The following is a 142,136-nucleotide window of genomic DNA, read 5'->3' as shown; positions in this document are numbered from 1 at the left end:
TCTCTGTTTTTGAATTTCACAGAGCCAGGTAGCCATGGAAAAAGTTTTTCAAGACATTTGCTTCCACTAATTGCATTTGCTTTGTTTTCATTTATCCCGAATTTCTCCCTCTCGATTGCCTCCATTATATCTTCCCGTGTCACTATTCTGCCACCTGGACACATCACATCATCAATTAATATGAATACTTCCATTATTTCTCAGTAAAATAAATACAAGGGCATTTCATACCTCTTCTGACAGCAAGTAAAGCAGCCTCATTGGCAATGTTTGCCAGGTCAGCACCGACAAAGCCCTCAGTTAAACTGGCGACTAAATCACACACCATCTCTGTCTCCTCCTCCAAGGGAACTCCTCTTAGATGAACAGCCATGATTCTTTTCCTCCCTTCGAGATCGGGTTCTCCTACAAACACCTTTCTAGAGAACCTGCCAGGTCGCAGCAATGCCGGATCCAATGCGGCTGCTCGGTTTGTAGCCGCCAGTACAATCACTTGCTTGTCAGAGTCGAACCCATCCATCTCCGTCAGTAGCTAAATTTCAGTAATGCACAATGCATGGCAACAAAACATTTATGCTTGTTTTCATATGTGATATGTTTCTCTTAAAATATAAAAGAAATAACATTTATGCATGTACCTGATTTAGAGTCTGATCTCTCTCATGGCTAAAACCATCCCTCTCAGTACCAACAGCATCCAGCTCATCAATAAACACAACAGCTGGCGCCTCTCGTCTCGCCTCTTTAAACAAATCCCTAACCCTAGCTGCACCTCTGCCAACATACATCTCTACAAACTCACTAGCAGATACAGAGAAAAATGGCACACCAGCTTCACCGGCTACGGCACGGGCTAACAATGTCTTCCCCGTACCAGGTGGGCCCACAAGTAAGACACCTGTCGGTAGTTTAGCACCAAGTTTTTTGTAATCCAAAGTGCCTTGCAGACAATTCACCACCTAGCAGAAATGATGCAGCAATTTAGACGAAATTACAGAATCAGTTCAGTGCCATTTTGTTGTATCTCATGGCCAAATTTAAACATGTGCGAACTTTTTATTGTCCAACTTTTTCTTTCTTTCCTTTTTGGTAAACATATGGAACAGCTTTTTAATTAGGTATATTGATATTTTTACGTCTTAAGGATTCTTCTGTATATTCTAAAGTAAGAGTGTTTGCACCTCACTGTACAAAATATTTACTGAAACTAAATTCAATTTTCCTTCGTGCATAGCAAAAGGCTCAGGCTATGTTCCTAATTAAATGGTCCAACAAATTTCATTTAATTTTACAAAAGAAAGCAGGTTTAAAAAAAAAAATTAACAAATAAATAAATAACCAAACAAAGACAAGAGCAATAGCAGTAATTCTAGAAATCACCTCAATTAGTTCTTCTTTTGCTGAATCAACACCTTGCACATCATCAAAAGAAACCATTTGTCTGGTACCAGTACAGTTTTTTTTTCGATTATTACCGTGAAGCCTCCTCTCTAAAAGCCAAATTACAGGAATAATCCCGATCCATACTCCAGCAATTGTGCCTATACAGGAAACCAGCAATCTAGAAACAGGCGGAGGGACCGAACGGTATGTTACCCCTTTCTCACGTAACAATCCAAGAAGAAATTTCTCGTCTCGGTCCATCTTTCTTGTACGGTACCTGCAAGATACTTGCTTATCAAACCAATTTGATCTCATTTTGGACCTAATTAGCCTCATTTGAGCTTCAGTCTGTGCAATTAGGATAGGTACAGTACAGATACACTGAAAGGAACTGTTGTACCAGTAAAACGCATTATAAAATAAACTCAGTCAGGTGCACATACCTTTTAGTAGTTAAAGAACCATGTTTCTCCTGGGCTTGATCATTAGAAATTCTATCGAAATATATACACCTAGAGCCTTCTTCGAAATCAACAGAGGATACATGGCTGAGGTTAATGCCATTTACAAGTTGTGAATAAGGCACCTCTTTTAAAGTTTGACAACTGGTACGAACCCGAGACAGCATGAGAAATATACCCAACACAAGTAATGCTATGTCTTTGGGAGAATTCATCTTTTCTCTGATCCACTGAGCAGCTAAGGTAAATTTGTGTTTTAAGAAGTCTCTCAGTTGATGAAGAAATAGAATTATTTGACTCATCCAAGGTGGCTTCTGCTCTGTGTCATTTCCGAATGCATTTGGGTTTTGGGTTACTCTGGGTACACAACGGGAGATGCAAAGCGTGTTTGATTTGTGCAACCAATACCAGTGCATGTGTAAGTGCTGGGGTTTAGTTAATCTTAGAGAGATGAAACCAAGATTGGGCTGTGGTAGAAGAGAAACAGAAAGAGAAAGAGAAAGAGAGAGAGGAGGAATGGAGAAGAGCGCCATTAGGTTTTCTTAGTTCCCTTTCTTTCTTTCTAGTTTCATTGAATGATAGAAGAATGAAGATAGAACACCACCGTTCATTCATAAAAAACTTAACTGGCACCGTTCATTAATAAATGAAGGCCCATATATAAACCAATGCCAGGCCTAGAAGCAGGCCCATATATACATCACACATATAATTCACAGCACTAGCCCTTTAAATAAAGGCCCATATATACCAATGCCAGGCCTAGACCCAGGCCCATATATACATCACATGTATAATTCACATCAAGTTGAATCAATGGAGATTGTTAATTAATTTGATCCCAAATTAGTCCCTAAACATCAAGATGAATCAATGAAGACTGTTAATTAATTTGATCCCAAATTAGTCCCTAAAAGGGTGATTAATTAATTAAGAAGACTAATTCACTTTTGGGTGTCTAGTTCAAAAAGAGAGCGACAAGTAGGTTGCAGTTTGTTAGACCTTTGGCAAATGAATATTTGGCGTGTTAAAATTGCTAAAAGCTTAATTAACTAAAACACAAGTTAACACAAAACAGGTTACTCCTAATATAATATTATACGCAGTTCCCTGCCTGCCTACATATATATAATATAATATACTTAAAAAGCATACAGAGTACAACATAAGATGAGAGAGGCCTCCTAGTTCACCAAAAAAAACACCAGAAGAAAGTGAAAGTGACACAATTGCCACATATAATCCCAAGTTTTAATAAAGGATCGAGTTGAGTCGAATCGAGTCAATACCCGAACCACCACCATTGCTATGTGCTAAGCACCATGGTCATGGACATGTCGTGCCATGATTTGCTTACCACCTAGCAAAGGTTATTCGCGCGGTTCGTTCTTGACTCGACCCGTTGCATACGTCAACTCTACCCCTGCTGCCTCTCTTCTTCCTTTTTCTTTTTTTTTTTTCTTTTTTTCTTTTTGGATTCAATTCAATTAAATTCATCATACATCACAGTTCAATGCTGCCTTTATCTTCTGTATGGTACAGGAGATGAGGTTGTTCACCGTCTCAACTGATTCAACCGTAAGCTTTGCCGTCGGTTGGCTATTCACCAAGATTTGAAATGCAACTGTTAAGAGAGATCCAGATGCACCTACTTTGCTCTCTCCATCTCCTCCAGTACTACTCCCCCCACATGCACCGGCTCCGGACCCATCTGGCAGGATTGCAAAACCCGAAGGAAGAAGTGCCACATAGGTAGAATCCCCACCACTCATGACCAAGTGCATTGCTGGTATATCAACCGGTGCATAGACCACCATTGACCCAGACGGGTCAGTGCAAGTCTCCTGCAGTATTAGCATGCTGCTCTGATTTGAACTCACAGCCTGCATTTGCATGGTAAGTAAGAGATTATTATATTGATTACAATTAATTAATAATAAATAATATCTGTTGATTATATTATTTTATTGTGTAACATGCATGCAAAGGGTAGCTAGTAGCTAGTAGAATAGAATAAATTATTAATCTATCCATAATCCATGTATGTATGAGAGAGAAAGTGATGGATGAGGATTGATGAGAAAGGGACCCAGCTAGAGTGACTCTAAAGGAGGGAAGTCTAGGTTTTTGAACTCTAAAGGGGCTGGACCTAGAAAAGTAGAAAGTAGGAAGTAGAGAGAGAGAGAGAGAGAGAGACAGAACTTTTTGATATCTGTCCCTTTCTGCAAAGGGTCATAGATGTCAACTCCTATACATGAATTGATATATAAATACAAATAATAGTGTAGGCTTTTACAGATGTACCCCTCTCAAGTCCAGGACCACACTTTGCCTGGTCCCCCACTTGAGCTTACTTTTTGGATCTAATCTTTTCTCTGGCCCAATGCAATGCAGTACGTTTGCACTATTCCTATTTTGTCTCCTTTTGTCCTATTTCTTATCAATTTCTCATCCATCTCTCTATGTACATTGTACACTATGTCACTATGTGACTATGTGCCGTGGGACAGTCACAGCTACACGGGTTGGACACCCACAAAATAAATTATGAGCACTTTATTCAAGGACTACAACTCTTCTCTTTTATATATTGCACCATTATGGCCCCTGAACTAATATTAAGGCGCAATCAATACTCTCTTCCTTTACAGTCGATACATATACACCTCCAAAAATAGTCTAGTCTCATCATGTCATGTGGTAATGTTACCTTAACTGTAGTGTGCATAAGTAAACACAAAAGCAATTTCCGAAATTCACAACTAATCAATCAACACATGCATGTAAAGATAAGTATTTTTGTTTTTTAAATGAAGAGAAAAATGTAACTCACACTAGCACGAAGAAGGGAAACGGAGTTGCCGTGATGCTGCCCCTTAGCAATATGTGCCATCTCCTGCATTGGCCCACCATTTGAAAGAATATCCCACTCGCTACGCAGACGCTCATCACGCAAGAAATCAAACAGGCGTTGCGGTGCCACTGGAACCCAAACTGACGTGGCCGCACTGAGCACAACGCCAGGTGGCTCCCCAGGCTCATCCACGCTCTGACGTGTCATCACCTTCACATCCTCACCCACGTTGCCGGCCCCCACTAACTTGCTCCATTTGTGTGCCGATGATGCACACACTCCCGCACAAAAGTTGTCTGTCATTCTCTGTGCCAGTTTCAGCATGCTTCTCCTTCCACTTGCAGTGATTGCTACAAAATCATTACTTAAATTATTTCATTTACATTTTTATTTCGGTCAGTTTTTCTTTTCTTTTCTTCAGAACTCAACTGCACTAACATTACATTTTATGCTATATGTATACAAGTGCAATGCAAGAAATTGTCTGCCTTTAACTTTTAGGTAATTCAATTATTTTTAAAATATAACCATACTCAATTTTGTTTTTTTTTCATTTCAATATTAATTCATCCTACAGATGATACAATAAATATGAAAAGAAAAGCATATTACTTGTGTTGTCAGTAGAAGGGGCAGAAGATGACATGAGAATAGCGAGGCATTCGCATTGGCGTTGGAGTGTGGCGAGCCAGCGGTGCGCACCAAGGGCAAGACCAGAGCGGAGTATGGGGCGGTAAAGCTGGTGCACAGCCGCTTCCTCATACTCTGCATGCTCAACCCACGTGACCTGTTACACCAATACAAATGCAAAAAAAAAAAAAAAACAAGTCGTCTGTTAGCTCATTAATGCACTCACATGCCTCTGCTCCTTTCCAGTGTTTTTAGTGTTCTCCCCCCCCCTGTAACCTGTAGGGCTGTACCAAACACAATACAGGCTAGATAGACTATACCATACATTAAGTTGTACAGAGTTCCTGCTGGTCCACTGTAGTAGATACCTTGTGCCCCAGCACATCATAACCAGTTACAACCGAGTGCGTATCCTCTGAGATATCTCAGCTTTTGTGTGACTGACGTGTCCGGTGCCTATTCAGGAGTGTAGGGGGTCAGTATTATGTGTGCTTTGAGATTCGTGCAGAACGTATTTAAACGGTTGGGATTTTCCATAAAGTCATGCAAAGTTTGAGATATCTCAGAGGATATGAATTCGTTACAACCAGCCAAAATTATTTACCACATGGTGGGTTAGACTATTGATTATGCAAGGGACAAGTACTTACTATAGTGTAAATATTGTAAATTATCTTTGCATAACAGGCAAAAGATTAGACCAGGTTAATGTGTATTTGGGACAACTTCAATCAGTTTTTCAAAAAAAAATGCTAAACAAATGCAAGTGGGGAGGGTGAGGTATGCAGATCTCAACGAATTTTTAGACAAATTAATTAAGTGGTATAGACAAGTAGCTAGCTCCCTAGGGGAGAGTAGAAGAAGCATCTAATACCCATTTTCCAATTAAACAAAGCAATTAAAAAACACTTTGGAATATGTATGGATCTACACAAATCATAGAAAAATGCATAACATATCTCTTCTCTCTATGAATAGATGAGACCATGTGATTCTGACAGGATCGTGGCCTCGTGACCCGTAATTAACTTGTTAGAAAACAGTGGTTTAGCCTTTGACTTATGTACGTGCACCATTACGTTGCATGGTAATCATTATAATAAACTAATTAACAACATAAATAATTAGCCAATAAAATAGAGTTTCACAGTCTTAGTTAGTGGGAAGAGAGTGGTGTAAGTGAATGAATACCTTGCAATAGCCATTTGGCAAGTCTTGCACCAAACAGCCAGAAGGAAGCCTACGGCATTTCATATTGTCGGCTAATGCCGATGAATTCTCTCTGATTCCATCAATAGAAGCATCTACAATAACCCAGCATCCCTCTGCTAATTGCTTGCAGAACCGCAGAAAGTTTACATCCCGAATTGGAACTAATGGAGATAGCACTTGTAATTCAGCACGCATCTGACATAAATTAATTGCAAAACAAAAGTATGAACAAATATGATCAAATGTAGCTATATATGTGTCTCAAAACAATTAAATAACTTACAAGTTGCAATGCACCATTTCTGCTCCCTCCCATGCCGCTAGAAAGAACTTCAGTAGTTGTAGCACTTGCAATCACGCAAGAGAACATTTCAGACCATCGAGCCTACACTTCAAATTAATCATATGCATGTTAATTACTTGTAAGTAAAAGTTAATCTAAGCATTGATCGATCACAAGTTGAACACTGAAACTTATATACAAGTAGCTAGAAATTAAGAATATAATATAATGTGATAAGAGAGAACAATTAACGCACCGAGTCCATGAGCGTCTCAACAAGCGCCATGCTATTAATGATCACAACACCTGTCTCCCTTGTAGCCTCAGACATGAACCCAACCGGTTTAACTCCAATACACCTGTTGAAACCACGTAGATACTCCTCATAGTTAAGTGTTTCCTTGCCGCCTTCCAAGCAAGGGATCCACAATGGCTCCTCCATTTGTGCCATCTTGACCAACTCGTCAGTGGTCGCAAGTGCTAGTTCCAAAAGCATAGATCTCTCCAATGACTTATCAACACCACCTCTAGCTGGGGTAATAACAGTACCAAGAGGACTCGACGCATTGTTCGGGTAATCATTCAAAGCTGGTAGAGACGTTGCAAAGCCATTTGTACCGACAGCTAGATCCAAAGAAGAGTTTGGCATGGGGAGGGCAAGAGGTGCACCGGACATTGAAGAAATAGGTTTGCCAAGTAGTTTACCAGCTAAGGCACAGACACGAGTAAGCTCTTCTTTTAACCTTGCATTCTCCATTCTTAGATGTTGCTCTTCTAGAGAGATCTCGCCGAGCATAGCGGGCCCACCGCAGTGATTGCATAAAGGATTTCTCATTGCCTCTCTGATCGACATGTTCTCAGCACGCAACTTGTCATTGTCTTGCCTCAGTAGAGTATTTTCATGCCTCTCCATCTGTGTCTGTTTGTTGAAATTAATTAATAATAATTCATTCATTGAATCAGTAATCAGTGAATGTACGAAGATTAAATGTAATGGTTGATTTACCTTCATCTGAGTACGGCGATTCTGGAACCAGAACTTGACCTGGCGGTTCTCTAAGCAAAGACGTTTGCTGAGCTCAGCACGCTGCTTCTCGTCAGGATGAGGGCACTCCTTGAACAATCTGAATTCAGTGAGAGAATGGAATGGAATGGAATTAATAAATAAGAAGGAAAAGGATGATTGATTGATTGATTGATTGAAGAGGTAAAGTAAAGTAGAGTTACGCTTCAAGTTCTTGGATCTGATGGGGAGTGTGGCGGTGGTATCTCTTCTTCCTTTTGCGAGGGTTTCCAGAAGGGGGTTCAAGGTCATCAGCAGACAAGCCGTCCAAGTGATCACTTCCGGATCTACTGTCGATCTCATCTAATTCTTTAGTTGCTACTACTCCGGGAACAGCAGTACCATTTCCATCTCTCTGCGCCTCCATGTTTGTTTGCTAAACCAAAAAACAAAGAGGATAAAGAAATGAATAAAAAGGGCACGGAAGGAAGGAAGGGAAGAGATTGAATAGATTGAATAGATTTAGAGTTAGTTACCAAGGCGAGAGAAAGGGCAGGAGAGGTGAAGAGAGGTTTGCCACCGCCACCGCCACCGTAAGGGAGCATGGCACCGTCGAATAGGCTTCCAAAAGTACTCATCCTGAACCCCTCCAAAGCGGAGCAGGAGCAGCGGAGAGAGAGAGAAAAGGCTCCCCCCTCTTAAAAATGAATGGAGGATAGAATTTCACTCAGTACCTCTACTCTACCGCCATGCATTATATATCCAAGGTGGAATCCTTGTTCACCATCTATCTGTCTATCTCTAGCTATGTGTTCTCTCCCTCCTCTATCTATGTATCTATGAAGTATTCTTGGAGCCTTTTCTCTCTCTCTCTCTCTTGTTGTCTTGTCTTCTGATCTTCTCTTCTCTTCTCTTCTTCTCTCTCGTCTCGTCTCGTCTCGTCTCGTGTTGTGTACTTGTGTATAGTTGGGTGTAACCCTGCCTTTTTTCCTAGGTAAATGTAAAGGTAAAGGTTAATGTATAGGTAAAGGTGAAGGGACGATAAGTAAGAAAAAGCGACACCCTTGACACTTGGGATAGATAATTAAAAAATAATATAATAATAATAATATAATAAATGTAGTGGCGGTGTAGCAGGGTTTTGACTTTTGCCCCCTCCCTAAACTTTTTATTTCCATCCCCATTCTCCTCCTCCAAGTCTAGTCTCGAACCGGTAAAAACTTTTGGATTCTTCACATTTTCAGTTTTGACCGGCGCAATTTCATCTGCCTCGAGATTCGCGTTTTTTTTTTTCCTCCATTCAAAAAGGCTGTGGTGTGGGGTCCTCTACCCCTAACCCCTACCCCCTACCCCCTACCCCTTGATTGGAATTTTAGAAATTTAGAAATTGATGAACTATTTTAAGTAATTATAAATTGTGTTTGCACAAAAGGCAAGGAATTATTTATTTATTTATTTATTTATTTATTTATTTCGACCAGTGTGGTGGATATGGATATGTAAGCCCTAACCTAGCCTAGGCTATGCTTTGCTTTCTCAAAACATCCATCACAATTCGCATTCACATCACTGCTCCATGCTTACTCTTCACTACTCTAATTAATTCATTCATATTATAATAATAATAATTCTAATTCATATCAAAATTAATATTAAGATTATATCATTAGTTTTATAACTTTATTTATTATTTATTCACATTTCATTTACATAACATTAGGCCGATACCAAAAAAAGCTAGAAATACTGCTGCTTACGTCTTCAAATAGACACCCAACTACACTTTCTAACTTTGAAGCTATATCAATTAAACATTTATTAAGAATTAAATTTTTTTTTTTCATGCTAAGATAGAGTATCAATTTTTTCCTACATACAATATATTATTCTGAGCTATATAAAAAAAACATATATATATATATATGCACAAAACAATTGAAAATAAATAGAATCAATTGACTTCATTAGCTTTATTTAAAGAAAAGCTGCCTCTGCCTCCAAATATTTTCAAAAACAATATAAATTGTAGAGTGATGCTTCTATGGACATAAGGACCTATTTGTAAAATGAACACCTTTTTTATTTTCAAAGTTCAAACAGACGATCCGAACCGTTCATCTTGTTCTCCATATTAATATGTGCTTGGAGACCAAATTTTACATTTTTCTGAATTTTTTTACTATTTATTAAGATGGGTACAAAAAATATCAAATTCAGACCATTGAATTTTGTACCCATCTTAATAAATAGTAAAAAAATTCAGAAAAATGTAAAATTTGGTCTCCAAGCACATATTAATATGGAGAACAAGATGAATGGTTCGGATCGACTGTTTGAACTTTGAAAATAAAAATATGTTCATTTTACAAATAGGTCCTTATGTCCATAGAAGCCTTTGCCTAAATTGTATATTAACGTTTTGTGCACACGTAATATAAAGTATATGTTTTTCATATTATATTTGAGTGACGTAATTTTTCAATTTGATGCGTATCTTCCAGTGTTCTAAATAATAGTATGTGTTTCATTTTATTGTTTCCAACTGCACTGTCTTCTGACAAGATGAGCCATTTTATTTTATTTTTTTAAAAACTTCTTCGCAGTTTGTTTTGTGGGCAGAGATTTATTAACAACGAATTAATTCGTCAATGGAAACAATCATAAAAATAGTTTACAATTTTAAAATATAGCAAGAAAATATGATTTATACTATATACACATTTTTTTACATGAAAAACGATGAGCTCAGCTAATTAATAACTACAAAGATTCTCTCATTTTAATTTCAAATATGTGACTTTTTCCACGCAAGACATTACATTTGTCACTAGATCAAAGACTAATTTTTTTTTTCTATTTTTTAAAACAACATTTTTGAAAAAAAAAAAACATTGTTATATCTGTCAAAATTAGACATTGTCAATGAATCATCATCCTTATCTCATTTAGTCGTTATTATTGTCAACAACTCAACGTTGACAATAAAAGACAAGTGTCAAAAAAAGTTCAAATTGAATTATATTTTAACATTCTTAATTAATATTATCTCTTTTTTCATAGGGAGGTTTAAATTTTATTTTCACTTCTATTTTTACTTTTACTTTAAAATTTTTAATAACAAAAATTCTAAAATTTATATTCAAAAGTAAGATGTAATTTATATTATTCTCCTCTATGCACGTAAAAGAAATATCACTTTTAGAATTTATTTTATTTGAATCAACAACATTCATAAATTATCCACATTAGTGTTCTAAACCTTGAATCCTTGATATTGATACAAATTAAAACAAAGTCAAAATGTCATAATATTTTACATTTAAAAAAAATGATATATATTATAGCTAATAATTTTATTTTAATATGTAAATTTTAAATTTTAAATTACTAAAATTTTCAAGATAAAGACATAAAAAGATGAAAAAGATTTAAACCCTCCTCCAAAAATATAAGGTTTCAAAACTTTAACTTCACTCATGCTTTAATAAAAAAAATCGTTTTTAACTATTTTTCGTTTCTACAGTATGTTTTGTTTAAGTTTTTCTCTTGAAATATTTTAAACTATATTTGTTAAAGTAACAACTCTTGTTTTGAAGTCACATTCAATTAAAATTTAGAGTGAGACTATGGTATTTTATAAACTGCGGTCTAATTTGTGCTATGAAATTTATGTTTTTATTTTCAAAATTCAAACAGTCAATTCTAATCATTCAATATAATCTCCATACAAAATTTGTACTTGGAGACCAAATTTTTATCTTTTAAAATAAGGTAAAAAAATCACTATATTCGAAATTATTATGGCAAAGTAAATAATTTTTAAAATGTTTACAAATTATATATATCATAAACAAAAAATAATTACCAATATAACCATCTTTTTAATCAAAAGATACCAACAAAAAAGGCATTCCTCAATCTCTCATATATCATATTTCAAGCAAAGTAATGTTTGCTATTAGTATTAGTGGTCAACTCAAGGTGTGGAGATCTCAAGAAGGTTTTAGACAAATGAATTAATTAATTAATTTATAATTAAATGGAGAGAAGAGAAGAGAGACAAAGAGGTACCCAGAGGCCAGAGGAGAGGTGCTTCTTCCAAAGAGTAGAAGAAGCATCTAATTCTAAATTCTAATACCCATTTTCCAATTCAAAATTATAAAAATACATACTTTGGAATATGTGTGGATCTATCTTTGTAAATTAATTAATTAATTAATTATGTAAAAAAATGGCATGTGATCCTGTGTCCTGTCAGGATCATATTCAAGGCCTCGTGAGTCGTGACGCGTTTACAAAGCACTGGTATTAGTATTAGTATTAGACTATTAGTATTAGCCATTTAGCCCTTGACTTGTGAACGCTATCTTATTATTTGCTTACCTATCATTCATAATTGATTTTTTTTTTTTTTTTAAAAAAGCAATTAAGTTAGTTTGATAAATTTTATTAAGTTAGTTTGATAAATTTTATTTATTTATTTATTCATTTATGGTTTCTTAAAAAAAAGAAAAGAAAAAAAAAGAAAAAAAAGAGAGAGAGAGAGAGAGAGAGAGCCAGAGAGGTGGTTTTACTTTTACTTTTGTGTCATTAATTCCTTATCTAGTAAAACCATTTCATCATTACAACTTTACAAAGAGGAAGCGATAGAAAGGAGAACAGAACAAAAAGGAGACAGAGACAGAGACAGAGACAGAAAGACACAGGAATGAAATTAAGGAAAATGAAGGTGTATGATTATTATTGCTTATGCTACAGTAACACAAATTAAATTAATCAAGAGTCAAACCTCTTCTAACTCCATTTCCAAGTTCAAATTTCAAATTTCAAATGGGGAAGGGGAACTAGACATAAGACATAGACATGGTTGACCACATCTTGTCTTTTACTACATCATAATTTCATTCAACAGCAATTCTTTTTTATAAAATCAACTTATCAATTAATATTGGTATATATAATTGTTTTCAAATTATAAAATAAATAAATAATCTTGTCAAAATTTAAATTTGTTTTATTTTAATAAATAATGATATAAATTAAATGTTGTTTTGTCACAGTGATGCACATCACTGTGAATTGTGAAATATCTGTTCATGACAAAAACATATTGTGTGGCAGTGGTACATCATATTCATGCATTTACGATTAATGTGATCAGAGAGGATATTTGTATTTATTGCATGTTCAGGAAAATGTTTTTAAATTTGAGCTTACACGAACCTTAAAGCAACTTAATTTGTGGTTAATAAATGACATCATTCATTTTTTTAACATTTTGCCATGCTTTTAAATGAACAAAAAAGAAAAAGAAAAAATATATATAGAAAAAAAAGAGCAATTATATGGAAGAAAGCTACAACCGACATGTAGGACTTTGGAATGGAAACGCTCATATAATCCAAAATTAGGCTTTTGAAAATTGGGCTTTTGAAATATTGAATTTGTTTAAATTCAACAAAATTGAGAAACAGTTGAGTTGGTTTCAGATTATAGGATAGCATAGCATAGCATAGCATATACATATACATGTCAATTGAAGAACAAAATCATTAAAAGTAAAAGTAGCTTCCTTTGACTCAATTATTGTTTTCGTTGAGGAAGAGATAAGAGAAGAAGAGGTCAATCAATATCTACTATCTAGAAAAGTGACAGAAAATTTTGAGAAGAAAACAATTCATGTGTCTACACTCTACACTGGGGGAAACCAACTATTCTTACTTGATAACAACATACTTGATGGGCCTTGATTTGGGCCTGCATGTGAATCACGTGATGGGCCTTCAATTTGCCAACAACTCAACTAAGAGAGTAATAGTCAAGTTAGAGCATAATATATAACATCAGCATTGCATCACAAATTTATTATCAGCAGCAGGGAGGGATGAGTGCATCTCAAAATCCTACCATTACAATTCCAACTCCAAAATAGAGCTCAACTCAAACACAATCCAATACTTCAACACTACCGATCCACAAAATTTCCACCGAGCAACCACCAATCGCAGTAGTATAAGAAGCAATCTGATTCTCATCATCCAATTAATTTCCTTCAACAAACAAAAGTACCAACCATCAGTTTCTAAAACACACAATGAATGGTTAAATTCAGAAATAAAGAACCTATATGGTAGAAAATAGTAAAAAACGGTACAGAAACAGTGATTTTTGTACCTATTTTACAAAATAGTAAAAACTTTCATACCAAACATATTTTAGTATGAATATCATGTTGAGCGGTTCGGATTGACAGTTTGGACTTTGAAAACGAAAGTATAAAATATGAGGTATGATGAGGTATGAAAGACATAAGGATTGGAACCCTCCTCAATAAATAAATAAATAAATAATTACCTCTTCTAACTGCACCATTTTCGCACATTTTGAAACATCTTCAGCCATGGACTGGGCCCGCTTTTCTCAACTTGCCAATCACTTGGGTACCATGGATACTGCCACATCATGAAACAACGCTCCGGATGTGGCATCATTGCCAGGTGTCGCCCATCTGGTGAGCAGAGAGCTGCTATTCCCTCTGGGGACCCATTCGGATTGAACGGGTACAAACCCGTTACCTTCCCCTCATCGTCACAATACCTTACCGGAGCCAGATTCAAATCCATTACCTGATCCAATACTGACGTGTCAGGGAAGTATGCCCTTCCCTCTCCGTGAGCAGCCCAAACACCCAAACTGGACCCCTCCATTCCTTGAAACATTATAGCTGGTGAATCCCCAATTGTAACACTACTAAATCTGCACTCAAACCGACCAGATTCATTGTGAATAAACCTTGGTTGAGAGACATCAGTTGTGGATCCATAACCCGGTACCCAACCCAATAAGGCCATGAGTTGGCATCCATTGCACACACCGAGACTGAATGTATCGGGTCGGTTATAGAACTGTTGGAACTGATCCAACAAGGGTTTGTTGAACCGAATGGAGGCTGACCAACCCTTTGCTGAGTCAAGTACGTCAGCATAACTGAATCCACCAACAAAAGCAATCCCACGGAAGTCAACTAGTGAGATTTTTCCATCTAATAAGTCTGACATTGTCAGGTCCCACGGCTCGAAACCCGCTGCGTGAAAGGCCGCTGCCATTTCTCGGTCCCCATTGCTCCCTTCTTCACGAATTATAGCTACCTTTGGTTTATGTTTCAGATCTAAAATTTTGGGGTCAGTGAACTTTGGCGTGAATGATAGAGACCAATTTGGAGTTTTTCGGGATTTAAGGCCATCTTTTTCAAGTTTTACACACGAGGCGAGTCTTTGCAACCCCTCCAGTTGAAAACTGGTCTCTTCCCACAAGTCTCTTAAAAAGGGTGTTTCTTCTTTCAATTGGGGTTTTCCATTAATGGAGAGGTCTATAGTTGGAGAAGATGTGACCTTACCTATAATTTCACTGGACACGCTGAACTCTTTCAATTTCTCCACAACTGTATTCAGATTTTTTGAACTGACTTCTATGATCAGACCCAATTCTTCAGCAAATAGGGTTTGAAAGACACCGTATCCATTTGATTTCAAATCCAATTTAACCCCGCAATTACCTGCAAATGCCATTTCAAGTACACTAACAAGAATCCCTCCATCACTGATATCGTGACCAGCAGATTGTTAGTTTGTAATAATCTAGAAGTCAATAATACGATAAGTTAATCATAAAGCTTTGTTCATGAATTGAATGTTTATTTATATATCATTTTGTTGCCTTGAGTATTATTGAAATTATGGATCATTTCGAGTTCATGACTGAAATTGTGAAACTCCATAATATAGATAATATATACTCTTAAAAGTCACTGACCAAGGTAATTAGCAGGAACACTAATTACCGCGATAAGGTTAGCATGTGGATTAAAAGATGGTTAAGTTTTACAAACCACTTGACACGAGATGTCATTTTAATCGCATGGATACATGTTCTAGGAACATGGTATTTGACAGACCCCGAATGAAACATTAAATAGAATTGTGTTCGTGTCATTTATGTTTTCATTCAGTGTCAAAGTTCTACAGTATGAGGTATTTATCGTTCCCACTAAGAAATATATATGAGTGAATGTTATCTAACGCTGTCCGTAAAAAGCAGCCATAACGGTAGCATTTCCATATATATAACTTAGCTGAGGAAGTGATAGTCTGCCAAGAATACTACTTGTCCCTCGTATCTCTATACGAGCTATAGCATCACTGGGCCCCTTGATAGAGTTAGATTATCTGCATGCGGTATAATTACAAGAGTAATTATATTTGATAATCTACTCAAGATCAAGAAAAAATACAGTTACCAAGGATGACACACATCTACCTTGAAACTGATCTGATAGCTATGAGACAGAAGAACTGACACAAGTAAATTGTTTACTGGATCGTGATATTGTACAGTACAGCATCATCTGTGTAATTGGATGGTCATGATGTGTTGCCAGATGCCACCCATGACTAACAGAAGTTAAAACAGTTTTAACTCTGTTTACCAACATAACACAGATCCTATTGGGTCACACCATATAGGAGCTACTCGGAGAATCTTACTGATTAATTATAAATTGATTATAATTAATATTAAGATGGTTATAATTAATTATACGTGATATAATTAAATTATAAATGTCATTTAGAATGACAAGCAGAAACAACGGTTAATTTATAAACGTACACGTTACGTTGTATAAAAGTTACCGAACAATAACCGAAAAGAAATATAATTGTACATGACAATTATATATATATGATTTGGAATTTTAATTGTTAATTATGGATTTGAATTATGGGTTTAAAAGCCCAAAATAATCAAAGCCTTAATTAAAATTAAAGGCCCAAAGTCAAAGCCCAAAATCAAAGCCTTTTACTATTCATGCCTTAATGGGCCAAGGGCAAAATGGTCATTTCACACCTATGCCACCTTGCATAACACCTTAGGGGTGTAGAAACATGGAGAAGAGTGTGGAAGGGTGTGGAAGGGGTATTTTGGTCTTTTCACATATTAAAGGATGAGGTGTCAAGGGTTTTTGGTAAATAGATTTGTTTTGAGGGGTATTTTGGTCTTTTGCGAACCTCCTCAAAACACTATAAATAGAGGGGTGAGGGTAGAGAGAAAATTTGCTAATTCACATGTTAATCTGATTACTTTGTTAATCGGTTTTTCCTCTCTTCCCTGATTTCGGTTATTACGAGATTCGGAAAAATATATTTTTAGATTCTGCGGTATTTCATGTTTTGCTTTATTAGTAAAATGGAATAACTTGCATTCTTAAATATATTTAAATTGTCCCTTTTTCGGTGAATAGTGTTTCTACAGAATTCCGCGGTTTACGGTATTTCTGGCAGAAGAAATAAATCGCTCTCCGGTTAGTCTTGGTGGATAACCAATAGAGGTATCACACGTGTGATACTGCGAGTCGATTCCATCCCTGGTGAGGCTCTACTCGCTCGGTATGCATTCCAACTGAGATTTGGAATCAAGGTATAAATTGTTATATTAATCTATTTAATTTGTAAATAGATTTAATGCTTTAGGAAATCAATTATGGAGTAGATCTGTAAATAGGATTAAACGAATCTTCTTGATTCATTTAATCCGTAGCTTAAGTTAGATGCAAAAAATTTTGTTTTACTCTTTCCGCAGCTTAAGCTAATTAAATGGGTTTGAACCGTTCCTCGAAACCCAACACAGATATCAACCTTTCCCCAATCAACCCCTGAACATCATCAAATGTTCTTCTAAGATAGGCCACGTCATCCAAATCAGGGCACTCGTGACCTATTTGATCAAATGCCTGAGCAAGAGCGGACCCACCTAACCGCCTCTTCCCCTTTGCCAGATCAACATGCAACAAAACCCCGTCATCACCCAATTTCAAGTCTGGTGTAACAGTCAGGGTCACATCAGGACAGGTGACATATGCACTGATTACCAAATTACCAGGTGCCTTTACCACCTCACCACCAGAATGCGCGGCCATGGAAAGACTATCCTTACCTCCATCTATGGCAATACCTAATTCTATCATGCACTCAGACAATGCCATGGCAGCATCATACATGGCTGCACCTTCGCCTTCTAGTTTTGCAGCATACATCCAATTCCCACTCGATTTAACGTCTGTCAGAGAAGTCACCTTAGCCCAAACCAGATTTGTTAAGGCCTCTCCTACTGCCAACCGGGCCATAGCTTTTGGATCAAGTAACCCCTTGATGGGTTGTTCTCCTATTGCACATGCGCCACCTGTCAGATCAGTGTATGTCTGTGCAATCACTGCCACATCAGCTAGCGGCAGTTGAAGAGGACCCACAGTCTGTTGTTGTGCCACAAGCCCAGTTACACACCGGTCAACCTTTGTGGTCAAGAACCTTTTAGAACAAACCGACGGTAAACACAAAACCCTTTTTAAAGCATCCATCAAGGTGATACCTGGAGCAATGTCAAGTGGGTCCCGTGCATACTGTATCCTCTTGAATTCAAATGTGCCTTTTTTCTATCTGTACAGATAACCTTTGAAATAACTTCCACTTGCATGAAGTTCATCAAATTATAAAAATAAAAATGTAGTAGTCAACACTGGTAAAATTCAGTAGCCATATAATTTTGGAGATTGGTATGTACTGGCATGATTCCAGTGCAGGCTCTGAAGGACCAGTACTATAGCAGGAGATTATTTTTTTTTAGTTTAGAAGAATACAACTATTAATTGGTAAATATAACGAAAGTAGTGCTCATCTGTAATGTGTATGACAATATATTTTTTTCTTTTTACTTCTTTTTTTTCGAAATCTTCTGGCAGCCGTCTTCAATATTCCCAAGTGTGAGATGTGGCTTAGAGATGGCGATTTTAAATGCACTAGCTGCTCAACGAAAAAGTAACCTATCCGATCTTTTATTGGGAATTAACAATAGACTAGAACTAAAAGAAGGTAATTCCAAGAATGAAAAGAGCATTGAGATTTGTGCACTTGTGGATTGTGATGGTTCTCCATCTGAGGTGGCAAATGTTGTTTCGGAGCTAGTAGAGGAAGGTTTCTCCACTGTAAAACTCAAGGTGCTAATTTATTTTCATTATTAGTATTGTAAGTGTGACCTTTGGTTTTCTTTAAATACACTTCATGGTCCCTTTATTTCTTTTTATTAGGGTTTTTTAAAATGGAAATTTAACTTTTCAGTAAACACCCGAATAATTCTTTAAAGAAAATAAAAAATCCTTACATGATTTGCTAGGATAAACAATAAGATTTCAAATTTGTTAATAGTAATTATATCTAACTAAAATTTTATAGTAATTAATAGTAGTAGAAATATGAATGTAGGTAGCACGTAGGAGAACGCCTATTGAAGATGCCATGATTATTCAGAAAATACGTGAGACAGTTGGATATAGCATAAATATATGTGTGGATGCAAATAGGAGGTGGAGCTATGCAGAAGCCATGCAATTTTCTTTTGCTGTAAAAGAGTATAATTTACAATATGTCGAGGTGTGACCTACTGTCAATCTCACCTTCCAAATTTTTCTTTTAGAATTTTTATCTCACATTTCCTTTTAATTAATGATTAATAGTTGGTGTCTAATTCCATCAAATTCAATGCCATAAATGTCTGTGAAGTTTATTACAAAATATATTAGTTAAATATACCAGTACATAGACCTGAAACTGGTAGATATCAGTTTCATAAAAGGACATTAATTGAAGTATTGAACATAAATAAACATATAAACATGACATGAGTTAACCTAATGTTCTTTGTATGATTTCAGGAACCTATAAAAGCAGAAGAGAATATCATAAAATTTTGTGAAGAAAGTGGCTTGCCTGTTGCACTAGATGAAACCCTAGATGCTATTAAAGGGGATTTTGTAAATCATCTCCAAAAATATGCACATCCCGGAATAGCAGCTATAGTAAGCATTTTTTTGTTTCAACTTTTCATTTCCTTGTTCTAATTCTAAAAAGTAACTTCATTGTTACTGGAAGTAAAAACCCTTCCTTGGGGACTTTAGTTAAAATTTCAAATTGTATATGGTGTCAAGAATTACTCATTAAATACATGTAATTTGAATGCATGTATATAGGTTATCAAGCCAAGCCGAGTCGGTGATTTTGAAAACACAGCACTGATTGCAAAGTTGGCTTTCCTACACAACAAAATGGCAATTGTTAGTAGTGCATACGAAAGTAGCTTAAGTTTATCTATGTATGTTCAATTTTCATATTTTCTTCATATACAATATGAAAATGTATGCAAAACAAGAAATAAATGCTTTCATGATGGATTTGCTCATGGGCTGGGTACATATAAATGGATCAAGGAAGATATAATAGATCAAGGGTTGATAAATAATGTACTAAAAGTTGGTGGAAAAATGAGGGCTTCAGTGAAAGATGCTCAAAATATAATTGAGAGGTTTTCTTGGGGTTCCAAGAGATTATTATCTAGATTTTGCAAAAATGAAGAGGCCGGGTGCTATTCTGTAAAAATTGATGAAGGTGGTTTGTCTTCCTGTTTTAGAGTTAAAGAAGCTGGCTTGCATACAAATGTAAGAAATTTTCTTATACCTTCTTTTTATGAAGTCACTTAATTACTGTTATACTGTCATGAGATATTCACTTAATTACTGTTATTGTTATATTCCGAAATTTTAAAACGTGATTAATGCTAAACTTATCTTTACACTAAATAAAATTTTCTAAGTTAATTACCGATCAGATTGTTGATTTATTTTAACAAATCTAAAATTACGAAATATAAACGTAAAAGTTAGAGAATAAAAACAATAGGTTTTAATGAGATAAATAAATAAAATATTAATTAGAAAGATAAATTATACGAATCTTTCGTACGATTAATTTTATATAAAAGTTATAAATTTGATCTATTTAAAATTTATAGATTTGATATTAACTATATGTTTAGAACTTATGAACATATATATATATATATATAAGATTTAAAATCAGATCAATCAGATCAATTTGGTTAAACTGAATTAAAAATTATCTATCTAAAACTTTGATGAAGATCATAAACAAATTTTTCTTTTGAATTAAGCACAACAAACTTGTATATAATTTTGAATACAAATCCGTGAGGCTGATCGGTTAAAAGTTTATGTAATTGATACCACTAATTAATCAATCATACTATCTCCTAGGAATCTAAAACCGTTCATATTTATCTAGCACGAATCCCAAAGCCATCCTTCGTTCCTTTGCTCAATTCAATTTGAAACGAATTCATGCTTAACCAAATTTGATAAATCTTGTCGGGTCCGCCCAAGTGCCTTAAACCATTCAATTCTTTTAACCATTGGATCCTTAAGCTTGCACCAATCCTGAAGCACCTTATAGTAATTAAAATATGAACTTAACCCAATTAGATGAAGAATTCGGGTCCGCCAGGTTTTCACCCTCTTCGTCCCTTTCCTCTCCTGTTTGCGCAAGACAGAGGCAAAGCCTCGTCTCCTCTCTTCTATCACTGCAGCGACGAGCCCACATCCTTTTCGATGCCTGACAGCCCGACCCCACCCCCGTGCTCCTTCTCTCTTTTCATCCCCTTTTAGGAGATGGCATCCGGGTTTGATTTCCCCGCTCTCTTTCTCTCTCGTTGTCCCGTCGAAGTTAATGCGAAACGGCGAAAGTAGCCGCTGTCAGCCGGCCGTACTGCCTATTGCGTGTGGTTTTTCCTTTTCGGGTATATAAGCCCCCCTTTCTCTCTCTCTTGAGCTTCGCTCTTGATTTTCGCTCATGTGCTGAGAAATCCCTCTCTTTCCCCTCTTTTCTGTTGTTTTGGTTGGCTTGTTCTGTTCTCTGGTTGTTCTGGTGCTTGGCTGGTGCGATTCTGGTGCGGTTCTGGTGCTTGTTGTTGTTGTACTGGTGTTGATTCCTCTTGCTCTCTCCATTCCGTGCTAGCTCTTATCGGGTAAGCTTTAGCACCTTACTTTTTATGTGATGGTGCTGTGAAAGATTGAATTTTTGCGGCTTGCTCGGGTTGTTGATTTTCTCGGCAAGCCAATGCACGTGGCTGTGTTGCCATGCTCTCTGACCTGTGCCTTGGCTGTGTTCCTGTTCTGTTTTGGTTCTGTTTGCCTTGATCTGCTGCCTTGCTTTGTTTTGTTTGGCTGGGTACTTTGCCCTCTGATTTGTTGCCTGTCTGTTGCGTGTGACTCTGTTGTTTCTGTTCTGTTCTGGTTCTGTTTTCCTTGACCTGTTGCCTTGCTTGTTTTGTTTGGCTGGGTACTTTGCCCTCTGATTTGTTGCCTGTCTGTTGCGTGTGACTGTGCTGTTCTGTTCTGTGCTGATGCTGTGAATATGGATTGCGTGTTGTTTGACTTGTGTATGTGGTTGGTACCAGTGTACCAGCCCAGTGTATATTCTGGTACGGTTATGATCTGTTTTACCAGCCTTTGAAATGACAGGGACCAAACTGTGAATTTTTTTTAAAATTTAGGGGTAGTTATGCAATTACCCCAAAAATGTGTAAATAATTTAAGTGAAGGGGCCAAAGTGTAAATTGGTGAAATTTATATATAATGCCGGCCATATGTATGTATTTATGTGAATGGACCGTGAATTGAGAATTGATAAGTCAAATGGGCCGAAAGGTATAAAAGAATTGACGGATTAAATGATGGCTTTTAAAATTTAGGTTTTGATAATGTAACCGAATAAAACCGGATGCTTATGTAAACTTAAATTTAATTCGGGAAATGATTATACCGTCCAGGGTCTGATGCCTCGATGATGACTCATAACATAATTTGAGCAGATACTATAATAACCCGATTGGACACCTGTATGATCTCGAAACAAACCTAATTAAAACACCCAACACATTAAACTAAAATAAAAGTTTTATAAAAAGTTTTAAAGTTAAAATAATTATTTTAAACATTTTTTTTTTCGAACTTGTACAAAAATTCGTTGCTAATTAATAAATGACAGTTAATTAGCAACGGAAAATATTCGTTATGGACTTAGATTCGAAACGACTAACTAAACGTAGAAATTTAATTAGTGATAAAAATAACGAATTGCGCGACTTAGAAATAAAATTAGTTAGAAAACACGTAAAATAATTAAAGGTCCTATTTTTAAAATTTTATAAACGAATAACACTTCTAGAATATAAATAGCTTAACTATATTAAAACGGATTATAAAATTCGCAATAATCATATAATTAATAGATTATATTTAAATGATTGCCTTAGGGATTTTAATTGTAAATTAACGTTCAAAACCGAATTTCGAACCCTTTTTAAAATTAATTAGTCTGATCTAAATAAATCAAGTAGATAGGAAATTAAAATATATTAGTTAAGTGAAAACACGTATAATTTACCGCAACTCTCGAACAATTATTTTATTACGAATAATTCGACATTTGAATTTATACAAGCAATATATCTTCAAATTAAATCATTAGAATATAAATTTAATTAGGATTAAATTAGATTAAATTAGACCAAGGTGAATGATCAATAGTTGACGAACTTATAAATTAAGATTAATGCTAAGCTCAATGACATGAAATTAATTAATTAATATATGCCTAATCGGATCAGTCCGATTGACTGAACCGGTAATTTTATAAAATCGAAATAATCGAGAAATCGACTTGTACATTAATTGGGACGAAGGTTAGAATACAATTAGCGTAGATTTTAATTAATTTAAGTTACGTGATCACAGATCAGCCGACTCCGTACGAGTCCGACTCGTGGACCGATCCGACTGACCCGCAGTTCGGAGCATACGTGGAGCACGCTGATTATTAGCGACTGAGACTCCAGTCCCTCAGGTGTGGGATATCTGAATTATTCTTTTCGTGGGCGTACTCTTACCAGTCGATCCATCTGACCTGACATCCGCACTTTATTTTTAAGTAGTTGCATTAAAACTGTAGAGCATGTTTATCCTTTCTGCAATATAGGTAGAATTGCATAAGCCCCGAAAAACCTGAATTTACTGTATTGTAGGAGTAGAGAAGTTAAATAATACTATATTTATATTATTAGAATATTAGGATACTGGTTTGTCTTCTTCTCGTGGAGACAATATATTATTATTATATTACGTGCATACTCATGCATTGGTGAGAGCTGAGCAGAGCCGAGTGACTTCGTTCCGTCTTGGTGTCACTTGGCATGGGACGGCCCGACAGCCACTGAGCTGAGGGTCACTTGATCCTTGGATGGCTTTAGGATTATACTATATATATACACTTTGATATATATACCCTTTTTCGATCATTTTACTATTTGACGTGAGCAGTTCCGATCTCGAGTTCTGTGGCACGATACGATTCGGGATTTATCCCTTCACTACATTAGGAGCTACTTTGACTAGAACGGATTCCAAGGTCGAGCTACGGGAGCCTACGGGAGCTACGGGAGTCAACGGGGGTCAACGGGAGCCTACGGTTGTGCCGGGCTCACACCGGACCCAATGACCGGACTCATAGCCGGACTCAGCCGGTCCCAGTCGGTCTCGAGCCTTGTGGAATCATGCGTGGTGTACCTATTGGACTGGCCGGACGATAGAGTTATCTCCTGCTCATGAGGGAAGATATTAACTTTTTACGACCTGCATTGTATGATTTCTCCTATTGGACATGTTTGGGTGATGAATCGTTAGGCGAGATGACACACTGGATTTGATATAACCATCGGCTAGTGTGCTATTATCTTGTGGAGCAATGCTCGATGTCACTAGGCATCGTGTATCATTGCACTCTGATCAGTCCTTGGATTATATTGTTTGGATCTTTTTGATCCTATTGGCACGGCACGGGGTGATTACTTTATCCGTATTATTTTTATTATTATTATTATTATTGTATTTGGGCACACAGTGCAAGGAGTACTGGATTCCGACTTGATTTATATCCGATATTACACCTTGATTTTATTTTGGGTTTATTTCGCATGTTGGCATAATAGAATAATCGCATCATGGCATTATTCAAAAGTATTGTAAATTCTATTAGCTATTAATATAGGTTCGCACATGTGCATATTTTCAATTGTATTCATTTTATAAATAAAAATGCTTTGACCGTAGAGAATCCCTGAGAGGATAATTCTGGGTCACATACTGGGCGATTCGTTGCTCACCCACAAGTTGTTTCGTGGGTTTTAGGTACAGGTTCTGGCGGTCCGCAGCAGGAGATGTCAGGAGCTGTCCCTGAGGGCCATACCACTTGACCTAGTTAGGGTTAGGCTTTTGATTAGGTTTACGAGTCCCGTATTTCCCGTGTTATATATACGGGCTCGATAGATCATGTATCCCCTTCTATAGATGGTGTTATTTGGATCCGAGATGGATCGAATTATATGTTATGTATGTGTATGTTTATTTATTTGCTATGTGACTGATGCTTGACATTTATATTATTTTGCTTCCGCTGCTGCTTGATTTATTATTTATGAATAGCCTTGCGTGCTTAATGATTAATTAAGCACGAGGCGAGGTTGATCACACCTTAATCCAGAATTTCTGGTTTGGGGTGTGACAGTTATACCCTCATTAATTTAAGATTAGTTGGTCAGTAATATATCCAACTTGCAAAATGTTGTTCAACTGTCCCTCAATTTAAGACCCAATCTCTTAATAAATTGATTAAAACTATCCAAGTAATTAAGTACTGGTCATATGCAGAAAAACACAGTCATATTTCTTCATGGATTTCTCGGTACAAGTGAAGATTGGGCCCCTATAATGAAATCTCTCTCCAATGATGCACGCACGATTTCTGTGGACATACCTGGGCACGGCAAATCACAGGTCCATGCAAAACAAGAATGCACCATCTCAGTCAAAACAATCTCAGAGTTGTTACTAAAATTGATTAATGAAATCTCTACTGAAGAACAAAGGGTTGTTCTTGTTGGTTACTCAATGGGTGCAAGAATTGCATTGCACATGGCTCTAAACAGTGACAAGGTATCTCATTTTTTTTTTTTTGGAAAAAAAGGAAGAGTTGACTTGCAACCTTTAAAATCCTTAAAATATCATATGCAGATCAAAGGAGCTGTTATAATATCAGGAAGCCCAGGGTTGAAACAAGAATCAAATAGAAAGATACATCAAGCAATCGACAAATCAAGGGCTAAGTTGCTTATATCACATGGTTTGCACAATTTTGTAGAAACTTGGTATTCAACCAAGTTATGGTCAAGGTACCACTCAAGCTGGAGATTTTTAAAAATTAACTTAATATGGATCTCGGTGATTCTGAGTTGATGAAGAGATAATTTATTAATTCCATATAATTTCAACCTAAGAGAGCACCCACATTTTGATAGACTTCTCCAGAGTCGTACCCAGCATGACCATGTCGAATCTCTGGCGAAGGTTTTACACGATTCAAGTGTAGCAAATCAAAGGCACCCTATCAGATTTGATTCTTTATATACCATTTCTATTGCAAGCTTATGACTTGCTTGTATTACAGTACCAGTATTTAAGTGAATGTGAACTGGTACATATTCAGGTCTCTTTGGGATGATTTGAAAGATTGCAAGAAGCCCCTTGTTTTCATAGCTGGTGAAAAGGATTCAAAATTCGTAAATATATCATACCAGATGCATAATGAAATGGAGCGTTTGTGTGAGGTGTTTATTGTTCCAGACTGTGGCAATGCTGTACATTTTGAGAACCCTCTCCCATTAATACATGCAATTAGAAGCTTTTTAGCAAAATTGAATTGAATTGAGTTGAAAATGGGTTCATGCACTTTGCAAAGAAAACAAGTTCATGTACTTTGAACCCATTAAATTAATTAAATAAATATAAAGGAGTGTAATTTGTTTATAGGAGTTGAATCTCAAACCGGTTGATTTGAATGTTTTTTTTTTTTACTATGACAGACCGTATAAAGTATTGCTTTTGTTGTAATTTTGTTTTATATTTTGTATTAATTTATATATTATAGTTAGGAGATACATTGAATTATTCGAGGTCGATTGTTGTGTATCTTCGTGCTCACACATGAGCCTTGATCTTATCTTATAAGTGGTATATTCCTCAAAAGTTTCAATATTACATATTTATCTCTACAAAATCAATAATTACATATTTATCCTTAAAAATTGTAAAAACTTATATATTTGTTCAATCTAACTCTATAACATTTGAAAGAACTCCAAAAATAATTAAATAATATTTTTCTTAAACTTTAAAATTAATTAATAATATATTGACGATTATGCTCCTTCATTTCCGTTTTTTTAGTACATCTGAATTTTCTTCTCTCTAAGACGTCAAACCTCCCGTCTCTTTCTCCAAACGAAGATGGAAAAATTAAAGCAGTGAGGGGTGACAAAAATTTACGAGAGAGGAGGCGACGAGGGAAAACAGAGAGAAATCTATGATTTGGCACATTTGAAGAGAGAGGCGGGAAATTTGGCGCTTTAAAGAGAAGAGAACTCAGGCAGACTAAAAAAACAAATACGAATGGTATAATGGTCAACACATTCTTAATTAATATTGTAAAATAAATTTGAAAGTTTAAAAAATATTATTTAATTATTTTTTGAGATATTTGATATGTTATAGAGTTAGATTGGCAAATATGTGAATTTGTACAATTTCAAGGATAAATGTTTAATTATTAATTTTGGAGGGTTAAATACGTAATATTGAAATTTTTGAGGGAAATACATGAAATTCCCCTATATGATATTATAATTCCTAGAAACTTGCAGATTTATACGGACTGGGAGTGGACACACTTCTCAAAAGGCATCCACTATTCCATCCAAAAAATAATCTTTAATGACGTGGGCCTGTGGTTGACTGCCAAGTGGCAATTTTTTTTTTCTATTTTACCCTCTACTCCGGGTTTCTAAAAGCACGCTGATATCTCACTTTTAAAACTTGAGAGAAAAAATTTCACATCTTTTACAAAAAAATTTTAGATGTGTAGAAAATCGTATGATCTAAAAATTCTAAATTATTCAAAGCAGTGACTTTTTATATATTGGCAAAGATAATACTCTGTGTGTGTGGGAGGTGTGCGAGGAAGGTTGTAGGTTCAAAATTGAGATTAAAGAATTCTTTATGGATATTAAATAGTTAGAGGCTTGATCTCCAACTTGTCATATTGTTCAGGGTTGGACCTACAACTGTCATCATCTTCTTCTGGATTTTGAGTTTTAGTAGAGATCTATCGGTCCTAACCAATTTTGCCCCCCTCTAGATGCTCGATTTGTAATTCGTGTTTTAGGGTTAAAATTCAAATAAATTTGTTCAAATTTGATTGGTAATTAGAAGTACAAATTAGAGCATCATAAATTACAAGTCAAAATATTGAAAAATATAAGTTAAAGCATTGTTTTTTATCGAGTAACCAATTAGTTAATAGATTTAAACTCGACTAGCTATTTAAATCCGATTTGATATTATTTTGCCCCCCTGACGAAAATTCTGGATCCACCCTTAATATTGTTGCCATACCTCACTCATATCTCTACGTCCATGGGCGGATCCATAATTTATGTCAGGGTAGGGCACTAATCGGGTTCAAACCTTATCGGGTACACAATTGCAACTCAATCCCTAAACGATGTTTATTATAAAATATGTTATAATCATAAAATCGATTGACACAACGTTGAAATATTTTTCCTATGTTAATTAAAAATTTGTTTGGTACAATTCAGAGTGGGACTGTTCTTAGCCAATTAGCAAATCAAAGTCAAAACTTAGATAAAAATTTAACCGAAATATAAGTAATGAATAATAAAAGACATAAAAAGTTCGGCTTACCCATCTCCTTAGAATTGTAATAATAGGTCCCACTGTCAGACATTTATTGTTCTCTTATTATCTTTCATTCTATTTACGAAATAGAGTATCGCAGATCCAAAAAAATAAAATACACAAAATTGACCAAAACTCAAAAGGAATCGGTTCAAGAATTGAACTAACTCGGATCAGGGGTATGCACTATATCGAACTAGAGTAGGTACATTGAACAATTAATATTAGATCGAAATAAAAATTTCAAATTTAGAAGTAAACACTTGCCTACCCCAATTTATATGTGGATCCGCGAGTGTCTATATCCTTATCTCTATTTTTAAAAATACAGATACTCGTTCAAACAACTAAATATAATCTGAGTATTAAAATGTGTTTGGAGATCAAAATTTATATTATTTGAATTTTTTTTACTAATCCACATTATGCTGCGTAGTACTATGGCCTCACTCCTTAAAAAAATAATCATATTCTGAAAGTACTACGCGTTCAATGAGAACTGTCGACTGTCGAGTGATGAGCTCACCTAATTAATTAATTAATTAATTAAAAATATTGTCCAGTAAAATAAAAATAATATAACCTCAATCCCAACGAGACCGGATGAAGGGGGCTCGGATCCCCTAAAGTAACTCAAAATATGAGTTTGCATCCAAACAGTACGATGAACCTTTAACATTTGTGTGAGCAGATCAGACGGTTCGGATCGATACTAAAAAAATAGGGTTACTTTAGAGAATCCGAATTCCAGTGAAAGGGGGACAGAGACACAGAGACACAGAGACAAAACAAAAATTACCATTTTGTTTCTGATTTTTGCACCTTTGACCTTTGACTGAGTATTAATGTAATAATTTGTAACAGAATATTAATAACAACAAGAAGCTCTGTTCCTTTTTATTTTTAATTATTTCATTCTTTTTGTACCAAACCAATTAACCAACTCATAAAGACCAAACCCCTTCTCCTTGTACTTGTAGCCACCTTAATTTCTCTTTCTCATTCCTTAAAAGGGCAAAAGGAGAGGTATCTAAAACCTTTAAACCTTTAAACCTTTAAACCTTTAAACTCTAAACTAAACTGAATCCCTTTCCTTTTTATTATTTATTTCACAAAAGTTGATGTCATGGAAATTTACTCTACTACCTTACTATTTTCCCTCTCTCTACTTGTTTTTCTGGATTCGTCTCTTGCTCTGCTCAATCCTGGTAATTAATTCCATTTCCCTACTAATTTATTGAACTTATTTATTGATTACTCTTTAGTTCTTCTGTTCTGTTAATTTTCTTTCTTTTATATGCAGCAGTCAATCTTCCAGCCAACAGTAATGAAGATACTGACAACAAATTGGTAACTTACATTTCCAATGTAGACTTTTTCTGGATTCAAACATTGCTTAAAAATGCATTTCCAAGTTCAATAGAAGATAGAAAAATATGATTGTATGATTTTATTTTACAGAAACCTCAGTACGAGATCACATATGGCGGCGGCGGCATCACAGGAAGAAGATGGTTGAGAGAAATGAGCAATGTAAAATATGAAGGCATGGAAAAGTTGTCAAGAAATCATGATGCAAACCCGAATTTTTCCCGACCAACTGTTCTTCCGATTCACGCAAAACTACCACAAGATTCAGCCACAGAAATATTCACTCTAATCAACAAGGACTACACACCGAGCGGGCAACGCCGACGGCCAATTCACAATTAATTAGAGATAATAACACAAACCCTAGTTTTGAATTTTTGATCCCTAATTTAATTACTGTTAGTCGTTAGACCTCACTTGCTCTCTCATCCTATAATATTTTGTAAATAATGTTGAAAGTTTCTTTAGTTCTACTTCTAGCCAGTGGATCTAACAAGTGTTAGTTCATTTTTATTTTTCATGCAAGTAAATGTGGTTTAGAATTTAGATGGATAGCTAGTGGAATTAGTTATGCTTCATCTTATTACAAGTGGGCTGGATTTATTTAGTCCTTTTAATTTGATTTTGGGCCCAATAAATTAGGCCCATTTAAACTACAGGAATCTCACTGATTTGAATGTACATGAACAATTTGTATTAAACAAACAAAATCCAGTCAGTCCATTATACATGAAATGAAACAGCTCCATATCATTTTTCTCTACAACCCTTGCACAATCAAATAAAAATGCAAAACAACTATTTACCTTTAGCTAACATAACCTCTCTCTCTCTAACCTGCCCTTGCACCAAATAACATAGCAGGATATTGGAACAAAAAAAAAAAGAATAATTCTAGACATATTTCAACATAGCATTTTGAACATACGTATTGAATATATATGATCTCTCATAAGCAGCTGAATTTATTTCAAAAACTGCAACAAAATAAATTTGATCTCCATCCACGGTGCTTCCTGTATCTCCTTCGGTCGGCCTTTGCCATTTTTATCGGACTGCTGTTCCACTCATTCTGCATTCTGCGCATTATTTAGCATGCAAATTCAGCATAATAACATCAAAACAACAATTGAAAAAGATACTGAAATCAGTATATATTTTCCTTGTTTTCTTACTGGTATCATGGTTGATATTTTGCAGGAATATATACCGAAATGCCCTTATATTATATTATATTATATGTACAAAGAAATAAAATTCTTACATGGGGAAGGCAAAAGACCGAGCACTTGTTGTACTACTATCAGAACGAATGGATAGGCTACCAGAATAAGCTATACGTGCCGAGTTATTACCCGGTAACTCCATTTGCGGTATGTTCAATTCCCCGCAATGCTGGGAAAATGACATGCGAGAGGTGATCTTTGGTCCATCAAAATTATGGCCATTCTCTGCTTCTGCGTGGCATGATGGCACGGATCTCGATGTGTCCGACATCTCTTCTGTACCATTCATTTCAGTGCCTGACAGCACAGGCAGTGAAGCGGGATGTTCTTCAGTAATTTCATCAGAAGAGACATCAACTTTGCTGCTCTCAACGGGTTCACTGGCATCAGACCCGGTCGTCACTGTTGCTTCAGGGGAATGCTTCTCTATACTCTGTATTTGTAATGATGAATTTTAAACAAAACAATTAGTAAACAAAAAACAGACTAATTAAATGAAAGTGATTGATTTGTTGTTATATTATTACTTGTCTTTTATTTTAAAAAAAATTATACCTGAACAGCTGATTTCTTTTCATCAATTTTTTTGAGGTGAAGGTCAGCTGATTTTTTATCTTCAGAAAAGAAAAGTTCTTTCAAGCTTATAGTTTTTTCATCTAAAATCTCTCCAATTACAACCTCCTTTTCATCTGGTACCGAACTATGATCCTGCACGGTCTTCAAAGCAATCTCCTCGCCTTCTTCTGTTATACTTGAGGTAATCATCTCATTTTCTTCAATTTTAATTGGAGAAACTTTTGCACCTTCATCTATGCAAACATCCTTAATTATGTTCTCGCTTATAACCACTTTGTCGGGGCATGTGATTTCGGTAATGGTTTTGTCATCATAAATGGCTTTATCTTCTTCAAGGTCATTTTGGTCAATTGTCGATGGAACTTGAATTTCATCTTCAAAGGATAATTTGGGGTCTCTCTTTAGATTTTCATCGGCTTTGCTCAGGGCAACATTTATGTCTTCAAAGAAGTTATGGTTATATGACTTCTCACTATCTGTTTCATAAAAGTAACATGTTATGTAAATAGTAAAATTTCATAACCAGTTAATTATCATAAAAGTAACAACTAACTAAATACAAGTTTTCTTCTTCAAAATTTCATACAGTTTGGCAAGGAGGGGTTAATTAGCCGGGTTTATTTTTTAAAAATAAAATTGTACCGGTACCCTACTTGAGGTACTAATTGGTTAATCAATTCTTAATGGATCAACATAAAATTGGATTTGATGCTGATCAATTTTTGCAATTTTACTAATAAATTTAACACATAAATTAAGTTGTTACACAGACAAAAATTTAAAACAAATGAATTTAATTTTGAGTGTTTGCACACCTATTTTCATGTTATCAGCTATACACTCAACCGATTTCCATGGATTATGCCAGATATTCTGCAAGTTTCCTGAAAAAGGAAAAGGAAAGAAAGAAATTAATTGTCAAATTTACATACCAAAGATATACTCATCAAATTAATTAATTAGTAAGCAATAAGCATTAACTCATCAAATTAATTAGTAAATACAAGAAACATTCAGAGGCTAGCTTCAACAAAATTGATATGAATGTTGACATCTATTGAAGAAGCAAAGAGAAGGCTTATAGCAATCAAAAGCAAGAATAAATCTTCCAAATATATTAATAAAAACTTGCACCAAAAGTAACAAGAGGAGAAAAGAGTAGCTAAAATTTAACAAATTACCCCAATATTCCCAAATGAAATGAATGAATAGAATTATATTATTTTCTGGATAATTAGAAGAATTGCTCCTATTCCAGCATTAATTAATACCAGGTAAAAAGTACTACAAGGCAAGAATACAGATGCAACTAATTAAAAGAAACCATCAGAAATAATTAAAAGTCTGGTTGAATAGAGGCAGAATTAAATGCACCTAACAACTACTTGATAATAAAATATAAAGAAAATGAAACAAAATACACCCACTATACATGCATGGGACAAAGAAAGTGACCCAAAACAGAAGAAAATAAACTTTTGATTAAATCTCCAGCTACCAAAATTAAATGCTACTTCTCTTTTTCCAAAATCTCACCCTTTAGATAGCAAAACAAAGATACGGAGAAATTAAGAAAGAACTGCTTAATTAGATCCACCTTCAAATCTTGAATGTTTCTACTAACAAATGAAACAAATTTTGACTTGTTTTAAAATTTGGGCAAAAATATGATGAGGTGACTTTGTAAATATTTTATTTAATATATTAAATGTCAGAGGGCGTCTTGCCCCTGACCTTCAAAAAAAAAAAAAATGGGCAAAAAGGGACAAAATAAATTTAATTAGTTAAAGTAGGATGTATCTATTTAATATATATATATATATGTCAAAGCACAAATTAATTAAATTTGTACTACTAATTGACAAGGATAGAAAAAGAGAGAGTTGGGTGTTTCTAATTATGTATGTAGTTGCAAGTAAATGACAATCACAATCAAAAATAAATGAGAGAATGAATTTCCTTGTTTTTGTTTAATGGAAGTTGATGAAGGTAATTAATATCTGACATTTACTTGATACCCACCAACTTAATAACAAGATATATGTCATAATCACAACCAAAACCTAACCTAACTTTTCTTCTTTATTTTTCTAAAAAAAATAAATAGAGAGAGAGAGAGAGAGAGAGCACAAATAACAATTTTGTCAAAGCATGGAAAAAGAAAAGAAGGAAAACTAACTATATATAAACCATCGTCATCATAATCATAATCAATCCCCTGCAAGAAATTAATATATTTCTGATAAGAAGAGAAAATAGCACTAAATAATTATGTTTCAAAACATACTTTTTTCTTATTATTTTTTGAGAAACAGAATACAAACAGGATGCTTTCAGCAAAAAAGAAAAAAGAAAAAAAGAATAAAAATCATATGAGAGAAACAAACAGAGAACTTGGCATAAAAATTCAGAAGAGAAAGTACAGTACCTTTTATCCTTGTATGAATCTTCGCTTGAATCTCTCTTTATTTATCTGTGTTTTGAGTTTGGGTCTCTCTCTCTCTCTCTCCCCAGAAACTGCCAAAAGTTGGAAGGAGGAGAAAGAATTGGAAAGAAAAGCAGGTAAAGTGAAAATTTAAATGAAACCCAAAATTTGTATATTTTTAAAAGGGGGAATTGAGAAGATCGAGACCTTGGATCTCTTTAAAGAGGAGAGAAGAGAAGAGAAGAGAAGAGGCGACAACGCGCTAGAAAAGCCACTATATCTTGCCACACTCTTTTTTATATTATGAGAGAAGAGATATGCAAGTGATTTGTGATTATTTTATTATGAAGGGGCTTCGTTGGCATAACATTAAGTCAAATGAGAGAGAAGCAAACACAGTGCATTCAATTATATATATTAGCGCCAATTAAATGGATGCACTTTCAACTTTCACAATTTCTAACCATGCCCCTAATTATTTCAAATTCTCTATTTGTTTTATGAGGAGCTTTCTAATGCCTCATGTCTTTCATACCTCATATTATATATTTTCGTTTTCAAAGTTTAAATTGTCGATCCAAATTGCTCAATATGATATTTATACTAAAATATGCTTGGAGATAAAATTTTATAATTTTTGAAAATTTTTTTTATTATTTTTTAAGATGGGTAGAAAATCATTGTTTTTGGAACGTTCCAAAAACAATTATTTTGTACATATCTTATAAAATAGTAAAAAATAAAGATTCAAAAATTATAAAATTTCATCCCCAGTATAAATATCATATTGAGCACTTTGGTTTAACAGTTTAGACTTTGAAAACAAATATATAAAATATGAGGTATGATGAGGTATTGAATCCTTCCTCTTGTTTTATATAATATGTTGTATTATTCGCCCGGTTTTACTTTTTATTTTATTCTTTAAATGTCATTTTGTTTTTCTTCTCATTTAAAATGGATATTTGTTAGATACATTAATTAAAGGTGCAATGTAATTTTTAAAACAATACAACTCATGATATGTATCTCAATTTTTATATTAAGTAGGTAGATGTTTTGATCTACCAATGACTTTACTTTGAAAATAAAATTTTGAATTGAATATTAACTATCTGATAAAATATTCTAAGTTTGTACATCTTTTTTTATATTATTAATATGTAGAAATTTAAATTTATTTAGGCGCCTACTCGTTACATGTAAATTGTATCATAATTCTGATTGATCCTGATTTCTTTTTATTTCTTAAATATTATTTAAGAAACTTTTGAATTGATTGATAATTGATTGGTCATATCTTCATTGCTTTCTATTTTTTTTTTAACTTTTAAGGGATATTATTTGTCATTCAATATGTCATTTTGTATGAGATTTTTTTTTTTTATCAAAATATGTCAAAAAGATCAAAACATATATATCATTTAGAATGTTAAAGTATGTCATTTAAGAAATTTGATTTTCGTTTAGATGTCAAGGAAAATTATTTATCATTTAGGCTAATTTTTGTCATCAAAATATATATGTTATGATTTTTTTTCTCTTATAATATATTCCCGTTGCAACGCACGGATACAATAGTAATTTATATGTATGTATAAATTATCACACTAATGATTGTACTTTTTTAGCACCATAAATTCATACACATCTTTACCATTTTAAAAAAAAAAGTTATCCCTGTAAAAAATTTGCTGAAATACGTAAAATTCTCTCTCATTATAAATTTTGTTTGTTCTTCAATAAATGCTTCTTTTTTCAGAAGCGAAATCAAGTAGCAATTCTTAGTACAATAAATGCATGCTACTTGGTGATGACATGCAATTAATAATAATGTTTTAATTAATGTGACGCATGTCAGAAACAATAACTATATATATATATATATATATATACACACAGAGGAGGGTTCCAATGCCTCATTTTTTTTGTATACCTCATCATACCTCATATTTTATATCTTTATTTTCTTCATATTCAAAGTCTAAATTGTCGATCCGAACCGTTCAACATGATATCCATACTAAAATATAGTTAGGGATGAAATTTTATAATTTTTGAAATTTTTTTACTATTTTTTAAGATGGGTAGAAAATCACTGTTTTTTTAACGGTTAAAAAACAGTGATTTTGTACCTATCTTAAAAAATAGCAAAAAAATTCCAAAAAATATAAAATTTCATCTCCATACATATTTTAGTATAAATATTTTGTTGAACGGTTTGGATCGACAATTTGGACTTTGAAAACAAAAATATAAAATATGAGTTATAATGAGGTATAAAAAAATGAGGTATTGGAACCCTCCTCATATATATATATATATATATATATATATGTGTGTGTGTGTGTGTACTTTTAATGAAAAATTCATGAGCACTGATCACATTTTATACATATTTGAGTTGTCTTCTCTCTAATTGTAATTGTACGGATTTAATTAAGAATCAAAGGATATATATAATTGCTAAAAATGTCAAGTAATTAATATGGAACTAGTCTTATTGGCTCGCGTATATAATAAATAAATAATAAAGGCTAAATGAAAAGGGTCCCGTTGAAAATATATATATCTATCCTTTCCAACTTCCAAGGGATATAAATAATAATTAATAGAAAAATATCCACATATTTTATATTTTATTTTTTATTTTTTTACCATATCATGAAACCGAAACCGAAACCGTTCATTCAACATTAAATAAGCTGAATAATTATATTAGTAAACTGCATAATAATACGCGTATGTTAATTGATTCGGTCGGATCAATTCAAGTTTTCTTTTATTGTTTAATCTTTTTTTTTTTTTTGTCCTCTCTACTATGAATTATTCCTGTTCAGGCTTGGTCAGATTATATTCAAATAAATTTTATAAATTGAATGATAATATTATTAAAATGAAAATTAAAGATGGTAGCGATGATTAATTATAATAAGGAATATTATATCATATATCTGTTTTCTAACTGAAAAATTTGTAGCAAATTAAGTTTTGTAGGCGATTATTAATTCAAACGACAAATTTGAACCGCATGCTATATTTTATTGGAGTAAAGCTAGGGTGTGATGTGCTCACTAAGAGAGTTTGGTGAGCACAACTCCAAAAATTCATCGGATCGACTCCATATGCTGAATCCAAACCGTTGAAATCAATGTACTTCATGAGTGATGCATATACATGCAAAATTTTGAAAGTTTCGAGTTTATTTACTACACAATCAAGTGGTCAAAGAAATGAACATTTTATAAGTTAATTTATAAGTTATTTTATATATTCAATTTTTATTATTTCTTTGACCACTTGATCTTGTAGCAAATAAACTCGAAGCTTTCAAAATTTTGCATGTATATGCATCACTCATGAAGTACATGGATTTCAACAGTTTGGATTCGACATTTGACGTTGATTCGATATACTTTTGGAGTTGTGGTGCGTTTGGATGAATCAAGGAATAGCTCGGAATAGCAGCTATTTCTGATTTCGAAATAGCCGCTAACCCAATATTTCATAGGAATAGCGGAATAGCAGCTAACCCGAGCTATTCCTTTGTTGAGAATAGCGTTTTTTTTTCATCCAAATGTGTTATGTTAAGAATAACTCGTCAGAAATAACAACTATTTTTGAATTAGCGCTATTAATTTCTATATCATCCAAACGTAGTGAATACATCACAACTAGCTTTACTCATTTTATTGATATATATTATACACATCGGAAGTTTGAGATAAGGAAGCAAATTAAACGGCGAGAAATGGACAGACAACTTTTACCTGTAAAAGAGCATTAAATGCACTTATATATATATATATATATATATATATATATATATAGAGTTAGGCTGGGTGCTATGGATAGCATAGTGGCCTCTATGCTACGGCTCAATATTCGAGTTTTCAAAATCCAAACGGTCGATCCGAACCGTTCATCTTATTCTCCATATTAATATCTGCTTGGAGACCAAATTTTACATTTTTCTGAATTTTTTTACTATTTATTAAGTATTTTACAAAATTGTTGATCCAACGGTGACTGCACAAAACAGTAAAACCGTTGGATTAGCGATTTTCAAAGTGGCTTAATAAATAGTAAAAAAATTCAGAAAATTATAAAATTTGGTCTCCAAGCAGATATTAATATGGAGAATAAGATGAATGGTTCGGATCGACCGTTTGGATTTTGAAAACTCGAATATTGAGCCGTAGCATAGAGGCCACTATGCTATCCATAGCACCCCAGCCTAACTCTATATATATATATATATATATATATATATAATATTATAGGTGGCAATGAATTTAACGCCGAGAAAGATGATTTCTCACCTGCCACCTCATTTTTTTTTCTTTTCTTTTATTAAATCAACATGTTTTAATTTGTGAGCATTGTATGTTTTTTCCTCACCTGTCACCAGAAAAATGGCCACCTAATAATTAAGTTTTAAAAAAAGAATTAAAGGATATATATGAAGCAGCAAGTGCACGTGATATACATATTAAAGAATAAAAAAAAAATTCTCCTTTTTGATGAAGATACAAAATTGTTTATGGAATTCAGAATTTTGTAGATGAATAAATTTCTCCATGCCAAAACATATATAGTAAGAATTTAAATTTAAATTTGAATGTATTAAATCATTATGAGGGGCTCTAACTAATTAAGGTTAACTATAAAAAGGAACGAGATCACCTGCCTTAGGGATAAAAAATTCATGCCCCTAGAGTCACTGCCGGATGAGACCAGAGTCATTTTTAAAATTTAAATATTTGATCTGGGGCCATCTCAAACCCACCGGCAGTTAGGGGTGTCAATGACTCAATGGTACCTTTTTAGTTGTTTATCCGACCCGTATTGTATTCGATAAGGCGAGTATGGGTAAGATTTTTATTTCGTTAGCTTATTGGATATGAGTATGGATAAGAATTTTTTTTCGTTAATCAAATGGGTAAGGGTATGAACAGTTCGAATTGTATATATATTCAAAAAAACAGTGATTTTCTACCCATCTTAAAAAAATAGTAAAAAAATTTAAAAAATTATAAAATTTCATCCTTAACCATATTTTAGTATGAATATTATGTTGAACAGTTCGAATCGACAATTTAGACTTTGAATATGAAGAAAATGAAGATATAAAATATGAGGTATTGAACCCTCCTCTTACTATATATATATATATATATATATGTTATAATTATTTGAACGGCGCGGATGATGGCGTTTGACTTGATCTGATGTAGGTAGCCTCTAGGTGGCCACCGCTGTTACTCTTTAATTATTATGTGCAGTCATTTGTGTAGTGTACTACTTAAGATCTCCTCTATATTAATTTAGTTATGAATTATATATGATAATTAATGCATGGGATTAAATAATTATATATTTAACGGGTTGGGACAACTATTGTTAATTAATTTAATTAGATGATCGATCAATCGATCGGGTGGTCTAAATTAAAATGTGAGGCTGATGACGCACGATTAAAGTTGACTTTGATTATGAATTTTAATAATTTAATTAGATGATCGATCAATCGATCGGGTGGTCTAAATTAAAATGTGAGGCTGATGACGCACGATTAAAGTTGACTTTGATTATGAATTTTATGATTAATTGTGGCATGCACGACTCACTCGTCTCGTCTCGTCTCCTCTCGTGATATATCTATCATATGATTCATATCATATCATTTATGGGTGGCACTGGCACATGAAACATCAATCGATTATATGAGATGAGATCAAATCAGATATCATTTGAGAAGCAAGTGATGTGCCAGTGGGGTGAAGTTCACAACTTACTTTCGGTGGCAATGGCATGCATATCTCTGTCTCATCATATAATTTACTAGAGTCTACTGTCTACAGTCTACAGTTGAGTTGACTGACAAACAAAATAACATAACATAACATAATATATATATATATATATATATATATATATATATATATATATATATATAGAGAGAGAGAGAGAGGAAGAATCAAGTTACAACAATTTTTGAGTTACAATAAGTTACAATAACTATTTTTTTACATTTTCAAAGTTCAAATTGTCGATCCAAACTGTTAGATGTTATCTCTATAATAAAATATGCTTGGAGACCAAATTTTACATTTTTTGGAATTTTTTTACTATTTATTAAGATGGGTACAAAAACTAGTCAAATTCAGACCATTGAATTTTGTACCCATCTTAATAAATAGTAAAAAAATTCCAAAAAATGTAAAATTTGATTTGAAAGCACATTTTCTTGTGGAAATCACATCTAACGATTTGGATCGATGATTTGGACTTCGAAAATGTAAAAAAATGGTTGTTGTAACTTGATCCCTCCTCATATATATATAGGGTCTGTCTAAATTGCTGCTGGCAGCAGTTCTGCCTAGGTGCTGTCGGGGCTATTTTTAGCCGTGTGATGTCCAAACAACAAATCCAAACCGTTAGATGTTTAATCTATATTATAATCTACTTGGAGACCAAATTTTACATTTTTTGGAATTTTTTTACTATTTATTAAGCTGGTTTGAAAACCGCTGATTTCAGTAATTTTCTGCAGCATTGAAATCAGCGGTTTTCAAACCAGCTTAATAAATAGTAAAAAAATTCAAAAAAATGTAAAATTTGGTCTCCAAGTAGATTATAATATAGATTAAACATCTAACGGTTTGGATTTATTGTTTGGACATCACACGGCTAAAAATAGCCCCGGCAGCACCTGGGCAGAACTGCTGCCAGCAGCAATTTAGCCACAGCCTATATATATATATATATATATAGTAGAACTAGGGTGTTCTTAAGCTCACCAAAATGTTTGGTGAGCTTAACTCCAAATTCATCAAATCGGTTTCAAATGACGAATCCGAACCTTGGAACTCGCCTATCTTATCTGTGATGCGTCTACATGTGAAATTTTTAAACATTCGAATTAATTTAGTATAAAGTCAATTTGTCAAAATTAGAAGGTTAACAAATTAATTTTAGTGCATTCATTTTTTGAATGTTTTTTGACCGCTTGACTTTATACTAATTTAATTTGAATGTTTAAAATTTACACATGTAGGTTCATCACTCGTAAGGTAGGCAGGTTCCAACGGTTCAGATTCGTCATTTGAAACCAATTTGATGGGTGTTGGAGTTAAGCTCACCAAACACTTTGGTGAGCTTAAGAACACCCTAGTTCTACTCATATATGTATATATATGTATAGGACTTGGCTACGGTGCTATGGGTTGCATAGAGGCCTCCCGTGCTACGGCTCAATATTTGAATTTTTAAAATCCTAATGGTCGATCCAAACCGTTCATCTTGTTCTCCATATTAATATGTGTTTGGAGACCAAATTTTACATTTTTTGGAATTTTTTTACTATTTTTTTTACTATTTTTTTAGATTTATTGAAAATCATTGTTTTTCAGACAAATCTGGACCATAAAAAACAACGATATTCAATAAATCTAAAAAAATAGTTAAAAATTTTCAAAAAAAAATGTAAAATTTGGTCTCCAAACACATTAATATGGAGAACAAGATGAACGGTTCGGATCAACCGTTAGGATTTTAAAAATTCAAATATTGAGCCGTAGCACGGGAGGCCTCTATGCAACCCATAGCACCGTAGCCAAGTCCTATATATAGGATTTGGCTAATATGCTATGGGTTGCATACATGACTCCCGTGCTACGGCTCAATATTCGAGTTTTTAAAATCCTAACGGTCGATCCGAACCGTTCATCTTGTTTTCCATATTAATATGTATTTGGAGACCAAATTTTACATTTTTTTGGAAAATTTTTACTATTTTTTTAGATTTATTTGAAAATCGTTGTTTTTCAAACAAATCTGGACCATAAAAAACAGCGATATTCAATAGTTTTTTTTATCACACAAATAGTAACGCAACCGAACAGAATTTAAATAGTTTTTTTCTCACACAAATAGTAACGCAGCCGAACAGAACCTCAGTAAAAATATGATAGAATGATACACATGCCCTTTGCCTTTGCCTTTGCCTGACACATCATCATCACAATCATCAATCACATCACATCAGGAGAGTACTATAGTGTAGAGGTGACGCCATACAATAGAAAACAAGGCATAGAAATAGATAGATGTGCAGCAGAAATAGTATCTTTTTCTGGAAACAAAAATAGTAAGAAAGCAATATTAATAAAAAAAAAATTGGAGGGACAGTCATAAAAATTGATGGGATGGGATTTCTCTAACTTGTCCGATTTTGTGAGAATTCATTCATGCTCAAATTAAATAATTTAGGAGAATGGATGAATAAATAACCAAGTTTAATTCAGATGAAACTAATATAGGGATTAATTGTTCTAAACAACTTCTATATTTTACTTTTATCAAGACCAATTTTATGTTGAATAAATGCCCAAGTTTAATATAATATTATAGTATCTCAATACATAACAAAACATGATAAAACCAATTTCCTATTAAAGATGAATTAATTAATAAAAATAAATTCACAAATTAATATTACATGAAATTAATATAATACCGTCATGACCTTTTATAAAATGCACAAAAAAGTAAGTTATGAAATTTATTATTTTAAAAATAAAATAAAATAATGAAGTTGTAGTTAACATAAAAATAAAAATAAAAGGACCAATTGTACTGAATGTCTGTAAATTAATATAAGGATCTTATATATATATATTTGATTAACCTGCATAACCTAGCTATATGATTATTTATAATTATGCAATTCTGAATTTATAACTTATTAGACGATAATTAAAGTTTTTTTCAAGGTTAGAGATGGAAATATACCTTTGAATTATCAACCATTAATTAATAGACAGATAAAGAGGGCTAGCTTAGCTAAGTGATATAAACCTTTACCTAGATATCTATATAAATTAAGACCTAATTAATTATACCCTATTCATTTCAGGTACACTGTCACATAATTAACTTCAAATTTAATTAATTAGTTGAGTAATTAATGCGTCTCATTAATATTCCCCAATAACATTTAATTTAATTTATTTTATTTTTGTGTGATTTTGGGCTACTGCAGAAGTGCAGATTACACCTACACCTATATATATAGTATTTGACAAGTGAAGTAAAATTGAAGCATGCATAATAAATGCTATGTCATTTTTAAACATTATATTGTTGCTTTATAATAAATTAATAATGGAGAAGTGATATTAAATAAATAAGAACATCAAATTGTCCTCATGTACTATATATGTTAACAAGTACATGTATATATAGTGAATAGAGAGAATCAAAAGTAAAGAAATTTGATGATTAAACTTAATTTATACTCCATTTAAAAATGTGCTTCAACTTTTATTTCACCTTAAATAAATCGTTTTAGTACACACCAGTTTGATGCATTAAACGTTTAAAGCATTTAAATTACCACTGTATATATATATATATATCTCTACTATTTTGATGTCAATAGAAGCTACTTATTTTATTTTATTCATATCAAGAACTTAATTAGCTTTAAAAATATCCTTCACATACAATGATTTTTTGATGAAAAAGTACATAAATATGCTTATATTTGAAAAAAAAATGTTTTATTTTTAATTTCGGGGAATTTCATGTATACTCTTCAATTTTTTTGAAATTACGTTTTTTCTCCTCTAAAATTCATAATATCATTATTACCTTTCTGAATTTTAAAACTCACACATTTACCCAAATTATGCATTTTTTAATTAAATCTCATTTTACCCTTTATAAAATATAAAAATATGTAATATGTGTAAGAAAAATGTTCATTCTTCTAATTGGTTGGTTTCAGAGGCAATTAAATCATTTTCTTGCGACGTGCACATAAACATATGCCTAAAGGCTAAAGGCCACTGTCTATGCGTCATAAGTAAATAAATAAGTTATTTTCCGTCAAAAACTGACAAATTAGAAGACTGGATATTTTTTTGACACAAACTACATATTTTAATTTTTTTTAATAAATGATAAAATAAGAGCTTTAAAAATTTAAAATGAGTTCGAATAGTAAATACAATGTACATTGGGTAAATTTGTGAATTTAATTTTTTGAAGAATTTCATGATATTTCCTCTTTAAATTTTGTTCCACTGTCCATATATTTCATGAGTCCGGATCTCCTTTTTGTAATAAATAAACCCTCTATCTTGTACCATTTCGTTTAATTCAATATAATTGAGATATGAATTGCAGAATGAATTATAATGTTTTTCCAATTAAAACCTTGGATATATTATAAGATACCTCATAGAATATATAGATATGTCAATTTGAGAATTGGAAATAATAAAAAGTGGAATGCGTAATGGATGGGAGGGATATGACATTCACATGGCATACATGTGACCATTCTTCTAAACATATATTATTAATTATTTGGCATTTAATTTAATAATCTTAATTAATTAATTAATCTTATAAATTAATAGTACGTAGTCGTGGACTATTAGTAAAAGTGAATTAATTAATAATTAATTTGACCGAACTGAAGCGAACCCAAATATTAATTAATTCTGCAATGAAATATATATATATATATATTTTCAGGCGTACGTACAGCTTGGTTCTACTTCTATATATATATATATATATATATATATATAAATATCTACATGCATGAATCATGATCACGATTATTTTTATTATTACTTAATTTTGGAAAGTATATGGCGTAGAAGGAAAATAGCAGTGTATGTTTTATTATCATGAAGGTGAAAGGTGAAAGGTGAAGGTGAAGGTGAAGGTGAAGGGTGAAGGGTGAAGGGTGAAGGGTGAAAGGTGAAAGGTGAAAGTGAAGCCTGCCTGCCTTTTCAAATTCAACCGTTAATTTTTTGGATTGCATGAATCTCAAAAACAATTGGTTTTGTTGCACGAATCTCGAAACAAATGAACAGTTGGATTTGAAGAAGCACTGCACTCTTCCTGAGATTTTATTGGAGACAGGCAGACTGGGACAAGTGGAGACTCATAAATTGCCTTTTTCTTTACCACTTCCCATCTCAGATCGATCCTCTATGGCCACAACAAAATATGTAGTCATGTGGCGGCCCGCTCAAATTGGATACAGTACCAGCATTACAAATATATATAGCAAACTGAATATATATATGAGGAGGGATCAAGTTACAACAATTTTTGAGTTACAACAAGCATTTTCTACATTTTCAAACTCTAAATAGTCAATCCAAACCGTTAGATCTGATCTCTACTATAAAATGTGCTTGGAGACCAAATTTTACATTTTTTGGAATTTTTTTTACTATTTATTAAGATGGGTACAAAATTCAATGGTTTGAATTTGACTAGCTTTTGTACCCATCTTAATAAATAGTAAAAAAAATTCCAAAAAATGTAAAATTTGGTCTCCAAGCACATTTTATTGTAGAGATCACATCTAACGGTTTGGATCGACGATTTGAAGTTTGAAAATGTAGAAAATGCTTGTTGTAACTCAAAAATTGTTGTAACTTGATTCCTCCTCTCTCTCTCTCTCTCTCTCTCTATATATATATATATATATATATATATATATATATTTCTTTTAATATGGTAAGATATTGCGTCAGGGGCAATATGCAAGATTTTCATGAGAGTAGAGTAAGAAAATTATTGAATTGGATTTAAGTACATAATGGGGTTCAAATCTATTAGAATACAAAAACCTAAATTCAATCTGAAATTTAAAACCCTATTTTGCAATTTCATGAGACTAAAAAAAAAAAAAAGGGATTCAATTACCATAATTTTGAGTTACCACAACTATTTTCTACATTTTCAAAGCCCAATTTGTCGATCCAAACCGTTCAACATGATATCTACAATAAAATGTGCTTCCGGATCAAATTTTACATTTTTTTGAATATTTTTACTATTTATTAAGATGGGTACAAAATTCAATGCAATGGTCTGAATTTGAATAATTAGTAGTGCCAGTCGACTCCACTCCACTCCACTCCACTGGTGTTAGTTACTTTAAGAGATGGAGATGGAGATGGAGATGGCGATGGATCGATGGAGGCATGGAGCATGAAAAAAGTTGGCAGATGGAGAGATGATGATATAATTAATATGAGCCACAAAAATACAATATCATCTTCATTCTTCAATTTTATTGGCTTTAATTTCATTCATGTTCCCAAATGCACCGCCTTTAGTTACTATATTTATTTATATACATTATACATTATACATTATACATTTACTAGTTCTTAATTAAAGGAAGAAAAATATGATAATATATATATATATATATAGTCAACTGCTTTCGTTTCTTGAAGGAAGAAAAGAATTGTAACAAATTAGCAGTATTTATATATGGGTTTTGTTTTGGTGATTCAATTTCAATATATGGGCTTAGATTTGATTGGTAGCACTGGCCCATTAAAATAAAAATTAGTATGGCGGTGTAACATCAATACATATTATGTATGTATGTATCAGATGAAATCAGATCAGACACGGGGTTGATTTCATAACTTTCGCTGCCATGAAATATAATTATTAGACTCGACTCTCGACTGACAAACAAAATAACATGATATGATATGATATGATATTATAACTGCGTCTGTCGGTTCATTTTTTTATTCATATCTTTTGAGTGAGAATCGAGAACACAAACCAACAGAAATGTCCTTACACTTACATACATATTTAATTTCTTAAAAATCTCAACTTGTACAAACTATATATATACAACAAAACTTGGTATTTTAATTTTAGGCACACCATATTCAAAACTAATTATAATCTCCTATCTAAGCTAATACAAATTGTCACTCAAATTTAGGCATCATCTATGATTTCCTCCCTTTTAGATCTCTCCTCTTCACTGCCAAATACCAGACCCTGTATTTTTTTTAAGAAGGTAAGTAATAAAAAGTTTAATGTACAAGTTGTCATAAATTAAAGTATGAAATATAGAGAAAATCATTAGGCAAAAGGGGAGGGAAACATATATAGTAATACCCTCAAATATTGAGCATTGCTGGCACCAGTACTCTGAACCATCTTTGAGAAGGCGCTCCCTTCACTCGATAAGAGACTCTCTGGTGTCTCCAACTCCACTACCTACAATGGGTACTTAATTAGAAGCAATCAATGGCTATATATATATATACACACCCAATTTCACCTTAATTGATTTGTGTGTATGAGAGAAGCTAAACCATAATTAAATTGATTGTACCTTGCCAGCACTGAGGAGCAGGAGACGGTCACAATCTATAACAGTGTTCAAACGGTGTGCAATAATTAACATAGTGCAACACTTGAACTCTTCTCTGATTGTTTTCTGAATCAGAGCATCCGTTCTGACATCAACAGCTGCGGTTGCTTCGTCAAGCACTAGTATCTTTGCTCGACGTAACAACGCTCTTGCCAGACTCAGCAACTGCCTCTGCCCCACACTGAAATTCTCTCCCGCCTCTGAAACCTATATAAATGTTAATTGCACCAAGTTATAATATTGTACTTGATATACACAATAATATATATATATATATATATTTTCCTTTAATGTAATTAATTAAAATTGTTTTATTAAATTAAAAATGAATTAAGGACTACCTGAGCATCAAGGCCTAGAGGATTCCTGGTTATAGCATCCTTGAGATGTGCTCTCTCAAGAGACTCCCAAATATGTGCATCATTATACTCTCCAAATGGGTCCAAATTAAACCGCACCGATCCTGAAAACAGAACCGGAGATTGCGGTATGATACCCAACACCTTCCTCACATCCCACAACCCAAATTTGGAGATATCACAACCATCTATCAAAATTCTCCCCTTCTCCACCTCCACAATTCTGAAAAGTGCATTGAGCATGCTAGACTTTCCGGCACCGGTGCGCCCCACAATCCCTACCTTCTCACTCCCTTCAATTCTAAAACTAATACAGTGCAAAACTGGAGGTAACTCTGGCCAGTACCTCAACCACACCTCCTTAAACTCTATTACCCCAGTTGATGGCCAACCTGATGGAGGCCTTTTGCCTTCTATGACAGGTGGGGCCTCAGGTGTCACATCAATGTAATTCCCAGCTCTCTCCACTGCATTGAAGCTGTTCTCAGCCATACTAGCCAACTGCAAAACTGCAGTGAGCAAGTTGGTAATATTCATGGCATATGTAAGTAGAAGGCCCATGGTAGAGGCAAATGCTTTTTGGTTCTCTGCATTTTGGGTTTGTATGATTGCAAAAATTGCGGTGAACCAGATGATGATGCCACCTAAGGTTTGAAGACGGATAGCCAGCCATGCGGTCATATGCCTTGTATGCACAAATTGTCGACAGACCATTTAGGACCTCCCCAAATTGAGCATACACTGGCGATCGAGTTATGGATTCCAGCCGTTTTACCTCCCGTGCTGTGCTCTGACAAACAAACAATTAATTAATATTAGGTAGGGTACTATTTCAAAAAATATTTTTGAAAAGAGTAATATAAAACAAAATCAAGTAACGAAAATTAAAGCATGTGAAGTTTTTTTAATGAAAGAATTGGAAGAGATACCTGGTAGTAGAGATAAGCAGCGTAAAACAAAATGAAGAGGGGCATAATGGCCCAGAGAGACATGGTGCTGACAATTCCAATAAGAACAAAAGTTGAGAGAAGCTGAGAAACTTGCGCCAACAACGTGTTCACAGATAGTGCCACACTTCGGTCAATGTCACCTAGGTCTTTCGCAAACCTGTTTATTATCCTTCCTAGTGGGTTTGTGTGGAAAAATACCATCGGTGCCCTTAATATCGAACTTAGCATCGTATCATGTAACCTCTTAGCAGCTCGCACACTCGAGATTATGATCCAATATGAGTTTGAAAGAGTCACCATTATCTGTTACAAGAAAAATATATCATTAGAATCAAGTGTTGGTCAGTGCTTAACTTTTCCTAAATTCTCCAATAAATTGATGCTTTCAAAAGAGTTTAAGGAAACTGAGAAAAATAATGAAACAAGGATCATTTTCTTTGTGACAGTAACAAACAATAGATACTAAAACAAGAAAGAAACAGCAAGCTGTGCAAAAACAAAATAATCTATTCTAATAATATATATAGTGAATAAAACAAATTAATTGTACCTGACATAATGAAAGGATTGCATAGATAAGATTGTAGAAGCCAGGACCGTGATCCTTTGGTCCACTTTGATCGGTCCAAATACTCAACCAAGTGCTACTTGAGATGCGGAATGTTTCAGTTAAAGCGTAACAGAAAAATAGTATTAGCACCACCCACAACCCTCCCAAGGCATTCTTGTACCTAAATAAGCATGCATCGAAAAAATGTCATCAACAACCGTTCACTAACGCAGCATCCAGTACAAAAGTAATCAAGATTTTCTATCTGTGATTATAATTTAGGTTGCTTGCATTCCTTGTAATTAATTTGCACTTAAAATTCTTAATTTTGTCAGTAATAAAAGAGGTAATAATAAAATTGAGAATAAGGTTCTCAATTCTTTGTTGCAAAATGCAAACAAAATTATATATCCTTACCTTGAAAGAACCTTCACACTGACAACACCAGTTTCTCTCTCCTCCTGATTAATCAGCACTGATTTTCCTTTTTTACCCTTACCAGCCTTATCTTCAACAGTACCATTCCCTGTAGCAGCTACATCAATATCTCCATTTAGTTTTGTTCCATCTTTACCAGTACCATTTTTCTCTCCCTTTTTATCATCATCTTGTTGTTCTTCCATTTTACCCGCACTTTCCATTAACCTTTTAAATAACTCACCGGTATCACTCAGCTCCTCAAATGTACCTTCTTCTTTCACCACGCCATCATGTACCAAAATTATTCTATCTACATATGGGAGAAAGTGAAGCTGGTTTGTCACTAGCACTCTGGTTTTGTTTCTAAGATGATCCTTGATGCACTTGTCAAAAACCTAAGGTATATACAAAATTGTATAGGGTTACACATTAGATTGCATATTCAATCTTACCATTTATAACTAACTATCATATCATATATTAGAAATTATTACCTGGCGACCAACATGAGCATCTAGAGCACTCAATGGGTCATCAAAAACGTACACATCTGAATCTGAATACACGGCTCTTGCCATAGAAACTCTCTGCTTCTGGCCCCCACTTATATTAACCCCTCTTTCCCCTATCTCTGTCAGATCACCTCCCTGCCCACCAACACAATACACAATTAATACACAATAATTAAGCTTAAGCAATAAATAATCAAATTCACAACACATTATATATATATAGGAAGAATAACTTTGCCGGGTCACTTACAGGGAGTAGCTCCAGATCATGTTGCAGTGAGGTTACCTCAATAGCTTTCTCGTACCTTATGGGGTCAAATGAGGATCCGAACAAAATGTTGTTACGTACCTATGGGCAAACAAATATATACTAATCAGGATTGATGCTAATTAATTTTGACAATATGAAACATAAAAGAAATTAGAAAAGACTAATAATATTAAAACAGTTCTTACAGTGGCATTAAAGATCCAAGAAATCTGAGGAACATATGCAACAGTGCCACGAACAACGACTGACGTGTTGGACCCAGGCACAGCTGGTAACTCGCCTAGCATTGCTGAAACAAGAGATGTCTTTCCTTCGCCAGTACTTCCCACCACCGCCACTAGGCTACCAACTGCTATCTCCACATTCACATTTGACAGACTTGCTCTTTCCGCCTGTTAATTAATTTATAATATGCATCGTTAGTTCGTTACACTTAATTTATTTGTTCATATATATATATATATTTGTTGCCCAACTTATAACTAAGTCTGCTAGTTTCAAAACAATTGGTCAGATTTTGAATATGGAAAAACATTGCATATAATTTGGAAAAAAGAAACAAATTAACATATAGTGTTAATTATCATAGCATACGACGTTAGATTCCCATGAGAAGAAGCCATCTTTTATTGAGATAGCAGGAAGCAGTGGATCAAGAGGTGGACTGGGCAAAATCACTCTCTCTTCAGCCAAAAACAGCTCCTCTAGACGTTTCAATGACACATTCGCATTTACAACCTTCAAAATAACAATAGTAGGGTTAAAATGCCCCACTATTTTTGTGCTCCAATCATGCCTCACATTCTTATTTCCTTTTTCAAATTTCAAATAGTCAATTTAAGCTGCTCAACATAATCACCATATTAAAACGTGTTGGAGACCAAATTTTATATTTTTTTTTTTAAAAATGACTTTACTTTTAGATATGTACAAAATCACTGTTTTTGGTTTATAATCTTCTGAAAAATAGTGATTTTGTACCTATCTAAGTGATAGTAAAAAAAAAATTCAAAAATATAAAATTTGGTGTCCAAACACATTTTAATATGGAGATCATGTTGAGCGGTTCTGATCGACTGTTTGGACGTTGAAAATAGAGTAAGTTAGCATGTGAGACATGATTGGGGCACGAAAACAATTGGGCATTTTATAGTTAGAAAAAGAAGTGCTACAATTAGGAACATATTCATTTTAACTTTCTGTATATTTGTAAAGTCAAGCTATCAAAACCATTGAAAAATTCTGAAATATCACCTGTAATCCCCAAATAATTACCAAACAAATTCCTTTATCCCCCCACCACCCCCACCCCACCCCCTCCACTACTTAGAAAGATATCCAAATGACCTCTCACAGTTTATTACTGCAGAAAAGTAAGGAAGAAAAGCTGGGTGATTTGGATACTTTTGAAAGATAAGATCAATGGAGTATATGTGATGTTCCAATTTTTAAGTAGATTTATTGTGATTGTTCTTTTTTTTTTCAAGGGATATACCTGACATTTCGATCTTTTAAAGGGTACGTAAGAGCTTGCATCATTCTGAAATATAGTACATATATACCTGAGTGACTAAATTGGGAATCATGAAAAGAGGGAACCTGAGCACAGCAAAGAGAGATAGAGAAGTAAAAGCCTTAGCAGGTGTAAGATATCCCCCAAGCAGAGTATACGCACCGAATGATACAACCGTTACTAAAATCGGTATGCTGTTCAATAGAAAGCTATTCAACTGAAACAAAACAAAAAAAAAAAATATATATATATATACAACAATAGTCAGTATGTGTAATTATATGGCTACATGCATCATAGAGGTGTTAAACTCACCAAACTACTTACCTTTTATATTATTACATGATTTTCCTTTTTTATTTGTGTGTTTGTGTGTGTGGTTTGGGGGGTGGGGGGGTGTTTGGCATAGTGACTTACAGAAGTGAGGAGCTGAGCCTTACGAAAGCAAGATAGCTCATCATTACGAATTCCTTGCACCTTAGACTGAAAGCTCTGTTCCCATGCATAGCACCTGAGGCAACACATCATTTTTCTTTTGGAAAAAAGGACATGTAACAAAAAGGAGAAGAATGTGAATGTATTAATTATTGAAATATATATACATACTTGACAGTGTCCATGGCAGCCAATACTTCATTCATGAGGCCAATACGCTTGTCGGTGTGTTGTAACCCTTCCACTGTTAGATTTTGCATTCGGCTTATCACTAGTGCCTGTTCCAGTAAGCACACAAAAGGTCAGAATCTTATGATATTTGAAAAGTGAATAGAAGTGCAAGTTAGATGTTACAAACAGGAAATATATATACCTGAATAGGGAAGAGAAGGACAAGCATCAATACACCCATGAGAGAAGCAACACCTAATTGTTGGTAGAGGAGCACTATTGCTATGACAATACGAAAAGGAGCCGACCACACGCTATGTAGTTGCTGGCATATTTGCTGAAAAATGAAACAAACAATACAACTTGTAGATAATTTTTAAACTTGGTAGTGACTACCAAGGATATAATAATAGCTTTGATTACAACCACATGTCCTAATTTATTACACAGCTTATGTTAAACAGAACTTGTTCGGATACATAAAAAGGAGAAAATGTCCATATTAATAATTGCAACCAAAATCTTTGATCTGCCAGCACAATCATGCAAATCTATATGCATAAAAAAACTACCTGAAGTGCTTCAGCATCAGTTGTCATCAAGTTAGTAATCTTCCCAGATGCAAATTTACGGCGACTTTCATGGGTTAATCTCAGAGATTTGCGAAAAACAGCAGCCACCTGTCAAAGACACATCACATAATATCACACCAATAGATTGATGAGGGTTAATTTTGGCTTCAGGTATAATAGTTAAGAGGAAATTTGGTTGCCCAGTTCATTGTTTGACTTGACCTTAATTTTATGGTTTGATGTTTATTGTGAAGAATTAACCCAAAAATGTTGGAGTGAATTACACAAGGTATAAATAGAGGGTGTTAATAGTGAAGGCTCTCTTGATACATATATACACTTGATAATTTAGTCAATTAAAGGTCCATACCAAAGAGGCCCTGATCCTGAAGCCAACTCGCGTCACATTCTGAAAGTATTGTGCTTGACACACAACTCCAAATGCCTGTTATGACGAGTACATCAAGAGGAATTAAAATTTTAAACTAAAAAATAAAATGATCTCAGTCTTTCATTATACTATATAAAACTTTAAAAAGTTAACATGTTTATACCACTCCCGCAAAGATTGAGAAGGCGTAGATGTAACTGTTCCGAGCTGGATCACCTCTTTGCATAGACTATAGTGGAAGCATGAAAAACATTTCTTAATGTAATAAAAAAAACATATGTATAAATGATAGGTAAAACATAATTAGGGTAATTTTAAAAAATTACATACAGCTAAGAGGAGGTTTAATATCATAGGTCCAACAAACTGAGAAGCATCATTGCCAATCTACAAAGAGAGAGACAGATCCTTAAATAATTTGCAACTTTTTAACTACAAGTATATTATGTATTTTAAATAGAAATTTTGAACTGTACCTGGAAAAGCCCTGCAAACCAGAATCTGTAAATCAAAGAAACCATAGTTGACATTAAAAAAGTTAATTACTTCTCACATCAAGAACACAAAATTATTAATCAAACAAAAACAAAGAGAACATTGAAATTACCTTCCACCAAAGCTACGATTAAGTGCCCTTAAAAAAATAGGTTTTGGTTTCTGTGCTTCTTCAATCCAGCACTGCTGAAATCTGAAATTAAGAACATGAGAGATATAATTCAATGAGAGAAGCATTGTAGGAAACAAATAATAATGAAATAATGTAACTATAATCTACCTTGTATACAATTAATGTCTCTGTTTGATCCCATGTGTCCAGCTTCCACACATCCTTCTCTGTAATGGGTCGCTTGTACCCTTGTGACGCAGTGCGTACCGTTGAAACAACCGATTCAGATTCGGATGATGGTCAAACCAGATTGAAGGCAGTCAACGAGCTGTATATTCATCTTGAAAACTGAACCCAAAACTAAGGGTTTGAATTGTGGTCTTCTAAACAAATACATTGCTTTGACCACATTGGTTTTGATAAGAGTTAAATTTTCCTTGGGACTAGTATTGAAAGTATTTATTTGTTTTCATTTTCAATGTTAGTTAAATTTTTCTTTCCTTTAAATATGTATGAATGTTTCTGTCGGAGCAGTGAAGATTATTAGAAAGGTTGAGTCTGTGTGTTTTTTTTTATTCTCTTCTCTATTACTACTTAACCGGTACGTGAGCTTAACGGGCAATATCATATCGGGACCGCTTTGCGTCAAGTGGTATCAGAGCGAGGTTCGACAATCACCTTCGCACTTGCGTGAAGTTGTATCTTCGACAACCGCTAAATTCACCTCCATTGACAAACCCCACACAATTTCCCCCTATTACAAGCATCACCAACCTCATGGCCGACCCTAATCTTCTCGCTGTTCTCGATCGTATGCAACAAAACCATGCCAAAACCATGCAACTCATCAATAATCTTGTGGAACGCCTTGCTCCCATCAACATCCAAAACAAATACCAAAATCCACAAAACCGAGAACCATTGGGGGATGGTGGAATACGTGTTGAAATTCCAGATTTTTCGGGAAGCCTCAAACCCGAGGAATTTCTCAATTGGACCAACATCGTGGAAAAATTCTTTGAGATAAAAGAAGTCCCTCCCGACAAACGAGTTCCATTGGTGACTACTCATTTCAAAGAACAAGCAGCGACCTGGTGGCAAGATTTTAAGTTTCGCCGCTACCTCGATAGTCTTCCCCCTCTCAACAATTGGTTAGATTTGAAGCATGAGATGACTCGCAAGTTCTTGCCGCTCAACTACCGACAAAGTGAGAATCGTGACCGTCAACCGAGGCACGACTCTACAAGCTACAACAACATTTCGCCTCACCACCACCGTTACAACATCTCTAATAATGTTGTTTCTCCTTCTCCTCACCTCAAACGGAGAGACAACACTTTCAAATACCTGAACCGTTTGCCTTGTGGTTTTAAAGAAGAAAATATCAATAGAGAGGATGAAGAGATCAACACCTTCCACGAAAACAAATCTTTGGTGGCATGCGATAAAAAGGATCGACATAAACACCACACCCCACCGAGCACAAGTTCCCAGCAGGTCATAAACCGAAAGGCAACCACTCCAGTGGAAGAGCACCTAGAACAGCCGGATAAGCTTGTTGATAGGCTTGTTGCGGTTGAAGAAATTCAAGAGCTTGATAATGAAGATAATGCCAGTACCTTAACCGATGATCCCAAGACAAAAATGGATTTCTTTGAGAACACTTCTAACTTTGATGAAAACTTTGCTGCTGATTTGCCGGTGCTTTCAAGTAATGTTGGAAATGCTTCGTCTATAGAGGTCTTGAGGTACAACTATAATGATCCATTCTTGCAACCAATTTTCAAACCAGAAAATGCAAGATTTTTTGTCAACAACACTCTTGCGTATACCTTGAATTTTGAGAAAGCCTTACTCAACAATGAAACCAAATCAAAACCATTCAAGATTGAAGCCGACTCTAGTTCGTTGATTTCAAGAGTGGTGAAGCGGAAACATGGCAATTTAACTTTGATCTATGTTTGTGCCCCAAATCGAACAAAACACGTGTGCAGAAAACCCAATTCGGAGATCAACATAGATTTAATAGTACTTCATCTAAATTTGTATTGTTTCAAAGAGTTCTACAAAGAAAAAAAGGATTCGAGAAAATGTAAGTTTGGGCTCTACTTTGAAATCATAAGCTTGAGGACAAGCTTCAACCAACCCGGGGAGTCTGACGCAGTGCGTACCGTTGAAACAACCGATTCAGATTCGGATGATGGTCAAACCAGATTGAAGGCAGTCAACGAGCTGTATATTCATCTTGAAAACTGAACCCAAAACTTTGATTGAATGAGCTTTTATTAAGAGTTAAAATTTCGTTGAATGCATGGGTGAAATTCTGCATAGGCGGTCTTCTAGGATTCTTGAAGCAATTAAAACAATTTAATAATTTTGACTACATGGGCCGCACTTCCAAGGAGAACTTTGAAACATTAATCAATTTTGACTAGACTACACGGAAGACTGCATGGGCTTTATTAAGAAATTAAAACATTAATCAAACTTTTGTTGATTTGCTAAAATTAGTATTTATTTATTTTTATTTTCGATGTTTGCTTTTAATTTTGTTTTCCTTTAAATATGTATGACAGTTTTTGTTGAAGGGGGCGTTGATTATTGAATAGAAAGTTGTGTTTTGTTTGATTGTGTTCTTTGTGACTCTTTACTCTTCTCTTTTACCATAAAACCGAGTACTTGAGCTTATCGGGCAAGATAGTATCGGGACCATTTTGTGTCAATTGGTAAAACTCTTCTCTACTACCATTAAACCGACTACGTGAGCTTAACGGGCAACATCGTATCGGGACCGCTTTGCGTCACCTTGTTGCATTAGAGGCGTTATCCATGAAAAAAATATCCCTGTGCAAAATAAAATTATATATATATATATATATATGTGACACTGACACAGAAATCCATTATACACTACTTGGTATATATTGTAATCTGGCCACTATGACACTGCAAGTCTTGAATTTTGTATGCAAAACCTCAGGAATATGATTTTGAGAAAGAAAAATATTCGACAATTAACAAAACGATTCATCAGCAAAAATTAAATAAATATAATTTTAAATATGACTTACTTGAGAAAATGGTAGCTTGCCTCTCTGGACAAATGTTTTGATCTTCACTTGCAAGAGGCTTATGAGCTGTGTCGTCAGAAAGTGCCTCATTCCTAAGAGGCATGTAACCAGTGTATGTTTCCAAACAAGGCAAATGTCCCAGTAATAAAATCCCAAAAAGGAACTGCAGAATTAATGGAAACACAATTAACTCAGTAATAATAACTTAAAAGGGATTAACTGCAACTTTTACTTATCTGAAACACTATTGATATATATCATATATATGAAAAATATTTATTAAGCAATAGAATAAGTGCTACCTTGCATGCTAACTCAGTAATGTAGAGATAAAGGCTCGTTCTGTAAAATGAATGGATCAAAAACAAAAATGTAATTTTACTTAGCTGTGAAAATTGTAAAAAATAAGAACAACAAATTAACTTGTGCATGTATTACAGGTTTCCTTTTTCAAGTACTGGCTAGATCAAGTTCATATGCTTTTGTTACTAACTGGGTTCTATTTATAAATGTCAACAAATTAACATATATTATTGTGGGATTTATTTTAACTTGATAGATAATCAGAAAGTACTAATAATTAAATAGTGACTCAGAAGATGAAAATTAAATAGTACAAAAGACAAGCATTAATTTGCTGAGAAAGTGTTTGTACTAACGGTGAAAGGTAGTCTCTGACGGCGAACACTAGATTGAATACAGTAATTTCTCCAATCAAAGCATAGATCATCACAAAGCGAATGTATAATCTGAATTCCCGTATGTATATCTTTGTTTCTGCTATAAGCATGACAACCATGCAACTCCAGGCAGCAGCTTCGATGAGTAGCGTCACAACCTATATATGCAATGTCATGAATTAATGGTAACTATACAGATCGAATTTAATTGTAATTCACCAGTAAACTAAACTAAGTAACTAACCTCAAAGGGTGCAAGACTTGACTGTCCATCGAGATTCACAGTTGAATAATCCATTATAACCCGAAAAAGCGGTTCAGCCACACAAAAGGCCGCGAAGATCATGAGAAGATAGCTGTAAAACTTTGATTTCATCCTATATCTTTGCAGCTTGAGATCCTTTGTGATACGCCAAGTGCGGTAGAAGCAAACAGCAAAGAGCACTAAATAGGAAATGCCAAAGATGACTGTGTGCATGCCACATGGCGTGTACATGCCGAATGTTGGAAAAAATATGAACTAACCAACTAATTTAAATCTGAATTTTAATCAATAAAATAAATAAAAATATATTTAAAATTTAATCAAGAATAAAGAAATTAAAACTTTGTTACCCGGAGTTGCAAAATGCGGACCTAAGGCAACTTCCCGTCCTAAGCGCAGGAATAACAGGGGTGATGTGGTGAGAGCTTTTCAATACACTAGTCTTAAACCCTAAACCCGGTTTTCCAAGTACTTGGAGATTTGTGTTAGACTAGAGCATTCAGGGGTCTTTCTCCAGTGTTTGACCATATAAAACACTGATGCCTTGCGTTGTTAGCTCTCAGTTGCCTTAACCACATGAAATGGCTTGTAGGGGGCTATGCCGAATTTCCTCGCCTTTTCAAGTCACCCCAAAATATTTGCGCAAGCATTAAAATCAATTTCTATTTTAGTTGATCTGCATATGCTAACCATTCATTCATATTTGACCGTTTATTTTCTTTTAATACAAAACGGTAATAGAATGAATATCATTTTAATTCTCATAAATGTATAAAATTATTGGTATCAATGTCTATAAATAATACATGATACTTGAAGAGCTAACCATCCAACAATTCATATTCTCTTGCTCTTCCTATTAGCTCTATAATTCATAAATTTAATTTCTATTCTCCCACAAACAAATATTTTATTTATAGAAAACATATTATTCTGCTATCATTATTGAAAGAAGCTACATCAACGTCTACCACGGTTGCGCCCGAAGGTAGATGAATACCGGCGTAACTTGGGGCAAGCTTAACCGATTATTCCTGCGCTTAGGACGGGAAGTTGCCTTAGGTCCGCATTTTGCAGCTCCGGGTAATAAAGTTTTAATTATATTCTTGATTATATTTTTAATATAATTGTTATTTATTTTATTGATCAAAATTCAGATTTAAAATTAGTTGGTTAGTTCATATTTTTCCAACAATCTAAGGCAAAAACCCGTAATCTGAATTTGATCAAATTAAATTCTGATTTTAATTATTTTATAAATTGTAGAATTAATTAGTTTACCAAAATGAAAGATAAAAAATCAAAATCAAAATATTGATCATAACAAAAACTATTTTCCTAATTCGGATGGTATTTTGTATGAACTGTCACTGTAATTTGTGATATAAATTTAGCCGTTATGATTACTATGAAATTGTATTTAATTAATATTATTTGATTTAAATTACAATCGGAGAAGTTAGAAATATAAATTTGAGTTTGAATATATGCTGTGATTTATGAAATTAAATTAAGTTCCTTATATATCAATTAATGTTTTCTGTATTGAATACATTAAGAAATTATATTTGTTAATTAACTTCTAATTATGAGAATGATTTCCGCTATAAAAAATAAAATACAAGTTTGTCTTAATTTGTTTATATTATTTAGATCCCAATCATAATCAAAAATCAAAATCTTATTTCTTACTTAGACATTATAGATTTCTTACTAAAATATAAATTTAATTTTAGTAAATGGAAATTTTAATAATAAACTAAAATGATTTTAAGTTGATGTAGTTGTTGATCAATGAAATATTATATAATTGAAATCGAAATAGAAAGTTACGAAAAAGTGAATTAAATATTAAATTGATTAATTTGATATTTAATTACAAAAGTGTTTCTTGTTATCCAATTGTTAGCATATATTTGATATGATAATTATACAAAGTCCGTTAGTAAATATTTGTTAAGTATATAATTGAATGTTATCAATAAAATTCGGAAATCTGATTATTACTCTTAACTCAAGTAATTAAGTTTACAAATTATTTTTCTGAAAAAGAAGAATAAATTATTTAGTAGTGGACATCTTTGTCATAAAAATAAATAGAAAAAAAAAACATTAATTTTTTGACTTATGCTTCATCATTGTTGTTGAATTTTATAACGGATTAATATTATTAATTATTATAAATAAGAAAACTTAAAAGTCCTAATTAATGCTCATATAATTGCCACCTCTGTAATTTAATTGCATGAACCACCTTGATGATCTCTTTAATGAGTAGAGAAAACCAAAATAAACTATGAACGTCTGTTTCTTAAATTAACACATGAAATAAGTGTTAGTTTCATATAATTAAAAAAAATATATATATATATATAGAGGAATCAACAAGTGATATACAACCCATCTAATCAATATTAATATTGATAATTTCCCTCATCTAATGTCGTCCATATAATTAGATGAAATATTATATTTAATATTGAGAAAGTTGTGACTTGCAAGAGTATAGTATAATTTGAATTTATATGGATGTTTTCTAATTAAATTGTTAATCATGGTAATTATATCTTTAATGTTTATAATTATGTATTTAATGATTGGGAATATTGAACAGAGAATATTAAGCAGTTATATTCTTGAAAGACATTAATTCTCACTTGTCCAATCAGAAAATGCTATGTCATTTTTTGTGTGTGTCTAATCAATATTAAATTGATTGTAGATATCGTTAATTTTATTTTGTGGGACATTAAAATCTGATTTCCAAATGGATATTCTACATTATTAAATTAAACTTGACATTCTATCCAGTCAATTTATAATTTTAAAACAGAATCTACATTTGCAATTGGAGGCCTTATTTTAATACTTTCTTATGGTCATAGTAACCAAAATATATAATTATGTTGAGATATTTTGTTCTCGAATAACTATACAAAACAATCTAGATAATATTTTATTTTTTATTTTTAAAAAAAAAAAATTTCATGATCAAAATTATATTTTACTTATTACCAACTTCTAAGGAAAATTATCATAATGTAAAACAAATATGATTAGTAATAGTTTACAAACAGAGATAAAACTATTACAATTTAATAATGTTCCATAGTAATATATATTATCTAATATTATACTATTAGTTTCATTGATGCCAAAAGTAAGAATTGTGATATCAAAGGGTTTATTTTGCCAAATAAATGAATATGTCAGTCTTATTTTCAGATTAAATAAAAATGATCCATGACATCTATGTAAAATAAATATGATAAATATTGTAGGATTCCAATTTTATAAATATAATAATAAATCAAAATATTTAATATATTGTTGTCAGGTGAGATTTTAATTATATATTATTATAGTCTGAAAGACTACTCAAATAAAATTGATAATATTCAATACTTCTGAAAATAAAGAAGAAAGAGAAATGTTTGGGTATAATTTAAAAATAATATTAATTAAAATAATTGTGATTAATTTTATTCATTGAGGTTCATTTTAATCAATTAATCATGATGACTAGTTAGATGACTAGTTAGCATACATGATTCATAATGTTATGTTAGAAAATAATTAAATAAGATGTCAATCTTACTATTTGATATATAACAGAATAATATGAGAGTTCAAATGTTTATTAAAATATATATAAACCTACCCTAAGTTATATATGGCATGAAATTACAAATGCATAAATTAAATCTTAATTGCACAATACTGATTTCAATAATATATGTCCTTGATTTTAATTTTATGAGGAATTGTGATAAAGCTTAATAAGAAAACGAAATGTGGGGGTGCGAAATAAAATGTACTCATTTAATTATTGATCATGATAACTAATATATATATTGATTGTGATTATAGCTAATATGTATTAAATGAGACTACTTGATAATTTTCTCGTATGTTGCAAACAAATGTGAGAATTTAAATTATCATATATCATGACATGAGGTGATAAAAATTTATTGAGATATACATGCTTAATCTATCTTGATGTCTTAAATTACTTTGATTGTATTAGAATGCATGATTTTGACATTCTATTAAAAATACTATTATTGTTAGCTCATATATTTTATTCTAAGTGCGTGTGATTAATTTTATGTCACATGTTGCTACAAAATTAATGATATGCTTTTGAAAGCATTATTTCTAATTATAATAATTTGGTGAATATTATTTTGCAAGTGATTTATAAATAAAAAATAAATTACTTGCATGCTTGAGCAATAAATGATAATTCATTGACATGAAAATGTTAATGATGGACTAAAGTTAAAGTCCATGTGTATATAGGACGAAAGTCCTAGAGTCATTGAGGGGATGGGATTTAGCCTAATGGGCCAATCTGGTGTGGGAACCCAACCTCTGTGATGGGCGATCCCCTGAAGGGGGTTCAATGGGTAAGAACAAGCAGATAGGTTGGCCAAGGAGCACAAGAATATTTTAGATATGGAACTTCCGTTCCAAACCCATCCCTATGGTGATCAGTGCTCCTGTGTAGTGTAATAAGCTGAGTATCCCAAGTCGGTAATTCGCGAGATGTGACTCTACACACATCCCAGAGGGAACTCTTCTATATGAGAATGACCGTATATACAAGGCCGCGGCTACTGAGTTTAGGCAACCCGTAGAATATTCTCATGAAAAAATCAAGTTAATGTGCATGGCCTCAAACGCACAACCCGCGATGTAGTTTTCTGTACTGTGTGTGTAATAATGTAAGTTCCGATTAAAGGAATCGTTGTTCAAGACCTGGTTCACTCCGATCTCCTCGGACTGAAATTATTGACACTAAGCGAAATCAAAACATTTTGCCCAATGCACAGTATAAACAATGGTAGCAGAAATATTTATATATATGTTTTAGTTTATCTAGTTTTATTTTTTGTCAAATTTTAAGTTTTGTGGGGGATTGTTGGAAATTTATTTTAAAACTCAAAATTTAAATAATATTTATTTTAATATTAACGGTTTTTTAACTTTATGAATTATAGAGCTATCTGTGAATTAATTTCATTGATACAATTTGTACATAAAAGCTCACTATTTGGCAACAGAAGATCGAATCAAATAAAATAAGTAAACAGGAGCTGTCCATGGTCTCAATGATACAATTGTTTAAATCTTGCCAGTTACTCATTTTAATCAATTGAATTAATTGAGAATAGCATGCGCAAGCATTAAAATCAATTTCTATTTTAGTTGATCTGCATATGCTAACCATTCATTCATATTTGACCGTTTATTTTCTTTTAATACAAAACGGTAATAGAATGAATATCATTTTAATTCTCATAAATGTATAAAATTATTGGTATCAATGTCTATAAATAATACATGATACTTGAAGAGCTAACCATCCAACAATTCATATTCTCTTGCTCTTCCTATTAGCTCTATAATTCATAAATTTAATTTCTATTCTCCCACAAACAAATATTTTATTTATAGAAAACATATTATTCTGCTATCATTATTGAAAGAAGCTACATCAACGTCTACCACGGTTGCGCCCGAAGGTAGATGAATACCGGCGTAACTTGGGGCAAGCTTAACCGATTATTCCTGCGCTTAGGACGGGAAGTTGCCTTAGGTCCGCATTTTGCAGCTCCGGGTAATAAAGTTTTAATTATATTCTTGATTATATTTTTAATATAATTGTTATTTATTTTATTGATCAAAATTCAGATTTAAAATTAGTTGGTTAGTTCATATTTTTCCAACACCGAATGCATTATTCTCTACAGCTTGAGACCATACACCACCTTGTACCGGCCGACAGTACCAGTCTAAAGGATCGAAACCCATCTTAATTAAGTTATCAACTAATTGCTTTGATTTGGATCGATCCCTGGACTTAACAGTATATATATATATATATGAGCTCCTCCAGTCTCTAGATATATAGCTAGTTCGCAATGGGAAAGGATCCTTAATTATTTTACCACCTGTTCAATAGATAGATAGATACATAGATATAGATAGTGTTGTCTTACATATGACTTGACTATTAAAATCTTACTAGCGCGCAATAGTCTTACATATCACTGTAATAATAAAGAAAATTTCACTTCATTTGACTTGTTCCAACTCCAACAACTAATAAAAAGATCTGATCTGATCATGCATGACGCTAGAGCTAGCCTCATCCCCAGTTCTAGATCATCTGAGGCGGATATATATATATATATATATATATATATATAGGGTCCGGCTAATTTGCTGCCGGCAGCATTTTAGCCGGAGGTGCTGCCGCCATTTTTTTATTTCTATGATGTCCAAACAACAAATTCAAACCGTTAGATGTTTAATCTATATTATAATCTACTTGGAGACCAAATTTTAAATTTTTTGGAATTTTTTTACTATTTATTAAGCTGGTTTGAAAACCGCTGATTTCAGTAAATTTCTGTAGCATTGAAATCAGCGGTTTTCAAACCAGCTTAATAAATAGTAAAAAAATTCAAAAAAAAATGTAAAATTTGATCTCCAAGTAGATTATAGTATAGATTAAACATCTAACGGTTTGGATTTGTTGTTTGGACATCACAAAATAAAAAAAAAGGCGGCAACACCGCCGGCAGCAAATTAGCCACAGCCTATATATATATATATATAGAGAGAGAGAGAGAGAGAGAGAGAGTAAGGCTTGGGTGCTATGGATAGCAAAGAGAGCTACGGTGCTACGGCTCAATATTCGAGTTTTTAAAATCCTAACGGTCGATCCGAACCGTTCATCTTGTTCTCCATATTAATATGTGGTTGGAGACCAAATTTTACATTTTTTGAAAATTTTTTACTATTTTTTTAGATATGTAGAAAATCAAATATCTGAATGGTGCATAATTTTTTAGATCAAGTGATTTTCTACATATCTAAAAAAATAGTAAAAAATTTCCAAAAAATGTAAAATTTGGTCTCCAACCACATATTAATATGGAGAACAAGATGAACAGTTCGGATCGACCGTTAGAATTTTGAAAACTCGGATATTAAGTCGTAGCACCGTAACCCTCTATGCTATCCATAGCACCCAAGCCTTACTCTATATATAGATATATATATAGATACTAGTGTCATGCCTGTGCGTTGCAACGGGAGCATATTATAAGAGAATAAAAAACAATTCTCATATAAGACATATTTTCAATGTATAACAGTTTAACCATTCTCATACAAAATCCAACAAAAAAAACATAATCATAAATGGAGTGGCAGGACAACAGTTTAATAATAAGTTTTTAAAGTTCTTTTCTTAACTTTGAAGCATTAAATTTAATATTAAGACAAGTATATAATATACACATTCATGTTTCCACTATATAACAAATCTTCATCATATTCTGCTGTCAAATTCTCCTCCACCTTAGCATTGATATGCTTTGCTGTAAGACCATTGAAACGCACACATCTCTCCACACCCATATCTGCCGCACAGAATTTATAAAACAAACAATATACCAAATGAAGAATTATTTTTCAAAAAAATGAATAAACTTTTCTGACCCATGCAAAAACATTAAGCAAGCTAGAATTGTTATAAAACTGGACAACTGACGGTAAAACTGATTTTCAGACTATAATTACTAAAAAGCCAAGTTGTAATGAACATTATCCACCCCTTTACGATGAATCCTCGTACCAAACCTAACCAATTCAGTATAACTCACCAAAATTTTTGTTCTTGTACAAGCATAAATCGTGGTACTGGTACAGGTCAAAAGGAAACCTTTCTTAACAGTTCAAGTAAAGTAACCACAACTTTTGTTACATCTTTGTCATTTTATCGCTTAATTGTCTAATTGAGGTTGCTTCAGACTACATAAGAGAATACAGTTATTATAGATATACCTCATACTTCTTGAGAGACTGTACTGACTCGCTGGCAAACCAATAAACCCTTAAAGAATGCTTGAATCGAGTATGTATTGCTCTTGAATACACCAGATATGTCAGACCTATAAAGAGAAGATGAAAGAAAATTATTCCGAGGAATCTTGAAACTTTAGAAAATATGGAATTTAGAGTGATCGATTTTTTTTTTGGAAAATATATGCTTCAGGTACAAATACCACTTTAGATAGCTTCTGGTGCCGGTAGTTTATGGTCAAACACGTACATTTCGACGCATGATTATTTTCCATAGCACCACAACTGTCACAAGTATCTCGAACTGAAAACAAACACAGATTTACATGCAAAACCCAAACAACAAAGACTGAGGCTATCGTACTATGCATAGTGCAGATTGGTCTGTACTATGAATCAATATTTTTGTTTAAAGTTCAAATAGTCGATCTAAACCTTTTATCATGATCTCCAGCAAAAAGTAATAATATATATACGAAAATACATGAGAGAACTGTGCAGATGGAAGATGAAAAACCAACAAAATCTAAAAATATGTATACAAAAATAACAACATTCATGAAAAACATGACGCAAAATAAAAAATAAAAGAAGTAGGATATATTATATTGCACAATGACAGTAATGACCACAAATTAAGTAGAGAATGACACGAGACATTTTGCAATTTTGAGGAACTATATATCTTCCTTTCTTTTTTGAGCTCAATTACATAACAATATTATTTTCCCACAATATACTTTTAAAGTTCAAGACAACTTCGGATTGAATGAGGAAAGCAAGTTATAAAGGTAAGGGTGCATAACAGCTATTGAATTAAGCAGAAAGCAAGATTTAATCTTCTTTTTTTTAAAAAGATCACTCAGGAAAATCCTGGATAGCAGTTATCAAATTGTGAAGGATTACAAAATTTTCCATTTCATATGTGAATCACGAAAACCAATTGACAATGATCAACGACTTAAAAATTCACTCGAAAACCATTATACAGAAATTAAATTGATTTTAAATCAAAATAAGGTGTCCACTTTCTGAACAAAATCCTAATTTAAAAAAAAATGAAGGTTGTTGCTTACTGAAATGTTAAATATAAAAATAATGCATCTAGAAAGGGAAGATGGAAGTACCCTTCCAAATACATTGAGATTAGTGCAGATTTCAAAGTGGCTTAATAAATAGTAAAAAAATCTCAAAAAATATAAAATTTGGTCTCCAAGAACATATTAATATGGAGAACAAGATGAACGGTTCAAATCAGTTGTTCGGACTTTGAAATCTCAAAAACTGACTCGTTATAACTTAGGCTGAAATTATAACGTTATGACATTAGCCGGACTCTATATATATATATATATTATTTTAATTCTATATCTGCCAACATAAAAGCATAAATTAATTAGTTTAGAAGTTCTTGCTTGATAACTAAAGTTGATTCTTAGTTGATTGTTAAAAAATTTGACCTCTCATTCTTAATTAAATTTATTGAACAAAGCTTAATATTAATGACATTTGTAATTTCCTAGTTATTTGTTATTTTCTATATATTTGTTTTTGTCAAAAAAAAAAGATATCTAGAGTCAATGTTAATTGAAGTGACACTCAATTATGAATTGATGTAATTTCATGTTCTTTATTTATTTTATCTGAATATATTGAAGAAAGATCGGATAATATTTTTTTTTCTTGAGATCGAATTTCTTTAGTTTGAATGAAAATATAGCTTTCAAGAAAACTAATTCAAAACATTATGAGCAAATATTTTCTTGCTATTTAATTTTTTTTTCTTTATTATAATTTGGATTTTTAAATTTTGTGTGCTCATATTAGTTTATGCATTAAAAGAGCTAATGATAAAGATTAGTAATTTATAGAGTTAATGGAGGTACCATTTGTTTTATTCTGTTATTTAATGGAGAAGAACAAAATATTTGTATATTCTTTCCAAAATAACTAAAGATCCATTTCACAATCATAAATATTATTCCAATCCAACAAAGCAGAAAATTTCGAATGGAAATAATTGAATTGCAGGAATTAAGTATAGTTGTATGGAGAAATAAGAAAACGGATCTCTAGGGATACATTCAATTTTAATTGTGACAACCATGTAATATGTTTTTAACTAAATTTAGATTTCTATAGATAAAACAAATGTATTTAATAAAAAAAAAACAAATTATATAATTGGAGAGCTGATATTTAATCTGAAAATTCATCTTTCAATCTCAGCCATTGACAGATGAGGACAACTACGTGCATAATATATCTCTATCCCATAAGCATTGTTATCATTCTTCTTTTTCATTTTGATCGTCACAGCTTGTCATTGATGAGCTAGCCATGCATACTCTTTGTTTCAATGCTAGAATGCGTAACTTGAGGCAAGTTCACGAAATCAACGGGATATCGTTGTCTATGATTAAATGAAAGACACAGACATTGATGATACCTCATACCTCCAGTGCGAATCAATATCAACTTCTCGTTAACACAAGTTGATTCGCGTTGACCATCACATTCGAATCCATCTTCCTTATCGTCGCCTTCGGATTCACAACAACTTAATCTTTCCTTCATCTTATTTGAAATTATCATCATGGATTGAATAATCTCATTTGTTACCAATATTAATTATATCTAGCAAAAGGATTACCTCCAACAGTCTCATCACTTTGTCGTTCCCTCTCACCAATTCTGTTCGACATTATGTCTCTATCAGTATCAGCGTCTCTCGGTCGTTCGCTCATACCATTTTTATTTGGACTTACCACCAAGATATCAAGCCGCCTGAAGACATCTTCAAGGCGCTGTTCTACTTGTCAGAATTTGCTAGTGATGCTCTGTTCCAAGATTCTAATCGCCGCCACCTCACGTGCCAAAATCTCCGCCAGAAAGTTTTCCATGTCCCGAGCAATGTTAGTGACACGGCGATGCCCTATACCATCATTTACTGCCATCAAATCAGAAACAAATCCTTGCTATGATATCAAATGAAATCCTTTGCTCTGCCATCACATCCTCGCTCTAATAACAAGATTTTTGGTATGTAACTAATTTGCTATTCAATTTGATTTGATTTGAAAATACAGGTTCCATTTAACATTGGTCATTTCTGAGATCACACTTGCTAATTGCTATAATTTTATTGCTGCTTTACCAGTTGCTGATATTTATTGACCCAGCCAACAACCAAATGTAAAGATTCGTTCTGAATCGGGGAGAAATAGATGAAATTGTAATGATATCCTTATAAAAGAAAAGTCTAAGTTTCAACACACCATTAGTATTAATTTACAGATTAATTGCAGCTTGAAAAAATAAAAAAAAGAAAGCCATTTTAAAATCCCTAGTACTTCCTATAAGCACTGTGCCCATAATCATAACCAACACCAAGCTGGGTATCTTCTGTGCTGGTGGTGGTGGAGACCACAGAGGACCCCGATCGAATGGAGACAAATGCGCCTCGGCCAAGGTGGTGGCTCCTCTGGTGCAGATCCTCAGCTGAGATGACAGTTATTTCCAGAGTGGAAGAACTGGTGGTGCATGCCGTTGCAGTGCATGTAGGCATGTAGCCATTTGGTTTGGGAATTGGGAGAACAACTATATTATATATTATATATGTTTGGTTTTTCTGATATCTGGTCATGGATGAATCAATCAATCATATGATAGGTAATATATATATAGTAAGTAGGAGAAATGACGAAGCAACCACCATTGGATGAGTAAATTCAGGCCCACAATTAGCAATTAGGCGTAGGTAGGGTCAATGGTTTTCTCATAAAATAAAACTATATTCAAAAAGGACAGCGACTGGTCTCCATTACTGGAATGGATTTGAAGGCCCACAAAAATACCAAGTAATAATTAATGAATGAACCTTTTTCATATATGGTTATGGAATTGGAAGGCCAATAGTCGCTGAAATTTCAAGAGGATTTCAGCCGATATGAATTCTGTCGATACTAGTGGAGAAACAAAATTTATTAATTTAGTTATATTAGGACAAAAGTTTTACATAATATAGTACAAATTGTCAATTCAAGTTGATCAGTTTATATGGCTTCAGTTTTCTAACTTGCCTCATTGAAACAATAGGCAATTTGTAACTCCATATCAAGACAATACATGAGGTATATATTTTACCTATTTCAATCTCAGCCTTTAAATTTGGATCCTAAGCTAGTTCCAAACTTATTAAATTACCACTTATCTTCTATCTTACTTATGGCTAATTATTACATGCCATATAAATAGTTTCAAAAGATAATATTTACAACATTCAAAAGATGGGAGATCGTTTTTGTGGTTGTGCTGCCCCCTTTTTCTTAATTTCCTTCGCAGCTCTCCATACTGTCACAGAGAATAATGTGGGATTGTGTTAGTTATATGTGACAGCTCACACTACTGCCACAGATTTTGGTTTTGTAAATATTTATCATTTATAAATAGAATGTATCTATAGTTAAACTAATATGATAAATATGTGCAAGTAACAAATCAAAGAACTAAACTAAACTTACTGGTAAACTACATCGCTTGCAACCGAAGCTTCCGTAGACACACAAGGAGAATACTTGTACAAACTCCACCTTGTTCCATTCTGTCTCTTCTCTGTCTAAGATAAATGTTTTCATTTAATTTATAAAATTACAGATACGCCCTAGCTAACACAATTTATTTTTATAGATAAAAAGAAAAAAGAAATGTTACCATCACTGTTTTGGCCTACGCCTGTTCCTAACTTTCAAATCCACAACAACAACTGAAATATTGTCAGAACTCTGTTTCCTGTAAGCAAGATTGAGAAGGTAATCTGCAATTGCTTGTGCAGGAATTTGAGTTCCATCAGCAATTAAGCCAGTGTTACGTCTAAATTTTCTGAGAATTCGGTATGCAACATCACAAGCTTCTTCATTGGATACTACATCCCATAAACCATCACTGGCTAATATCAAACAATCATCATCTTCAGATCTTGCGTGGAATGTGACTTCTGGATTTGCTATAACCCATGGCCTCAAATATCGATCACCTACTGCCCTTGACATTGCAAGAATACCTTGCACACGTGCCCCGCCCCAGTTTACAACTCTTCCACCGATGCTTTCAATTCTCGCCAACTCATCCTCTCTATCTGGCTTATGATCAATTGTCAATGGCAATGCTAAGCCCCTCTGGCAAAGAACAGCTCTGGAATCACCACAATTGGCACATATAATCTGACATCCTGAAACAACAGCCATAACGGCAGTGGAGCCTACGACATCTGGTGCCACACAATTAGAAATAAGTTCGTCATCTACTCTCTGAATTCCTTTTTCAAATGCAATCTCCCAACGCTTCTGCCATGATAATGATAATGATAATGATAATGATTCTTCATTATTATTATTATTAGTCTCCCTTTCCTCTTTCACTGCTTCATGCATCCTGCTCACACAGTATTGCGCAACCTATATACAAAATCAAATCAAATTAATACATTTTGTTTGTTTTATGTCACGGACTACAACACCAGGTCTACACAACCATTCCATACCAGTACTAAATTGGAAACAGGAAACAGCGATCCTGGCCACAATTACCTGGGATCCGCCATGACCATCGTACACACCGAAGAACCTCAACTCAACTTCACACACTTGGCCGCCTTCAGCCGATGCCGATGCCGATGCCGATGCCGAGCATCCACCAGCGTCGCCGCAAGAGATGCTAAGAAACTCCGGTGCTAGAGCATGGGCGTCCTCCATCTCCGCCATCCTGCCGGACGTCGCCGCCGCGCCCCAGGTCAAGCTTCCTCGTCGCCCAAAGCATTTCCCTCTCGTTCCTCCTCCTCCTCCTCCTCCCTCGACTGAACTGGACGGTCCTGGATCCTCCACGTGGAGCGCATCTACCGGCGGCGAAGAATTGGGGTCCATTTTAAGAGAGAAATCAGAAATGATGACGTTTGGAAATAAAAGGATAAAAGGAGAGAAGGAGAAAGTCACAAAGGAGATGAATCAATCAATCAATCAATCAAATATCTCGTCTCGTGAACTTTATTATCTCCATTTTTCAATTAAAAGAAGACAAGCTAATTTTGTATATGTATAAATCATTAACAATTTAAAATTCTTAATATCATTTTTTTTTCTTAATTTTTTAAATTCTCACATGACTCACTTTTATAAAGTTTTCATTTTATTTATTTTTAAATTATCACGTTATTTAATTTATCTTCATCTCAAATATTAATCATCCAACTAAACAACCAAAAAATATAAATATCTTTCTTTTGTATCTCTTTCACCATCTTTTTCATCACATGTTCTTTTTAGCTTTTTGCTTTTTGCTTTTTGTAGGCACTAGTTTATCCTTTTACATTCCTAATATTACACTAAATTATACAAGGAGATTAAACAAAACTTGTGCCTTGTGGCGTTCAATCTATCCGTTTCAATTACAACCAAAATATTTTTGTAAAATAATAAATAAATAAAAAAACTAAAACTAACACCACCTCACCTGCCTCTCAAACTAGCAATTGTGTTTTGGCAAAAAGATTCGGATATATTTTCATCATCATCCAAAAACAATCTCTCTTCCTTTTCTCCCAAATCCACTTTGCATGCAACTCCACTTGCATCAGCTTGATCTTTAAACAGAACCTTGCACGAATTACATGCAATTACATCCTTATAGGTGTTATAATCACCAGCCTTTGTGTTGCCACCTTCAAAAATAACTGAAAGGGGGTGCAAAATTGAAATCGGGTCATCTTTTCGTCTCTCTAGAGTCTCTTTCAATATCAAAAAGTCTTTAACAAATTCCTCTTTCTTAAACTGTAATAAAACAGAACTGGAGTCGATAAAGAAGATTGAAACCAATGAATCAGGACCAAAAACTTTTCCAATGCATCCCTTCAAATTTTTATAATTTAGACCTGAAGGGAAACCCCACAGAAGCACTATATTTTCAAAGACAACCTTTGGGTACTTGCGTTTGTACACCACATGTTCAGGCTTCTCAGTACCAGTGGCGAAATCCACTACTGTACCGCTGTTCCATGTCGGGTACAGGTGGTTAAGGTATGGTTTCAGCTTTTTATTTGATTGGAGAGGATCTGAAATGGATGGACCCATTTGGTCGAATTTAATGCCCAAATGAACGCATAATTGAGCAAAGAGACAACCGGTCATGAACGCATCATACCCAGCCTCGTGTTTTGCACCAGAGTTGAACCAAGAGGACCTAAATGCAAAAGAATGAAATAAATAAAACAAGTTTGAAGGTATAGATGCAAAAGGTTTTAAAGAAAGAAACCATACATACCCATCATCATCTGCGTGAACTTGGACATTGACATGTTGGTCAGAGGCTGATCTGTGGGACCAGCCAGTGGAAATTGTGGGGCACAGAGTGAAGAAAGACGAAGAGAGGGATTTACTCTTGCTTTTCATCAGATGCTGTACTGTGCCATTTCCATTCATGATGTGCTTTGTGTCGATTATATTTGAGAAGATTTTATGGACCTCTCTCATAAATTCCTCCATGCTTGAAGGAATTGGACCAATGAACTTATCGTACATATGTGCTATATCTGTTCCATTGCATAAACAAAAAGGAAACAGTATTGAATTAGTGCACATCTATCTAAAATCAAACATATTTGAAAGTATGAAATGCGCTTGTAAAAAAAATTAAATTTAGCTATGAAATATACCTAAAATGCAATTGTGGCCAACAATAAGCTTATTCTGAGAAGAAAGGAGATCGATTACATGACGGAAACCTACTGCTGATGTCACATTTGATTCTCTGCTTCTCCTCAAATCCATTTGTAGTTCTTTCTAATGTATTGCAACACGTATTATTAATTTATCAGCTTTTCATGTTACAACAAGATTGAATCATAATTCTGAAACTTTATGATCTTAAGCAGCGTACCAGGAAAGATGCCTTATCATTGTCACTGTGAGTATAAACTACTCTACTCTCCCACATATTATTCTCAGTAGGAATACGCACGAATACAAGTCCACTGAAGTGCTTTCTGACCACCTAACAGTAAACAAAAAAATTAAATGAGGACACCAATTTTGATTTTAGCAGTACTGGTAAGGAAAAATACCAGTTCAGTACATGCTGTTATCAGTTGTTAGACACAGTAAGTAAGGTCTGGTTCCCATTGGAAAATAATATAAGAGAGAAATAGAGGGAGATACCAGTCGAATCAACTTAAGTTGGTGCGAGGTGTACCCCTGAAGGAGCACAGCTGGCCTCATCTTATAAGAAGTGGTCTCAAAATTACCAAATTTGCAGCCCATTTTCTCACTTTGTATGAAATCATCTCTTCTGATTTTAATAATGAGTTGTTCTCTCCATTCGTGAAGCCAAATCTGGATCCTTTGAGTAAAAAGGAGATCCGCCGTGCTCTGAGCAGTGAAGTCTATTTGGGCTGCATTAATGTCTTCTTCTTCAGGTTCAGGTTGAGGTGCATTTGCAGAGGGTGGTAACTGTTGAGCCTCCTCTTGTGCTCTAGAGAGATAAGATAGTCCTTTGCTAAAGCAAGTGTTGAAATCGAAATGGTGGGTTGCGAGAAAATCGAGGGAAGAGTTCTGACAGAGGAATTCAGGATGGTTTTTGGGGAAGAGGTAGAAGTTGTGGGGATGAGCCAACAAAGAGAAACCACTGTTAGAGGGGTGAATGGTGAAAGGGCAAACACCAAATTGGAGGATGGTGAAGCGAGAGGCGGAATCACGGAGCTTGAGGAAGCGCACAGCTGAGCTGTCCCATTCAAAGAAATTGCGCCAGGGTGCACTGGAGATCCCCGTCATCTCGGCATCAACGGCTACAAAGACAGCCTGGCTGATGAGTGGGCGTAGAGCTTCCAGAGAGGCAGCGAAGTTGTCCACCCGAACCTGCTTCACCTTATAAACCTTCTTCTTTGTTACTTCTTCTCCTTGTTTACTCTTATCAATCGTCGTCTTCTTACTTAGTATGGAACTGAAACAAGAAGAAGAAGAAGAAAAAGAGTACTTGGCGGAGGAGACGGCGCCGCTGCCTCGCTGGTGTAGCAGGAGGCGGCGGCCCGCCATGGCCTGGCCGACCCACCACGACTTCACTCTTTCTCTCTTTGGAGCGCTAGCCGGAGAGACGCAAGCAAGCAAAAATGAAAAATACATACAAAATAAATATAAATATAATAAATACGACGGAATGGAATGGACTGGATTAAATTGGGCCGGGCTGGACTTCCGGCCCAATACTTTGTACAAATTAGCGTCCATTTCATTTCGTCTTTCTCTTTCACCTCAATCAAGTTTAAATAAGGTTTTTTAATCTTTTAATAAGATACTTTTTCCATCAAAACAAAAGGAGCAAAATTCAACAACACATATATACAGTTCAACCACAACTAAATCAATCATATACATACATTAATTACACAACAGCATATATGTCTTCATGAAACCTTCCTTCTCTTTTCATATCGACTTCACTAATACACGCACCAACAATCTCTCTCTCTCTCTCTCTCAAATTAATAAATACACAAAAGTATTAATCACCTACAAAACCAGTATATCTGTATATTTGTCATTCGCATTAGACTATATAAAGTATGTAACCAAGTATGCAATAACAATAATTTACCAGCAGAACGAACATTTTATTTGCTGGATTTGTAAATGAACGACATACTCGAGTAAGGTCGAGATTGAACGATCTGTTGACCGATTCACATTCCCGTGCCAACCTCAACTCAATTTGAATGCATTCAAATTTTCAAATACGTGTTTTTTTTTTCCTGGTATTTTATGTAATGACAGCACTATTAAACACAATTCACGTATTGCTTTTATCATGCCGAGTAATCATCCATCGTTATTCCTCACAATAAAATCAGCAGCAAGAATATAATTGACTTTTTTACTCTTCTATATTTCTTTAGTTAAATAGAATTACAAATACAAATGTCATCTTACCAAATTTAAACCGCCACAGATCAGGTACGCAAAGAGATGTCTTTACCAAAAAGACCAGCAATTGCTTTCCCTGGATCCTCTTGTTTTATTAAAGATTCTCCAACCAAAACTGCTTTTACGCCTGAATTTTGAACAAAGGCAATGTCTTCTGGTGTAAATAGTCCTGATTCCCCTACCACCTATGTTCAAAACAAAATTAATAAATTAATAATATTTTGGGTATTACAAGATAACTTTTCCAATTTAATTAAAAATGTGCAGGGTTATAACAGGTCATGAAGGCACCTAAATTATGCATTTTACAGCTCCATTTTGATGAAGAAACTAATGTACTTAGTTAGTTATTTGTAATAGATTGATTAATTAATTCAAGTGATTCATTTGTACAAGCTGTAGTTATAGAGTACATGTAGATCATATAATACTCACAAGTATATCTCTTTCAGCAATAATGCGACCTCTCTCCCCTTCCAGTAGTCTTTTGGTGTTCGAAATATCCACTTCAAATGTCTCTACAAGAAACAAAAATAACTTTAAATACCAAAGGAAATGAAAAAAAAAATATAGCAATGAAAAAATGTTGGGTACAAAAACCACATCAGTTAAAGAGAGCATACCAAGGTTTCGGTTATTGATACCAATTAGATTAACACCATCAATTGCTAAAACACGATCCATCTCCCGTTCATCATGCACCTTTTTTGTTAGAACGAAAAAAAAAGAAGTAAAAATGATTTTTCCAGTGTTGACAAACAAGTTGGAAATGTTTAGTGTCCCATAAGGAGAAAAGTAAATAATTAGAAAAATTAATTAACCAACCTCTACTAAAGCAGCTAAACCAAGGATTTTGCATATTTTTATCATGTATTTTATATCAGAATCAGGTAATACAGCTGCAATTAATAAAATCGCATCTGCACCTTTGCTCCGGGCATAGTATATCTGCCACGCATCTATTATAAACTCCTTACACAAGAGAGGGCACTGCATTATACCACCAAAATAAAAAAATAAAAGAATTAAATAAAAGCTAATAAAACAAAAGAAGGGCATGAGAACCTTAAACTGCAGCAAAGTTCAACAACAACTCTGTACTGTATAAAACTGTGAAGCCTTTAATTTGAGGTTACTATAGCAACAACTGGATTTTTAAGTTTAATTTGGCAATCTTTCTAGCATGTTATTTCAATGAAATAAGTAAATAAAATTTAGAGTGATATTTAAATGACACCTAACTTGTATCTAGCATTGCATGTACAAGAGCTGACTGTACATGCTTCTTAGATAAAACCTAGTCCACAGTGGGTAAAGTAGTGGTACTAGACTAGTTGACAAAACAAAAGATGAATAAGAAAGAGAAAGTTTAAAATGACCTTTATGCCGGCACTCCGGATAGCATGTAGGTTCTCAAAACTCCCCTACATACCAAGAATAGCAAAAAATATAAATTTCAAAAAACAGATGAAAGGAGTTTGCAGTGATGCTAGACTGAGTAAATAAAAAAAAAACCTGAAAGTATTTTTCATCAGTAAGAACACTCAAACATGCTGCTCCATTTTCCTCATAGCTTTGAGCTATAGCCACCTGTTGATTTGACCCATATAATATATTATATAAGCAAACAGTAAACATGCCAGCATGAATGATAAAAAGATGGTTGGGTTTTTAGAGTTTCAATGGTCTTTTGGTTCCATTACCAGAATCTTGTTATGACAACTAAAACAGCAAAGCTTTGATTTAAGTTTTTAGGTTATATCTCATATATCTTTTTGTTATTACAAGTTACACTTAAAACAGTAAGACAAAGGTGGAAATTTGACTGACAGGGTCGAAATTGTCACGCAAAATGCCTCTGCTGGGAGAAGCCTTTTTGACCTCTGCTATTAAGGCGGGCATCCCAGTTGTGTTGAAAGATTGGTTCAATGCTCCTAGAAAGTCCCTGACAGGTGGGGCCTGTGGAAGTAATTTATGTAGGACAACTAATGGTTTTCTCTCCTTCATCTGGGAAAGGGAAGGGAAGGGAAGGAAGAAGACACTAGTTTGAATTAAAAAAGAGAAGAGAAAGCAAAGCAAGTGTGTATGGTGAAGTGGTAGTTACCAGTGATAGTTGGGCATCTTTATCCCAAATAATCTTCTCAAGTATATTCCTTGGGGTGTTGTCAGGAGTCTCCATTCTGAACTGGAACGGACCCACGTAGTGTACAGCCACGGGAGAACGCCTCCTGATGCGTATCCCGTCTCCGTCTCCGTCTCCGTCTCCGTCTCCGTCTCCATCATCTCCATCATCTCCATCATCCATGGATAGAAGAGATTGGGTGGGATTTCGATTTGGATTTGGAACAATAGAGGTAGATGCAGCAGAGTCGTCCTCTACAGGGTCTGGGACTGGGACCGGGCCGATGCTACAACGAACAAAGCGAGGCTGAGGTGGAGGAGCAAGTTGAGGTGCTCCAATTCCAATTCCAAATCTAACAATGGCGCCGATGATTCCTAATGCCCCCACCTCCATATCAACTCTTAATTCTTAATAATTCATTCTCTTACTATCTATCTATCTATCTATCTATCTATCTATCCATCGATGGACGATGAAAATGTACTCCGCTTCATTCCTCCTTCCTTCCATTTTATTTATTAATGGGCTTGCGGCCCGGCCCAGTTTTAATTTTATAGTATTCAAAGCCTGCTTTTACTATTACTATATTACAGCCGTCAAAATCCTAATCCTCTCCTATATCGTAAGTTGCACACATTCCTTGCTTCTTCTCTTCTCTTCTCTTCTCTTCTCTTCTGTATGACTCTGTATAATCTGTATTCCTCCATCATACAATTTAATAAGCAATTTTAACTGAAGTAAAAATGTGCTTATAGAGTAGAGATAGATGTTCTTTAAGAAATTGTCTACAAAATACTAACTCCACCGCCACCATGGCTTTACACACACAACCCATAAAACCCCAACAACTAATTCTCCACACATCTTTTCCCCCCTCCCCACCAAAAAGGGATCACAAATTAAAACAAAATTAAAAAAAAATTATTAAACATAAAAAAAGGCCAAAATAGTAGTTTCAAAGGACTAGGACAACATAGCCTGGGTTGGGTCCACCTACAGACAATTAGTCAGCATTGGTGCCATTTGTGGCCTCGGGTTCAGACGCCTCAGTGTTATCTAGCATGCCAACCTCAGACCCATCAATTGAAGAAGGGTTCATCTCACGTGTCGCCAGTTTTACCACAATTTTGCGCTTGGTATTGGAAATAGGAGACCCTGATGATGGTATGACTGAGGCAGCCTCAGGCATGTCAGCTGGAGGCGGGGTCGTCGCCACCGCAAGTGGGGCTGAAGCCTCCTCAGGTGGTAAGCAAGATATGGGTTGCACTGTTATCATTCATTATAAGAGATCGAAGTCAGATTATGGTTTGTTTGTAACTTATAAGTTACAAAAAGAGGAAAAAGGAATGAATACAAACCATCTTGAGGCAGGACTGGGATATCTGATACTATGTTTGGCAGAGGAGGAGCAGGAACAGCAGCAGCAGCAGCAGCAGCAGCAGCAGCATTATTTGGTGGTGCTGTGTTGGGTGTCTTCTTCCTGACGTAGTTGTCATGGAGGGGTCTTGGGATTTGGAAGGAGAAGCGATTCAACGTCACCCCTTGTGCCTCCAACTCCTTGTGCTCATCCAAGAACCTTTCATCATTTACAATTAATTAATTACCATTCTTAATCCAACAACTAAATCATTTACGAGTAACTAAAAAAGGAAGAAAAGAGAAGAGAAGAGAACGAAGGTAGCAAGCAACCTCTGGACCTCAACAAGGGAGCGGAGCTTCTTGCCATTAGGAGCAGCATAGTATACATCAGCAAAGCGAGTGCAACCCTCACCACGGATGTGTATCAGCCGCTCCCAGCCTGGTGGTGGCAGAGGAATCTGCGGCTTGTCGATGGCCCACAGCCGGGACCCGTCTTGTGATATGTCCTCCTTGTCCTCACATGACACCTCAGGCCGCCACTCCCGGGCCCGCTCACACACAAATGGCAACTCCAGGATCTTCTCTCGGATTTCCTCATACTTCTCCTTTGTTGGGATCAACCGCCATTTAAAGCACGCTGCACATTGCACCGTGAACGCCCCAATAGATGGCACCCCCCCTCTCTCTACAATCGGGCCCGGGCTCGCGCCAGGCACAGGGCTGTACAGAACCAGTTGATGGCTGCCGTTCAGGCTCTTCTCAGGAGATGTGTCCGTCACAGGTAGCGACCTCTTCACCTTCTTCTTTGGTGGCCTCTCGGGTTTTGGGTCCTCTGGCTGGGTCTCAGTTGGTGCTGGCTTCTCAGTGTTTAGTGCCTCTATCTTGGGTGTTGCTGAAGGTGCCTCGGGAATCGCTTCCATTAGATTATATCAGATGGCTTCTGTATTGAAGTATTACCCCTCTGCCTGCTTCCTTGATAGTAGCAAAGCAAAAGTAAAATAAGCATTGCTCACTTCTTCTATGTGTAGTTGTTTTGTACACACATACAATATAATAAAAGCACACAGAAAGTGGAAATAAGATTTAGTTTCTTACCAAATTGGTACACACATACAATAAAGTAGTTACAGTACTGGTTAAAGTGATTATATTAGCAGCGTATTGAAATCTCAAGTGAGACAGTGTTGGTTGCGAACAGCGTAACCCGCAATTAATATTTCTCTTTTCTTGAATTTTGTTGCCTTTTATAACGTATTCTGAAGTTTTCCTCCTATTCTGTGAATGAGAAAGCTAATCTTAAATCTCAAGTTCATTTATTGATCCTCCTACTCTCATCTCATGTTCTTCCTTGTAATTTTACCATAGAATTTATTACAACAAGGTTCAATCAATCCACTAAATCAGCAATCACCCACCCACAAAATTTATTACAAGAAGAGAAAAAGATCTGATTTTGTCTAGTGTTGGTACCGTACCTTCAATGGGGAAAGCGAGGGAGTGGCAGAGATAGATCGCAGCCGGATCGGAGCTAAGAGAAAGAGAAAGAGAAAGAGAAAGAGAAAGAGAAAGAGAAAGAGACGGAGAATCAGATAGCGGATCTCAGGACGAGAATTCCGGCGATGGTCGGAGAAAGTGCGGCGAAGACGATGGAGATCTAGGCTTTTGGGGTTCCCATCGATTCTTTCATTCTTACGCTTGCTGCTTGCGACAGGAGAGAGAAAGAAATCGGTAATGTTAAAAGAACAAAAAACTATCTCAACCGTTAGATTAAGATAGATTGTATTGGACGGTTATGATACAACGTTGCTCCAAGCCTTACTAGTTACTATCATATCATGACATGACGTCAAAAGCACTTTCAGCCTTCACGCATTCTATTTTTCTACAATGAAACCAAAACTAGTACAATTTACTTACCACAATTATTTATTATTATTATTATTATTATTATTATTTGATATTACTATTAATTATTATAATATTACTAATAAGAGTACAAGTATATAAAGAACTCTATTCCATAAAAAATATCAAAACATCTGCATTGGGATTTTTTTTATTTATAAAATGAACGTCAGCATTTCCTATTTTACATTTTGAAATGCAGCGTGATTTCATGAAAAATAATTACTAACGTGGCTGCTAAAATCAATTAAAAGTTAATTGTATGAGTATTATAGAAGTTTAAAAATTAAATGAACTTAATCATTTCTATTCGATAATTGACAATTGTTTTTAATTTTTTTTAATATTAATTTTACTGATGCATGGAAAACCGATTTTTTTTATTAATCGAAAATAAATAAATAAAATATCGGAAAAGGGTATTGTTTTGCTGGAAAATCAAAATCTAGGAAAAACATGAAGGTTTATTTCGTCTAGCTACAGTGTCTGATGGGATAAATCATCTCGTCCAAATTAGTGCTCCGGTAATCTGTTTAAGCAGAAAAAAAAATATATCTTGGACGAGATAGATTATTCCGTCCAGCACTATAGCTATTTTTTTTGTTTGGTTTCATCTAAGAGAATGAAAAAAAAAAAAAATTAAAAATACTACAGTGCTAGACAGGATAATCTATCCCATCCAAGATTTTTTTTTTTAAGTTAAATTACTTATTAGGATCAAGATTACCGGAACATGATGGTTTATCCCGTCCAGACACTGTAGCTGGACGGGATAAATCATCCCGTTTTTTCTAGATTTTGATTTTCCAGTAAAACGATCCCCTTTCGCGATTTTTTTTTCGATTAATAAAAAAATCGGCAATGAAAACTCATATTTTTTAGAGAGTCAAGGCTTGTTATTATTTTAAAATATCGGATAGGTCAAAATTTCCGATTTTTTTATTTATATCCAACAAATAAATTAAATTTAAAAAATTAACCGAACCGGCTCCTAAATTTGAAATCTACCCAAACCGGTTAACCGTTAACCGGACCAAATTTCCGGTTAACTGTCACACCCCAAATCCACCGGGTCTGACAGCCTGCCGCGTGTATAAATCAGGCGTCACATATACACGCAAGGCAGTGGATCTTTTATATGCATTACCAATATCCTCACTCGCTGTGTCCGCATAAAATAACCTGAAAATAATCGGGAGGGTGGGGGTGAGAATAAATTCTCAGTGCGAAATTTGCCACAGTTTAGATTATTGGACTTGCAATCAAACTCTATATTCAAAAAATGAAACCCAAACAATAGCAATGCAAACAGATATATGTATAATCATAAATAACAGAATGCCAATGCACGACAACAGTTAAATCAACCTGCAACACAGTTTACGGAATTTCCAAGATGAATTTCAAACACAACATATATTTTGGCTTAACTCGATTCATAACTCAGTTCATTAGGGCTTGTAGCAATTACAGATGTTCTTTCGAGCTGAACCTTTATCAAACCCACATCTGTAGGGTTACTGACACCTACAGATGGCCAACCGCTGGACCCTTTATCTGACACCCATCTGCAATCGCTTGGCTTAACAGTTCATTAAGGTCTGGTTCGAATCATATAAAGAAAATCCTCTCTGGAATCATTCCAATAGTCGTAATATTCAATTGACCTTTCAAATGCATTAACACGTGGGAGAATGCCACCGAGCCATAGACGTTACACATGTCACCCACGATTTCCAATCACATCTCATAACATAATCACCCTCCCTCGTCCCAACCGGTACTGGGCATATCGAGGGCCGTTCACCTAAGGCCATTTAGGATCCTGGGAATCCAAGTCAGCATACAGCCCGACTTGGCAAATTAATTGGATCCAAGTGCTTAACTTCGTAAATCCATTCACACACATATCAATTCCACTCGTGGTGACTTTAAATCAAAATCAGATCACAATAGATCGACATAACCTATAACCATACCAGTATGCAAATCATTCAATTCAGATCAATTCGAGTTTAATTTGATTGGGCTATGCAAATGCTCTACGCAATTCAGTGATGCAATCAATGATATTCAACATGACAAACGAAAACACAGTTTAATTCCTGAAAATAAAGTATCAAACAAGTCCAAGAATCCCGCACCTTATTATGACGAGCGTACCGCTTAATTTAAAGATCAGGCGTCTCGAATTGCCTCGCGAAATCTGGCTCGACTGAGCCTACACCTATATTATACGATTACTTGGTTTAGTTCGGTTACATTCTCAAAACTTAAATTCCAAAAGTCGTCTTTCAATTCGTCAATTCTTTTATACCTTTCGGCTCATTTATAATCATTTTAATTCAAGTCCAATTCCAAATTTACATATACACATCATGTCATATTCATTTCAATATTTCAAGGCTTATGAAATTACAAGCCCAATTCACCTTACTTATCCAATTAAACACTCAAAGGCCCAATTTACGGATCAATTATTTATTTCCAATTCAATTTAATTAAAGACCCATAATTTAGTAAAGGTTTAAGCCTCCTATTTAAAATTTACAATTCATTTCAAGTTCATTATAACTATTTTCACTTTCAAATCCCATGTATAAAATTCTCATGCATGTCTTACATTTTAATCCCATGGCCTACTTATTTAATTTATTTACATTTTTGGTCCCCGTCAAGTCAAGGTCTGGTACATAACAATTCAGCACCATTTACCGGGAAAATCAACAACCCGAGCAAAGGTGTAATTAACTATAATTCCCTTTACAAAATCCTAACTACAATTCTCTTTAATTCATACAAGCACTATGGTCATATATTTTACAATTCCGACCATTAATAAAAATCATTTTCCAATATAACCCCTTATATTTAATTTATACGAGAAATTCGATCGAGTCGGGAAAATCAACAACCCGTCCTTCGATAATTAGTCAATTCAAGTGCTACGACATTAATCGATTCATCAAAACACAAATCAAGAATTTTAGAAATTAACCGAAAAAGAAAAGGTTGAAACAAGGGATCGGTTCCGAGGGTTTCGTCTCGCCTTGCGGCCATCTCACTCGAGCACAAGCGAGCACCATAGCAACACCAAGCCATCACCATCACGGCACCAAGCCAACACTGGGGCAGCACCCCGCCTAAACCCTAGTTTCTAGGGTTTCACGGGAGAGGAGGGGAGGCGGGAAAAGAGGAGGAGGGGCAGGGGCTTCGGGCGGGTCTGGTGGGTCAGACCGAGAAGGAAAGAGAGGAGAGAGTGGGGGCGGCGGCTGCTGGCCGTGGCAGCGGCGGAAGGGGAGGGGCGGGGCCCTGTTTTCGGTGTAGAAGAGAGGGGCGGGGGCGGGTTTGGGGCTGTCACGGCAGAGAGGAAGAGAGGAGAGCAAGGGGAGCGGTTTCGGTGGGTTCGCCGGCGACGGGAGAGGGGAGGGCGGAGCCCCCTGGGGTTGGCGCTGAAGAGAGGAAGGGGCGGACAGGGGGGGGTTCTGTTTCTGTCACGTAGAGGGAGGGAGAGGAGAGAAAGAGAGAAGGGAAGGGGTGTTAAATGGGGCTGCTTTGAGATTCGTGCTGGATCAAGATGAGGGGTTGTTATAATTCCAGCATTTAACTTACAATATATTAAGATCCGTGTTAGATTAAATCCAAAGGTCCAAACAAATCCAGAATTTCAACAAGGTTATTTAATTGGTTTAAGAAATCTGTTTCTACTCTAATTCGAATCGAAAGTTCATAATAATTTTTTGTAACTATATTTGTACATAGAATTCGTATTTTTATTCTCTTATTTAGAATTAAATTATTTATTTATTTACACGGATCTAATTAAATAAATTTCTTCCTTTCTAAAATTTCAAAGGAAATTCTTTTAACGGGTTTTCTGAGTTGCTATTTTTATCGAGTAATTATAATTTTATTCATATTGCTATATTTTATTTTATTTCTAAATCTCTAAATTTTGTTATACATAATTTCATACCTTATTTATTATTACGAAATTTCAGTTTCGTTTTAGTCGATCAGGAAATTTCTGAACGATCGTTTAAATTAATTAAACTTTTTATTTAAGTCAAATGATCGATTTATCCATTTAATCATGTTTTAAAATTTCAGAATGTAACATTAACGGTTAACCGGATTTGTTGGTTCGCTTAACCGTTAACCGAACCAAAATATTTTTTTTTTTTTTTTTTTTTTTAAAACAGAAAATTTTTAATTTTTTTTTTCTATTGAAAATATACATGAAAATTCGTATTTAGATTTATCAAATTTACACCAAAAAATTTTGTAAATCAAATATGAAATTTAAAATTATAGAAAAATACACATACACATACACATACACATATACATATACATATACATAAATAATATACGGTTACCAATTTTTTTTTTTTTTTTTTACTTTTTTTACTTTTTTTTAAAACAGAAAATTTTTATTTTTTTATTTTTCTATTGAAAATATACATGAAAATTCGTATTTAGATTTATCAAATTTACACCAAAAATTTTTGTAAATCAAATATGAAATTTAAAATTATAGAAAAATACACATACACATACACATACACATATACATATACATATACATAAATAATATACGGTTACCAATTTTTTTTTTTTACTTTTTTTACTTTTTTTTAAAACAGAAAATTTTAATTTTTTTTATTTTTCTATTGAAAATATACATGAAAATTCGTATTTAGATTTATCAAATTTACACCAAAAAAATTTGTAAATCAAATATGAAATTTAAAATTATAGAAAAATACACATACACATACACATACACATATACATATAAATATACATATACATATTATTTTAAATTTCATATATAATATGTATATGTATATGTATATGTGTATGTGTATTTTTCTATAATTTTAAATTTCATATTTGATTTACAAATTTTTTTGTTGTAAATTTGATAAATCTAAATACGAATTTTCATGTATATTTTCAATAGAAAAATAAAAAAATTTCTGTTTTAAAAAAAAGTAAAAAAAGTAAAAAAAAAAAAAATGGGTAACCGTATATTATTTATGTATATGTATATGTATATGTATATGTGTATGTGTATGTGTATTTTTCTATAATTTTAAATTTCATATTTGATTTACAAATTTTTTTGGTGTAAATTTGATAAATCTAAATACGAATTTTCATGTATATTTTCAATAGAAAAATAAAAAAATTAAAATTTTCTGTTTTAAAAAAAAGTAAAAAAAGTAAAAAAAAGTAAAAAAAAAAAAAAAAAAAAAAAATTGGGTTCGGTGAACGGTTAAGCGAACCAACGAATCCGGTTAACCGTTAACCGGACCCATGGTTTGGGTCCGGTTAACGGTTAACCGGACTCTTTTAAAGGGTCCGGTTAACCGTTAACCGGAAATTTGGTCCGGTTAACGGTTAACCGGTTTGGGTAGATTTCAAATTGAGGAGCCGGTTCGGTTAATTTTTAAAATTTAATTTATTTTTTGGATATAAATAAAAAAATCGGTCAAAATTTCCTACATTTTCAAAATGAAGATATCTGTGTGTATGTCATTATAAATTAAATTAAAAATAGATAAATAAAGAATGTACTTGTTGCATTCACGACAACAAATTTAACAAAACTTTACCAAACTTTCAATGCCAAAAGGACTTTTTATAATAATTGTCTGTGCAGAGAAATTGATAAAACCACAGACCAATTGGCCGGGTTATGCGTATTTTATTTTATTTTTAAATTAAATTTGATAAAATAACTATTATGATCGATATATCTAATATTATTTTCTTGTATAAAGGAACTAAAATATATCTACTCAAACGTTCTATTATAATCTGACCTCACATCACATGTAATAAAAAAAAATTGTAAAATTTTCAGAATGTGTCGTGAACAAGACATTATAATTGATACTTGTTAATAATTGTTCATAATTTCTTTTTAATGTTAATTTAACTAATGCATCATGCCTGAGAACTCAAATTTTCCTTTCGATAGTCAAAACTTGTTACTAATATTTTCCTTTGCATTTGCATGTAGACTAGACTCATATTTTTACTCAAAAAAAAAGAAAGAAAATAGTTACTAATTTAAATATCGGGATAGACAAAATTTCCCTCCATTTTCAAAATGAAGACATGTGCGTGTATGTCATTATAAATTAAACTAGAAATGGGTAAATGAAAGACTGAATTTTTTTAGTTAGCATTTAAAAAAATGCAAAGTTGTTTTTTTTTATTATTATTTAAAACTTAGCTGAAATGCAGATATTATCTGCAATCCACTCAAAGACTTCACACATGTATTATCTGTGCACCATTCAAAAGTAGCATACTTGTGGCGCGTATATATTAATAAATTATTGGATGTTGCAGAGATAATACATGTGTACCGTTTTTGGAAAATGCGTAGATGATATATGTGTTTTGATCAATATTAGAATTAAAAAAATCTATATACCAATTCTCTATTTTTTTAATGCTAATTAAAATAATTCGAAAATAATCACAACAAGAAATTAGAAAAAAAAAACTTCATCAAAATTTCAATGCCAAAGTGAGTGTTCGACAACCCTTTCTTAAGCTTTCTTAGACTTCGTTTAGACACCTTAAGGGGGGTGTTCGGCAGTTAGGATTAAGAGGCAGAGGCTTAAGAAGTTAAGTTTCACTAAGGAACTCATGTTCGACAATATAGATGAATTAAGATTAATGTAGGATTAAATGAGTAAAAAATATTATTCATAATAAAACTAAACATAAAGACCAAACTATCCTCAATATATTTTTTAACGTGCAGTAGTGATATAATAGATCTGAATCATCTGATACTGTTTTTATATGAACCAAACAAAACTGATTTTTTTATCTAATGCTGATGATGAATACAAGTATAATTCATTTGATGAATATATAACAATAATTCATTTCAATTCGATCCAATATCTCATTCTGCTTTACAGGCAGCAAAATATATTTTACTCCTACATTCTTTCTTCACATATTGGATCTCCAGAATTTAAAAAATAAAAAAACTGTACAAACATATACTTAGAATCGCAAGAAAACCACTGGTACCAGTCGGTACCAAAACACCTAAGCTGTTTTGTACCACTATCATGATATATTTTTTCTTTCACCCAAGATGTATTTTACCAATATTTACAACCTGCTCATCAAAGAAAAAAAAATTTAATAACGGTATCAATTTAATATTTATATGCAATAAATTCAGAAAATGTATTATTAATTCAGTAATACTGATATGGTCCCATCACTAACCCTCTAATTTCATATCTTGATTCTGATTTACCAGTAATAGTTAGTTTCTAATCATGCATCTAATATGATATTCTAAAATCTAAAAAATTGCAAATTCATTTCATCCAAATATTACATGAGCTTCTTAGTGAAGCTTGTCAGTTCCGAAGTTTACATTGAAAAACCCCATTTATCCCAAGTTTAGTATCTCATGCCTTCCAGTGGCAGGGTGCCATGCCAATATACAAAGAGAATAGCATTGTTCCCTAGGTACGTTTGGGTGACACAGAAATAGCGCTAATTCAGAAATAGCTGTTATTCATGGCGAGCTATTCTCAACACAACATGTTTGGGTGAAAAAAAAAACGCTATTCTCAACAAAGAAATAACTCGGGTTAGCTGCTATTCCTATAAAATGTTGAGTTAGCGGCTCTTTCGAATCCAAAAATAGCTGCTATTCCAAGCTATTCCTTGATTCATCCAAACGCACCACAGAAAAACCCAAGTAACATTTAAAATACATGAAACTCAAAAAGAGCTCCCCTCTATTGTATAAACAAAAATTCCAAAAGAAGAGGAAGCATGGAGGAAAACAACTGAGAAATAAACAACATCAAAAAGCTACAGCAAGCATATATATTACAACTGTTGAATGGGAAATCACACCTTTGGAGCACAGAATCAAACATTGGCAGCGATTGATATCCAAAGCCAAAAAAAAGAGAAAAAAAAAACGAAACTACAAAATATGGAGAAACTTTGTTAGGAGGAGATGGATACCGGTCAAATGAGGTGTCAATGGAGAGAGCATCTCGGTGCGAACAAGGTGGAGCTGTCGGATTGGATTTTTGATTGTTAGATCGCCACCAATTTATGCCGGAGAGAGAATAAAAAAAGGTTCGAAAATGAATTGTATTCATTCCTTTGTTTTTTTGGGTCTATATAGGTGTCACAATTACATTCGTAACCCTACGGTTCTCTATAATTGCTTTCTTACCAATATAACCCTATAGTTACTATTAATGCAATAAACATATATAAATCTCAACACTCCCCCTCAAGATGGGCGAAAAATATCAATCAAGCCCATCTTGTCACAAAACCTATCTAGATCTATTGAGTTAAGTCCTTTGGTAAGGCAGACAGTTGCTTGATCTCCAGTAGCTACATGACTCAGGTCCAATGGTCCACTTTCTAGCTTTTCCTTTATGAAGAACTTATCGATCTCCACATGTTTGGTTCTGTCATGCTGCACAGGATTGTTGGCAATGCTGATCGCTGACTTGCTATCTCACCATAATTTCATTTGAGCTCCGTGATTCACCTTGAGCTCTTCCAACAACCTCTTCAGCCACACCATCTCAACAACTTCCAATGCCATAGCCCTGTACTCGGCTTTTGCTGTCGATCTCGCAACAACTGGTTGCTTCTTGCTCTTTCAAGAGATCAAGTTGCCCCCTATGAACATGCAATAGACAACTGTGGATCTCTTGCCATCTTGGCAACTGGCCCAGTCAGAGTCATAGTAGCCCTCAATGTTCATGTGTCCATTCTGCCTGAAAATCAAGCCCTTCCTTGGTGCACTCTTCAGGTACCTCAGAATGTGATACACTGCGTCCATATGGCCCTTCCTAGGGTCATGCATGTAGCGGCTCACCACGCTCACTGCAAATGAGATATCGGGACGTGTATGTGTCAAATAGATCAATCTGCCTACCAGTCTGTGGTACCTCTCACGATCAACCTGTTCTCCTGCCTCTGCACTTATCTTGGTCTTCACATCAATTGAAGAAACTGCAGGCTTACACCCCAACATGACTGTCTCAGTAAGCAAGTTTAGGACATACTTCCTTTGAGATATAACAATTCCCTTTGCTCCACGAGCCACCTCAATCCCAAGAAAGTACCTAAGTGTAGGGTTTTTGACTGTTCAAACCCATTGATTAAGTCTGGTGGGGTTTTGACTATTCAAATACATTTATTTGCTTAAGATGTGGAAAGAACGTAAAATAAAAATTTTACTTCTAACTTAAGCCAAGGATTAAACGGGGTATGTCAGGAAACTTTCTAAGGTGGTCCACCTTCAGTATTCCTTTGGCATCAAAACCCAATTTAATCATTTACACAAGGATATTTATCCATGTGCGATTATCGAGAGCTACACGGATTATTACATAAACAACCGTGTACAAACGCTTGCCAGGGTCGCTCTCAAAATAACCGAGCTACACGAATATTTAGCTAAATGTCCGTGTATGATTACTCTTTCTACACGGACATTTAGCTAAATGTCCGTGTACAATTACTCTTTCTACACGGATATTTAGCTAAATGTCCGTGTAGCTCTCTTATTTTTTTTTATGTTTAAATACTTTTCTACACGGACTTTAGTTAAATGTCCATGTAGAATTATTTTTTTTTTCTAATTTTTTTTAATGTTTAAATACCTTTCTACACAGACTTTAGTTAAATGTCTGTGTAGAATTGTTCTTTTTTTCCCATTTTTTTTTGGTGGCTAGCCTCCAATTTTGCTAGCCATTTAAAATTAGAATTTCAAAACAGAGAAACATTAAACAGAGGCCTTTTAAACTCAGAATTCCAAAACTATACAATAGTATAAATAATTTATGTACACTAAATTATACAAAATTATACAAAATTATACAAATCCATATTGAGCATTACAAAATTTAAATTGAAACCACCTTACCCACATACATCTGACATCGTCGATCTGCTCCTTGGTGTAACACTTTTGCTTTGGTCCATACTACAATTATAATTTAGTATTAGTTAGTAACAAGAAAAGGTAGAAGATTATAATTCATGCAACATATATATATATATATATAAAGCCTTTTTTACATGCAATCTCATGTGATAAAACATAACATATACTCCTCAGGATCCAATACAATGTTTGTATAAAAGTTATATCCTTACCACTTAGTAACCACATGATCAAGCTTTGGCCTAAAATTCGGTAAGTTGGGCTCAAATTGCCAAAACGTTTGGTTATAATCTAGTTTGGATCGAAATTTCATACAAACTAAGGTGTTTTAGATCCAACATATCAAAAAAGAGTATACATGTGATCCATAACGTGATGTCTCCTGGTTAAAGATCTCCAAGATATTGCATCTCCAAATGACATTCATCAACATATATGTGCATACATAATAGAGAATAAAAATTCTCAGTTAAAATTTTCGTTCAAAATTATAAGAAAATATTTATACATAAAATTAATTGAATCTGCATAGCTTTTATACGAACCACTGAAAATCAATTTCGTAAAAAAAAAAAATTATTGCATATTATATGAATTTATGATTGCTCTGATATCAAATGATAGTCTTAATAATTCATAACGTGTTTTGCAATTAAAAAATACAAGCAATCCAGAATCCGTAAATCCAAAATAAAATAGCAAAGTAATTTAAATCTTACAGTTCTAAAGTGCAAACATCTTTAGGCGGAAGCGTTAGTACTGATCTTCAACGGTTTTCTTCAGATCTGATGATGGAGACCTTAGGCGTTTTCTTTACTTCTCACTTTCAAAGATCTCAGATCCGACCTCCTTATGCGCAGAAATCAGACCGACATTCAATACAGAGAGAGAGAGTATTAATTGATCAAAACGGCGCTGGAAGGAGAAGGGCTTTTATATAACCAAAACCCTAAAATAACATTTCTACACGGCTCTTTATTAAACGTCCGTGTAGCTCTCTTAAGATTTTCTACACTGTTATTTAAACATAAAACCGTGTACAATTTCTACATTTCTACACGGCTCTTTATATAAAGGTATGTGTAGCTCTATCAAGCTTTCTACACTGTTATTTAAAAAAACATCCGTGTACAATTCCTACCTTTCTACACAGTTCTTTAATAAATATCCGTGTAGCTCTCTCAAGGCTTTCTACACTGTTATTTAAACAATAATCCGTATAGAATTCCTAATAAACGTCCGTGTAGCTTTCTCAAGGCTTTCTACATTGATTCTTTAATAAATATCCGTGTAGAGATCCCATAGATATTTCAGGCTTCCAAATAATTACAATTTATACACGGTTTTTATATAAAATTGACAAATCTGTGTACAATGTGCAGTGTACAATGACCATTTTTGTAGTAGTGGTATTTGTTTCACACATCAAGGGACTGTAGTAGAAATGGTGTCTAAAAAAGTTCAAGCAATTAGTTCTATGCTGTGCTCTGGTTTTAATAGGTGAGATGATCAGTATTAGGGAGTGCCAACTTAGACTTATCTTTTTCCACACTCAGATCATTTAATTCTTTTTCATTTGTCTTTTAGTTATTCTCAGCATTGTATAATATAAATTAATATTTATTTGTCTTTTATAATATTTTTTTTTGTTCGAATCATTGTATTTATATACTGCAGTTTTGGCAATTGGTTATTTAATTATTTCTCAGAGATGCTGCATCATTGTATTCATATAATCTATTTAGTTGTTGTAATTTTTATCATTTTAGATAAGTTTATTGTTGTAATTTTTAGTTGTATGAATTATTTTAACCGTCTTTGTTTGCTGTAATTTTTAGTTATCAACTGTCTTTATAAACTATTTAATGATCTTTGTTTGTTGTGATTTTTAATTATCAACTGTCAAGTTTAATTATTTACACTAATTTTATTTATCATAATTTGGATTTATGTATTTTATAGAATAGGATTTGCTCATGTGTTAATATTCAATATTTTATTTATTTGTATTTGTTACTATAATTATGAAACTCAACAACATTTTATTGAGTTTTGAGTTTTGGTTGATGTACTATAATATAACCTCATAAGATTCATTTTTTTACTATTTTTTATTTTAATAATTGTTCAATTTCCTTATTTCAATTATTGAATTGTTGAACACATTTAGAATAAGATTAGAAGAGTAATCATTTATTAATTTTATAATCCTCTTTTCTTCCCCTATTCCTTATCGTGCCGAACAGATCCTATATATGTAGATTCTTAGTTTCCTATTTGACTATATTGAATTAGAAAAAATAGAACAATTTTTTTTTTTGAGTTCTCTTATAATATTGTTCCCGTTGTAACGCACGGAAATTCTGATTGGAAATGGGGCCATTGAGGAAATTTGATGGGAACATAGGAAATCTTTGCAAGGAGTGACGAGGAAGAATTGGGATGAGGCGTGGGCACTGGAAGTATGGACGCTGTGAAAAGAGAGAAATTACAGGATTTTCTTTAAGAAAAGCAGGCAAGTGCATAGATTAATAGATGAAGCAGTCCAAGAAAATACGCTATGGAAAAATAATCTCTAATATGAGTTTAGAAAGGAGCAGAATGGGCACAAGGGACCATGCCCACTCCACCGGGTGGCTTAATGTATTATTTAATAGCTAGTTGAATGTAATATATATGTTCGAGTAGAAACATTATATATGTAAATATTATTTTTTATTAATATATTATATATCAATCGGCTACTAGCCAGCTGTGCTTCAAATAACTAACCGACAAATTAAACACACCAACTCCTTCGATTATGTACATTACATACATTACAATAATAATATTTTGTTGATAATTAATGATACTTTTGTTTTATTATCTGAACACATGTATGTTGTAAATGTACGTGTTTAGATTAATTATATTGTGAACGGGTGCTTGCGCGCTAGTTGTTAAATTTATATTTAAAATAAATAAAAAAGTCCCTCTATTTGAAAATGAAGATAAGATTTAATTAGAAATTAATTAAATTAAATTAAATTAAATTATATAAAAAAGGTAAATAAAGAGGCAGTCAGCTACTAAGAATGTGAACGGGAAGTTAAATATGAATATGAATTTGGCATTTGAGAATTGAGAATTGAGAATTGAGAATTGAGACGCGTCAAATTTCAAAGAAAGCATGCGTGCGTGTGTACGTAGCTTGATATGAATTTGAACACATGGAGATGAGATGGAGGAGGTAGTCGTCATTGAGTGCGTATCCTCCCTCTGACTCTGAGGTGAGCTAGATATCTCATATTTTGCGTAACCGACGTGTCCGGTGACGTATTATTTGAGCTTTGAGATTCGTATTGCAACGGTTGAGATTTTCCAAAAAAAAGTAGGAGACGCAAATTCGTCGTCATTTCAGAGTTGATTTGACTCTCAATCCAACTATCTAACCCAACTACCTAATATAATATAATAAAATATAATAATATAATACCAACTCTCGCGTCTCGCCCCCAACCCAACTACGATCATTCGCAAATCGCATCGTCTAGGCCATGGACACTTACTACCTCTCCCACGGATCTCCCACGCTTTCCATCGACGAGTCCCTCCCAGCGCGTCCCTTTTTGAAATCCTGGCGTTCCCAGGTCATGCCCGGTGTCCGTCCTAGGGCCATCCTTGTCGTGTCTGCACACTGGGACACGCGCTCCCCTGAAATCAATGTCATCAACGGTACCAACGACACCATCTACGATTTCTATGGCTTCCCCAAGCCCATGTACAAATTGAAATACCCTGCACCCGGTGCACCTCTCCTTGCCCGCAAAGCCCGAGATCTCCTCCTCAACGCCGGCTTCGGACCCATCAAAGAGGACACCAACCGTGGTCTCGATCATGGTGCATGGGTCCCACTGTTGCTTATGTATCCTGATGCTGACATCCCTGTCTGCCAGCTGTCTCTTCAGTCTGACCGTGATGCCACCTACCATTACAACATGGGTCGTGCCCTGGCCCCGCTACGAGAGGAAGGCGTCCTCATTATTGGCTCCGGCAGCGCCACACATAATCTGCGTGCCCTCGCCTTTGACAACAAGCCTCCGCCCACCTGGGCAATTGATTTTGATAACTGGCTCAAAGACGCCGTCTTGAACAGAAGGTCTAATTTGATTTGATTTGATTTAATTTGATCATGATCATCATCATACAAGTACCTTGACTTAATTACAATTACAGGTATGATGAAGTGAACCATTTCTATGAAAAGGCACCCAGCGCCAAGCTGGCACAACCCTGGCCTGATCATTTCTACCCATTGCATGTGGCCATTGGTGCTGCAGGAGGAAATCCTGTCTCTGAGCTCATTCATACCAGCTGGAGTGCCGGTTCCCTGTCTTACACCTCCTTCAGGTTTAAGTCTCCTGCTGCTAATGAATAATGTATTCAGTCTCTGTGTGTCTGTGTCTGTGTCTGTGTCTCTCCATCCATCTCTCTTCTAGTTGTATATCTTTTGTTAATTTATTATGTCATCAATGTAATTTAATGTTTCAGTGAATTCATCTAATATTTGTTTTTAACTACTTCTTCAACTGTTGCATGAATGCTGACTGTTCTGTTTCTGTGTTGTTATTATTTTCTCTTCTTCTGTTCACTTCTCACTTTCCTTGAGAATATGTTCAACAGGAGAACATTCCTTGAGAATATGTTCAACAGGAGAACATCAAGTGTAATTTAACATTGATTAGCATCTTTGTACTCCCTAAGTAAGTAAGAACTTGGTACTTAGTGTATAACAGTGCAATTAATGTGATTTAGTATTTGGTACTAGCGCAATTAAATTAAATTAAATTAGCTGCTTTATAACAGTATTTGGAACTGATGACGTGACAGATGGGTTTGGCATGGTGAATGTTATGTCATGTAAGAAGAAAGAAAAGAATCCAAAAGTAGGGAAGAATCATTAAATATGTATTTATCAGACCTGATCTTGATAACTGAACATTCATACCAAACAGGTATGGCTGCTGGTACGAAAAGTTCTTCAATAAACCATTAGCTTACCTAGGTTTTTTTTTTTGACTAATTAAACCCCTATATATTATTATTATAACAAGGGTAGAATCTCCAATCTGTGACACAACACAAGAATATATGTTTTTTTGCTGATGCTGGTAAATATGTATATGATACCAGAAGAGAACCTACATGATGTATCAACTGCGAGCAATTTAAAACTAAAACTGGGTGTATGAATGGTTTAAACAAATATTTCTTTTGGATAGCTTAGCTATGGAGATTGATTATATTTGGCTTTTGGAACTGAATTTGTTAGATTGGTCATGTGATACTGGTGGTCTGGTCTATATTTTGTTGAAGGATGGATGGGTGTCTATATTTGTATTTGATTTCTTTTGTGTCTTTTCGTACAGAATAGAATTGCATAATTGTTTTATGTATAACAAACATTTGGTTTATTACTAAATAGTAAATAATGAGTAGATTAATCTGTATCTTCACCGATTTCTGACTGTACCCAGGAATTCTTAATTAAAGATGTAGTGATGAATTGATTAATTTGCAGCAATTGTATGCGTGAATAGTCTTTTTCTACAATTAATTTATACATCAAGCAATATATATCAACCACTGTCAAGTACTTTCCTAAATTTTTGCTGTTTTTGTTAACAGAATCTGCATGCATGGCATCCCCATCCCCATGTCAGCAGTCAGGACAAATTTCTCCTATCAAAATGCATGACAGCACCATAATTTATTATTGCACAACTATTAATTTTAACTACAAGACATACTAACTATAACTAATAACTACTAAAGAAAAGGAAAGAGACTGTGAAAGCATCAATCAGCACATTAACATGTCTTACAAAATTCCCTCAGAAAGATCCAACAAGACAAGATCAGATGCTGATATCCCCCCCTCAGCCATAGCCTCGGCCTTTTCTTGATCAGACGCCCCACCCTTTCCACTTAAAATAGTTCTTGCATTCACATAAAGAGGCATAAAGGAACTGCAACTTGACACGAGTACTTCTAGAATAGCAACACAGTCAAATAACTAACACAACATTTATTTACCTCAGCTCCACTATAACAAACGACCAGAAGCAAGCAATCAAGCATTTTAGTTAAATTTTGTACACCAACCAAAGGTGTGGCATTGGCACTGGCACGTAGTATGCAATAGCAGTGAGGGCAATACAAAATTTTGATCAAGGTACAGTGAGTGAGTTAGTTACTTGTAACTCAATTTCCAGACTTCCCTGACATTGGATGCTCCATCTGTGACTTCTGAAATCATGCATGTCTCCATCATTCCTGCACATAAATATAAATGCATGCAAGCAAATAATTGCAATAGTTAAACAGATACCTCATCTATAAATACAATATAACAACGTATCGAAATGAAAAAGAAAAGCACATGATGATTTTAAACTAACCATCTTCTTGAACCAAGCGTATGAACTGACGCGTGCCACCTCCGACCCCAAAATAATACTTCTTTCCAGCCATGTACACTGCTCCACCACCCTTCTTTAGACACTGATAAAACATAATTAATACACTGTAAGGTTGAATTTACTTAATATAAGTTCAAAAGAGACTTCACAATTTGTAAAGCAATAATACAGATGCTCCTTTTTTTTATTGTAGCTTAGCCCATATAAGAAAAAATAATGAAACAATGCCTATATGATCTGAATCAGACCTGACCCGACTCATTGACACCCCTACTATTATGACCTTCAAAACCTCCTTGTTGTGCTCAATTTGACACTGTAAAAGTAAAAGTTACATAGATAGAAAACAAGAAACTAAAAAGTACAACCTTCTTGATAAGATGATAAAGACTATTTAGCGAGGATATATCATAAACAGTCTCAGCCATCAAAATAAGGTCATATCCACCATCTTCATTTTGGTTTTCATTATCGGCACAAAGCAGCAGCTTGTGCACTTCACTCCAATCACCAGCAAAAAAGCCGAGTTCTGGCAATTCTTTTGAAAGATTTCGTTTAACATTAGGTATAGTGAGGCACCTAAGCACCTCAGCGTTGAAGTCTTGGAAATGCACCAGTGAGGCACCCTAGATACGTAGTCAATTTAAAAAATAAAAATAAATCAACAATCTATTCTTGTGTTGGTAGCATGTCAAACCTGCATGCATAGTACTGGTAATGGTATTTGCTGGTACATACCAGTACGCAGTTTATACTGGAACTGGTAATCTGATTAGAGCAAGTTAAAATGTGGTAGCAAATTTTGGAAATAGATAAAAGAATGAATACCTGGAGAGCTGCGAGAATAGAGGGAAGTGCGTGTCCACATCCAATCTAAGAGTAAGAGAAAGAAACAAGTAGCAAATGAGGGTGACGGTACCTAACTAGAATTAGTAGTGAATAATGGAAAATGAAGTAAGTAAATGAGGGAGGGGCAGGCACCTCTAATACACGCATTCCTTTGAGAGAGAGAGAAGGAGAAGGAGAAGGTTGAGTAATAAGTGAGTAAAGGATTTTGACCAAATCCAGGGATCCTTCCCATAACTTGAGTCCACCTAGTAATAGTAATAGTAATAGTAATAGTAATTAGGATTTAGAAGTGTTAATGAAGTGGAATGATTGAATGATTGGATTGGATTGATACCTTCATATTTGCCAGGAAGTAGATCTGAATTGCCGAGTCCGAATACATCATAGGTGCTCACTCTACCCTATTGTATTGGATTGTATAGAGTGCAATTAGAGAGAAGAATTAGAAGAAGAGGATGCAGAGAGAGTATGAATTGGGTGTGATATATAAAGTAGGAAGGTTGATAGCTTAATTACCTTGTAAAGTGTGAGGGAATCAGTAATGACAATCGGGTCTGATGTATCCAAATCATTGGTGGAATTCGATAATCCAAATCCAACAGACGATGGCTAGAAGAGAAGAGAAAGAGAAAGAAGAAGCAATTAGATGAGATGAAATAGATTTAGAAAGGAAAGGGAGGAAGCAAGGAAAGGGTGAATGGTCGCACCTCATCGAAAGAGACCTGGACGCATGGCGGCGGCAATGGCTTCTGGGTGTCGGTGTCGGTGTCGGCGTCGCTTGAAAAAGAGAAGGAGAAGGCCTCCATGCTCAATTGCTCGAGTCGCTGCGCCACTCGCCAGATGGCATCATCATCATCATCTACGCTCCAGATTCAACATCCCAACACCGAACTCACAACTCACAACTCACAACTCACAACTCAGAATGAATTCCTATCCTCCTCTCAGATATCTCTAACTTTTCCGTCACTTTATGGAAAATCCCTACCCTTTAAATACGCTATGCACCAATCTCAAAGCGCGAGGATACGCACTCACTCAGAATTGGGAATCGAGTGACTTGGGAGTTGGGACTTGGGAAACACTGGACTGTTACCGGTACCGCATATATCAAGCTCCACTCTAACTTGTTATTTTTTTTATTAATTTGACTATTTTTTTAGATATGTAGAAAATCACTACATCTGAATGGTGCAGAATTTTCAGATCAAGTGATTTTCTAAAATAGTAAAAAATAAGCAAAAAAATTCTAAAAAAAAAAAAAATTAAAATTTGGTTTGCAAGTACATATTCATATGGAGATCATGTTGAACGGTCACAGGAGTAGAACCAATCGATGTAAAATTATGCATGGTGAAAGGAAATGTACATACCAGCTAGTTGTTATCTATTAAATAGCAGTTGTTTCCTAAGTGAGATTAAGTAGGGACGTCATATTAGTCCCTCAAAAAAAATTCACCATCAAATTCTTCAAGTCTTTAACTAATTTTGCGAATTTACAGCTGATGCGTAATATATAACATAACATAACATAACATAACAAATATTTCTATAAACTGAACACATATATCAACTCATTATGCAAATTATACAGTTGGCATTAGTGTGGATTTAGTTTGAATTAAAATCTTTCATAAATGTTATGTGTCAAAGAACGATATAATTTCTCCAAACTAAAAATCTTCATTAATTACAATATGGCTGAGCAGACTTTATTTGTGCAAATAATCAATATATATATATCAGCAATACCGAATCAATCTATCACTACAGGAAAATAAAATCAATCATTTTTATATATATATATTGCATCTAATCAAGACTTTACATGATGGAACAATTGGGGTTTGAATAACTCTGGTTGTCGTAAACGACGACTGGCTGGTAGGCCGGATAGGCCGGGTAGGCCGGGTAACCCGGGTACCATTGTTGTTGCTCTTGCATGTACTCCATCTTCGGTACCTGATACTGGTACTGATTCTGATGTTGGTACTGATTCTGGTACTGGTTCTGATTATATTGGTACTGCTGCTCTTTGTGCTTTCCATTTTCATCCTTTTTCCCGTCTTTCTTCTCGCCACTCTTTTTTTCTTCTTTCTCTGAATCTTTACTCTTCTCTTTCTTTTCATCGCCGTCGTCTTTCTTCTCATTTTTACCAATATTCTTCTTGCCATCAACATTTTTATTTGGTGCCTCTCCAACTTTGATTATGTCAGTGGGTCCCACCTTCTTCCTCAGGATGCTTGCCAGGCTGACAGCATCGACACCATCTCCGACCACAATTAACTGATTCCTGTCCTCACCGGCCAAAGTGACCGAGTTGATTCCTAATTAATTAAAATTAGAACATATATGAACAATTAATTAAGAAAAAACATACATTCTTTCTCCCAATTACTATATATATAGAACAGATATATATATATATATATATATATATATATATATAGGTAGCGTTATTAATTAAAATTAATTACCATCTGCTGAAGCAACTAACTCCATGGCCTTTGTGCGACATTTGTCACATCTCATCTGCACCTTTATCACAATCTCTTGCTGCAATGCAAAATTGCAAATCCAAAATTTAATATGTTTTACAGGAATTTAATTTTTATTTGGTATTAATTAACAGCTAGCTATAGCAGGGGTGTGTGTGTGTGTATAGTACCTTCATTTCTTTTCTAGGGCTCCGATGAACACTTTCTTTCTTCTTCTTTTTCCTCTTCTATTGTTTGTATATATATATATATAGAGAGAGAGAGAGAGAGACTAGATATATAGCTAGTAGTCAAAGAGCAGCTGAGAATAATTAATTTCAAGGTTGCCTCTCTACTAGAAGTCTAGAAGCCAGCAAAGAGAGAATTTGTTTGTCTAATTGTATACATTAATTAGAAATCAGCAACCAAATATCCCCATTCCATGCATATATAGATGTAAATGTTCCCTTTTTTCTCTCTGTTTCCCTTGAAAAAACATTAATCATCTCCAACTAGCACTTATAATTAATTTACTTTAATTCTGTGGAGTGTGAAGTGTGAAGTGTGAACGTGTATTGTATGTAGTGAATGCTGTGAACTACAATTAATATATCAGGATGTTACAGGGTTGAATATGAGAAAAAGAAAAGACAAGTTTAATTTACTTTTTGGAAAGAGATCGGAGTGGGTGCAATTCGTTAAACTTCTTCCCAACAAAGGAGTATAAAATTAATTTCATCTCTAGATAGATAGATAGATAGGTAGATAGATAGATATATTGCTGCTCATCTAACTTCTATCTACCCTAAATTCCAATCAACAACACAACACAACACATCACAAGAGACTATGTAACCTTAATTATTTTTTTTATTTGTGGTGACTGGTGTGGGAGGCATATATACTAGCTAGGGTGCATGCATGTTCATCAGTTCGGTTCAATTAAAATCCAAATTAAAATGGCAAATTAAAATTTTATTCGGTTTTTTAAAATATAACCGAACCAACTAAATTAGACTTATCAACTAAATTAATTAAAACTTAATCAAACAAACCAAATTAAATTTTGAATTGTTCGGCTGAACCGAAATAAGAAGATCAATCATAAAATTAAATAAACATTTTTTTGTTTAAGATGAATTTAAAATTTTCATTTGATTTAGTCTAATTATTTTTAAATCGAACCAAACAATATACATTATGTAATAGTTTTGATTTTTTTTTAAATATGTAGTTCGAACGGGATGGGATTAAAAAAATTCAGTGGATTCGGTTTAACCGGTTTTAAAGTCTTCAACCGAACCGATCTATTTAACCGGAAAAATTGAACCGTTTAATTTGAACTCCATCAGTTCAACTTAAAACCGATTAAACCGGAGCTGATGAACACCCTGGAGGCATATGCAAAAATCCAATTAAATTTATTCTATAATAAGATTAAATTAAATTTAATGTAATTGGATTTGGGAGAAAAATAGAAGTTGCACAACAATTACAGAATTAATTGAAATATGTATTTAAGCTTCACACACACACTGAATAAAAAGGGAAGAATTAATTATATATACAAATAATAATAATAATACGCGTTTATTTAAGCATAAATTCTTAATAAGTAGCCTGTGGCGGTGCCTTAATTAATTAATTCCACCCCTCTCCGCTTCCAGGTTGGTTTGCTGTCAAAAATACCATCCCATTCCAACATATGAAACCTTAATAATGGGAAATGAAAAATGATGAAGTAACATATAAAATAATAATGAAAAAGGAATCCATTAAAATAACATATAAAACTTTAGTTTTTTTACTGCTCGACTTTATATCAAATAAATTTGAAAATTATAAAATTTTGTATGTAACTGGTTTCTGTTATAAAATATATTTATGTGGATGTTCAATCTATAACCTCCAATATTAACTCTCATTTTATTGCCCACTATCTCCACTAATATGAGCATTTATTTCCTCCTTTATTATTGCAACATCTCTTTCTAGCATATAAATAGAGGTTTTGTAAATGGAGAATGGACACACATATTATATACAATAGTGGAGAATAAATTTTGTCATTGCTCTCTCTATCTCTCTTGTTATTACTTTACTTTTGTTGCAACTTTATTTTAATTTTACAACAGTTTCAATATTTTAAAATTGTAGTTTGAAATCAATTCAATAAATTTTAAAGTTATGCTCACAAATTCTCTTGATGAACATAACACACACTAGCTTAACTCATAATCTTTGTTTTTAAAGTTAAACAATCAATACAAATTGCTCAACATGATCCCATATTAAAATATACTTGGAGACCAAATTCTATAATTTTTGATAATTTTTTGAATATTTTTTTGATAGATAAAAAATTATTGTTTTTCATTATGGACCATTAAAAACAATAATTTTGTATCTATTAAAAAATAGTAAATTTTTTTTATAATATATATATATATATATATATATGGGATGGGCTACGGTGAGCCATGGAGTAAAATACGTTAGTGCTCCATGGCACTATATTTTTATTTTAAAAATCTAAACGACCGATCTGAACCGCTCAACATGATCTCCATATTGAAATGTGTTTGGATACCAAATTTTACATTTTTTAGAAATTTTTTCTATTTATTAAGCATTTTTAAAAATTGCTGATCTGATGGTCCAGAAAATTTTACTGTTCACAGTAAAACAACAATTTTCAAAAATGCTAAATAAATAGTAAAAAATTTTCAAAAAATGTAAAATTTGGTCTCCAAGCACATTTCAATATGGAGATCACATCTAACGGTTCGGATCGGTTGTTTGGATTTTCAAAATGAAAATACAGCGTGGAGTACCAACGTGTTTTACTCCATGGTTCACCGTAGCCCATCCCTATATATATATATAGAGAGAGAGAGAGATGGGCTATGGTGCACCCTTGTGCATTGGACCATAAATCACTGATTCAAAGTTCAAATGACCGATCCAAACCGTTCATCTTGTTCTCCATATTAATATGTGCTTGGAGACCAAATTTTACATTTTTTTTTACTATTTATTAAGCCACTTTGAAAATCGCTGATCCGGTAGTCCAGAAATTTTTACTATTCATCCAGATTTTCAAAGTGGCTTAATAAATAGTGAAAAAATTCCCAAAAATATAAAATTTGGTCTCCAAGCACATGTTAATATGGAGAACAAGATGAACAGTTTGGATCGGTCATTTGGACTTTGAATCGGTGATTTATGGTGCAATGCACAAGGGTGCCCATGCATTGCAATGCACCATAGCCAGGGGCGGAGGCAGAATATTAAACAATAGGGGTCAAAAGCATACAAAAAAATCAATAATGTAATATATATATTTTTTAATGAAGTAAATATAAAAAATTCAACATTTACATGCTTGAAGTATAAAAGTTTTCATAGTCCAAAAGTATCACATCTCCAACAGAAAGAAATAAAACATATTCTATTAATCATAAATAACAAAAAGAGACCTAATACTTTTCATCATTTCAAATTTCACATTCATTATCGCTCAATACAATTCTTCGAGTTTTCATATTCTGAAAATGACGTAAGATGGCACTATCACTGACCCCCTCGAACAATTCTTTCTCAACATAGGCTATTAAACAATCATTCATCCATTGATCACACATTTTATTCCGCAAATTGTCTTTAATAAATTTCATTGCGAAAAATACTCTCTCTACAGAAGCTGTAGCCACGGGTAAAATCAATGCCAACTTTATTAGAAGTAAAACCTAAGGATGTGTGATATGCTTGTTGGTTTTTACCATAACACTAGCTAGTTCACTTAACCTATTCAAATTTGAGAATCTGTCCATTGTACGCACATCAACAATGAAATTCTCTAGCTGATTGGAAAGAGCTACAAGACCAACATCGGAAAATTCTGCAGGATAAAATGAAGCCAACTTCACCAATTTTTCTCTGTCAAAAGCTCGAAATGAATCTCTTGAATTCAAACAAGCCATGCAAAGAAGAAGTTCTGAATTTATCTCATCAAATCTATTATTGAGCTCTTGTAGTTGTGTATCTATAATGGCACAAAATATATCTACTCGGTAATGATGAAGATGAGTAATGTGAGGAGCCTTACGAGCTGATTTACCTTGAAGAACAAATCTATTCTCCATGTTGGGTATGTTGATTTCATGTTTCGTGCAAAATGAAGACACCTCATCTAATAAACATGTCCATCCATCATCTCTCATTGCTTGCAAGCGGTCCTTTGCCACTTTAACAAGAGCCATCTCATTTTCAATATCTTGATCTTTCCTTTGTAGTGCTAAACAAAGCTCATTTGTTATCCCCAACACATTTTTCATCAAGTGTAAGAGGAAAACAAAATCAAAATCTTGCAAGAACTTTACAAGTCGATTTGCTTCGGTCTTTTGGTCTTGCTTTGGGCTATCTTTTCCAACAATTTGAAGCACCTCAATGACACAAGAGAAAGTAGCAAGCAAGTTCAGAACACTTCCGTAATGAGAGCCCCAACGAGTGTCACCCGATCTTCGAAGACCGAGCTCTTGATTCAATCCTTTTCCAGTTTCAAGATTACCGTGACTTAATTCTTCTATAACCTTGATAGTTTGTTTTTCTCGAAACAAATCCCGACGCTTTGCTGAACCTCCAACAATATTGCACGATTGAGAGAGCAAAACAAAAAACCAATCAGCATCATCATTATGCCTTGCTACATAAACGAGTGCCAATTGGAGTTGATGGGCAAAGCAATGGATGTAATGCGCCGAAGAATTTTCTCTCAATATCAAGCTTTTCAAACCATTAAATGAGCCACGCATGTTACTTACACCATCATAGCCTTGCTCTCGTACTCTTGATAAACTTAAATTGAGACTAAAAAGAAAGGCAGAGATTGCTTCTTTAAGAGACAAAGCAGTTGTGTCGGTGACATGCACAATTCGAATAAATTGCTCCAAGACATGACCCCTCTTATCCACATAACACAAAAGAACCGCCATTTGCTCTTTATCTGAAACATCACAAGATTCATCTACCAAAATACCAAATAAATCATCTCCAACATCATCGGTTATGGCTTTTAATATCTCCTAGCTGAGGCATTAGCAATATCCTTTTGGGTATCCGGACAAGTCATCTTCAAGTTTTTAGGAGCATTTTTTTCATAACCACCTTACTCTTATCTTCATTGGCCTTAGAGTAAACATTTAAGAACTCAAAAAAGTTTCCCTTGTTATGAGAATTTTCTGATTCATCGTGTCCACGAAAAGGTAATCCTTGATGGGGCAATAACCTCGCCGTAGTGATTGACACCTTCATTTGCAAACGATAGTCACGTTTTGATTGCTCAGTTTAATTAGTAAGCAAGGTTCGAATTGAAGATTTTTGATTTTCTAAAGCATCACATTTCTTCATTGCTTGGTTATGGAAGCTATTATGCCCACTAATATGTCTAAGTAATATGTCCTTCTTATTCCAACTTTTAAACCCCTATGTAATGAAAGTATCACCACCTTTTTTACTCTCATTAAACAAGTAACAATACAAACAATATGCTCCTCCATCATGTTCACTGTATTCTAACCAACTCCCAAACTCCTTAAACCAACTTGGATTGAACTTGCGCATTAAACCACTCATTTCGACTTGTTTAAAATCTACGGTTTTTGGTTGAGAAAGACCTTTTTGTAAATAGTATCTTCTAACTTCATCCCTGTCATTAGGTGGGTACTCGGTGATCTTTGGTCAAAATGCGGGGTCGTCAGGATACTTTCTCGGACAAACTTCAATTCGCTTTGATGGTTGGGAAGTGGATGCATTTGAAGGCCCTCGTTTCAGAAATTTCTCCATTTGATTTCAATTTGTCATATTCTCTTAATCCCTTTGCTACATCCAAAAAATAATAAAGCTTGTTTAATTTGAGACAAAAAAAAATAAAATATCATCTCTTAATCCCTTTCCTCACAGCTAGACAAATAAAGAAATAATATATAAATATCTTCTTTTATTTTGGAATGAAATTGGTCGGCCAATTTAATCCATTTATGAAATATCTTTTCTATGTATAATGTATCCTCTATTTAAGGATATCATAATCCTACGACAATTCATTCAAAGCAAGATCAATAGAATTTCTTACTGTACAGGACTACAGGTGTTGTTGCAAATTCAAGAGCGCATTTTGTTGAAAATTTTCATTTCTGAACCTATACTTCTTGGTTTGGTACAAAGTGCAAAAGCAATATGTTATTTCTTAAAAATTATCACCATGATGTAAAAATCCTAATTGCAATTTGAATCCTAACCACTCTAAATAAAAGTCCAAGTTAGAGAATAGATAAAATACTTCTCTCAAGGAATTTCGGTGCCACTAAGAGATGAGAGATTGCTTCTTAAAAAAAATTCTTTAAAACAAGAGAATTAAAATTAGGCATTTTGATTTTGGGGTATTATTCGGTGGGAAGGGGGTCAAGGGGAGATGAAGAATTTGGATTGGAGAGAGAGAGAGATAGAGAGAGGCATGTGAAAGTTTTTCATCTTTTGGACAAAAAATAATATAAATTGTTATAAGTCCCTAATTTGTACACATTTAATCATTTATTTTTATTTTTTTGAAAAATGAATGGGGGACAACTATGCAAAATTTTCAGAAAATCTATGGGGTCATTTCATAGGTACCTTTAACATTTAACTATAAAATATACAAAAGTATCATATATAATAATTAGTTTTTGCAAATGAATGGGGTCAATTGATCCCCATTTGATCCACTTACATTCGCCCCTGACCATAGAGTGTAATCCGGTGTCACCAACAAAGGGTGTAATCGGATCCCTCCTTATATTAATATGTGCTTATAGACCAAATTTTACATTTTTCTGTAGATTTTTACTATTTATTAAGCCACTTTGAAAATCGCTGATCCAACGGTGGCTTCTGATTTTACTATTTTGTTAAGTCACCGTTGAATTAGCGATTTTCAAAATGGCTTAATAAATAGTAAAAAAATTCAGAAAAATGTAAAATTTGGTCTCCAAGCATATTTTAATATAGAGATTGACTTGAACGGTTCAGATCGATGTTTTGAACTTTGAAAATTGAAAAACGAATTGGTAGCACCAAAGCTTAGGAACTACCACTTTGATCTTAGCCAACCTATATATATATATATATAGAGAGAGAGAGAGAGAGAGAGAAATGGGCTATGGTGCATTGCAATGCCAATGCACCCTTGTGCATTGGACCATAAATCACCGATTCAAAGTCCAAATGACCGATCCAAACCGTTCATCTTGTTCTCCATATTAATATGTGCTTGGAGACCAAATTTTACATTTTTTGGAATTTTTTTACTATTTTTTTATATTTATTGAAAATCTGCAAATCCAGGTGAACAGTAAAAAAACAGTAAAAATTTATGGACCACTGGATCGGCAATTTTCAAAGTGGCTTAATAAATAGTAAAAAAATTTGAAAAAATTGTAAAATTTGGTCTCCAAGTACATATTAATATGGAGAACAAGATGAACGGTTTGGATCGGCCATTTGAATTTTGAATTGGTAATTTATGGTCCAATGCACAAGGGTGCCTATGCATTGCAATGCACCATATATATATATATATATAGATAGAGAGAGAGAGAGAGAGATGGGCTATGGTGCATTGCAATGCATGGAGGGTTTGTGCATTGGACCATAAATCTAAAATTCAAAATCCAAATGACCGATCCAAACCGTTCATCTTGTTCTCCATATTAATATGTGCTTGGAGACCAAATTTTACATTTTTCTGAATTTTTTTACTATTTATTAAGTATTTTACAAAATTGTTGATCCAACGGTGGCTTAACAAAACAGTAAAATCAGCAGCCACCGTTGGATCAACAATTTTGTAAAATACTTAATAAATAGTACAAAAATTCAGAAAAATGTAAAATTTGGTCTCCAATCACATATTAATATGGAGAACAAGATGAACAGTTTGGATCGGCCATTTGGATTTTGAATTTTAGATTTATGGTCCAATGCACAAACCCCTCCATGCATTGCAATGCACCATAGCCCATCTCTCTCTCTCTCTATATATATATAAAGGGTGCAGTGGAACCCTCCTCATATATATATATATATATATATATATATATAATTTGGTCTCTAAAAAGTAAACACATATTTTTAAATCAATAGTTTAGATTTTGAAAATGAAAATAAAAATAAAAATATGAGACATTCATGATTGAGACTAAAAAATGAAAAATAATGAGATGAATATCGTAGCGGGTGTGAAAGTGTGAAAGGAAGGTGTTGTTTTCTCAAAAATAAGAAAGGAAGTTGATTGAGAGGAGAAAATTAAGAGATTACTTGTGGGACGTAAGCACCACGAGTGCTGATTTTAACACAACTATTTTTTTTATTAACACAACAATTTCAAATTTTTTATGTGTATAGACAACTTTGTCCCTCTTTTATTGTTGCTATAGCTTGCCTTATTTAATTATACAATCAACACTTCCTTTATTTTAATGATTATGATTTATTTTATTTCCAAAATTAAAATATTTATCTCTAGATGCATTTCATTCCTAAAGAATGAAAGATAATAATTAAAATTTAAAAGTCATAATTAACGAGTTGAAAAATCAATTTACCAATCAACAAAAAGAAAACTTATACTTAAATTAACATATAATAAATTGTAGATTTTATTAATTGAAATGATCAGATTTAGAAGATAAAATTATTTAAGATTTAATTAAATTATATAATTTATAATTAACAAAAAAATACTGTCAACATAATTTTCAATCAATTGAGTAACATAATTAAAAGTAGGAAACAATTACATCTATAGAAAAAGAAAAAAAAATTAAGTGGCAATTGGGCATATTATTTCAAAATTTGATTGGGTAACATACTAAAATATTTATTTTTTCTTTTCATTGTATAGTATACAATTAGAAGATAACATTAATGAAGGATAACAAATTTAGAAGTTGATATAAATGATATTTAAGAAACTTGATAATTAAAAAAAAAACAAATGACTGCTTGATTGAGAAACAAATTGAGGGGTAAAGTTGACTATTTATTAAAATATTTAAAGCTTGTTGTGTTAATAATATTTTTTGTGGTGTAAATATCAGCACCCAAGCACCACTGGTCTGCACAGACAGCCGAAGAGTCGATTCCAGAACCAGGTGCACGATGGACCCGGTCTACTCGAATTTCCGATAGATTTGGAAATAGAATAGAAAAACCAGCCACAGCCAGGGTTCATAGGTTCATCACTTCCTCTTCTCTTTTCTTCTCTTCTCTTCGATTCGATTCGAATCGGTTCAAATTGAATCGAAGGTTGGTTGGTTATTACAACTTGTTCAGTCTCAATTTAAGGTTTTTCAAGACTTGTTACTTAATCTTTGCCTCTCTCTTTTCTATTTTCTAGTTATACGCTGCGACAAGGCAAAAAGCTCCCATCTTGCGAACCACTCTCAAGCCATGGTAAAAATAACCCACTTTTATATTCTTCCCATGGTAAAAAAACACTGCTTCGCTTGTCCAGCCTTTATGTATTTTTTTATTGGTTTAGAAATTATGGAATTGTTTAGTTTCAAGTTCAAATTTATTAAGGTTTTCTGAAGAATCCCTTGAAAGCTTTGAGTTTTGCTCAAATGCCACAAGGGGATGTGCTAATTTTTGAGTTTTCCATGAAAATATTTTTTTATTACCAATTTAATACTGGTATCTAGGTTAGTTATTTCAAATTGGATGGTTTAAATCCTGAAGAGGTTGCATTTTAGTTATATTTCTTTTGTTTTTTAGTCAGGAAGGAAGGAAACTGTTCTTGATCTTGCAAAATTTATTGACAAAGGCGTGCAAGTCAAGCTCACCGGTGGTAGACAAGGTCTCTCTCTCTCTCTCTCTCTCTCTCTGTGTTGTAAGTAAATTTTATTTTTGTATGGTAAATAAATGCATGTAGTATTGCGTTGTTGGTTTGTAATATGCAGTGACAGGAACACTGAAAGGATATGATCAGTTACTTAACCTGGTACTCGATGAAGCTGTTGAATTTCTCAGAGGTACTCCTATTCCTATTCCTTCTATTCTATCTCTGTTTTATTATCAGAATCCAACTATTCGCATTATTATACCTGTAATTTGTAACATGTAAGGTCAGGTAATGCTACTGTACCAGCATGTTGATAGTGCACCTATCTGACCTCCATTGCTTCCTTTGGTTAATTTTCGCCTTCCTTTCAAACTTTTGTAAAACTGGTTTGATGTATACCTCTAGGACCAGGTTCATAAAGGACTTGTTGGATACTTTTCTTCCTTGAATGAAAAATGTGAAATAAGTTTTGAAAAATGATGTTTGTTTATGTTGTTCCTGTTTTGATTATTAATGAATATAAAATTTTGTTGGTACAGATGCTGACGATCCTCTGAAGACCACCGACCAGACTAGGCGTCTTGGTCTCATTGTATGTTCTTTTACCTCTTCTTCACTTCCTTTTTTGTATTTGTTTTTGCAATTGCACCTCTGCATTGTTACATATTTGCAATTGGGACCCAATACTTCTCATATCTCCACTTGGATAATTTTTGTCAAATCTGGGTTTTGAAAAGAAAATGAGGGCTCATGGTCATTGTCGGTAAGGGCAATTTTGTCAGTATTTAACATTGTAGATCTCCCTTTCATCCTTATTTATAAAAATGGTCAAATGTTATTAACAAATTGCCAAAACCTATTTGTTTTTTCGTGCTTATACTTGTACCTTTTTTTTATGTTTATTATTCTCTTTGAATTAAATTATCAAGTGTGAATGGTACATTGCATATGTAAGAAATTTTGGGTAGATCCTTGAGCAAAAATAAATTTATATAATTGCTTATTTGTGGTATGAAGAGAATGGATTTCAAGATATTTTGGGTTTTAATTGAGTTTGGAATTTGTTGGTGTAGGTATGTAGGGGAACAGCTGTAATGCTGGTATCTCCAACAGATGGCACTGATGAAATCGCTAATCCGTTCTTGCAGCCAGATGGGGTTTAGATTTAAAATTAGATGTCAGTATGGTCATGATTTGCTTGTAACCTAATTTGTTATTTTGAGAATCAATCAGGTGTAGTTGTAGGAACAAAACATTATGTACTATTTTATCTTTTGGCTCTGGACTGGTGCAATATCCTGAAGCTTTGTTCGTCGAATTTAAATTTTGGGTTCAATATGCACTGTTTATCTCTCTTTAGAAAGCAAAAGCACTGTATGTCAAAGTCGTATGATGTAATGCATGCCTCTTTGAGTGGATCACTTGCTACAATATGTTCATCAATTTCAGATGTTGGAATGATGTTGTTTCAGAAGTTGAGAACTGGTACTGGTACGAGAAAGAGACAATGGCATGATAGTAATTCTAGTAGAGTTATCTGGACAACCAGAAAACAGGAAAAATCCAACTCTACTTGACTTAAATTCAGCGCCCTGTACCTGTCAAAATGCACCATTTGAGGAAGATATGCAAATTAAAAAAGAAAAGAGAAACAACTTGTGTATAGTTATATTTTTCTTTTTGGTTTCATTTGAGGAGATGGTAATCTGCTATGTTACGATAGGGATCATCAAAACAGTTAGCCAAAGCAACAAAAGAAATAATTGGTTTGAAGATTAGATAAAAATTGACAGTACTGTATCTTGATGGACATGGAGATTAAAGAGTTCTCACACAGATTAAAAACTGTGGGAGATAAAGATCAAACTATTATCTTAACCACTAAACCAAAAGCTGGTTTTCAATGAACTAGAGATTTTATTAGATGATTAAGAGGAATACCAACAGTACGTAAATTATAAAAAGAAGATAACTGACAACAAAATTCATCCTCCTTTTATATTTTATGGTTTACAGGGCAGATGTAGATTACATTGAGCAACTCTGCCCTTTTTCTATTTACATTTTTGCTTCTCTTCCTCTTGGTCTTGGGTTTCTTGCCACTTCTAATTCTCTATTTTTTTTTTTTTTCAATTTACAGTACGCTATAGGCTCCAGGCAGCATTTGATCACTATTTCTTTTAAGCTATTTATATGACAAACATAATAATATGCACAACCACAAATTAAACTCGCAATATATCAAGAAATTACAAATACAAAAACATACATTTTGAAAATAATCAAATAAAACCAAAAGCCTACTATTGTTACAACAACTCTAAATAGAAAAAAAAAATCGAAAAGTTCTTAGTACAGAGCAAACAAACCAACCCAACCCAACCCAACCCAACCCAACCAAGCACTGCACTGAGAAAGCACAACTACTCTACAATGTTATTTTATAAACACTAAAGTGTCCCTGAGTTGATAAAATTTACATCTTCATCATCCATGACGAGGGTGACAGCTGTCAATACAAGCCTGACAAAATACCAATAATTAATTACATACAATTAACTTCACATCCCAATCAGGTTGGTAAAAGACTTTCTTAACAATTTTGCACTATGTAACAGCCTATTGTTGTCTTGTTTGGGTTCAGTCAGTTTGGCATTGACCAAGTTGGTACTAGAAAACGAGTACTGTTACTATATGAGTCCATGGTGGCATTACTGGTAAATGTACATATGAGAAGAAAAGCAAGTAAGATGATTGATTGATTGATGTACCTGTAAATAACGATGACAAATAAGGTGACATAGAAAGCAAGTTTGATAATTCGGTACTTCTTCTCCCAATGTAAGGAGCGAAAAATCTCAGTGACATCTACAAGGTGCTTCCTCTTCATGTATCTTGATGAATAGAATAGGTATGGAAAAACAATTAAGTTAGTTAAGCAGCAGCAATTAATAATTGCATGAATGAGGAGGAGAGGAGATAGATTACATTTTGAGATGGTAGCATGTGACGGGTAGGGTAATGAGAAAAGAAAACCAGTGCCATGAGAGCAAAAAGGAGGCACATAAGACAGCTTGTAGGATGAATTCAGGGAGGATAACAGCATTGATTCGATTAGAAGAATCAAATGGGTTAATATAATCAAATTCCAAATCTGACAGGGTAATGAGCTGTCATGTAAGAAAGAAAAATGAAATTAGTATTTGAAAAGTAAACAACCAGAACCAGAACCAGAACCAGAACCCTAATTAGATTAGTATTTAGAGAGAAGGAATTAGGACCTGGTAGAGGGAGAGAGCAATTAGAGAGATGACAGAGACGAAGGCGAACAACCACAGCATCAGCTCCCACGACATCTTAATTTTCTCTTTTATTCGCCGCACAACCTCACTATCTCTCTCACACACACTTACAGTCTAGAGAGAGAGAGAGAGAGAGAGGGGTACTCACTAACTGCCACGTACCACCAGAGGTAGCGAGAGAGATTGAGAGTAGTCCAGTCGCGTGGAGAAGAGGAAATGAGGAAATCAGAGCTCTCTTTCTTTGACTCTTTCACCACATCGATGATCGTTGATGGATCACATTTCAAGGCCTTTCTTGGGCTTACTCAATAAACAGGCCAGGCCTTTTTCCAATTTTCACATTTCATTCAATCATTCAGGCCTCTTTTCCAATTTCCATACAATTTCATTTTATTTCCAACAGACGCTCAAAATAGCTAAATCTTACCCCCAGCCCCAGGAGATGGGAGTCATATATGAAATTACTGAATGAAGAGGGAGTCGATCAATTCCAAAGAGATCACGTCTCTTCTCACTCTTTGTAGAATGTAGAGACTAGAGTGGAGGTCACAGCGACAACACAATACCACTGAATCAATCTACATTCTACACACATGAAACATTTTTTAAGTTCAACAACATAAACGATAATGCCATTAACAAGTGCTATAACTAACTGCGCAACAAAACCATCACAATTCCAAAAGTAAAATAAAATAATAAAAGAAAATAACAGTGTAATTATTTTATCTACAAATTTTCCAGCAAAGGGGGAAATTAAAAAAAAAAATTATAATAAGGGGACACGTCACTTGTCAAAAAGGTTTAGGTTCAGGTTCAGCAAGCAACTCAAAAAGTCTACTGACAACTAAGAAGTGAACTCTTTTAACTCAAGTCTGTCCACGTTCCTTGGGCGCAACCCGTGTGTAGGTAAAACTGCGCACATTAGAACCAGCTGCTGCAGCATTAGAAGCAGCATTAGATGTGGCATCTGACGACTGCCCCCCACGTTTCCACTGGAGGCTGCGGCTTCCACCACCTCTTACTGGGGCCCGACCCCGTGCCATATATGGTGAGAAGGAGGCACCATTATGAGCAACCCGAGCTGGACCCCGGCCTGTCACTGTCACTGTTGTTGCACCAGATTCTTGAGAATTCTTTCTCACAACCTGAAAGAGAATCAAAATCATTCATTTTATTTAATTCCATACATTACATTACATTACAATCAAAATCAAAATCATACCTTGAGAATGCGGGACATAAAAGAGGTGCCGTTGAGGGAAAGAGCTGCCTCTGCTGCTTCCTTTTGCAAGAACTCCACGTAGGCTGATCTGTTTTTAGGTGCATCAAAAGTACAAAATTAAAATTGTCATATTTCTTGTAGACAGCTACCATGAGTGGATTTATTGTTATTGAACTTCATAGAAATAAAAAATTTCATAGGGTAGATGTGCAAATTTGGTAATCATAGTCATGAACGAAGAAATAAAGAATTTCAAAGGGTAGATGTGCAAATTGGGTAATCATAGTCATCAATGATCAAAACTCATAAAAGTACAAAATTTGGCAATCATAGTCACGAATGATCTGTTTTTAGGTGCATCGAAAGTACAAAATTAAAATTGTCATATTTCTTGTAGACAACTACCATGAGTGAATTTACTGTTAGAGATATGCCCCAAAATCTTGAACATTTATACCACTTGTTATTGAACTTTATAGAAATAAAGAATTTCAAAGGGTAGATGTGCAAATTTGGTAATCATGGTCATGAATGATCAAAACTCATAAAAATAAAAAGGTAAATCAATTACCCCGTGGGTTGACCAGTATTGACATCAGCCAAAATAATGACTTTAAGAACCGCACCAAATTTATTGAAATGACGAGAAAGGGCATCTTTAGTTGCACCAAAGTGAACCTACACAAACAATATTATAATGATCAAACAACCTAACATACAGATATAAAGATAGATCAAAAAGCAAGAATATTATATGACACACTTGGTCGGGAGCAACACATAATCAATTCCACTGTACCAGTAATATAGTTAGTGGTCATTTACTCATTTTAACTAAAAGTCAACAGTTATTTCCATTATTTACTCAAATTGCTCCTACTGTTCTCCCACTAAAAAGTTTCCCAAAGAATAATAGTTAATCAAAAGAGAGAGATGACTTACATTGCTAACAAATAGAGTTCTGGCATCAGGATCCTCTAGAGATCGACTAGCAACTGTATACAGTACAACAATAAAAGATTTGATATTACTGAAAAAAGAAAAAAAAATCAAATTCCATAAACAACAAAACAGCAACTTATATAAGTTTATTTTTTATTTTTTCTTGTACCAGGTGTTGTTGGGGTCTTTGGCAGAGCCTTCTGTACCATTGCCGGGACGGTAACCTGAAAAAATATGTTAAAGCACCAATCAGTACGATATCGTACATTCACAAGTATGTAAAATGATTTAAATAAATCATATGCCGACTGGTACTAGTAGCTGTATAGAGAGAGGTGCGGTATTATGGTACCAATGTCAAGCACCAGCTATTCATCTCGACTTGTTCATGTCTAATCCAAGGTACAACCAAGAGAATAACATTCTCAAAGAATGGCATACAGTAGTACATAGTTGTTTGTACCAGGCAGGTACAGCAAAAGGTAGGTAAAGAAATAAAAATGACAAAACAGACCTCTGTATTTTCAGCTTTAGACACCTTATTGTTTTCAAGAGAGAAGCTGTGTGTTTCTTGTACCATGCCAGGAGGTTTCCATGTATTTACATTAACAGAAATATTCAAAATCTTGCTCGGTTTGCTCCCAATATGACTTACTGGAACCGCTGCTACTTGTTTGCTCACCACCTCTTCCTCAGCCTCTTTTTCCTGAGCAACACTATATTCCACCATGTCATAACCATCTTTATCAGAAGCTGAATCCGAACTGTATTTCTTGTCAATTTCAGCATGAGAAATTCCCATTGAGCCCCTTGTCCTGCCAAGCCTATCGAACACACTGCTCCGCTCTCCTCCGCTGCTGCCGCTTGGCATTGGAATCACAGATGTGGGCCTATGCTTATCTTGTTCTTGTTGGACATCTTGTTCCTCTTCTTCTTCTTCACTTAAGTCATCTCTTCCATGAGGGGTAGGAGCAGAGAGAACAGATCGGAGGCGGTTGATAGAGGGTCCAGCAGGTTCAGTGGTGGAAAGAGGTGCATGCTGCATGGGTTTGACAGCATCCCTAACAGCAAACTGGAGGAGGCGACGTGGGGCATTGACTGCCGGTCTGGATGGTGGGTCCTGCTGAATAAAATATGAAAATGTGAATTATTTTTGTTTTGTTTTGTTTGAGATTAGATTAAGATTGAGAAGAAGTGAACCTCTTTTTTCTGTTGGGAGTTGTCTTGTCGGAGGCGCCTTCTGTGAGAGCGTGAAGTAGCAGTGGGTTTTGTATCTGTATGTGTATCTGTATCTCTATCTGGTGGGTTTTGTTTGTCAACTGGATTGAGTACACTAGTGACAACACTTCTCAAAGGGAAGGTTGCTCTCTGTGACTGTATCTCCTTCTTTTCTCTCTCTTCCCACACTATCTTTTGCCTCTTAGAAGTAGTAGCAGTAGTAGTCTCATTGGGCTGATGCTGTTCCTTTTGAAGAGTATCACTGTCTAAGAGGTATTCTTCTGAAAGAGAAAGATTCCAGTCTCTCCTGGGCCGTTTTACGGTTTCATTTCGAGAAGGGACTCTTTGTAATTTGGAGGTGGGGGCAGGTGGTGGGGGTGGTGGTGGTTCGGCATCAACATAGAGTTGTAGGTTAGAGGATAGATGATCCCAAAGCCTGGACAATGAATGAATCAATTAAGTAAGTAATTAATTAATTAATTAGGTGTTACAGGGTATAATTATAATGCACATCCACATCCACATCCACATCCACATAGAATTGAATTGAATATCTTGAAGAAATGAGAAAGGGGGAAATGTTTGAATACCAACCAAGAAATGAAAGAGAGATTGTCGTCCCCTAAGAAGACGTGAAGCTCTTGCGCGGCCTCGTCCTTGCGCCTCCCATTTCTTAGCAACACGATCACATATTCCACCAGCGTATCATCGGTGTAATCTCCCATGAAATCCTTGAGCTTTTCTTCAATCGTCGCTTTCAGACTCGCCACCCCCTCCGCCGTGAAATTTACCTTGAATGTACGATCATCTCCCTCCGATTCCATCGCCTTTCTCTTTTGTCTCTCTTTTTTCTCTTATCAAGGGAATGGGAATAGGGATTCGATCAATTTGTAAGGGAATAGGGATGGAATGGAATCGATTTCCAAAGCCGAAGGGGCAAAGGGACAAAGGGGATGGATGGGTGGATGGTTTATGGTTGAGTCCAGTGTGAGTCTGAGTCTGAGTCTGAGTCTGAGTCTGAGAAGAGGGAGACGTACGGTAACGGGAGAGACCCTATTTTATTTATTCATTTATTTCTACTTTTATCTATTCTAGGGTTTTTCATGAACAACAACAAACAAGAACAGGAACAGCAACAGAAACACTGGAACAGCGCAGCCCAACAACTACAGTCTACAAATTAATCTACCGTCTCTGCACGCCGCTGTAAAAACTGAAAACACCAATTTCTTTCAATTTTGCCAAACAATTATTTTACCTTCATTAAAATGCTACTTTTCATTCCAGGTCAATTGGGATTCTTTTATTTTCTTCCTCTTTTATTATTTTATTCTCCAATTAACCGATTCCAATCAAACTTTGCCAAAAATGTATTACTATAGCTGTCTCATGCACAAAGAATCCAAGTCCCAAGTCATTTAATTAATCACATTTTTTGCAACTTCATTATCTGTCAAATTTGAAGATTTTTAAAATTATAATTAAATGTAATTTAAATCGATTCAAAACATCAACATACACATGCAGTCAAATGCAAATGCATGTTACATATACTTTGTCAATAGTATTTGTATTTGTTGTATCTATTCGTTTTAGCACAAATATATATATATACTTTTTTTTTTTTTTTTTGAAAAAGTGGAGTTATCATCTGTTTCATTACGGAATGTTCAAATTTTTACCAAAGCATAGTCCAAAATATACAAAACCAATAACAGCTAAACTGAAAATAGAAACAGTTAAGGCAAAATACAACCAATAACAGCCAAGTCAACTAAAGCAATTAAAATATATCACTTCGAACCACAACACTCATAGAACCACAATACTTTGTCAATAGTATTTTTATTTGTTGTATCTATTCGTTTTAGCACAAATATATTTATGCATATACAACAAGCACTAGTCAGAGTTTATCTATCAATTTGGTGTGTTTACGTACAAAAATTGTGCCATAAGTTGATTTAAATCATCATCAAACGCACAAACATTTTTTTTTTCAAGTACAAATGTAGGAGTCATGCTGCTAGATTTCATTAATCAAACATACAAAGTGTGTCAAATGTCACAAATATATTGGACATACATTTTAGAAGAATTTTCTCTGTAATATTTGTTGTAATTGTTTCATTTAATTAGCTTGGTTAAATCTATGCTCATATATATAAACAGTGTTGTAAAAAAGGCCTTAACGGCCATTTAATTGTTATCGGCAGTCAAATCGTTACGAATACACTTAACGAATGACTGTTTGCGGATTTTTCCAATTAATCGGCCATTTTACGGTTTAATCGTCAGTTTATTCCCGTTTATTCCAACTTATTTCAATAAATATTTTTTTTACATTGACTTTTTTTTTATGTGATAGTGTGTGATAATAAGTTTTATAAATCATGTATTGCAGTTTTGTTTGTGCTTGAACATACATTCAATATTTTTTATATATGTTTTTTCTTCTTACATACTTTAAAATTGATTAATTATTCTTCTATTTATTTATCAAAACATTTTTTTTACTAATTTCTGATGTATTTTTTTCAATTAGTACGACATATTTATTTATGAAACTGAGTTGTTATTATAAACTAAATTTAGTGATATTATGTTGGAGTGTTTCATTTCTTTCATATAATATGTTATTAGTATTTGAAAAAAGTTTAACTCTTGAATTTAATTTTTCATTAAATAAATGTGTTACTGACACATGTAAAGTGCTTATCCGTTAAGAAAAAATAAGTGTTAGTGTCATGTTATAATAATGAAATTAAATTTATTTGATAAGTTTAATGAGTTAAATAAATTATGATATATATATATATATATATATATATATATAGAGTTAGGCTGGGGTGCTATGGATAGCATAGAGGCCTCTATGCTACGGCTCAATATTCGAGTTTTCAAAATTCAAACGGTCGATCCGAACCGTTCATCTTATTCTCCATATTAATATCTGCTTGGAGACCAAATTTTACATTTTTCTGAATTTGTTTACTATTTATTAAGTATTTTACAAAATTATTGATCCAACGGTGGCTGCACAAAACAGTAAAACCGTTGGATTAGCGATTTTCAAAGTGGCTTAATAAATAGTAAAAAAATTCAGAAAATTATAAAATTTGGTCTCCAAGCAGATATTAATATGGAGAATAAGATGAACGGTTCGGATCGACCGTTTGGATTTTGAAAACTTGAATATTGAGCCGTAGCACAGGAGGCCACTATGCTATCCATAGCACCCCAGCCTAACTCTATATATATATATATATTGAGGAGGGATCGAGTTACAACAAAGTTACAACATCTATTTTTTTCATTTTCAAAGTCCAAATCATCGATCTAAACCGTTAGATATTCAATCTATATTAAAATGTGCTTGGAGACCAAATTTTATATTTTTTGGAATTTTTTTGATATTTATTAAGATGGGTACAAAATCGTTGTTTTTTAATGGTGCAGAATTTTGAAAATGTAGGGTGTAATTAATCTGATGTCATCAGAAAAGGATTTAAGTGAATCTTCCTCATATAAAAAACATAAGCTAGATATTATTTATCATTTTGAATGATTTTACACTAATTTGAAATAATTAAATTGATTAAAAACATCAACATATATATACACTTACAATTGAATGTTGCAATGATGCACTCTGATTTTTTATAGTGATTTGAACTTACTGTAAAAACAAATTGAACAATTAAATCAAAGAAAATAATTATCATGAAGATATATATATATATATATATATATATATCACTAGATCATTTTTATTATATGTTTGTAACATGCATGCATACGGGTGTTCAACCCGTACTATATATTTGGACGTCCAAGTAGAGATACATGAATGAAGGAATGCAAGCAAGCAAGCATGAAGCATCCATATATATCCAGTTAATTAAGAAGTTAATTAATTAATTAATTAATTGATTTCATGAACATTCCAGCGCTGATTGCCGGAGCCGTTGCGTTTGGAGAGGCCGACGAGCGCCCAGTTCGCAAAGTAGGGACTGTCAGCATGCTGCGCATGGAGCAGCATTGAGGCATCATTGTGAACTCTTATTTCACGGAAGCCGCCGCCACTGCTCTCACGCCACAGCAGCGACTCGTCCAAATAGTACGGGTTGAACACCCCTTGCCGAACCTACATTATATATAATTAATTAATTAGTTCATTAATCAATCAATTAATTAATCCATCGATAGAACAATTTAATTAACATACAATATGACCAGTGCCCAAACCGCGCTTGATTGCTTTCCCTGTGGCTTTGTTCATGAGTGCGAAGGCTGCGTAGCCGTCTTGGTCCTTCACATGTCTTCCATATCTATCATCCTTGATCCACTTCTGGTACTCGTTCCGGGAATCAGCTCGGGCCAGCATTACAGCATCCGTGTCCTCATCAGCTGTGAGGTTGTAGTCGGGTTTGGAGCGGCAACAAATTTTGAAAATGCGGTTAGGCACCGTGGGTTGCGGTACAGATGGATAGCATGCCTTGAGATTGTTGAGGATGTCAGCATCATAGGGCTCGATCTTCCAGTACTGGTTGTTGCTGCGGTTGTTGTGGAGCCAGAGTAGCAGGTTAGTGCCATCACAGACTGTGTCATGAGTTGTGGTCAAGATGAGGTTGGAATCGCTCAGCCAGCGTACCCGCCTGTACCCATGCCTTGCATCCTTGGAAAGCGTCCACAGCACCGACTTGTCGGGAGAAACCGGGTCGTATGCTACCAGAGGTATCTTCAGTAATGACAATGACAATTACAATTACAATTACAAACAAGAGATCTAGTTAATTAATCAAATAATTAAACAGACGTACGTACAGGAAAGCCCTTGGTGGCAGGAGATTGCATAGCTTGCTTGGTGGCTCGGTTGATGAGAGCAAAAGCGGGCTGAGCATCTCTGTCTTTGAGCTTGATTGCTTGGTGCAGGAGCCAGTGTTGGCGTGGGTCGTGGGGGTTTGCCGGCGCCAAGGCCACACATCCACCGTACATTGTCACCGAGTAATCCTCATCCAGCAGACACGTGATCCGCATCGTATCCATCCATTGTCCTCCTGCTCCTGCTCCTGCTCCTGTTCCTGATCCTGATCCTACCTCCATCATCTAATCAATATTAATTGTTATATGTTATATACGCAGTCAAAACCAGATACTCAACATGCAAGCCAGCTATATATATATATGTTTGCTAATTAAGAGTAACATAGACGAATCGAAATGTAGTATATATCCCAAATCAGAAATTAAATTGACTAATTATATATTTCGGATTCCTTTATAATTTATTTTAAGGTGGCCTGTACTGTCAGGTACTGAGACAGGAGACAACAGGAATATTTATTTGACACGCAGACCAAAGAATATCCTCACATCACATTTGACAGTTTACAGTTTATTTGCTAATTAATTAATTTTATGGTTTACGCTAGCTAGCTTCACAATTTATTTATTATTATATTAATTGTACTGTCATTGCACAATTTAGTTATTTTACCTCTCACAATATCCATCCTATTAGCTTTCCAAAGTTATATTAGCGGATCAATGCATGCCAGTGTATGTAGATATTGTTTTAAGTATTGACTATTAAAAAATAGACTATATAAAACTACATCCACCATATATATATATATATATATATATATGAGATGGACTTGGGTGAGACGCGGAGCACCACGCGTTTGTACTTCACGCCGTATTTTCATTTTGAAAGTCCAAATAACCGATCCGAACCGTTAGATGTGATATCCATATTGAAATGTGCTTGGAGACCAAATTTTACATTTTTTGAAATTTTTTTACTATTTATTAAGCCACTTTGAAAATCTGAAAATCCGGGTGAACAGTAAAAATTTCTGGACCACCAGATCATTAATTTTCAAAGTGGCTTAATAAATAGTAAAAAAAATTTCAAAAAATGTAAAATTTGGTCTCCAAGCACATTTCAATATGGAGATCGTGTTGAGCGGTTCGGATCGGTTGTTTGGATTTTCAAAATGACTAAAATGTACCATAGAGCACCAAACGCGTATACTCCGCGTCTCACCAAGTCCATTTCATATATATATATAAAAGGAGGGTTCAAATGCCTCCATTTATAATAAGAGTCGAAATAAAACTGTTGGATGTAATCTATATTATTTTATCTATTCACGTGTATTGAATGATTGATTTTCAAAATAAAACTGTTGGATTTTGAATATTAAATAAAATAAAAATGTAGCATCAAATCACTTGCCACTATATATATATATGTGCTGTGTGTGTGAAAGTCTTGTAATTTTGTATTGAATGATTGATTTGAAGATAATGTCGCTGTCAGTGGGATCCAGAGAAAACATAGTTGAAGAGGATATATGATATGATATTTAGTACAATTAGGCACAAAGTCCCCTGCCGATTGTTTTTGTTTCAATTTTGTCGCTATTAATTAAAATTTAAAGGGGATCAAGATGCAACAGAACATCTTCCATAATAACGAAATTCCACCATTCCTGTTTCTGTAGGTCAGGTTTCCATTTTAGGTGAATGTCTAATTGAAGCACTTCATATAATTCAATTGGTTAATTAATTAATTAAGAGAAATGTTCTGGTACCCCAAGCCATCATACCCGAGTGCGTCCTCAAGTAGTTTAACATAAAAAAAACTTTCAATGTTGTCTAACTTCTATTTTCAGCGCTAATATTCAAACATTTAAAGTTTTGTTTATAACATTTTACAATGCTACTCGCAGGCGTATAAACCTCTGTCTGAAAGCATTAAAATTCTAAATCTTTATATTTTTAACTCCTAACTACTTTTGTCTTCAAGCCAAAACGGAAAGATTCATTTCACTCACTCTTTTTTATTTTTTCTGTAATTATTATAATTTATTTTCCCGACAATCAGTGATGAATTTTACGAATCTAAAAATACGAATATTTTCTATTCGATTTTATCTTTCAAATAAGATCCATGAAGAAACACTTTTGAGTAATTTTAAAGTAATTTGTTTTTTTAAGTAAAACTCATGAGCACTTTAAATTTTCAAGTTTTTAAATCTCAATTTACAACCATTAAAATTTTTAAGGCTTTGTACATAAGGTTTATATGCTTTGTAAATGAGCTTTGTAAATGCAGTGTTATTGTTGAGATTTAAATGTTTTAAAGTGTTATTGTTGAGGTTTAAATTCTTTGTACATAAGGTTTATATGTTTTATTCTAGAGATTTAAAGTGGTATTAATAAGGTTTATATGCTTGTACTTGAGATTTATATGCTTGTCACAAAGATTTAAAGTGGTAAAAAAAATCACGACACAAATATAACTCGAAATTTTTTCTTCATGGATCTCATTTGAAAAAGAAAATCGGGTAAAAAACATTCATATTTTTAGATTCGCAAAATTCATCACGAATAGTCAGATAATAAACATAGCTTTAAATGTTTGAATATTAGCGCTGAAAATGGAAGTTAGACAATATTGAAATTTTTTTTCTGTTAAACTACTTGAGGGTCGACGTGCTCGGAGATTTTATTTGAAGTACAATTATCAGGCTCCATTAATTAATATTCATCTTCACAATTTACTAAGCAAATATCTCGTCTTGTCTCCTAGCTCTTCATTACCACAATAATAATATATACCAACCGAAAGTGAAAAATTCACAAATTATTCAAGTTAATTCATTTTTTAGCACATTAATTCTCAATAATCGGTTAATAATACATATATGTATATATATATCTCACAAATCAAATCACATACATATAATTTAAACCTCCATTAATACAAATCAATCACAACAGTACTAATTACAATCCAAGAATAATTACTTCAAACAATAATCAAGTATTGCTAAATATATGCCTTATTCATGGGCATATCAAAAATTCAAAATACGACAATAGAAGAGAATAAAACATTTAGAGTAAGAGAGAAGAAGATAAAAGATAGAACCCTAAAATAGAAAGACAAGCAACCGTTGTACGTTGTATGTAATTAATCTAATCCAATCACAAAAAATAAGGAATTTCTTTCGATCAATAAGGCCCTGATAATTGTTCCCCCACTCTTATCCCCCAATTTTATTTGTTCAATCTCGTCCATATTTCTCACGATCTACAAGAAATTTTGCAAATTTAAAACCACGAACGTCTTCTACGCAATTTTATATTTAAAAGGAGATCCATGATGACATACTTTCGAGCTCGTCGTTACACAAGTATTTATACCTCGTCATCTAAGTATTTATATCTAGTATTTTCCACATATGACACTGCTGACATTTAAAAGTATTAATATCAAGTATTACAAGTATTTATACCTATGCACTGAAGTATTTATACCTATGTGGTCAACTATTTTTGTTAGAGAAGGTTGATGCAGGGACGATTGGGAAATGTTGATGCGGATATGCGGGATCCACGGTTGGGGATAAATACTTATAAGTATAGGTATAAATACTTGCACGATGAGGTATAAATACTTGTGTGACGATGAGCCCGAAAGTATGTCATCATGGATCTCATTTGAAAGATAAAATTGCGTAGAATACGTTTGTGGTTTTAGATTCGTAAAATTCATCATAGATCGTGAGAAATGTGGACGATATTGAAAAAAAATGACCTCTAAAAACGTGTATGATTCTTCTCCCCATGTAGTTTGAGTGGTCCCCCCATATAGTCATATCAAGTTAGATATGCATGTATTAATATCTTAATTTGCAAGTATTAATTTATTATCTTTCAAATATTTATACCTATGAATTTAATTAAACTTGGAAGACCATAGTGTTTTGAATAAATTTAATTAAACTAGTTAGTTAAGTTAGTTTATGAAAGTTAAAATCTGTTTAAGAGATGGGGGATGATGGAGAGATACGAGATCCACGATTGGGGATAAATACTTACAAGTATAGGTATAAATACTTGCACGATGAGGTATAAATACTTGTGTGACGATTAGCCCGAAAGTATGTCATAATGGATCTCATTTGAAAGATAAAATTGCGTAGAATACGTTCGTGGTTTTAGATTCGCAAAATTCCTCATAGATCGTGAGAAATATGGATGACATTGAAAAAGGAAAAAAAAAACCCACCTCTAAAATATGTTTAAAAAATGCGAGGATAATGGAGGGGGGGGGGGGGGGATAGGAGTGAGGGGGATTCATATAATTATTCATAATAATTACAAATATTTAGCCTCTCATGGCCATATCAAAATATGACAATGGAAGAGAATAAAACATTTAGAGTAAGAGAGAAGAAGATGAAACATAGAACTCTAAAATAGAAAGACAAGCAGCTGTTGTTATATGTAATTAATCCAATCCAATCACAAAAATAAGGAATTCTTTTCTATCCTTATTATAATAATAACAACAACAACAACAACAACAATAATAATAATAATAATAATAATAATAATAATAATAATAATAATAATAATAATAATATGCATTAAATGTTCTTAAAACACAAAACCAATTTTGTTTTACAATTATTAGATTTAATTTTTTTGTTTTATAAAATATTACTATTTCATCTAAAAAAGTTAATAAATATTATTTTGAATGTGCATTGATATCTCGTAAACTTATCTATATTCCGACCTATATTTTGTACCAAAATATGTGTTTAAACCATTAAATCGGTCGTATTTCATTGAAATATCTATAGAATGTGGTACTGCTGCAAGTTTGTTCTTATTTTGTAGGACTCAAGCAAAATCGAGGAGAATATGAAATTTGAGAAGTTTTTACACATCCCGTACAACATCTTGTCCGGCCCGTATCAACCTCGACTCGACCGCTGACTCGACCACAGAAAGAACACAGGCACACAGCCCGGATAGGATCTTGTACGGGCCGTGTCAGGCAAATCTGGAAACAGATCCAGAATCTAGAAACAAGGCCTATTGAAGAAAGGTCGGCCAAAAAAGCATATAAGCGGGATTTCTTGCACTAGAGAGGATATTCTGAAGCAGAGAAGCATTCCTAGGATTTTGGATTGGTGGCTATTGTTTAGAGGCGAAGTTGAGAAGCAAAAGACGCAAGCTTTGTTGTGGATCTTCTTCTTCTTTGGGTTTTATCATGATTTCTCTTTATCTTATCCGTTTTATTTGCTTTAGAACTATGTTTGAGTAGATTTCTTTGTTTCTAGGGTTAATATGTAATCGAATGTTTTATTTTGCATGAGAGTTATTGGATTTTTGTATTGAAATTTGTGTTTGCTTGATTGTATTTGATTTTAATTGCTTAGATTAAATTGTTTGATTTATATTGGTTTGTCACTAGATGCATGATCACATCTAAAGCGCATCTCACCCATTATAACCTTTCAACCAAAACTAAGTACATGAGGTAGGTTTAGTGATCCGAAAGGTGAACATTTCCTCTTATCGATAGATATGAGGTTGCCTTTAGAATACCAAACAAGCAACTAGGTACTTCGGGCCGATATGAAAGTTGAGGTCTAGAATCCGACGAGGGTAAATATTGCAACTCCATACCAAGTTTTATGAACTAATATACGAGAGTTGAGATTTGAGAATATTATGTCTGGTCAGTAGAACCCTACACAAAGGAACAATACAAAGAAACAGTAACTGGTGCATTAACTCGAAGTCCACATGGACCGTGTACGAAAGTACCCGGCCCATGTAACCTGACTCGACTCGTGTAGGAAACTACACGGTCCATGTCAGGGACTGAGAGACAGAACTGAGATGAGTCTGAAACCCTGAAAACGCCTTTTTATTATTAATTTAAACCAAGTTATTTACCTTCTTGCATTTAATTACTGCCATTGAACTATTTAGGAAACTTAAATACCCAAAACCAATATTTTCTCACTTCTAGTCTTTAATTAATTTAGGTAGAATCTGGTTAAGACTTGAACCGTCCCTGTGATCGATACCCGATAATATACTACGCGATATGATTGCGCACTTGCAATCTGATTCGAAAGTGTATTTAAGATTTAAAAGGTACAGTTTACTGTACTGAAACTTTGTGCATACACTTTTGTGTGAACATGCACACTTCTACATAAAACACTTCCATACATGGTTGAAAAATGGGCTTATACACGATTTTGCAGCCGTGTTCATGGGAGCTGTATATAATAGGGTTGGTAAATTGTACACAGTTCTATAACCATGTATGTTTCTTTTTTTTTAATCACCAATTTTGTTTGCCAAAACACATCATACAATATGGTTTTTAAAGTAAAACCATGTATGAAAATTATTATCCTGCATAGTTTTTTTTTAATATTAAAAACTGTAGATAATTCATATTTTTTTTGCCAAAATACATCATACACTGTTTTTAAAGTAAAATCATGTATGAAAACCTTTATCCTACACGGATTTTATTAAAACTGTATATAATTTATATTTAAAAAAATCTAATGAAAATATAGATATGAATTCAAATTAAACCCTAGATCTAATACCAAAAATACTAAACCAAACTAAATTAAAAAAAAAACTATGAATTTAAACACAACACATATAAAAAACACTACATTTACCAATATAAACATCATTTATAATTACATCACATATTATTAGTCACATAATAACATTCTAAAAAAATTTGAAAATACAACAAAAAAATTCTAGGTCTGAGAATTTATACAATTCACAATGCTTAAGGGAAAAAAGAAAAAAGAGAATTAGAAAGGAAAAACTTAATAAAAAACTTCAACTCAAGTTTTGAGACTCTTCTCTTTGTTGTTTTGCAATTCAAACCGTGCCAACATCCCGTTGAACAATGCTGTCTCTTCCTTGCGAGCTTTTCGAAAAGTTAAAGAACGCTTATATCGAACACTCGAGCAAAAAGTTATGCTCCGTTAAAGTTTCTTCGTTGGAGATTGCCTTCTTGGTGAAAATATTGTCTCCGTTGTCTTACCCCTTGTCCTAACCTCGCCGGTTTAGAAGATATGCCTCAGAGAAATACATGTATAGGGAAAAGAAGCATTATAACATGAAGGTACATATCGATGACGTGGAAAAGTTTATATGAATTTTTTCATCACACATGAATCATACAATATTAAAACCGTGTACAATTGTTGGAGCATTCATATACACACGTACAAAAATACGCTCTAATATTCATACACGGTTTTTAATTGAAAATAGTGTACAATTGTGTTCAATTATATAGACGATTCTTCATTAAAAAATGAATGTTGAAACACAGTTGTAAACAATAAAACCAAAAACAGAATAGTGTTTTCTTATATTTTGTATATAGATTTAATGAAAAAAAAAATATAAAATTTTGCAGTAGTGACATCTTATGGCAAAAATATACAATCATAAGTAGACGTACAATTAGTTCATCCAATAATTAAATTGAAATTAAACTAATATTAGGTGTAAGGATAAGAATGTGTTAGATTAGACCTGAAAAGGAAAACATGAGGGGATTAATTAATTGGTAATATAATTGATCCTCTAATTCTTTTCCATTTTTGCGACACGTATGAGGTTACTCATGACATCCAATCTTTCATAAAAGGAGAAACAATTTTTGGCAATCATGACATCCAACGATTATATCCAACAATTATATTACGGGGGAAAAGAAAAGATATATATGCTTGATATAGAATATATGCATTTTATACTAAGGATAAGATATATATATATATATATATATATATAGCTAGGCAGCTAGCTAGCGCTATAATTAATTAATTAAAGCTAACTCCATATATATGCTTCCAATGCAAAGCTACATGTCTTCTTCTTCTAGGATGCACAAACTATTAATTACAACTTCTACACTTTTCAATTTTTTACAAGTATATCCAGGGGCGGAACTAGAAAATGTAAATAGGGGGGGGCTAGTTTATAAAATGTAATATATGAAAAAAATTTAAAAAAAATGTAGCTAGGGCTAGTGGGAATTGAACCCATGAGGCCATGACCTTACACATAACATCTAGAACTTAAACCACTAGACTACTAACAAACATTTGTTATTTCATGAGGGGTGCTAGAGTATATAAAAGTTCAAAAAACTCAAGAGTTTAACTAAAGTTTAATATACATAATTAAAAATTTTAAAATCATAGGGTGGCTTAGCACCCTAAACCCTAAACCCTAAACCCTAAACATAAATCCGCCCCTGAGTATATCTACTTTCCAAAGTTACATATTGAAGAAAATTAAAAAAAAAAAATAGAGAGAAGTGATTAGATAATTAACATGATTTTTTTTTTCAGGTCATTCATGTCATCGTAAATTTCTTTTCATATATTGGGGCAAGCTATCCTATTTATAATCATAGTGACAAGTTCGACAATTGAAAATAATTCGGTAGTCCTGGTATAATATAGTTATAATTCATTGTTTATAATATATTTATAATACATACAAATATATTATGAAGTTGTTAAAAAAATCATTATATAAGAAGGAATTAATTCTAAAATAATTTGTAAAATTAGCCAATAATTCAAGAATCCCTTTGTTCGAAAGAATTTGTAAACGAATAAATAGCAATTTATTTGAGAATCTTGTTACTATTATCACATGCATTCCAAGACCAAACCGAGTGTATTAAAAGTCAAAACAGATGATTGAGATCATGTGTTTGTTGTAGATATATATATATATGATATATATATATATGATATATATATAGAGAGAGAGATGGGCTACGGTGAGTTGCGAAGTAAAACGCGTTTCTACTTCACGCCATATATTTATTTTGAAAGTCCAAACGACCGATCCGAACCGTTAGATATTTAATCCATATTGAAATGTGCTTGGAGACCAAATTTTACATTTTTTCGAATTTGTTTACTATTTATTAAGCATTTTTGAAAATTGCTGTTTTGCTGTGAACAGTAAAAACAGTAAAATTTTCTGGACCATCAGATCAGCAACTTTCAAAAGTGCTTAATAAATAGTAAAAAAATTCCAAAAAATGTAAAATTTGGTCTCCAAGCACATTTCAATATGGAGAACAAGATGAACAGTTCGGATCGACGTTTTGAACTTTAAAATCGCAAAATATGAGCGTGAAATAAAATAGTCGCTTTACTTCGCAACTCACCATAACCCATCTCTCTCTCTATATATATATATTTAAACTTCCTAACAGATTTTGAATAATCTCAATGAGAAAAAAACGTTATGACTAAGATATATATAGGGTGCAGTGTAGTCAGGGGCAGATTCATAATTTTCGTCAGGGGAGCAAGAAAATAACAAATCGGATTCAAACTCATTAGCTAATCGGATACTAGATAAAAAAATAAATAATGTTTTAACTTATAATTTTCAATGCTTTGACATCTAATCATAATTACTAATCAAAATTCCAAAAATATATTCTAATTTAAACTATAAATTCAATCCTAATTAATTACAAGTTAAATTCAAGAAAAAACAAATTAAACTTAAAAAGAGGCCACACAAAGTTGATCCAAATTTATAAATCTTCATAAACATTCAAAATCTAGAGGAGGGGTAGAGGGGCAGCCGGGCAGGTACGTATAATTAATTTTAAAAAGTCTATAGGTATTTTGGAAATTGGAATAGTTATTTCTTTTTAATTAGTTAGTCAAAGAGGGACCAAGCTAGGTACATTGAATACAGTCGGCTCTAATGAAGGGATATAGCAAGACAACTTTTTCTTCTCTTTTCCATATTTTCTTTTCTTCTTTTTTTAAAAAAAAAAAATCTCATTTTTGTTCCCTTTTTAAAATTTTATTTGTAATTCTTTTTACCTTCATCTTTCATTTTTTTTTCCTTTCCTTCTAAGGGGTTCTTTTTCAAAATCCTATCATTTAAACAATGTAACAAATTGTGGTTAATATAAAAATAGGAGCATAACTCCTATTCTTACTAAAACAATAAATATCCTTAAAGAGCATGAAAGAAGTAATTTGAGTGAGGATTGGAGAGACGGTTATAATTTTTTCTCAATGATTGTAATTGTATGAGTACTGAATGATAATGATTTTAAGAGTAAAGCTAGGGTGTGATGTGCTTACTAAGAGAGTTTGGTGAGCACAACTCCAAAAGTTTATCGGATCGACTTCAAACGTCAAATCTAAACCGTTGAAATCCATGTGCTTCATGAGTGATGCATGTGTATGCAAAATTTTGAAAGTTTTGAGTTTATTTGCTACACGGTCAAGCGGTCAAAGAAATAATAAAAATTGACTACATAAAACAACTTATAAATTAACTTAATAAAATGTTCATTTCTTTGACCGCTTGACCATGTAGCAAATGAACTCGAAACTTTCAAAATTTTGCATGCACATGCATCACTCATGAAGCACATGGATTTCAACGGTTTGGATTCGGCGTTTAAAGTTGATCCGATTAACTTTTGGAGTTGTGCTCACCAAACTCTCTTGGTGAACACATCACACTCTAGCTTTACTCTGATTTTAATTCTATAAAAATTTGAGGGGTATACTATAATATGCGAGAATAGTATTCTTATCTTTATCTTTATTTTTGTGTGTAAGTTGTAAATACATTTATTTTTTTACAACTGGTAGTCTCTATCAAGCATTTTTTTTTTTTTTTTAAATTTCTATAAAAAGTTTCACAAAATTTATGTATCTTAATTATCTTGTGTATTTTATGTGCTTGTGTTTACTGAACCATATATATCCGCAATACCAGCTTTGATTCTTGAAAAATATTTGATAGTGGGACCTAATTAATTAAGATTGGAAGTCGTAGATTTGAAATTAATTACTAGACCAAATCTATAATTGGTCAAATTTGGAAATCATATTAAATTAATGATATTGTATTGTATTAGAGAAGAATAGAAGGATTGAGAAAAAGCTAGAAACATTTAATTAAAGCTGTACCTCTACCAGACTACCAGTACAGTATATATTATTTATTCATTGTATTTATATATGATAAATATATATAGTGAGAAAAGGAGCGGCCATTTTTATTAATATCCCTAAAAAATTGAAATTTTAAAAATACCTCTGCTCACAATTTTTTTTTAAATATGCCCTGACCGCCTGGGTTTCGGGCGGCCCATACCACAAGTGAGGCGCCACCCCCTGGGGCGCCCCATTAGGCCTGTGAGGCGCCACCCCCCCAGGCACCCCATATGGAGTATGATTTAAGCCCATTTTCTGCCTCTGTCACTTCCCGATTTGAGAACTTCTCTCGAGGCGAGAAGCTGAATGAATAGGTATGTTTTAATTATAATAATTAGTCATTACTTTTTAATTATAATAATTAGTCATTACTGTTGCAAATTTACTGTTGCAAGTACTGTAGCGTACTGTACATTTACTGTTGCACGCACTGTACATTTACTGTAGAAATTTACTGTTGCACGCACTGTAGCGTACCGTACATTTAATGTAGAAATTTACTGTTGCACGCACTATATAAAAATTGTAATTTTTTTTAACTTTTATTTATTTATTTTTCAATTAGTCATTTATTACTGTACCCATTATTATGTCATGTAATACTTGTAAATTTTTTTTTTAAATGTAGTTTGTTAAAGAAGAGATGTTAGTTGCACTGTATGTCGGCGGCAAGCTAAAAAGTGATGAAGATGGAGTGCATTACACGAAAGAAGTCGCATTTGGCTTCGAGATTAATGAAAATACCACATTTGAGGAACTGAAGCAGCTAATATACGAAAAGACATCTGTAAACCCCAACAGGTATGAAATAGAATTGGCTACACGGATTGACAACTCACGTGGGGGGGGTAGACCTTACTTTGTTAAGTTTCCAATAACAGATGCCAATTTGTGGAGAGTTGTGTATACTCAATTTATAGCTTGTGGGGTCCCGGTAATGGACATATATTCGAAGAGGGTTCCCCGAACGAGGGCTGGACCTTCAAGTTCGGCTGGGGCTGGACCTTCAAGTTCGGCTGGGGCTGGACCTTCAGGTTATGACAATTCGGGTTATGATAACCAGGGGTACCATCAGCACTCCCCTTATGACCACCAGGAGTACCACCAGCAATCCCCTTATGACAACTAGGGATATCACCAGCACTCCCCTTATGACAGCCAGAGGTATCACAGCCCCGGTTATGACAACCAGGGGTACCACAACTCCCCAGAAAATACTGAAGAGTTACCACTACCACCCAGACAGACACCCATAATCCCTAGATTTCCAACTATGCCAGAGTCAGGACCGGTACCCGTTAATCGAAATGATATTGATATTGATGTTGATGCTATTGATGTCGTACCAGAAAGGGAAATGGAAACGGGGGATGAATACCAAGGGGTTTGGGAAGCTGATGACTTATCAGATGGTGATGCAAATGTACCAGGGTTGTCCAGGGAAGAAAAATTCCCGATTAGAGGTCGGGGGAATAAGCATCTGGTTGCCACATTCAACGACACCACAGCTTTCGAAGAGGCAGACATTAGTTTCTTTGGTCCTCGTGTTGAATACAACAAAGAACTTGCCGCAGGGCAAGTTTATACCAACATAGACGAATTTGTAAATAAAATAAATGAGACTCAAGTTCACGACAACTGGGAATGTATAATACACAAAAGGGACCGAACAAGGTTAGTTGTGCTTTGTACAACTCACTCGCACTGCGAGTTCTGCCTTTTTGCAACCCCTGCGGGTTCAGGGGAATCATGGATGATTAAGAAGTGTGAACCACCTCATACATGCAAGTCTGCGTCCACAAGGACAGACCATGCGCAGCTGACGACATCATTAATTGCCGATGCAATTGAGGAGGACATTAAGTTGGATCCATCAATGAGCATCAAGGCGGTGGCTATGACCGTCAGACACAAATACAAATATGTAATCCCAAAATACAACAGGCTGTGAAGAGGTCGTGAACTTGCGATTTGCAGGATATTCGGTAGTTGGAAGGACTCATATGGCTATCTGGCACCATTGCTCCAGGCCATGGCAAGTACAAATGTCGGCACCGTATATGAGCGATGGCATGGCCCTTTTTTTGATAAAGACGGAGTACTAATAGAGGGAGCTAAACAATTCAAGGGCATAGCATGGGCTTTTGGTGCTTGTATCCAAGCTGTACCATACATCAGACCCGTTATCAGCATTGATGCATGCTTCATGTTTGGCCGTTACGAGGGGAGGCTACTCATAGCATGCGCATATGATGCTGAGAACCAGCTGTTGCCTTTGGCGTTTGCAATTGTTCATAAAGAGGACGGCGAGAACTGGGGATTCTTTATGCAGTTTTAAGAAGACGGGTGATTGGAGAAGGGAAGTTTTTCTGTGTGATATCAGACCAGCACAAAGGAATAAAATATGTTTTTGATCGTGAAGATTACGGTTGGTCAACACGTACTGGCCAGTGTGTGCACAGGTTGTGTATGCAACACGTTGCGGAGAACCTTTCCAAGGCAACCGGGGGTGACACGTGTGTTACTGATACATTTAGATGGAATTGCAGAAAGAAAAAACCGAGAAGGGTGGTAGAGATGACTAGCAGTTTTGCAAAGGTACATGTATTTCAATTATTTACATATATTATTGTACTTTAAGAAAACAAATTTTTTTTACTACAATTGTTTACTTACATTATTCTATTTCCTTATTTTCTATGTAGTACATGCCAAAGGCAAATCTCTACTTAATGAAGGCGGGCAAAAATAATCCCCGAGATGTCAACGAAGATCCAGCATACGAGAAAATATATCAATCCTGGGATGGAGGTTGGCGTTGGGGAATTATGACCACCAACGGATCCGAGTCGCTGAATGCAGTATTCAAGCAGAGTCGGATGTTGCCTGTGGCTGCAGTTGTAGAGAACACATTCTACAAGTTAAATGCCTGGTTTCAGGAATGGCGTGCTAAGGCCGCAGAATTAATAAGGATGAACCAGTCATTTTCAACAAGGGTGGAGGAGAAACTAAGACGACACAGAGACAAAGGTGCAACTATGATCGTGATCTCGATGGGTAATGATGGAACAAAATTCGAAGTGCAAAATCCAAATGAGTACGTTCCTACCAGCCGTAAACCAGACGGCACTATGGCGTTTGTCAAGAGGGCTTGGAAGTACGTGGTTAAATTCGGAGATGCCAGGACGGTAACCTGTACATGCCAAGGACCCCAGCTAAGTCACATACCCTGCAGTCACGTGATGGCGGTATGCCGAGTGAGGAACTACTGTGAGGATCACTATGTTGCTGACATGTACCGTACCGATTACCTTGCTTCCACTTGGGGTGGATCTTTCCATTCTTATCCTGATCAGCATGAGTGGCCTGCATATGTCGGAGATAGAATATTACCTTCAGAAGGATGGATAATAAAGGGAAGGAGGAGACACAAGCGTATTGTAATGACCATGGACGAGATGGGTGGTAGGCGACCGTCGGGAAATCGGGCTCGCCGTTCTGTTTCCGACAGGCGCAGGGCAGGTACGTAGAATTGTACAAAATTTATTTATGCTTTAATTATATTACTAACTGAATTGCATTGTTACATTTAGATGCAATAAACGAACACAACGAAAGAGAAAATGCCAGAGTTGTTGCTGAAGCAACCGGTAGAACACAACCCCCTCCTCCTGTAAGCCAATCATCTAGTAGCCAAGCCTCTACAAGTAATGCCGCACCTGCCACTGGTACCAGAAGAACTAGTCGTTTGTTAGGTTTATTCAGACGTGGTGGCAGATAAACTTGCTATTTTGCTTATGCGAATTGATTTATTTGGTATATGTGTATGTGTATGTGTATGTGTATATGTATATGTGAGTTTTTTTGTATGTGTATGTGTATATATGTATGTGTATGTGTATATGTATGTGTATGTGTATATGTATATGTGAGTTTTTTTGTATGTGTATGTGTATATATGTATGTGTATGTGTATGTGTATATATGTATGTGTATGTGTATGTGTATATATGTATGTGTATATGTGTATGTGTATGTGCATGTGTATATGTATGTGTATGTGTGTAGAGTAGAACTAGGGTGTTCTTAAGCTCACCAAAGTTTTGGTGAGCTTAACTCTAAAACTCATCAAATCGATTTCAAATGACGAATCCGAACCGTTGAAACCCGCCTACCTTATGTGTGATGCATCTACATACGAAATTTTTAAACATTCGAATTAATTTAGTATAAAGTCAAGCGGTCAAAAAACGTTCAAAAAATGAATGCACTAAAATTAATTTATTAACCTTCTAATTTTGACCGCTTGACTTTATACTAAATTAATTCGAATATTAAAAAATTTCACATGTAGATGCATCACACGTAAGGTATGCGGGTTTCAATGGTTCAGATTCGTCATTTGAAATCGATTTGATAAGTTTTAGAGTTAAGCTCACCAAAACTTTGGTGAGCTTAAGAGCACCCTAGTTTTACTCATGTGTGTATATTATACATATAGTTCACAAAAAAAATAAAAATATAAAAAATCAAAGTTATAAAAATTTACGACATCACTCTGTAAATATATCAAATATTTTTTTTTTGGCATACGCATATTATGTATATGTATATGTGTATGTGTATATTATACATATATTATAAAAACCATAATAAAGGCCAAGTCCTTATTAGTGTTATATTTAGACTTGTGATATCCAACTGACAAATAAAATCAAAGTTCACCAAAAAAGTAAAAATAAAAAAATTAAAGTTATAAAAATTTACGACATCACTTCGTAAATATATCAAATATTTTATTTTTTGGCACACTCTAAATAAGAAAACTTTTTTTTTACAAAAAAATACCATGGGGCGCCCCAGGGGGTGGCGCCTCACTTGTGGTATGGGCCGCCCGGCCCTGTGGCGCCTCACATGGTATTTGGGCCGCCCGAAGCCCAGGCGGTCAGGGCATATTTAAAAAAAAATTGTGAGCAGGGACATTTTTAAAATTTCAATTTTTTTTAGGGATATTAATAAAAATGGCCGGAAAAGAAGTGTAGCACTAGTGCACTAGCAGTAGCAGTAGCACCCATTGAATATTATAATTGATCATACAATTAAAATATATATGGGTCCCATTGGGTCCTTTAGTTAGCTAGTAAGTGGCACTCACCTACGCATTGTCTAATATATATAATGCGCTCTGATTACAAAAATCTCACAAATGTACTTAATTGATAGCTAGATACACTCATACACTATATATGATATATATGTGCTTGCTAATTGCTATATATGCTATCTATCTCCTTTTGGAAAATTGAAAGCCACCTCTCTCTGTACTTAATTGACCTCCCAAGTCAACTCCAATTTGTACATCACGCACTAACATAGATATAATTAATAATTTTTTCATAAACTTATTTTATATTTAAAATAATTTGTTAATTTGCTAATTAAATATTATGGCTAATTTAATTTGAGCAAGCTAACACACAACAAGTACAAACTCCAATTTCAACAAGTGTTAAAAAATGATGCTTAACATATATATATATATATGTCAGTAAAATAATAATCAAATTGATATATAAATGAAGATCATAGAATTAAGTTTGGCAACATATATTATATATACTAGTATCGTGTCCGTGCGTTGCAACGGAGACATATTATAAGATTGAATAGAATATGATGAGGCATTTTTGTTTGACATTCACACAAAATTAAGAATATATATATTTAAATAAAAATAAAAGACACAAATAGAAAAAAAAAATAGAAATCCAAATAATAAAAGAAACAACAACAAATGATAAAAAAAGGATCAAATATAACATAAAAAAATTCTTAAAGTATAATTGCGATTTAATATCTAATTTTTTCACAAGTAAGACATGTCATTAAACAATTTAGAGGAGAAATAATATGTAAAGAAACAAAATTGAGAAAAATATAATTAAATAATTCAAGCAAGAATTTTTTCTATGTATAAAATTCTTAATGGAAATTATTTTAACAATGAAAATTTCTCTACATAAAAATTTTGGATATTTTTTTATTTTCTCTCTTGATCGAAAAGATATAATTGTTTCCCTCAGCACAAAATCTGCTATTCATGCGCCATCGCCTTTGGACCACATCTCATCCAAAGCGCTCGTTAATTGTCCGATTGAGTAAACTGGTGATAATAAGAAATTAACTTTTTAGACCCGTTTAAATCAAACAAGGCAACTATTTATTTCTTTTTTGAACACTAAGCTGCACACTAAACAAATGGAGGCTTCCATTACCCCTCAAATTCTCCTTTTTTATTACAAAATTCATATGTTAATCCGTGACAATTTTAATATAAAAATAAATATAAAGATGAAGATAAGAAATATAAAATCTAACTTGTGAACCTTAAAAAAGAAAAGAAAACTAACTTGTGTTGATTGTTTCTTTATTCTTCCAGTAATTATAATTTGTTCAACATTATATGCTATTTTAATTCTCAACCAACAGAAAGAATGTAATAAATAGTTAATATATTTTTATTAATAAGCTTAAGTTGCCTCTTGATTGATTGTAGAGCAACAATTGATGTCTCATTCTTAATTTGATTTATTCTTATTAGTTACCCTCATATAATCTATTACTTACAAAATTATTTTTATATTTTTAATATGCTTAAAAATAGAGTTGAAATTGATAAAATAATATTTTCAGAAGAGATAATTGACCGATTTTTTTATTTATATCCAAAAATTAAATTAAATTTCAAAAAATAACCGAACCGGATGTCAAATTTGAAATCTACCCAAACCGGTTAACCGTTAACCGGACCAAATTTCCGGTTAACGGTTAACCGGACCTTTTCAAAATGGTTCGGTTAACCTTTAACCGGACCCAAACCATGGGTCCGGTTAACGGTTAACCGGATTCGTTGGTTCGCTGAACCGTTAACCGAACCCAATTTTTTTTTTTTTTTTTTTTTTTTTTTTAAAACAGAAAATTTTAAATGCATATGTATATGTATTTTTTTATTTTATATGTATATGTATATGTGTATGTATATTTTTCTATAATTTTAAATTTCAGATTTGATTTACAAATTTTTTTTGTGTAAATTTGATAAATCTAAATACGAATTTTATTTTATATGTATATGTAGATTATATAGAATATATAGTGTTTAGGGTTTAGGGTTAGTGTATATAGATTATATAGAATATTAATAAAATAAATATTCCGACAGAATATATATAGTTTCTGCAACATCCAATTATTAAGGTCTAAAATAATAATAATAATAATAATAATAATAAGGTCTAAAATTATTTATATGAAAATATATATAATAAATTTCTGCAACAGAAAATTAATTAGGCCGAAAATTATATATGAATTCATATAAAATCATAGAAAATACCAACATAATACAATTTGTGCAACATATACACACATATAGTTTTTTGTACATGCAATCCCATCTTATCCTATCATATAACATATAGTCAAGATCCAATACAACACATATAACACATAGTTCGGCCCATTTTGCCAAAATGCATGGCTGTCATTGAGGTTGGACCGAATTTTTGTTCATCTTAAGTTGTATTAGATCCAATATAGCAAAAATAGAGATGCACATGTGAGGCCTCTTGGGAGGTTAAAGGTCTCCAACTTTTGCATCTCCCATAAATTTTAATAATAGAGAATAATTATGAATTGATTCAAGAATAATAATTCTCAAAATTTATACGAACCAAAGAATTAAATAAAATTAATAATTCTCCGATTAAAATTAGTAATTAATCCCAAAAAAAAATTTACTCTCGGATTAATCCAAAATTCGTCCAAAATGAATTTCTTAGTTTAAATTCGTCGTATAAGATCCGTAATCATGAACCATCAAAATGAATTTCTCAGTTTAAATTAGTAACTGTATATTTCAAAAAAAGTAAAAAAAAGTAAAAAAAAAGTAAAAAAAATTGGTAACTGTATATTATTTATGTATATGTATATGTGTATGTGTATGTGTATTTTTCTATAATTTTAAATTTCATATTTGATTTACAAAAATTTTTGGTGTAAATTTGATAAATCTAAATACGAATTTTCATGTATATTTTCAATAGAAAAAAAAATTGAAAATTTTCTGTTTTAAAAAAAAGTAAAAAAAAAAAAAAAAAAAAAAAATGGGTTCGGTTAACGGTTCAGCGAACCAACGAATCCGGTTAACCGTTAACCGAACCCAAACCCTTGGTCCGCTAAACGGTTAACCGAACCAAGGGTTCGCTAAACGGTTAACCGAACCCTTGGTCCGCTAAACCGTTAACCGAACCTAGGGTCCGGTTAACCGTTTAGCGGTTTGGGTACTTTTAAAATTTGAAATGCGGTTCGGTTGATTTTTGAAATTCAATTTAATTTTTGGATAAAAATAAAAAAATCGGGATAATTGAGGAGTGAATGGAAGCACAAACAATTAAATATTTTCAATAGGGTTACATGAAATTATACGTCTGAAAGATTAACCTATA

At 33.8% G+C, this 142,136-nt stretch overlaps 16 protein-coding genes and 2 pseudogenes across 21 annotated transcripts in view; 3 read left to right on the top strand and 15 right to left on the bottom strand.

Moving 5' to 3' along the window:
* LOC144560180 (putative inactive ATP-dependent zinc metalloprotease FTSHI 3, chloroplastic) overlaps positions 1–2,418 on the bottom strand; it is a 2,654-nt gene extending 236 nt beyond the window's left edge. The window contains exons 1-5 of the mRNA XM_078309362.1: positions 1,827–2,418; positions 1,381–1,660; positions 639–959; positions 232–532; positions 1–154 (exon numbers count right to left, since the gene is read on the bottom strand). The exon at positions 1–154 is cut by the window's left edge and continues 236 nt beyond it. Of these exons, the coding sequence (XP_078165488.1) occupies positions 1–154; positions 232–532; positions 639–959; positions 1,381–1,660; positions 1,827–2,377 (1,607 nt within the window). The 5' untranslated portion in view covers positions 2,378–2,418. The remainder of the gene's footprint in view (positions 155–231; positions 533–638; positions 960–1,380; positions 1,661–1,826) is intronic.
* Positions 2,419–2,908: 490 nt separating this feature from the next.
* On the bottom strand, positions 2,909–8,676 carry LOC144560179 (homeobox-leucine zipper protein ROC5-like). The gene is made up of 9 exons (XM_078309361.1): positions 8,363–8,676; positions 8,051–8,262; positions 7,830–7,947; positions 7,080–7,742; positions 6,824–6,925; positions 6,520–6,735; positions 5,311–5,485; positions 4,678–5,048; positions 2,909–3,727 (listed from the first exon to the last, which is right to left on the bottom strand). Exons 1-9 carry the CDS (start codon positions 8,462–8,464, stop codon positions 3,341–3,343), a joined length of 2,346 nt encoding a protein of 781 aa, XP_078165487.1. The 5' UTR covers positions 8,465–8,676; the 3' UTR covers positions 2,909–3,340.
* Positions 8,677–13,807: 5,131 nt separating this feature from the next.
* Positions 13,808–18,446, bottom strand: LOC144560823 (putative phosphoribosylformylglycinamidine synthase, chloroplastic/mitochondrial; annotated as a pseudogene). The gene is made up of 4 exons (XR_013513489.1): positions 18,441–18,446; positions 17,509–18,312; positions 14,181–15,463; positions 13,808–13,876 (listed from the first exon to the last, which is right to left on the bottom strand). The product of XR_013513489.1 is annotated as a putative phosphoribosylformylglycinamidine synthase, chloroplastic/mitochondrial (transcript).
* A 177-nt stretch (positions 18,447–18,623) lies between these two features.
* On the top strand, positions 18,624–26,226 carry LOC144560109 (protein PHYLLO, chloroplastic-like). The gene is made up of 6 exons (XM_078309262.1): positions 18,624–18,873; positions 19,139–19,306; positions 19,588–19,731; positions 19,903–20,367; positions 25,489–25,773; positions 25,852–26,226. Exons 1-6 carry the CDS (start codon positions 18,658–18,660, stop codon positions 26,071–26,073), a joined length of 1,500 nt encoding a protein of 499 aa, XP_078165388.1. The 5' UTR covers positions 18,624–18,657; the 3' UTR covers positions 26,074–26,226.
* Positions 26,227–30,635: 4,409 nt separating this feature from the next.
* On the bottom strand, positions 30,636–33,333 carry LOC144560368 (uncharacterized). Its single transcript, XM_078309542.1, has 5 exons — positions 33,303–33,333; positions 32,582–32,650; positions 31,746–32,242; positions 31,229–31,623; positions 30,636–31,043 (listed from the first exon to the last, which is right to left on the bottom strand). The coding sequence occupies exons 2-5, from the start codon at positions 32,589–32,591 to the stop codon at positions 30,935–30,937; spliced, it is 1,011 nt and encodes a 336-aa protein (XP_078165668.1). The 5' UTR covers positions 32,592–32,650; positions 33,303–33,333; the 3' UTR covers positions 30,636–30,934.
* A 13,556-nt stretch (positions 33,334–46,889) lies between these two features.
* On the bottom strand, positions 46,890–64,113 carry LOC144560786 (ABC transporter C family member 2-like; annotated as a pseudogene). Its single transcript, XR_013513484.1, has 28 exons — positions 63,930–64,113; positions 58,166–58,424; positions 57,901–58,079; positions 57,544–57,583; positions 57,242–57,404; positions 56,976–57,014; positions 54,340–54,418; positions 54,171–54,254; positions 54,040–54,064; positions 53,894–53,950; positions 53,727–53,792; positions 53,543–53,617; positions 53,173–53,280; positions 52,803–52,937; positions 52,601–52,707; positions 52,412–52,505; positions 52,044–52,211; positions 51,079–51,219; positions 50,667–50,873; positions 50,461–50,559; positions 50,193–50,345; positions 49,696–50,093; positions 49,279–49,459; positions 48,708–49,031; positions 47,761–48,568; positions 47,381–47,626; positions 47,161–47,262; positions 46,890–47,040 (listed from the first exon to the last, which is right to left on the bottom strand). The product of XR_013513484.1 is annotated as an ABC transporter C family member 2-like (transcript).
* Positions 64,114–70,638: 6,525 nt separating this feature from the next.
* Positions 70,639–72,023, bottom strand: LOC144560988 (protein phosphatase 2C 53-like). 3 transcript variants are annotated; one of them, XM_078310208.1, is made up of 3 exons: positions 71,656–72,023; positions 70,781–71,523; positions 70,639–70,685 (listed from the first exon to the last, which is right to left on the bottom strand). In XM_078310208.1, exons 1-2 carry the CDS (start codon positions 71,986–71,988, stop codon positions 70,783–70,785), a joined length of 1,074 nt encoding a protein of 357 aa, XP_078166334.1. In that variant the 5' UTR covers positions 71,989–72,023; the 3' UTR covers positions 70,639–70,685; positions 70,781–70,782. The 3 variants fall into 3 exon arrangements, with proteins under 3 accessions (XP_078166334.1, XP_078166333.1, XP_078166332.1); XM_078310207.1 differs by having other exon boundaries at positions 70,639–70,676; XM_078310206.1 differs by having other exon boundaries at positions 70,639–71,523.
* A 546-nt stretch (positions 72,024–72,569) lies between these two features.
* Positions 72,570–75,240, bottom strand: AHG2 (Polynucleotidyl transferase, ribonuclease H-like superfamily protein). The gene is made up of 5 exons (XM_078309539.1): positions 74,275–75,240; positions 73,997–74,110; positions 73,773–73,899; positions 73,382–73,649; positions 72,570–73,300 (listed from the first exon to the last, which is right to left on the bottom strand). The coding sequence occupies exons 1-5, from the start codon at positions 75,232–75,234 to the stop codon at positions 72,571–72,573; spliced, it is 2,199 nt and encodes a 732-aa protein (XP_078165665.1). The 5' UTR covers positions 75,235–75,240; the 3' UTR covers position 72,570.
* A 647-nt stretch (positions 75,241–75,887) lies between these two features.
* LOC144560366 (uncharacterized) lies at positions 75,888–78,580 on the bottom strand. Its single transcript, XM_078309540.1, has 8 exons — positions 78,137–78,580; positions 77,863–78,039; positions 77,548–77,622; positions 77,412–77,456; positions 76,858–77,022; positions 76,656–76,734; positions 76,468–76,550; positions 75,888–76,217 (listed from the first exon to the last, which is right to left on the bottom strand). Exons 1-8 carry the CDS (start codon positions 78,545–78,547, stop codon positions 76,059–76,061), a joined length of 1,194 nt encoding a protein of 397 aa, XP_078165666.1. The 5' UTR covers positions 78,548–78,580; the 3' UTR covers positions 75,888–76,058.
* A 326-nt stretch (positions 78,581–78,906) lies between these two features.
* LOC144560367 (methyl-CpG-binding domain-containing protein 2-like) lies at positions 78,907–81,257 on the bottom strand. Its single transcript, XM_078309541.1, has 4 exons — positions 80,989–81,257; positions 79,844–80,485; positions 79,513–79,730; positions 78,907–79,420 (listed from the first exon to the last, which is right to left on the bottom strand). Exons 2-4 carry the CDS (start codon positions 80,431–80,433, stop codon positions 79,158–79,160), a joined length of 1,071 nt encoding a protein of 356 aa, XP_078165667.1. The 5' UTR covers positions 80,434–80,485; positions 80,989–81,257; the 3' UTR covers positions 78,907–79,157.
* A 13,645-nt stretch (positions 81,258–94,902) lies between these two features.
* LIGB (catalytic LigB subunit of aromatic ring-opening dioxygenase family) lies at positions 94,903–95,980 on the top strand. The gene is made up of 2 exons (XM_078310154.1): positions 94,903–95,538; positions 95,616–95,980. Exons 1-2 carry the CDS (start codon positions 94,937–94,939, stop codon positions 95,815–95,817), a joined length of 804 nt encoding a protein of 267 aa, XP_078166280.1. The 5' UTR covers positions 94,903–94,936; the 3' UTR covers positions 95,818–95,980.
* Positions 95,981–97,493: 1,513 nt separating this feature from the next.
* LOC144560512 (Putative methyltransferase family protein) lies at positions 97,494–99,572 on the bottom strand. Its single transcript, XM_078309729.1, has 8 exons — positions 99,418–99,572; positions 99,227–99,319; positions 99,045–99,111; positions 98,843–98,955; positions 98,690–98,734; positions 98,230–98,487; positions 97,841–97,943; positions 97,494–97,715 (listed from the first exon to the last, which is right to left on the bottom strand). The coding sequence occupies exons 1-8, from the start codon at positions 99,514–99,516 to the stop codon at positions 97,633–97,635; spliced, it is 861 nt and encodes a 286-aa protein (XP_078165855.1). The 5' UTR covers positions 99,517–99,572; the 3' UTR covers positions 97,494–97,632.
* Positions 99,573–100,460: 888 nt separating this feature from the next.
* LOC144560517 (uncharacterized) lies at positions 100,461–101,461 on the bottom strand. Its single transcript, XM_078309735.1, has 3 exons — positions 101,379–101,461; positions 101,188–101,266; positions 100,461–101,037 (listed from the first exon to the last, which is right to left on the bottom strand). The coding sequence occupies exons 1-3, from the start codon at positions 101,382–101,384 to the stop codon at positions 100,535–100,537; spliced, it is 588 nt and encodes a 195-aa protein (XP_078165861.1). The 5' UTR covers positions 101,385–101,461; the 3' UTR covers positions 100,461–100,534.
* A 3,475-nt stretch (positions 101,462–104,936) lies between these two features.
* LOC144560818 (uncharacterized) lies at positions 104,937–106,500 on the bottom strand. Its single transcript, XM_078310058.1, has 2 exons — positions 106,359–106,500; positions 104,937–106,192 (listed from the first exon to the last, which is right to left on the bottom strand). Exons 1-2 carry the CDS (start codon positions 106,498–106,500, stop codon positions 104,937–104,939), a joined length of 1,398 nt encoding a protein of 465 aa, XP_078166184.1.
* A 3,929-nt stretch (positions 106,501–110,429) lies between these two features.
* EMB2816 (Small nuclear ribonucleoprotein family protein) lies at positions 110,430–112,403 on the top strand. The gene is made up of 6 exons (XM_078309734.1): positions 110,430–110,532; positions 110,624–110,679; positions 111,001–111,082; positions 111,186–111,257; positions 111,607–111,659; positions 112,141–112,403. Exons 2-6 carry the CDS (start codon positions 110,677–110,679, stop codon positions 112,228–112,230), a joined length of 300 nt encoding a protein of 99 aa, XP_078165860.1. The 5' UTR covers positions 110,430–110,532; positions 110,624–110,676; the 3' UTR covers positions 112,231–112,403.
* An 877-nt stretch (positions 112,404–113,280) lies between these two features.
* Positions 113,281–114,535, bottom strand: LOC144560965 (protein cornichon homolog 2-like). Its single transcript, XM_078310184.1, has 4 exons — positions 114,349–114,535; positions 114,056–114,237; positions 113,839–113,961; positions 113,281–113,590 (listed from the first exon to the last, which is right to left on the bottom strand). The coding sequence occupies exons 1-4, from the start codon at positions 114,421–114,423 to the stop codon at positions 113,518–113,520; spliced, it is 453 nt and encodes a 150-aa protein (XP_078166310.1). The 5' UTR covers positions 114,424–114,535; the 3' UTR covers positions 113,281–113,517.
* Positions 114,536–115,038: 503 nt separating this feature from the next.
* Positions 115,039–118,618, bottom strand: LOC144560718 (uncharacterized). 2 transcript variants are annotated; one of them, XM_078309968.1, is made up of 8 exons: positions 118,349–118,618; positions 117,737–118,190; positions 117,051–117,659; positions 116,706–116,760; positions 116,537–116,589; positions 116,166–116,272; positions 115,595–115,682; positions 115,039–115,517 (listed from the first exon to the last, which is right to left on the bottom strand). In XM_078309968.1, the coding sequence occupies exons 1-8, from the start codon at positions 118,576–118,578 to the stop codon at positions 115,239–115,241; spliced, it is 1,875 nt and encodes a 624-aa protein (XP_078166094.1). In that variant the 5' UTR covers positions 118,579–118,618; the 3' UTR covers positions 115,039–115,238. The 2 variants fall into 2 exon arrangements, with proteins under 2 accessions (XP_078166094.1, XP_078166096.1); XM_078309970.1 differs by having other exon boundaries at positions 117,051–117,656.
* A 3,043-nt stretch (positions 118,619–121,661) lies between these two features.
* Positions 121,662–122,846, bottom strand: LOC144560964 (ricin B-like lectin R40C1). The gene is made up of 3 exons (XM_078310183.1): positions 122,582–122,846; positions 121,983–122,495; positions 121,662–121,901 (listed from the first exon to the last, which is right to left on the bottom strand). Exons 1-3 carry the CDS (start codon positions 122,801–122,803, stop codon positions 121,680–121,682), a joined length of 957 nt encoding a protein of 318 aa, XP_078166309.1. The 5' UTR covers positions 122,804–122,846; the 3' UTR covers positions 121,662–121,679.
* Positions 122,847–142,136: the final 19,290 nt, after the last annotated feature.

Source organism: Carex rostrata, chromosome 10, assembly GCF_964058835.1.
Source record: "Carex rostrata chromosome 10, lpCarRost1.2, whole genome shotgun sequence".
NCBI classification, from domain to species: Eukaryota; Viridiplantae; Streptophyta; class Magnoliopsida; order Poales; family Cyperaceae; genus Carex; species Carex rostrata.
Note: the sequence above shows the minus strand (reverse complement) of the source record. Positions and strands in the feature narration are given on the sequence as shown.

What these genes read in the sequence shown, in the direction of transcription:
- LOC144560517 (XM_078309735.1), bottom strand. An exon ending in GTTAGTTGCTTCAGCAGATG is followed by an intron (nt 101,038 to 101,187) that starts GTAATTAATTTT and finishes TTAATTAATTAG; the next exon opens with GAATCAACTCGGTCACTTTG.
- LOC144560109 (XM_078309262.1), top strand. Translation starts at nt 18,658, where the DNA reads ATGGCGATTTTAAATGCACTAGCTGCTCAACGAAAAAGTAACCTATCC. An exon ending in ATAATTTACAATATGTCGAG is followed by an intron (nt 19,307 to 19,587) that starts GTGTGACCTACT and finishes GTATGATTTCAG; the next exon opens with GAACCTATAAAAGCAGAAGA. An exon ending in AAGCTGGCTTGCATACAAAT is followed by an intron (nt 20,368 to 25,488) that starts GTAAGAAATTTT and finishes GGTCATATGCAG; the next exon opens with AAAAACACAGTCATATTTCT.
- LIGB (XM_078310154.1), top strand. Translation starts at nt 94,937, where the DNA reads ATGGACACTTACTACCTCTCCCACGGATCTCCCACGCTTTCCATCGAC. An exon ending in GACGCCGTCTTGAACAGAAG is followed by an intron (nt 95,539 to 95,615) that starts GTCTAATTTGAT and finishes TTACAATTACAG; the next exon opens with GTATGATGAAGTGAACCATT.
- AHG2 (XM_078309539.1), bottom strand. Translation starts at nt 75,234, where the DNA reads ATGTATTTTTCATTTTTGCTTGCTTGCGTCTCTCCGGCTAGCGCTCCA. An exon ending in AACTTAAGTTGATTCGACTG is followed by an intron (nt 74,111 to 74,274) that starts GTATCTCCCTCT and finishes GTTTACTGTTAG; the next exon opens with GTGGTCAGAAAGCACTTCAG. An exon ending in TGGCCACAATTGCATTTTAG is followed by an intron (nt 73,650 to 73,772) that starts GTATATTTCATA and finishes GCAATGGAACAG; the next exon opens with ATATAGCACATATGTACGAT.
- LOC144560718 (XM_078309968.1), bottom strand. Translation starts at nt 118,578, where the DNA reads ATGGAATCGGAGGGAGATGATCGTACATTCAAGGTAAATTTCACGGCG. An exon ending in ACTCCCAACAGAAAAAAGAG is followed by an intron (nt 117,660 to 117,736) that starts GTTCACTTCTTC and finishes TATTTTATTCAG; the next exon opens with CAGGACCCACCATCCAGACC. An exon ending in AAAGACCCCAACAACACCTG is followed by an intron (nt 116,590 to 116,705) that starts GTACAAGAAAAA and finishes TACTGTATACAG; the next exon opens with TTGCTAGTCGATCTCTAGAG.
- LOC144560367 (XM_078309541.1), bottom strand. Translation starts at nt 80,433, where the DNA reads ATGGAAGCGATTCCCGAGGCACCTTCAGCAACACCCAAGATAGAGGCA. An exon ending in TCCCTTGTTGAGGTCCAGAG is followed by an intron (nt 79,731 to 79,843) that starts GTTGCTTGCTAC and finishes AAATGATGAAAG; the next exon opens with GTTCTTGGATGAGCACAAGG. An exon ending in CCCAGTCCTGCCTCAAGATG is followed by an intron (nt 79,421 to 79,512) that starts GTTTGTATTCAT and finishes GAATGATAACAG; the next exon opens with TGCAACCCATATCTTGCTTA.
- LOC144560988 (XM_078310206.1), bottom strand. Translation starts at nt 71,988, where the DNA reads ATGGACCCCAATTCTTCGCCGCCGGTAGATGCGCTCCACGTGGAGGAT. An exon ending in ATGGTCATGGCGGATCCCAG is followed by an intron (nt 71,524 to 71,655) that starts GTAATTGTGGCC and finishes TTTTGTATATAG; the next exon opens with GTTGCGCAATACTGTGTGAG.
- LOC144560366 (XM_078309540.1), bottom strand. Translation starts at nt 78,547, where the DNA reads ATGGAGGTGGGGGCATTAGGAATCATCGGCGCCATTGTTAGATTTGGA. An exon ending in TCCGGAGTGCCGGCATAAAG is followed by an intron (nt 77,023 to 77,411) that starts GTCATTTTAAAC and finishes GGTATAATGCAG; the next exon opens with TGCCCTCTCTTGTGTAAGGA. An exon ending in TATCAATAACCGAAACCTTG is followed by an intron (nt 76,551 to 76,655) that starts GTATGCTCTCTT and finishes TGTTTCTTGTAG; the next exon opens with AGACATTTGAAGTGGATATT.
- LOC144560965 (XM_078310184.1), bottom strand. Translation starts at nt 114,423, where the DNA reads ATGTCGTGGGAGCTGATGCTGTGGTTGTTCGCCTTCGTCTCTGTCATC. An exon ending in TTGCTCTCTCCCTCTACCAG is followed by an intron (nt 114,238 to 114,348) that starts GTCCTAATTCCT and finishes CTTACATGACAG; the next exon opens with CTCATTACCCTGTCAGATTT. An exon ending in ACATGCTACCATCTCAAAAT is followed by an intron (nt 113,962 to 114,055) that starts GTAATCTATCTC and finishes CTATTCATCAAG; the next exon opens with ATACATGAAGAGGAAGCACC.
- LOC144560512 (XM_078309729.1), bottom strand. Translation starts at nt 99,516, where the DNA reads ATGGAGGCCTTCTCCTTCTCTTTTTCAAGCGACGCCGACACCGACACC. An exon ending in AAGGAATGCGTGTATTAGAG is followed by an intron (nt 98,735 to 98,842) that starts GTGCCTGCCCCT and finishes TCTTACTCTTAG; the next exon opens with ATTGGATGTGGACACGCACT. An exon ending in TTTATCATCTTATCAAGAAG is followed by an intron (nt 97,944 to 98,229) that starts GTTGTACTTTTT and finishes ATGTTTTATCAG; the next exon opens with TGTCTAAAGAAGGGTGGTGG.
- LOC144560818 (XM_078310058.1), bottom strand. Translation starts at nt 106,500, where the DNA reads ATGAAGGTGTCAATCACTACGGCGAGGTTATTGCCCCATCAAGGATTA. An exon ending in TAAGGCCAATGAAGATAAGA is followed by an intron (nt 106,193 to 106,358) that starts GTAAGGTGGTTA and finishes GTGATGTTTCAG; the next exon opens with ATAAAGAGCAAATGGCGGTT.
- LOC144560368 (XM_078309542.1), bottom strand. An exon ending in AAAAGAAATCAGCTGTTCAG is followed by an intron (nt 31,624 to 31,745) that starts GTATAATTTTTT and finishes TTACAAATACAG; the next exon opens with AGTATAGAGAAGCATTCCCC. An exon ending in CGGTCTTTTGCCTTCCCCAT is followed by an intron (nt 31,044 to 31,228) that starts GTAAGAATTTTA and finishes AATAATGCGCAG; the next exon opens with AATGCAGAATGAGTGGAACA.
- LOC144560964 (XM_078310183.1), bottom strand. Translation starts at nt 122,803, where the DNA reads ATGGATACGATGCGGATCACGTGTCTGCTGGATGAGGATTACTCGGTG. An exon ending in CTGCCACCAAGGGCTTTCCT is followed by an intron (nt 122,496 to 122,581) that starts GTACGTACGTCT and finishes TCATTACTGAAG; the next exon opens with ATACCTCTGGTAGCATACGA. An exon ending in GTTTGGGCACTGGTCATATT is followed by an intron (nt 121,902 to 121,982) that starts GTATGTTAATTA and finishes TATATAATGTAG; the next exon opens with GTTCGGCAAGGGGTGTTCAA.
- EMB2816 (XM_078309734.1), top strand. An exon ending in AGCTGTTGAATTTCTCAGAG is followed by an intron (nt 111,258 to 111,606) that starts GTACTCCTATTC and finishes TTGTTGGTACAG; the next exon opens with ATGCTGACGATCCTCTGAAG. An exon ending in CTAGGCGTCTTGGTCTCATT is followed by an intron (nt 111,660 to 112,140) that starts GTATGTTCTTTT and finishes TTGTTGGTGTAG; the next exon opens with GTATGTAGGGGAACAGCTGT.
- LOC144560179 (XM_078309361.1), bottom strand. Translation starts at nt 8,464, where the DNA reads ATGAGTACTTTTGGAAGCCTATTCGACGGTGCCATGCTCCCTTACGGT. An exon ending in CAGATCCAAGAACTTGAAGC is followed by an intron (nt 7,948 to 8,050) that starts GTAACTCTACTT and finishes CACTGAATTCAG; the next exon opens with ATTGTTCAAGGAGTGCCCTC. An exon ending in GAAATGGTGCATTGCAACTT is followed by an intron (nt 6,736 to 6,823) that starts GTAAGTTATTTA and finishes AATTTATGTCAG; the next exon opens with ATGCGTGCTGAATTACAAGT.